General features: G+C 43.5%; 2 protein-coding genes across 5 annotated transcripts; both read right to left on the bottom strand.

Moving 5' to 3' along the window:
* Positions 1 to 9725: 9725 nt before the first annotated feature.
* On the bottom strand, positions 9726 to 42195 carry si:dkey-37g12.1 (atrial natriuretic peptide receptor 1). 4 transcript variants are annotated; one of them, XM_046325284.1, is made up of 27 exons: positions 41853 to 42195; positions 41217 to 41407; positions 40709 to 40830; positions 40509 to 40598; positions 40240 to 40385; positions 39973 to 40103; positions 39699 to 39845; positions 39423 to 39577; positions 38792 to 38927; positions 38183 to 38280; positions 36606 to 36744; positions 32751 to 32829; positions 31206 to 31302; positions 28576 to 28674; positions 26582 to 26659; positions 26225 to 26329; positions 25893 to 25964; positions 25551 to 25719; positions 25127 to 25279; positions 24848 to 25037; positions 20403 to 20546; positions 19909 to 20053; positions 12234 to 12302; positions 11502 to 11676; positions 11158 to 11256; positions 10552 to 10643; positions 9726 to 9863 (listed from the first exon to the last, which is right to left on the bottom strand). In XM_046325284.1, exons 2-27 carry the CDS (start codon positions 41401 to 41403, stop codon positions 9816 to 9818), a joined length of 3165 nt encoding a protein of 1054 aa, XP_046181240.1. In that variant the 5' UTR covers positions 41404 to 41407; positions 41853 to 42195; the 3' UTR covers positions 9726 to 9815. The 4 variants fall into 4 exon arrangements, with proteins under 4 accessions (XP_046181240.1, XP_046181241.1, XP_046181242.1 ...); XM_046325285.1 differs by having other exon boundaries at positions 19909 to 20032; XM_046325286.1 differs by lacking the exon at positions 12234 to 12302.
* Positions 42196 to 47769: 5574 nt separating this feature from the next.
* LOC124012768 (spermine oxidase-like) lies at positions 47770 to 77036 on the bottom strand. The gene is made up of 7 exons (XM_046326713.1): positions 76881 to 77036; positions 64801 to 65035; positions 63510 to 63736; positions 55165 to 55338; positions 52342 to 53092; positions 49679 to 49839; positions 47770 to 48332 (listed from the first exon to the last, which is right to left on the bottom strand). The coding sequence occupies exons 2-7, from the start codon at positions 65006 to 65008 to the stop codon at positions 48183 to 48185; spliced, it is 1671 nt and encodes a 556-aa protein (XP_046182669.1). The 5' UTR covers positions 65009 to 65035; positions 76881 to 77036; the 3' UTR covers positions 47770 to 48182.
* Positions 77037 to 122186: the final 45150 nt, after the last annotated feature.

Genomic DNA, 122186 nt, shown 5'->3' with positions numbered 1-122186 from the left:
CCCAACTTCACAGACAGACAGACTCCACACAGTGCACACACACACACACAAACACACACACCAACCCACACACAAACACCTTCAACACACAGTATGAGTACAAGCTAAAATAATAACTCTACCCAGTGCACATAGGGTTGCTTGTTGCTTCTGCTCTTCTAAGAAGGGGGCGTGTGAACAGACACAGACAGACAGAACACGCTGCCCACTACTGAGTGGTCAAGAGGGGAGGGCAGAACACATCAGAACACAGGAGCAGGGAATGTGTGTGGGTGTTTGTGCGTGTCTTTCTGTGAGGTTAGAAGAACGTGTGTGTGACAGAGAGAGAGCCTGTCTTCCTCAACAGGATCTCATACTTTCGATGTAATATGGATTGAACATCTATTTTTGACTCGTTCATTTTGTGTGGTTACAGGATAAGAACAGAAACTGAGTCATTGAACACTGGTCACCTTAATCATGTTTATACTGTATTCTAGTCATGGCTCATCCTATATAACTACTGCTGTACACCTTTTCTATTCAAATACTGTCCATACTGTCTAAACACACCATTATATACATATACACAAACAAATATATATATATATATATATTCTGCACTTAGATTCATCTTGATTCTAAACAACTCAAAGAGTTAAGTTTTACAGTAGGTATTAAATTCTGAGTGGTTAAAAGGTTAGGACTATTACTTTGAAGTTTCAAATGAACTGCGGCGGTATAGTGTTCTAAGCATCCTTCTTCGACTCCGAACACCACGAGTTGAGTGCCGAAGAAGGCCTATATCGATGTCCTCTAGACCTTTCCAGACTCCAAAATCGCTGTCTATCTGTGGCGATCAGGCTGGTCTTCCTGTCTATCGAGTGTTGTGTCCATATATCTGCATCATTTGAGAATCACTGCAGAGAGGATTTGATGCAACGTTGCTGACAACCACCAACATTAAACATTTACTTTCCATGACCAGAGGAGTGCAACACAGTTAGTCTATATAAAACCCATAATAGCATGAAGCTCAATAAAATCCATTGGAGTGGACGGCACATAGCTCCCCACTCTAATCGATTTTGGATGTCCTCTATTTGTTTAGCTTCTACCTCTTATCTAATCATTACTAATGACTGACACTTGTCGTTTCCTTCTCATCCCTTTTAATCTATCCACACATTCAAAAGCAGAGGGATTGTATGTTGGGATTGTTCATTAGGGTGCAGCATTTCAAAAGATTGTGCAACGGAAGACGTATCTTCCCATTTCAGCCGAGTTTCTTCTGTTTTGTGCCTTGTGAAAAAGACCTTGGAGTGGAGTTAGCCTATTGCACTTTTGAGTCATGTTATATTTGTACGAGCCCTCCTATGGCATTATCTAAAGTAAGCAGATTCACTTCTCTTTCTATTGGAAGTGAGGGGTTGCTCCAAATTGTCTAGCAGTATATTTATCATTACTGTAAATCCATCATTTATCATTTTGAGAGTATCACTTGATATCTTTGTCAGAAGGGTAGCATGTGAGTTTAGTAATAATTGCAAATTATTAATTCAAATGAATCCTAATTTGACTCCTGGCCGGTTTATAGGAGTTTTATTACTTTCAGTGCTGACAGATTTATCACAGATTAAAAATGCTAGATGTTCACCAGGGGTCAATTCACATGTATGGCTGTGGATTGTGTATTTAATTGTGGAAATGTGGAAACTGATACTGATATAAACTGGGACTGGACTAAATTTACAATGTAGAAAATAATATTGTCACTGCTCAAAAACGGCATGTTATGCCACAGTGAGAAAAAGACAGTGAACCTAAGCAAGACAATGGCAAAGCACACATAACACAACATGTCTAACCAATGTGAAAAATGGTTTACTAAAGAGCTACTGATATTGTTATCAAACGTATAATAAAGCTGTAAACTGTAACTTTGCACATTCATCCAAATGTATTTTAATTTGCCGGATCTAACCAGCCGGCTAATTTTCATCTGCACTCGAAATTGAGTCAAATTATTCAAGATACCATCTGTAGTCAATAGAGATGAATTCCAATTCATCCAACTCTTGATGTGAAAATGTTTTATCTACAAAAGAATGCCTGGCACAAACACCTTTTTTAAAGAAAACAGGAAAAGCGTGAAAGCACATTAAGGAACGATAGTACTCACCTGTGATTGAGACAGTTGGTCGTCCGTCCTCATTTCACATCACAGGACAACGAGTCTGGTTCCTTTCCTATCGCTCATCTCTCATCATGATGAAGGGATGAGGAGATGCGGAGGTGTGTATCGCTCTAATGAAAGGCACTAATCAAGGTAAACTAAGACAGTCCCCTGTCATCATACACAAAAGGGTGGATGGGTAACAAAAAGGGAGGTGGTCTCGGGGAAAGGCAGGGTTGGGCATTGTGATGCTAATACTGACACTTGTCTCTCACTTTCATCCCTCTGTTAAAGACACCTTCGCTACATCCATGACTCTATCAGCTTGATTCTACCAGAGGATAGGAACGACTCACATACTGTGCAAGACTACTACCCACAAGACTATATTAGCCCGCAGAGATAAAGCCAAGGCATTAACTCTGGGAGCCAATGCAAGTCTTCAGGTCTCAGGCAAGGTTACTCTTCACTTGAGTGTGGTTCCAAACCACCCTGTTACATGAGCATAAGTGCATAGTGGGTGACTACCTGAGCATCTGATAGGTACCTACCATCCCTACTAGACAAGGGCTGTGTTCCAAATAGCATCCTAATATCCACTACCTTTGACTATGGCCCGGGTCAAAAGCAGTGCATAATTTAGGGAATAGGGTGCCTTTGGTACGCACCCTGGCTCTCACGCTCTTCTTTCATCTCCCCAGTAATGCATTAAAGTGGAGCCAATTTCCCCACCCCTATTCTACATACCTGGGTTCTCTAGCTCAGCCAGGGATGGGGACCACTTTCTGTCTCAAGTGTAGCATGGTGGATGTATTTGAATTAATTAACCATGCTGGGAGTTTTTTAATTAAGCAGGGATAAAAAGGCCTTGTTCGCTTGCCCAACTAGTGTTTTTTCAGACCAGTCATTCATATGTGTAATGTGAGTGTTTCCGTCCGCAGCGGAGAGGAGAGGAAAGGTGAGGAAGAGAGGAGCGACGGTCGGCGGGCACATCTGTTGCTTTTGAAAAGGAAGGACGTGGTTGGATTCTTGGGCGATTTGTTATGCTCACTCAAGAGGGTTTAATTGGCCTGGCTGTTTAATCGAGAACATGATCACGCATACTATTATAGGAAGAGGCAGCATGAGGGTTATGGTGGGGCAGAATATGTTTTAATGTTGTCAATATGCAACTGATGTAACAGAGGCGAGTCGGTGGAGTAAACCATGCTCAAGTAACCTTATCTTGCTTTGGCTAAAAGACTTATATGCTCTATTGTTTATTTGTGTCCCTCAAGATGGGTCCTTTCTCACAACAATGGCACCCAATTGTTTCTGTGAGTCCCAGAAAAAACACTCACGACCAATTACAAAATCCTCTCAACCCTTATCCCCAAACAACTGCCCCAAAATTACCTCTAAATGTTAAAGGGCTATCAGTTGTCTGCCACAAGAGATTGATGGCTTACAGTGGAGTTGGATGGCTCGCTCCAGACCTGCGATCAAATAGTATCTGTTTTCTTCTAAACACTTTGAATATTTGATTGAAACTTCCTAGAGTGCAGGATGGGAAGGGACTTTCAATCAAACTCTCATGAACGAAAACAAGTACAATTTGAATCCAGGTATAATTGAATTGTCTCTGACTGTTACTCTGGGCAGGGCCAGGGCACTGTGACCCAGACTAACACATGGAATTGTTTTAAGACGGTCATACCAAGGATCATTTAGATATTTGAATTTGAATTAAGGTATAAAAAAATTATTGGATGAAAAATGTAATTTGGCATTTCTGTTATTCGCCAATAGAAACACATTGAATAACAGATTCACTATGCCATGACTCCTGGGTGAGGATCAAAGATAGCCCCCTCCCTCTCACTCTACCACCAGAGAGGAAGAGGGGGAGTGGGGCCAGTTCTTTGACTTCAACGACCGGTAGTAAACTTTCTCTCTCTTGCACTGCAGTATGGATAAATCAAAAATCCTTTCTATGTTGAGAGAGACTATTGCCAAAATCTCAAACCTCAAAAGACTGGACATGGGAGCATTAGTTTTCAAATCCAAACATCTGTATCCCCACCAACCATTCCAAAAAATAAATCCTGTCAAAAGTTTGTTTTGTGATATCATTACGACGGTATAACTAAATAACTGTAACTCTACAACTGTATACATCCCAGATATCTGATTTACATTTAAATGTTGTAAAACTTATGTGATTAAATATTAAATTTGCGTGAACATTAAATGGGATTTTAGCGTTCTAGAGCATAATTGTTTTTCATGTAAGCTTTTGCCCAGTCAGTGACCACGCCCACGTGGGGCATTGTGACAACGGGATGGAACCGTCTTTCAAGGTGAGTGCATAAAATGACGGCTAACAAAATTTTCATTAGAACAGAAAGCATGGAGTGGTGGCTACACGTTAAAATGGTTTCAAACATCAAGACCAGTATATGTGCAGTGTGAGCTGAATACGTTGAAATGCATTTAAAACTACCAGACCAGAAAATGGTAAGACTCAAACTCTCGAGTGAAGAAGATAAAGACTACATCGGAACCTTCAGTCTGCAGCTGTTTACCGCGTGTGTACCTTTGAAGGATCTAGTGTAATGAACTACTACAACTGAGGACATTGTGACCTCTGGTGGACAACCAGAGACTTACATCGAACTACTCACCATAGACGGACGAGTGGTTTCAACAGAGAGATGACAAAGGAATACAAGAGTAAATGTGTGTTGCATTTCTTTTCGAATGGGTGGTATTTCATGTTCCTTTTTCATGAGCATAGCTTCCACATGTACAGTGAGGGGGGAAAAGTATTTGATCCCCTGCTGATTTTGTACGTTTGCCCACTGACAAAGAAAATGATCCGTCTATAATTTTAATGTTAGGTTTATTTGAACAGTGAGAGACAGAATAACACAAAAAAATCCAGAAAAATGTATCTCTAAAATGTTATAAATTGATTTGCATTTTAATGAGGGAAATAAGTATGAATGGCATCGATATATTCTTGAGTTAATTCGAGAAACGGTAACACATTGTACAAACTTTTTCGGTGGTGCCCCAAGTTACTAATGAGTTAATTGTTACATTATCAATTGAATCAGGTAATAATTAAACATAGTTCATTGATTTGATAAAATAGCCATTGTCACATTAATCACATCACGACAACTACATGGAACAACAGACAATTCCCCCCAAAAATCTAAATGAAGTTTGTTCTGGAGTGTCTGTCCAATATCTGAGAGATATAAGAAATATAAAGATGATTTATCTCGTTATTTTAGGCACTAAACTATCTCCATACATGCTTTCATATTTTTTTTGACTGGTATTGGAGCCTTCAGACGAGTCATGTGAGGGTTGTGGTGAACACCATCATGTTCGTGAGCGTCGCAGACTGACTCCGACAGAGGGGTCATATTAGAGTGTAGCCCAAACCGCTCGGACGCTACAGACAAAAGTTGGCAGAAGAGGCTGCACCGACTTCATACGAGTCTTTTGAGGCTTGTCAAACCCATCTCAGCCCTGTGCATAATTATACTCTCATATCCTATTTCACTGCTATTGCTATGGAGACCAATTCAATATTCATGAGTTTGTATATTAGGGATCAATTCATCCTCATCTGCGTTCCTTTAACGAAGTCGGGATGCTTTCAAATAAGACGTGTGTGTATTAAAACGCAATCTTTGAATACAGTGCTGCATGCAGACTAAGCCGCAGTCGTTCCTTTGATACACTTCCATAATATCCAATCATACAAAATGTGACACATTTCCTAACTGCTAAAGGTCTGCCATGTACTTATTACTAATAGTTTTATTGGGGCTGTGTCCCAAATGGCACCCTATTCACTACATGGTGCACTACTTTTGACCAGAGCCCTATGGATATGTAGGGAATAATGTGCCATTTCGGGAAGCACTAGATGTACTGTACCACCCGACACCTAATGCGTATGAAATGTCAACTCCACAGACTAAAAACCTGTATTGAATCAAGGATAGCAGAAGACTGGTCCTCGTCTCTAAACAACAATAGCTGGTGCAATAATGTTCCCTATTAACATACTGTATATATTCTGAAGAACACACATCAAAAACACACATTAAAGGGGGGGTAAAAGTTTACTAAAGGTTCATGTTAAATAAAACATTTATCAAAAATATTTTTGGGAACTGCTTAATAAAGGTTTGAGACCTGACCAGACTCGACCGTAACAGTAGACAAGAAAGAAAACTGTCCAAGTGGGCCACCTTTAAATAGTCACACTGAAGGTGAACGTAGTGCTTTAAGAAATACAAAGCCTGGCATTTTAGATCAATAAAAGAACCTTAAACTATGACACACTAGGATCACCTTTTCAATGGACAATCTTCAAGCATGCAGAGCAACCTTTAAAGCCATCTGTTATGAGTCATTTTTGTAAGGGTTTTAACCTTTATCTGTCTCTCTTTTGTCCCTCCTCCCTCACTAAAAGGTGCACCCCTTGGGGTACCCAGGACCGAGTTTTGGAAACGCTGACTTAGGAGTTTAGTTGCATCAGTAGGACTATGTCTGTGTTCCAAACGGCACTATATTCCCTATATAGTGCACTACTTTTGATTCCTTACATAGTGCTTACAATTTATAGGCTGAGGTAATAGGGTGCCATTTGGAAAGCGGCCCATTTCAGGGAAGGCAATCACAGGAAGGAGGACCAGGAAGTTAAAGTTTACGAGTCATTTTCCCTTTAGAAATGGTCTATGGACGTCACATAGTAGCTTTCATGATATTAACTTGCCATAGTATTCAATGTAGCATCCGGCTGCTGTCCAAAACGCAAGCCAAATCTAGTGTACAACTGAACAGCGAATGCCATTTCTAATTGTTGTTTTCCCTGCATGCACTCTCTAACTACTGGCAAGCTCAAAACCTCCTGGCTGATCAGTTTACATTTCTCCTTGATCTTCTTTAATAAATTGATTCATTTTGTTGTCAGTTACTCGTTTCCTGGGAAATCACGAGTCTTGAAAGGTGATGCATGGTCAGATGAAACCCCGTTGACAGAAACCAAAATAACATGGGACAGGACCAAAGTCCTTTATTTTGTTTTGCCGCATAGAAACCAGCAGCGAAGGCCAAGAGAGAAGAATGTTGCATCAAAAGTTCATTTCAACAACTGTAATTTGAAGCAACATTAAGATCCAATCTTCAAAGCCATTTCAAGGCGATAATTAAGGGACTGCACTCTCCAGAGCTTTTAGCGGTGGCCCTAATAATCAAGATGCTCCTAGGTAGGTACTTGATAGAAGAGTGGGGGAGTGAGTGTGCGTGTGTGTGTGTGTGCTTTCGGTCAATGGCCTGAATGGCCTGTTATTGTCAAGTCTAATTTAGTCCTAACGATTGATCTCTCCTTAAACGATCTGCCACTGAGTCAAAACAATGATAAACAATGTTTCCCATTCAAATGTGCTGACACAGGCTGCACCCGTTTAGGAAGTGAACTAAGCTGAACTAGCTTATCTCTCTGGTACAGAGTGAAATGACCATTATCACTGCTCAATAAAGGAGCTTCATTAGTTGCATAATCTATCCAAATTGGTTCTTAACAAAGAAATGTTGTGAGAAATGTAGTGGATCACATAACATGGCAGATATGTTCCACTCTACTAGAGTCTCACACATCAATCATTTATATATATATGTGATTACATAAGATTTGAAAAAGATATACTGTATATAAAATAATGTTGAAATATATAACAACTCTAGTGAATAGAGCTCTTTAAACGTGAAGCAATAAATAAGAAGCCATACAAAAAAAACATAAAAAGGTAGAGAAAATGCTGTACATTACACAACATCCAAGAGTCGGAATGGTGATAGCGTTGATATTACGTCTGTTTTTCAAAGAATAAGCATTTGCTCAGTGATCCTTGACATTGCACTCAAACTACAGATTGCAACCACAAAAACATGTATAGAAATAAGCTGCAGTACATGCAAACACAGTTGAGGTCAGAAGTTTACATACACCTTAGCCAAATACATTTAAACTCAGTTTTTCACAATTCCTGACATTTAATTCAAGTTAAAAATTCCCTGTTTTAGGTTCACCATTTTATTTTAAGAATGTGAAATGTCAGAATAATAGTAGAGAGAACGATTTATTTCAGCTTTTATTTCTTTCATCACATTCCCAGTGGGTCAGAAGTTTGCATACACTCAATTGGTATTTGGTGGCATTTCCTTTAAAATTGCTTAACTTGGGTCAAACGTTTCAGGTAACCTTCCACAAGCTTCCTACAATAAGTTGGGTGAATTTTGGCCCATTCCTCCTGACAGAGCTGGTGTAACTGAGTCTCCTTGCTCACACATGCTTTTTCAGTTCTACCCACATATTTTCTATAGGATTGAGGTCAGTGCTTTGTGATGGCCAATCCAATACCTTGAATTTCCACAACTTGGAAGTATGCTTGGGGTCATTGTCCATTTGGAAGACCCATTTTTGACCAACCTTTCACTTCCTGACTGATGTCTGGAGATATTGCTTCAATATATTCACAATTTTCCTTCGTCATTGTGCCATTTATTTTGTGAAGTGCACCAGTCCCTCCTGCAGTAAAGCACCCCCAAAACATGATTCTTCCACCCCCGTGATTCACGGTTGGGATAGTGTTCTTCGGCTTGCAAGCCTCCCTCTTTTTTCTCCAAACATGATGATACTCATTATGGCCAAACAGTTCTAATTTTGTTTCATCAGACCAGAGGACATTTCTCCAAAAAAGTACAATCTTTGTCCCCATGTGCAGTTGCAAACCGTAGTCTGGCTTTTTTATGGAGGTTTTGGAGCAGTGGCTTCTTCTTTGCTGAGCGGCCTTTCAGGTTATGTCGATATAGGACTTGTATTACTGAGGAAATAGATACTTTTGTACCTGTTACCTGCAGCATCTTCAAGAGGTCCTTTTCTGTTGTTCTGGGATTGACTTGCACTTTTCGCACCAAAGTACGTTCATATCTAGGAGGCAGAACGCGTCTCCTTCCTGAGCGGTATGACGGCTGCTTGGTCCCATGGTGTTTATACTTGCGTACTATTGTTTGTACAGATGAATGTGGTACCTTCAGGCGTTTGGAAATTGCTCCCAAGGATGAACCAGACTTGTGGAGGTCTACAATTTCTTTCTGAGGTCTTGGCTGATTTCTTTGATTTTCCCATGATGTCAAGCAGAGGCACTGAGTTTGAAGGTAGGCCTTGAAATACATCCACAGGTACACCTCCAATTGACTCAAATTGGCCTATCAGAAACTTCTAAAGCCATGACATAATTTTCTGGAATTTTACAAGCTGTTTAAAGGCACAGTCAACTTAGTGTATGTAAACGTCTGGCCCACTGGAATTGTGATACAGTGAATTATAAGTGAAATAATCTGTTTGTGAACATTTGTTGGAAAAATGACTTGTGTCATGCACAAAGTAGATGTCCTAACCGACTTGCCAAAACTACAGTTTGTTAACAAGACATTTGTGGAGTGGTTGAAAAACGAGTTTTAATGACTCCAACCTAAGTGTACATAAACTTCCGACATCAACTGTATATCAGATTTTTTTATATTTTTTTTTTAGATTTGATCTTTACTCCTGAGAGACGGACCAAATCAAATTACTGAAAACATAACATTTTCATTGGTCTTCTCCCAAAAGCCAGAACGTCCTCACAAGCCCCTTCCCCTGCAATAAAACAAAGAGAGGGAACATTTTTAGTGGACAAACTTCGAAATTGCCTTCAATATAAAAAGCTGTCAAAAGCAGCCAAACTTATTTTTATCCCATGCCCCAGCTGTGGCCAATCAACTAAAATGGCCACTACTTCACAAACATGTTGCATGCTTTGTATGCTTTTGTGTATCCTCCTTAATAGATACAAATTAGAGGAGATAAGGGGTCATACAAAAAGCAGTAACCCATTTGTTTAATTTGGATTTATCTTCTTCTCCATCTACAGAATGATCTGCAAAGTCCTAGCGGAATTGGTCTACTTGTATATGCTTTGTTAGCCTGAACCAGTGCATATACCTAAAGCCATCTCACCAAGCTATAGGGGAAACATATTTGTATCAGGTTATTACATCAGAGTTTTTAGAATCGTCTCCCCTCACTTGGACACGACCCCTGGTTATATCACTAACGATATAAGATAAGGTACGATAAGATGTACTTTAATGTCCATTAACTCACAGGAAATGTGTCTTTATGCTCACAAGTCACAACCTAAAAAGACAACCCATTATTTTTGAAACCATGATTTCATTTCGCTGATGTCAGAGATGGTGGTTTAGAGGTAGGCCTAAGAGCAGGATGTTGTGGGTGTGTAGGTGAAGAGTGTCCCTCTATGATATTTCTGTGTGAGCTCCTGTACCTTCATGTGGATGTCTCCTCTCAGCTCACAGCGGAACGTCCTAAATGTGTCCAGGAGAGCTTTAGTGGAGCTGCTCACATGGATCTTCAATGCTGAAGAGGACAATAAAACACTTTCACAAACACTGACGATGACCTTACAGCCAAAATGTCTGTTTTACTCTTGTCGCCTTTGAAATGAATAAATATCATCAAATAGCCACTCTCTTTTTGGAGTGCCGACCCTCTACACGGAATGTTAGGTTTTGATTTTGGCAAAAGCACCAATTCGGGAATGCAGTGGTTTCAAGAACCTTTGAGAACAGCAGAGACATAATGAATCCTGAAGAGAATGGTTGGTGGTAGTAGGAATGCTTCTTTCTGTAGCATACAGGGTTCATTATCAGAGTATTAGGAAGGGTGCACTTTGGATGAAAGGCAATAAAATAAAAATGATATTCCTTTTTTGGCAATAAAATATATATATTTCATTCGAGGCAGTGAAGGCACTCCAGCTTTAACTCCTAAAAGCCTTTATTTAGTATGTGAATTGCATATTTTCCTTGTAGACATTTTGAATGAAGGGAGACATTTTTTGATAGTATAGAAAGTCGTGCTGTGAGCTTACGTGAGCCGTGTGACTCCATCCGCGAGGCAGTGTTAACCGTGTCTCCGAACAAACAGAACCGGGGCATCTTCAGCCCCACTACACCAGCCACACATGGACCTGAGAGACAGATTTTTAAAGGCCAAAACAGGGTGTGCTGGCGAACAGTTCGAAGCGGTTGGCTGTCCTATCGCCTCTGACCACAAAACAACATTTCCTGTTCATTTCCCAACGATTCTACATGATGAAATCGCCACACTTCATCAAAAACCCAGCAGATGATCTACTGCGGATGGCCGACGTTCGTTAGGGTGTTTCTTATCCTTAAGACTACAGCTTATCTTAGTTTAGGATGTGCTTTGTACCTGAGTGGAGTCCAATGCGGACTTTGAGCTGCTGCTGGGGCACGTGTGGACTGTTGTACTGTCTCATGCCCCGCACCACTGCCAGAGACATGCGGGCGATCTCCTTCGCATGGTCGTCCCCGTTTCTAATGGGCAGGCCAGATACCACCATGTACGCGTCGCCTATGGTCTCCACCTGAAAAAAGAGCATGGTAAAGGTTATCCATTTTGATGGGACAGTAGTCCATGTCGATCCCACTCAGATCAAGGAGATAAGATCATTTTATTGTCACAAAATGACAATTAGACTTCAGCGCTCTGGTCTACAGGGTAAAAAGGTAAAAACAGACATATTACATGCATACAACATTACACACATTGAACAGTACATTTACAATCTATACAGCACAGGAGGCTGCTGAGGGGAGAACGGCTCCCAATAATGGCCGGAACGGAGCTATGGAATGGCATCAAACACATGGAAACCATTTAACAAGCAATATAGATGTAGGATCTTAATTTCAGCAAATGTGAATTAATATGCGGATTATAATTAATGGACATTTTTGTAGGGGTTGATACATTTTTCATTAGGGGAAATCAAGTCTGAAATTTCAAAGTGGAAATACAAACTTTAGAAGCCCTTTTAAAACTCAAATACACCACATTTTGCATTTCCTGCTGTGCTGGAACATTCTCAGCAACAAAATAGTGATCAAATTAAGATCCTACATCTGTGGATTGTTGGTCTACCTTGTAAACATCGTGGTGGTCGATGATATTGTCAAAGTACGTGTACAGGTCATTCAGCACGTTCACCACCTAAAGGGAAAGAAACTTTCAGCATTGAGGAATTTTTCGGTTTCATCCCACATGCATGAACACAGATGTAAGATCTTAATTTGAGCCAGTTCACTACAGCAGGAAAATAATCCCGCAGCAACCAAAAATATGAATTATTATGCAGATTATAATTAATATACATTTTTGTGGGGGTTGATTACAAACTTCAGTAGCCTTTTTAAACCTCAAATACACTACAAGTTAGGGTAGTTCTTCTGCAACATGGTGATCAAATTAAGATCCTATATATGAACACACACACACACACAGCGGTGTGTATTCATGGTTGCCAAGGGAAGCCAAGCTTCCTCAAATATTTGATCAATAAAAATGTATTGATAATAATTTCACTTTCATCTCTCTGTGTTCATCATTTTCATTTGGCCTCCCTTGAGAAAAACATCTATAAAATAATTAGCCAATCAGCATTGAGCTGAGCTCAACTGTGGGTTGTCCTGGCGCAGCAAATCACCCCCAGAAGAGGTCAGTTTGGATTTGGCTTCACACCAATCAAATCACATCCTAAGCAAAACATCATAATGGTCAAAAAAACGTGTCTGTTTCTGGTCTGCTTGTGTTGATGTCCTGCATTAGCTAGCTTGCTAAATCGGCCTATTCCTAAGCCATAGATGGAGATCTGGATTTGGCCTTGTGGTTTTGACTTCATTCTCTGTCCAGGCCAATGATTTATGACAGAGATTCCGATCTAACCATAAATTCATATATTGTGCCACTGGCCTGAGAATTTGAAGTTACATATGTACAGTGGCAAGAAAAAGTATGCGAACCCTTAGGAATTACCTGTATTTCTGCATACATTGGTCATCAAATTTGATCTGATCTTCATCTAAGTCACAACAAAAGACAAACATAGTGTGCTTAAACTAATAACACACAAATTATTGTATTTTTCTTGCCTATATTGAATAGATCATTTAAACATTCACAGTGTAGGTTGGAAAAAGTATATGAAAACCTAGGTTAAGGACTTCTCCAAAAGCTAATTGGAGTCAGGAGTCAGCTAACCTGGAGTCCAATCAATGAGACGAGATTGGAGATGTTGGTTAGAGCTGCCTTGCTCTATAAAAAAACTCACAAAATTTGAGTTTGCTATTCACAAGAATCATTGCCTGATGTGAACCATGCCTCGAACAAGAGATATTAGAAGACCTAAGATTAAGAATTGTTGACTTGCATAAAGCTGGAAAGGGTTACAAAAGTATCGTTAAAAGCCTTGATGTTCATCAGTCCACGGGAAGACGAATTGTCTATAAATGGAGAAAGTTCAGCACTGTTGCTACTCTCCCTAGGAGTGGCCATCCTGCAAAGATGACTGCAAGAGCACAGTGCAGAATGCTTAATGAGGTTAAGAAGAATCCCAGTGTCAGCTAAAGATTTACAGAAATCTCTGGAACATGCCAACATCTCTGTTGATGAGTCCACGATACGTAAAACACTAAAAAATAATGGTGTTCATGGGAGGACACGACGGAAGAAGCCACTGCTGTCCATAAAAAAATATTGCTGCACGTCTGAAGTTTGCAAAAGTGCACCTGGATGTTCCACAGCGCTACTGGCAACATATTCTGTGGACTGATAAAACTACAGTTGAGTTGTTTAGAAGGAACACACAACACTCTGTGAAGAAAAAAAGGCACAGCACACCAACATCAAAACATCATCCCAAATGTAAAGTATGGTGGAGGGAGCATCATGGTTTGGGGCTGCTTTGCTGCTTCAGGGCCTGGATAGCTTGCTATCATTGATGGAAAAATGAATTCCCAAGTTTTTCAAGAAATTTTGCAGGAGGCCATCTGTCCGCCAACTGAAGCCCAACTGAAGCTCAACAGAAGTTGTGTGATGCAACAGGACAACGTCCCAAAACACAGAAGTAAATCAACAACAGAATGGCTTCAACCGAAGAAAATACGCCTTCTGGAGTGGCCCAGTCAGAATCCTGACCTCAACCCAATTGAGATGCTGTGGCATGACCTCAAGAGAGCGGTTCACACCAGACATCCCAAGAATTTTGCTGAACTGAAACAGTTTTGTAAAGAGGAATGGTCCAAAATTCCTCCTGACCGTTGTGCAGCTCTGATCCGCAAATATAGAAAACGTTTGGTTGAGGTTAACCAGGTATTAAATCCAAGGGTTCACATATTTTTTCCACACTGCACTGTGAATGTTTACACGGTGTGTTCAATGAAGTCAAAAAAAGCATAATTGTTTGTGTGTTATTAGTTCAAGCAGACTGCCTAGTTGGCTAACGTTAACTAGCTAGTTAACTTAGCCGGTTGATTGTTGCCCACGCGAGTAAGTTAGGCTAGCAGGCATTTTAGCTAGGTAGCGTATGAAAACTAAAATCATACTGTATGACAGAACCATGGACCGTTTTGCCAACACTAAAGAATGGAGGATGGCATTGGCGTTCAACTAGTCTACAAGTAGGTGAGTCAAAAAAAAAATGTTTTTACTTGCACACACACACACACACACACACACACACACACACACACACACACACACACACACACACACACACACACACACACACACACACACACACACACACACACACACACACACACACACACACACACACACACACACACACACACACACACACACACAGAGAGAAATCAGTACCATGGACAGCCAAGTGATATTTAGCAACACTGATTGGACTAAATTGTTTTTGGAATCATTAAGTTTGCTTTCAATGTATTTAACTGAGCATATACAGCCTTGTTGATTTGATGATGTTTAAATGTTTAAGTGTAAATAGTGCTGGAATAGCAGAGGCAGTGCTCCTGTTGTCTTTGTGATGACTTACAGTAACTCCAGTAGTTATACAGTGCCTTTCAGAAAGTATTCAGACCCCTAGACTTTTCTACATTTTTACGTAGATTATATTGTTACGTTACAGCCTTATTCTAAAATAGATTGAATAGTTTTTTTCCCTCATCAATCTACACAGAACATTATGACAAAGCAAACACAGGTTTTTAGAAATGTTTGCTAATTTATCATTCAAACTCTTTCCTCAGTACTTTGAAGCACCTTTGGCAGCGACTACAGCCTCGAGTCTTCTTGGGTGTGATGCTACAAGCTTGGCACATCTGTATTTGTGGAGTTTCTCCCATTCTTCTCTGTGGATCCTCTCAAGCTCTGTCAGGTTGGATTGGGAGAGTTGCTGCACAGCTATTTCCAGGTCTCTCCAGAGATGTTCTGGGCTCTCAAGTCTGGGCTCTGGCTGGGCCACTCAAGGACATTCAGAGTCTTGTCCCGAAGCTACTCATGTGTTGTCTTGGCTGTGTGCTTAGGGTCGTTTTCCTGTTGGAAGGTGAACCGTCGACCCATTATGAGGTTCTGAGCACTCTGGAGCAGGTTTTTATCAATGATCTCTCTGTACTTTGCTCCATACATCTTTCCCTCGATCCTGACCAGTCTCCCAGTCCCTGTCACTGTAAAATATCTACATAGCATGATGCTGCTACCACCGTGCTTCACTGTAGTAATGGTGCCAGGTTTCCTCCAGACGTGATGCTTGGCATTCAGGCCAAAGAGTTCAATCTTGGTTTCATCAGACCAGAGAATCATGTTTTTAGGTGCCTTTTGGCAAACTCCAAGTGGGCTGTCAGGTGCCTTTTACTGAGTAGTGGCTTCCGTCTGGCCACTCTACCATAAAGGCCTGATTGGTGAAGTGGTGCAGAAATGGTTGTCCTTCTGGAAGGTTTTCCCATCTCCACAGAGGAACTCTGGAGCTCTGTCAGAGTGACCATTTGGGTTCTTGGTCACCTCCCTGACCAAACCCTCTTCCCCGATTGTTCATAGGAAAGCTCCTGTCTCGGAGCTCTACGGACAATTCCTTCGACTTCATGGCTTGGTTTTTGCTGTGATATGCACTGTCAACTGTGGTACCTTTTCCAAATCATGTCTAATCAATTGAATTTAACACAGGTGGACTCTAATCAACTTGTAGGAACATCTCAAGGATGATCGATGGAAACAGTTTGCACCTGAGCTCAATCTCGATCCGCATAGCAAAGGGTCTTAATATTTACATAAATAATGTATTTCTGTTTTTTTTTTCAATCATAAATTTGCAAAAATATTGTTTTTTTTAAACGTTTTTGATTTGTCATTATGGGGTATGGTGTGTAGATTGCTGACATATACACTGCTCAAAAAAATAAAGGGAACAGTAAAATAACACATCCTAGATCTGAATGAATGAAAAATTCTTATTAAATACTTTTTTCTTTACATAGTTGAATGTGCTGACAACAAAATCACACAAAATTGATCAATGGAAATCAAATGTATCAACCCATGGAGGTCTGGATTTGGAATCCCACTCAAAATTAAAGTGGAAAACCACACTACAGGCTGATCCAACTTTGATGTAATGTCAAAATGAGGCTCAGTAGTGTGTGTGGCCTCCACGTGCCTGTATGACCTCCCTACAACGCCTGGGCATGCTCCTGATGAGGTAGCAGACCCGGACCTGGACTAAAGCATCCGCCAACTCCTGGACAGTCTGTGGTGCAACGTGGCGTTGGTGGATGGAGCGAGACATGATGTCCCACATGTGCTCAATTGGATTCAGGTCTGGGGAACGGGCGGGCCAGTCCATAGCATCAATGCCTTCCTCTTGCAGGAACTGCTGACACACTCCAGCCACATGACGTCTAGCATTGTCTTGCATTAGGAGGAACGCAGGGACAACCGCACCAGCATATGGTCTCACAAGCGGTCTGAGGATCTCATCTCGTTACCTAATGGCAGTCGGGCTACCTCTGGCGAGCACATGGAGGGCTGTGTGGCCCCCCCAAAGAAATGCCACCCCACACCATGACTGACCCACCGCCAAACCGGTCATGCTGGAGGATGTTGCAGGCAGCAGAACGTTCTCCACGGCATCTCCAGACTCTGTCACGTCTGTCACATGTGCTCAGTGTGAACCTGCTTTCATCTGTGAAGAGCACAGGGCGCCAGTGGCGAATTTGCCAATCTTGGTATTCACTGGCAAATGCTAAACGTCCTGCACGGTGTTGGGCTGTAATCACAACACACCTGTGGTCGTCAGGCCCTCATACTACCCTCATGGAGTCTGTTTCTGACCGTTTGAGCAGACACATGCACATTTGTGGCCTGCTGGAGGTCATTTTGCAGGGCTCTTGCAGTGCTCCTCCTGCTCCTCCTTGCACAAAGGCAGAGGTAGCAGTCCTGGTGCTGGGTTGTTGCCCTCCTACGGTCTCCTCCACGTCTCCTGATGTACTGGCCTGTCTCCTGGTAGCGCCTCCATGCTCTGGACACTACGCTGACAGACACAGCAAACCTTCTTTCCACAGCTCGCATTGATGTGCCATATTGGATGAGCTTGTGTGGGTTGTAGACTCTGTCTTATGCTACCACTAGAGTGAAAGCACCACCAGCTTTCAAAAGTGACCAAAACATCAGCCAGGAAGCATAGGAACTGAGAAGTGGTCTGTGGTCACCACCTGCAGAACCACTCCTTTAATGGGGGTGTCTTGCTAATTGCCTGTAATTTCCACCTGTTGTCTATTCCATTTGCACAACAGCATGTGAAATGTATTGTCAATCAGTGCTGCTTCCTAAGTGGACAGTTTGATTTCACAGAAGTGTGATTGACATGGAGTTACATTGTGTTGTTTAAGTGTTCCCTTTATTTTTTTGAGCAGTATATATATTTTTTAAATCCATTTTAGAATACGTCGGTAACATAACAAAATGTGGAAAAAGTCACGGGGTCTGAATACTTTGAAGTAAACTGTCGAAAACATGAACTTGCTTGACGATGTTACCGGTCATATAACTGTTCGTTAAATGCAATATTTGCTTGGTGGACTTCACCGGACAGATGTTGCCCTCCAGTTTTGTGACGTATCTGAAGTTGAATTTGTTCCTCCACTGTGTGACTGTTCTCTTTTTGTTGTCACGGCCTCATTGTATATCACGGTGGTATATGAACTAATGGGTTATAGAGCAAACGGCACAAACGCCACAACATAGGTTGTAATATTGCTTTTTTTACTGGCTTGGCATCCCCATAGATTTGACCTAAGCACCGCTAATGCACACACACACAGAAATATACATGGAGGTGACAAACATTTTCCGCTGAGATGCAGCTGTGTGTGTTACATCCAGAAATATCAGGCGTCTATGCGTCAGTTCCACTCTTTGTTTGAGTCTGACACCTTAGGTTACAAGTGACTGACCCAGTAATAGCATCAGCCCCCAGGGGAAATATCAATACACTGTCTGTCTGTATCCCTTTTATCATAGTATGCTACAGTATCGTTTAACTACAGCCAATTCCTGCGTTCCAAATGGCACCGGATTCTCTATTTAGTGTCCATAGGGTTCTGGTCAAAAGTATGGCAATAGATGGGATGTTTGAGATGCACAGTATGTGCATCTATACAGACACTACTGAGAAGAGCAAAGCATTGATACTGGATTCGGAACTGTGTGGGAAAGGACATTGTGAAAAGAAAATGTCCCAGCCAGCACAGTACCATTCGGGTTGGTCAATAGTGTGAAAAGGGTACTAATGCAGAAAGCTACAGAAAACCCAGCTTAATGTGAGGAAGGATGTATCCTGTTTCAGCTGCTGTTCAAATAAAAGAGAACAGGGTTTCTGCAATGTCTTCGATGTGTTACGAATGTCTTTTGATGTCTTATAAATGTGTTACGAATGCATTTTGATGTTATGAATGGCTTACGATGTGCTATAAATGCATTTTGAATGTGTTTTTAATGTATTATTTAATGCATTTAATGTATGATGTCTTATGATGTGTTCTGATGTCCGTGACAGTACAGGTGCTCCCTCCCAGACCTCTCTCCAATGCGAAAGACACACGCATACCACAAAAACTGCAGCTCCACTTTTGAGTACTTGGACTATGGGTTGAACACTTACTGACACTTAAGACATTTCAGCTTTTAATTTTTTATTTATTTGTAAACATTTCTAAAAACATAATTCCACTTAGTAACGATGGGGTACTGTGTGTAGATTAGTGACACAAAATCTCAGTTAAATCCATTTTAAATTCAGGTTGTAACACAACAAAATATGGAAAAGGTCAAGGGGTGTGAATACTTTCTGAAGGCATTGTAGCTCTTCTCATCTTTCTATTTTAATTCATTAAAGTCTGTGTCCCAAATGGCACCTTATTCCCTATATATTCAAAGTCGAGGTCCCCTCATGGGGTCGCGGGGGAACTGCAGTGCGGTCGCCAAATAAAAAAACATATAATTTAGGGAGAACAAGAGTACATGTTATTGTATGGGGCAATATACAAAAATGTTTGAGAATGCATTGAATTGAAGGTTATTTGTTGATGTAAAAATCTAAATGTATCGATTTTAAGGTTGTGTAATGAGATCTGAGTCCCCAGGTCTCCGCTGTTGAAATAGTTTGAATATCACTGCCCTATAAAGTGCAGTACATTGACCAGAGTCCTATAACCCCATTTTAGACACATGCACCCTCGAGATCTAGTTCCCCTTTCAGTGTGCGGAGACAGGAAGTTAAAGGTCATCTGACTACCTGCATTGGCGTGAGACTGGCTGACATGGCGGTGAATCCTTCGATGTCACTGAAATAGATGGTGACAGAGTCGTAGGTTTCCGCCCGCACCGTCTTCCCAGCAATCAGCTGGACAGCCACCGATCTATAAATACAGAAACCAAATCTAAAACAGACACACACAGACAGACAGAAGCACTCGCACACATACACACACACAAACATGGAGGGATCGCATTAACTTCTCACTGCTTCTAAAAGTGGACAATGATACTCTGGTGTTTCATATACACAAGATGATGTTGTCATCCACCCCCACCCAGGTGTCCACAAGACAGGCTGTTAGCCAAAGGAGAGGCAGACATGAACACTGCAAAAAAGAAAGACAGACACAAAGAGAGAAATAAAGACAGAAGATTTTTTTTTTTTAAGGTTGCTCGTTTACAATCGACAAACCTTCTTTCCTCATCTGCATCGAAACCAAAAGGAGACAAGTGTGTGTGGGAGTGTGTTACCGTGGCAACATCTGGGTGAGGAGGCCCTCGGCCCTCCTCTTCTCCTCCAGGAGCTGGGCGGTGCGCTCGCTGACCACCTCCTCCAGGTTGGTGGCATACTGCTCCATGCGGGACAGCAGGTCATCCAGAATATTCTCGCCCACGCTGGTGGGTGACACACAATTACATGAGCAAATAACACACACTTGTGCAGCACAAACGTATACAGTGCATTCGGAAAGTATTCAGACCCCTTGACTTTTTCCACATTTTGTTACATTACAGCCCTATCCCCCCCCAATCTACACACAATATCTCATAATGACAAAGCAAAAACAGGTTTGTAGACATTTTTGCTAATTTATAAAGAATAGGTTGGATGGGGAACATCGCTGAACAGCTATTTTCAGGTCTCTCCAAAGATGTTAGATCGGTTTCAAGGGGCATTCAGAGACTCATCATGAAGCCACTCCTGCATTGTCTTGGCTGTGTACATAGGGCCATTGTCCTGTTGGAAGGTGAACTTTCACCCCAGTCTGAGGTCCTGAGTGCTCTGGAGCAGGTTTTCATCAAGGATCTCTCTGTACTTTGCTCCGTTAACCTTCCCCCGGTCCTGACTAGTCTCCCAGTCCCTGCCTTTGAAAACCATCCCCACAGCATGATTCTGTCACCACGCTTCACCTTAGGGATGGTGCAAGGTTTCCTCCAAACGTGACGCTTGACATTCAAGCCAAAGAGTTCAATCTTGGTTTCATCAGACAATAGAGTCGTTTCCACCGATTGCTCAGTTTGGCCGGGTGACCAGCTCTAGGAAGAGTCTTGGTGGTTAAAACTTCTTTCATTTAAGAATGATGGAGGCCGCTGTGTTCTTGGGGACCTTCAATGCTGCATAATTTTTGTGGTACCCTTCTCCAGATCTGTGCCTCGACACAATCCTGTCTCGGAGCTTTATGGACAATTCCATTGACTTCATGGCTTGGTTTTTGCTCTGACATGCAGTCAACCGTGGGACCTTATAGACAGGTGTGTGCCTTTCCAAATCATGTACAATCAATTGAATTTACCACAGGTGGACTCCAAATCATGTTTTAGAAACATCTCAAAGATGATCAATGGAAACAGGATGCACCTGAGTTCAATTTCGAATCTCATAGCAAAGGGTCTTAATACTTATAAAAAAACAGATACCTTATTTCCATGTTTAATACATTTGCAACAAAAATCTAAAAATCTGTGTTCACTTTGTCATTATGGGTTATTGTTTGTAGATTGATACGATTTTTTATATATTTTATCAATTTTAGAATAAGGCTGTAACGTAACAAAATGTAGGAAAAGGGAACGGGTCTGAATACTTTCTTAACCTCTCTAGGGTAGGGGGCAGCATTCGGAATTTTGGATGAAAAGCATGTCCAAATTAAACGGCCTGCTACTCGGGCCCAGAAGATATTATATGCATATAACTGGTAGATTTGGATAGAAAACTCTAAAGTTTCCAAAACTGCTAAAATAGTGTCTGTGAGTATAACAACTGATTTAGCAGGTGAAAACCTGAGAAAAATCCATTCAGGAAGTAGTTTTGTTTTTGTTTTTGTAGTTTTCTATTCAATGCCATTACAGTATCCATTGACTTAGGACTCCATTTGCAGTTCCTATGCCTTGCACTAGATGTCAACAGTCTTTAGAAATCGTTTCAGGCTTGTAGTCTTATAAATGAGACAGTAAGACCAATCTGAAGGAGTGGACCCTAACGTGATGCAGATTTTTTCAGGCGCATGTGCATTTCTTGTTTACCTTTTGTATTGACGACGTTATTGTCCGGTTGAAATATTATAGATAATTTAGGCTAAAAAAAACAACCTGAGGATGGAATATAAACATCGGTTGACATGTTTCTATGAACTTTACAGATACAATTTGGATTTGAGTTTGAGCCTGTGGATTACTGAAGAAAACGCGCTAACAAAACAGAGGTTTTTGGATATAAAGAGACTTCATCGAACAAAAGGAACATTTATTGAGTAAATGAATGTCTTCTGATTGCCACCATATGAAGATCATCAAAGGTAAGGGATTCATTTCATCTCTATTTCTGAGTTTTGTAACGCTTCTGCTTGGCTGGTTACTGTTTGTTATAATTTGTCAACTGGGCTATGTTCTGGGCTAGGTATGTTCTGGGATAGGTATGCTTTCGCCGAAAAGCATTTTATAAATATGACACTGTGGTTGGTATAACAAGAAGTTCATCTTTAAACCTATGTAAAATATGTTTTGTTTTCTGAATTTTTATAATGAGCATTTCTGTAATTGAATTTGGCGCTCTGCAACCTCACTGGATGTTGGCCAGATGGGACGCTAGCGTCCCACATACCCTAGAGAGGATAATGCACTGTACATGCATGCACACACAAAAACATACACACATACAGTATGAACTCAGAAACACACACACAAACAAACACAGACAATGGCACATGCACACATGCACAGATGAAGGTGCGCTCATAGGCACAGGCACACACACACACACACACACACTACAGGAAAGGGTATTAGTTGGATGCTCAAAGGAAGTTTGGTTGGTTGTCACATGGATATGCGTGTGTATTTCCTCTGTACCTCGCCTCTCCTTATCTGTTGCTCCCCATGCTACCTTCTCCTCCTTTCCTTTTCTCTTCCTCCCTCTCTATCTCTGAGCAGGATTAATGTCATGATGCATGTTGACAGTGCCTGTCCCTAGAGACGTTGTGTGTGTGTGTGTTGTGTGTGTGTGTTGTGTTGTGTGTGTGCTGCACTGCATGTCCCTCTCTCTCTCTTTCCCAGGAGTCTGCCCTGTTTTATCCCTAACCTGTATAATGGAGCCTCCGCCACTCTGCAACTCTCTATTGTTCTTTCCTAGTACATCACCTGGGTTCAAGTAGTATTGGTTTGCTATTCAAATACATTGAGCGTTTGCTTCAGCCTGCCTGCAGTGCCAGTTGGGCATTGTTGAACATTTTGGGTTAATTTGATAGGTTCTATAGTCCAGGCACGGATAAATTGTCTGAAAGAAAACAAATATTATTTGAACCCAGTCTGTGTGTAACGTGGCCAACGGCCCTCTCAGAGATCTTTAGTCCCAACAGGGCCTTTATTGCCCTTGACACTACAACATTTAGAGCACAGGGTACTAAACACACAGGTTGTCAAACTGAACTGCAACAATAAATAAAAAAACATCCTATCTTACGGTTGGAGTGATGGGGTTGAACCGACAAGTTCTTCAAACATCTTGTTACAATACTGTATCACTGTGTTCTTGTTCTGACATCTGTGATATACACAGTGTACAAAACATTAGGAACACCTGCTCATTCCATGACACTCACCAGGTGAATCCACTTGTTAAATTCACTTCAAGCAGTGCAGATGAAAGGGAGGAGACAGGTTAAAGAAGGATTTTTAAGCCTTGAGACAATTGATACATGGATTGTGTATGTGTGCCATTAAGAGGGTGAATGGGCAAGACAAAAGATTTAAAGATGCACTAGAAATAGTTGTTTTGGGTTCTGAGCACTGTTCTCAGATAATGCTTTTTCCGTAAAGTTTTTAAAAAATCTGACACAGCGGTTGCATTAAGGAGAAGTCTCTTTAATTCTGTGAATACCACTTGTGTCTTTTATCAATGTTTATTATGAATATTTCTGCAAAATCACCGGATGTTTTGGAATCAAAACATTACTGCACGTAACGCGCCAATGTAAACTGAGATTTTTGGATATAAATATGCACATTATTGAACAAAACATACATGTATTGTGTAACATGATGTCCTATGAGCGTCATCTGATGAAGATCATCAAAGGTTAGTGATTCATTTTATCTATATTTCTGCTTTTTGTGACTCCTATCTTTGGCTGGAAAATGGCTGTGTTTTTTTGACTTGGCTCTGAACTAACATAATCATATGTTGTGCTTTAGCTGTAAAGCATTTTTTTTAAATCTGACATGATGGGTAGATTACCAAGATGTTTGGCTTTCATTTGCTATATTGGACTTAATGTGTGAAAGTTACATACTTCTAAAAAATATTTTGGAATTTTGCGCGCTGCCTTTTGAGCGGAATGTTGTCGAGGGGTTCCGCTGCGCTACAAAGGTTCATTATTGATTTTTTGTATCTCTTACTTTTTCTACTTTTAATTTTTTTGGTATTTTCTTTTTCGTTGGTTAAGGGCTGGTAAGTAAGCATTTCACTGTAAGGTTGTTGTATTCGGTGCATGTGACAAATAACATTTGATTTGATTTGAAGCATTGGAGTCAACATTGGCCTGCATCCCTGTGGAACGCTTTCCACACTTTGTAGAGTCCATGCCTCAACAAATTGAGGCTTTTCTGAGGGCAAAGGGGGGTGCAACTCAATATTAGGAAGATGTTCGTTATGTTCTGTACACTCAGTGTATATGTGAATGTGCACTGCAGTGTCTCACCAGCTGGGGCAGAGTCTCTTTACGGTCACTCTGAGGGAGGAGAAGTCTGGTCGGTCACTGGGCCTCTCACTCCAGCACGCCCCCATCAGAGCCTCCACACCCTCTGGACACTCTGCCCTGTCCGTGTGGGGCCTGAGGGGGCTACCTCCGCCCCCCACACACACCCCGGCCTTGACCCTCTCCACTATTTCTGGGGGGGAGAGAGACTGTTGAATAAGACAGTGAGGAGGAGAGAACACACCCCAGAGCAGCGAGGTATGGGGGTCTCTCTCTACATACCTCTTGCCTCAAGGTTGTTGTTGGGGATATGGAAAGGGCCCCTGCGGTACACCACCTCCTGAACAATAATGCCAAAACTGTAGACATCCCCCTTCTGGGTGCCAGAGGAGGGCATGCTGTCTCTCAGCAGTTCCGGGGCCCTCCACAGCAAGGCTGGGAAGAGAGAGGGGCTTAATGTATGAGAAGCTCATGTTGTTAGTTATACTGTTTACAACTGTGTATCTGTAATCTCTGTCTCTCTTTCTCCCTCTGCTCCTTTCTTCTTTCTTGCCCCTTTCGCTTTATTGTAACTTTACAAAATTCAAAGGTTTTCCAGAAATCCTGGATATGCTGCTTATTCCCTCCTGATTCAGAGAAACTGGGATTTCTGGGAAACCTGAGAATTTGGGGAATGTTACCCGGAATGTTGCGACCCTACACTCACATGTCCAGTGTTTTTTAGACCAGCCCTCCTCGTCCTGGCCGGGGGGTCTTCTGAGGAGACTGAGGCCATGGTCGGTCACCTTTAGGACGAAGCGACTATCCACCACACAGTTAGATGACGACAGGTGACCATGGGAGTGCAGGGGGCTGCGGTGCAGGTAGTCCATCCCCTGAAGCAGACACGCCTTTCAGTTTGATAGGACCAATTCCCCCACAGACTGGAATTACACTGATATCAACTTCCACTTCAGTTTTGTTTGCCTTGCATCATGCCCATAGAGACAGCCATAGACATTATGTAACTCATACGGCATGAAAAATCGAGAGTTTTGAGAAAATGTACCTTGACAATGTCCAGCATCAGGGAGAACTTGAAGCTCCAGTGAAGCTTAATGGAAGCATTCTTCAAAATGTCCTGGAGTTTGGGGGATGCAATTGGACTTTATGCTCGTGATGTATTGAAGAAGCAGTGAAGGGAGGGTTATGTGCATTTAAAGCAGTGGTGTGTGTGTGTGTGTGTGTGTGTGTGTGTGTGTGTGTGTGTGTGTGTGTGTGTGTGTGTGTGTGTGTGTGTGTGTGTGTGTGTGTGTGTGTGTGTGTGTGTGTGTGTGTGTGTGTGTGTGTGTGTGTGTGTGTGTGTGTGTGTGTGTGTGTGTGTGTGTGTGTGTGTGTTACCTGCAGGCTCCCTTTAGGACAGTACTCAGTCAGCAGAAAGAACTGTGGAGGTTCCAGACAAGCACCAATGACGCTGCAGATGTTTGGGTGGCTCAAATCTCTACACTGCACACGTGTGTGTGTGTGTGTGTGTGTGTGTGTGTGTGTGTGTGTGTGTGTGTGTGTGTGTGTGTGTGTGTGTGTGTGTGTGTGTGTGTGTGTGTGTGTGTGTGTGTGAGAGAGAGAGAGAGAGGAGTCCATATAAAACAGATATGACAAAATAATAAACTTACAGAATTCATAACATGTACATTAAGCACTCCACTCTCTACTAACACTCGATAACAGACACAAACACCACAACGAGGAGGGCCTCACCTGCTTCAGTTCAGTGAGCAGCTCTCTGTTCAGACACACACTCTTCACATTCAGCAGTCGCACTGAACAGATGTTCTCCTGAAAGCACCAGGGGGAACGACAGAACCAAAATGACAGACTAAAAATAACCCAAATCCCCATGTTGATGATGATGAAAAATACATAATGGCACAGCCTGGCTTCTAATCGGCATGATCATTTCATTAGATGTCAGTTCACAGGACCAGGTGTCAGAGTTTGGGACACCTGCATAGAGTCTCAAAGTATACACTACTGGTCAAAGATTTTAGAAACTTACCCATTCAATGGTTTTTCTTTATTTTTACTATTTACTACAGTGTAGAATAATAGTGAAGACATCAAAACTATGAAATAACACATATGGAGGGAATCATGTTGTAACCAAAAAAGTGTTAAACAAAGCAACACATATTTTATATTTGAGATTCTTCAAAGTAACCACCCGTTGCCTTGATGACAGCTTTGCACACTCTTGACATTCTCTCAACCAGCTTCACCTGGAATGCTTTTCCAACAGTCTTGAAGGAGTTCACACATGCTGCTTTTTCTTCACTCTGCGGCCCAACTCATTCCAAACCATCTCAGTTTGGTTGAGGTTGGGAGATAGTGGAGGCCAGCTCATCTGATGAAGCACCCCATCACTCCCCTTCTTGGTAAAATAGCCCTTACACAGACTGGAGGTGTGTTGGGTCATTGTCTTATTGAAAAACAAATGATACGCCATCCCATATGGTTTGGGACTATCACTGCAGATTGCTGTGTTAGCCATGTTGGTTAAGTGTGCCTTGAATTCAAAATAAATCACAGACAGTGTCACCAGCAAAACACCTCCACACCATAACACCTCCTCCTCCATTCTTTACGGTGGGAAATACACATTCAGCTATCATCAATTCACCCACAGCGCATCTCACAAAGACATGGCGGTTGGAGCCAAAAATCTGAATTTTGGACGCCAAACCAAGTGGTTTCTTGGCAGTAATTCGACCACGAAGGCCTGAACAGTTGATGTTTAGATGTGTCTGTTACTTGAACTCTGTGAAGCGTTTATTTGGCCTGCAAATTCTGAGGCTGGTAACTCTAATGAACTTATCCTCTGCAGCAGAGGTAACTCTGGGTCTTCCATTCCTGTGGTGGTCCTCATGAGAGCCAGTTTCATCATAGCACTTGATGGTTTTTGTGACTGCACTCAAAGAAACCTTCAAAGTTCTTGACATTTTCCATATTGACTAACCTTCATGTCTTAAACTAATGATGGACCATCATTTCTCTTTGCTTATTTGAGCTGTTCTTGCCATAATATAGACTTATTTTGTATACCTCCCTACTTTGTCACAACAAAACTGATTGGCTCAAACGCATTAAAAAGGAAAGAAATTCTAAAAATGTACTTTTAAGAAGGCACACCTGTTAATTGAAATGCATTCCAGGTGACTACCTCATGAAGCTGGTTGAGAGAATGCCTAGCGTGTGCAAAGCTGTCATCAAGGCAAAGGGAGGCTATTTGAAGAATCTCAAATGTAAAATATATTTTGATTTGTTTAACACTTTTATGGTTACTACATGATTCCATATGTGTTATTTCATAGTTGGTGTCTTCACTCTTATTCTACAATGCAGAAAATAGTAAAAAAAATAAAGAAAAACCCTTGAATGAGTAAGTGTTCTAAAACTTTTGATATTATGATGTTTTGATGTTATTCCACTTCTGAGGCATGGTGGGGATGGAATATAAATAACGCCTAGCCCTGAAAAACTCTGGGCCCAAATAATATTCCCCCTTTCACCTCTCTCTACCTCTCACTCCTCCTCCAGTCAAGTAAGTTCTTAGAAAAACTCAAGGCCCTAATTTCAACATTGTATAAGTAAAGTGTTGCCAATATGGACAAGCAATTGATTCGCACTTATAGGAAAAACTCAAGGCCCTAAATTCAACATTGTAAAAGTTAGCAATGAGGACAAGCAATTCTCACTTTATAGACGGCCGTTCTATGGGAGGATGGTTTGTCCTTCATATTTCCCAGGATGGACTCCAGAGAATCATCGATGGACTTGGAGTTGAGGTACGGTACCTGTAAACACACAACAATCCACATTATCATGCACTTTATTATGAGCGTGTGTGTGTGTGTGTGTGTGTGTGTGTGTGTGTGTGTGTGTGTGTGTGTGTGTGTGTGTGTGTGTGTGTGTGTGTGTGTGTGTGTGTGTGTGTGTGTGTGTGTGTGTGTGTGTGTGTGGTCCACTGTAGCTTAGTTAGTTGGTAGAGCATGGTGCTTGCAATTCCAGGACAGCTGGTTTAACTCCTGGGACCACACATACTTAAAATGTATGCATCCAAGGCTGTAAGTTCCTTTGGATAAAAGTATCTGCTAAATGACATATGTTAGTGGAAAACCTGCATTAATTAGTTGATCCTTGTCAAAGTCATTACACTGAATCATTTGTTATTTCTCCTTAGTTGTGGTTTTCATTAAACAACAAAACAGGGCACAGTAACTGAGAGGAGTGGGTGCACAAAGTTGAGTACCAATTCATAATAGTAAAGGTACTGTAGTATGGTCATTGAAAAATGTATAATGATGAAATGATGCGATAAAATTTAGCAGAGGAATAGAAAAAGTGCTTGCTTCAGTATGGTCGTAACGCTGCAGTTTATGGGAAAGGAGAGTAAGGTGGTACTGTAGGGAATATAGGCTTTGGGGGGTTTGGCATCAACCAAAGATAATATGCAACGTCATCAACTGTGCAGTCAGGCATCAGATGCTAGCTGATATGTTAAACACCTATCCAGACGTGAGAGATCTGGCAAGTGTCTGCTGTGTAGTCAGGCATCAGATGTTAGCTGATATGTTAAACACCTATCCAGACGTGAGAGATCTGGCAAGTGTCTGCTGTGTAGTCAGGCATCAGATGTTAGCTGATATGTTAAACACCTATCCAGACGTGAGAGATCTGGCAAGTGTCTGCTGTGTAGTCAGGCATCAGATGCTAGATGATATGTTAAACACCTATCCAGACGTGAGAGATCTGGCAAGTGTCTGCTGTGTAGTCAGATGTTAGCTGATACGTTAAACACCTATCCAGGCGTGAGAGATCTGGCAAGTGTCTGCTGTGCAGTCAGGCATCAGATGTTAGCTGATACGTTAAACACCTATCCAGACGTGAGAGATCTGGCAAGTGTCTGCTGTGCAGTCAGGCATCAGATGTTAGCTGATATGTTAAACACCTATCCAGGCGTGAGAGATCTGGCAAGTGTCTGCTGTGTAGTCAGGCATCAGATGTTAGCTGATACGTTAAACACCTATCCAGACGTGAGAGATCTGGCAAGTGTCTGCTGTGTAGTCAGATGTTAGCTGATACGTTAAACACCTATCCAGGCGTGAGAGATCTGGCAAGTGTCTGCTGTGTAGTCAGGCATCAGATGTTAGCTGATATGTTAAACACCTATCCAGGCGTGAGAGATCTGGCAAGTGTCTGCTGTGTAGTCAGATGCTAGCTGATACGTTAAATACCTATCCAGACGTGAGAGATCTGGCAAGTGTCTGCTGTGTAGTCAGGCATCAGATGTTAGCTGATATGTTAAACACCTATCCAGGCGTGAGAGATCTGGCAAGTGTCTGCTGTGTAGTCAGATGTTAGCTGATATGTTAAACACCTATCCAGACGTGAGAGATCTGGCAAGTGTCTGCTGTGTAGTCAGGCATCAGATGTTAGCTGATATGTTAAACACCTATCCAGGCGTGAGAGATCTGGCAAGTGTCTGCTGTGTAGTCAGATGTTAGCTGATACGTTAAACACCTATCCAGGCGTGAGAGATCTGGCAAGTGTCTGCTGTGTAGTCAGGCATCAGATGTTAGCTGATATGTTAAACACCTATCCAGGCGTGAGAGATCTGGCAAGTGTCTGCTGTGTAGTCAGATGTTAGCTGATACGTTAAACACCTATCCAGGCGTGAGAGATCTGGCAAGTGTCTGCTGTGTAGTCAGGCATCAGATGTTAGCTGATATGTTAAACACCTATCCAGGCGTGAGAGATCTGGCAAGTGTCTGCTGTGTAGTCAGGCATCAGATGTTAGCTGATATGTTAAACACCTATCCAGACGTGAGAGATCTGGCAAGTGTCTGCTGTGTAGTCAGGCATCAGATGTTAGCTGATATGTTAAACACCTATCCAGACGTGAGAGATCTGGCAAGTGTCTGCTGTGTAGTCAGATGCTAGCTGATACGTTAAACAGCTATCCAGACGTGAGAGATCTGGCAAGTGTCTGCTGTGTAGTCAGATGCTAGCTGATACGTTAAACACCTATCCAGGCGTGAGAGATCTGGCAAGTGTCTGCTGTGTAGTCAGGCATCAGATGTTAGCTGATACGTTAAACACCTATCCAGACGTGAGAGATCTGGCAAGTGTCTGCTGTGTAGTCAGATGCTAGCTGATACGTTAAACACCTATCCAGACGTGAGAGATCTGGCAAGTGTCTGCTGTGTAGTCAGATGCTAGCTGATACGTTAAACAGCTATCCAGACGTGAGAGATCTGGCAAGTGTCTGCTGTGTAGTCAGCCTGGAACGTTGCCAGTGACTCAAACCCCTCCTCCGATGCCTCACCTTTCCTGCCGAGGACGAGCTGTTCCCCATCATGGTGACATCACCGGGGCTAACCCTCCATAGGACCACAGACACCTTCTTCCGGATGATGTGTTTCCTGTGTCACAGGAGAAGTACTTCCTGGGTCAAAAACATCATGATGACCTACTGCACTTAACACTATACGGGCAACGACATCGAATTGTGTTTATCCTGAGAAACTGTGCAGGTTTTCTAATGTATGCAAACCCCATATAACAGTGCCAAGCAACGTCAAAGCCTGTTCCATGGGGGTGCAGTGCATATGCAACTGTTGGAATTTCCACTCTGTCACACATGCATGTGTTTGTGCCTGGGTCACAACACTGGCACCTGTTCAACGGGATTTTTATACACCATGTCAAATATATTTAATCTCCTTAATTTACAGGTAGGGGAACACAATTGTCAATTCTTGTTCCATGCATTTAGATAATTTTAGTGTCTGCAAGAATACTGCAGACCTATTATATGGGACTTGCACACAATTTCAAATCTACTAACTTGCTCTACATAATAAACAATGGCATAACTTGTTTCGTGAACACAATGCCTACACGTCGGCTGCAGATAGGGCCTTCACAGTAGTACAGTGTACCGTTCTCTCTCTCTCTCTCTACTTCCTCTTTCTCCATTATTAACTGTTATTGAACCATCGTTCTTAATGCTCGTGGGCATCAAGGCCTCCTCCCAGGACTAGCAATCACCACGCCGTTCATATTATTGCATAAATGTTCCCATTTAGGCAAGTCAGTTAAGAACAAATTGTTATTTACAATGATGGCCTAGGAACAGTGGGTTAACTGCCTTTTTCATGGGCCGATCGACAGATTTGTCCCTTGTCAGCTCGGGGATTCGATCTAGCAACACTTTTGGTTACTAGTCCAACGCTCTAACCACCAGGCTACCCTGCCGCCGCTAATTTAAAAGTAATCATTTGGAAAGGAAAATGTATCACATGAAAGGGTCATGTGGGCTAAACTAGAGGCTGAGCCACCGAGACATTGGAGCGAATGTCTTATTCCTAAGGATGATAGTTTCCTGCATGCTCACTCACACACAGGTTGGAGTGGGATCACACACACACACACCCACACAAATTACATGCACGCACACACATGGGGCTTTGGGTGAGTTCATGACGAGAAAAAGATAAGCAAGTGGGTACAGATTCATTCTGCATTAATCCATCTTTTATGTGAGAGCCTTGTGATGCCCTCTCCCCACTTTCTTGAATAATGCTGGGGTATTCAAAAATGAATCCCTCCTCTAATTACATGGGAGACAGAGAGCGATAAAGCGAGAGAGAGCTCCACACTATGGACTATACACATGACTTACCGGGATAGCGCTGCACGTTGTACATTTGCAACGGCTGGACTACCGCTAGATGGAAAAAGGACAATACTGTGTGTGTGTGTGTGTGTGTGTGTGTGTGTGTGTGTGTGTGTGTGTGTGTGTGTGTGTGTGTGTGTGTGTGTGTGTGTGTGTGTGTGTGTGTGTGTGTGTGTGTGTGTGTGTGTGTACCTGTAGAGAAGACATATGATAAGTGTCCCGGTGGCCAGGAAAACAGCAATGGTCCCCACAGCTATCGCAAACCTCTTCTCTGCAACACAAATACACATGTACACTGTAGCATAAGCTTTGATGCCAGGTCAACAATGCCAAACGGTCACGCCCGAAATACGTGGTAGCATAGACTGTTCTCAAACAAACCTTTTATGAAACATTGATTTTTATTGCTTTTCATGTGTCACGCCCTGGCCCTAGTATTCTGTGTTTTGGTTATTATTTTGGTTAGGCCAGGGTGTGACATGGGGATTTATGTGGCTTTTTTTGTCTGGGTTTGTTTGTAGTTATGGGATTGTGTTTAGAGTAGTACTCTAGGTAAGTCTATGGTTGCCTAGAGTGGTTCTCAATCAGAGGCAGGTGTTTATCGTTGTCTCTGATTGGGAACCATATTTAGGCAGCCATATTCTTTAGGTCTCTTGTGGGTGATTGTTCCTGTCTGTGTTTGTTGCACCAGAGGACTGTTTTGGTTTTTCACGTTTATTGGTTTGTATTATGTTCATGTTTGAGTTTTTTCTTTTTTAAAAGAACATGAACACCAACTACGTCGCATTTTGGTCTGATCCTTGCTACACCTCCTCTTCAGAGGAGGACGAAGAAGAGAACCGTTACATCATGACTCATGTGGAAAATAGATTTTCTCAATATAAACTCCTGAATAAATAAAGGGGAAATAAATCAATAATGTGTAGTGTATCTAATGTATTAGATTACAAATTTTAATCTTTATCATCGTTTTAAGGGGATTAACTTATCAATAAATGCTCAAAAGTGTTATTTCCATAAACAGGTGGTCAAATAAAACTTTCTCATTTGCATTCTTGCGTCTCTCCCACATGAATCCCTTCTTAACACTAATTTTATATATATCTATATAATAAAGCCCAAACATCAATAAGTTCCACACATTCTTCTAGGGGCCATATGTACAAGTCCCTGTCTGCCAAAGCAAGCAACGACAAAGAAAACATTTTCGGACCATATCAAATCCAGATAGAGAATTCCAGATAGAACACAATTGATAACGAATAATAAAACCCGGGTTACTTCTCAAATAGCACCCTATTCCCATTCACAGTGTTCCACTTTGGACCAGGACTGTGTAGGGAATAGGGTGTCATTTGTAACGCAACCCGTTACATAACCCTGGCTAGACCATTATGAGGTAGACTGAGGTCTACCTAGGTAGCTGAGGGGACTTTCATAAAACGGTATTAAAAGAAGTCCATATTTGAGTGGACAATAAAATAAAGATTTCCTTTCGTCCAGCAGGCATAAGTGAATAATTCAATGTGTCATTATTTTTGGGAGTCAATTCTCATTCTCTCTGGTTCTTTAAAGGATATATGGGTCTCTGTCCCCCCCATTTGGTGTGGTAACACACTGCAAGTGCTGTCAAGTGACAATACTTACATGACATATGAGGACATGCAAGCCTGGAGAGGACAGACCACCATGCCAGCTGCCTGCTGTTTTTCATTAAGTAAATAAATGAATGTACTTTGATAAATTAATTATGATCGAAAATAAATTATGACTAAATAAATTATAAATTTATATCATGAGACCAATGGTTTAAATATACACCAGATGTCTAACAGGAGGCGCTGTGTTGAAGTCACTTTGCCTCCATTTTGGTACACTTTGGCATCAAATATTTCTGGAAGCTGTAGAAATGCATTTATGTCTGCATTCATTTTTGCCAAATGTATTATATTACAGACAACTTAATGCATACTTTTAAATTATATTACGTGAGCTAAACATAAAAATAGAAACATATATACACCATTATCCTTATTTCAAGATAAGTTATACTAATGGTACTTTCCCCACTTCAACATCAAAATACTAATATATATATACATTTTTTGTCCTTGAAAATGTTTATTATTTTTTTTTATTAAAATACTGTAGAAATCCATTCATTCCTGTGGATGACTGTACCTACTGGGGTGTGCCAATATGGCACGATGGCTTCAAAGCCTTGCAAATCATCAGCAATTCAGGTTATATCTACATAATTGCATTAGACTGATAATGAGTATTACCAGAAAGCATGGGACAGCATTTAACCAGCAGCTGCATTTTTTGGTCATACAGTGGGGCAAAAAAGTTTTTGTCAGCCACCAATTGTGCAAGTTCTCCCACTTAAAACGACGAGGCCTGTAATTTTCATCATAGATACACTTCAACTATGACAGACAAAATGAGAAAAAAACATCAAGAATCACATTGTAGGATTTTAAATGTATTTATTTGCAAATTATGGTGGAAAATAAGTATTTGGTCACCTACAAACAAGCAAGATTTCTGGCTCTCACAGACCTGTAACTTCTTCTTTAAGAGGCTCCTCTGTCCTCCACTCGTTACCTGTATTAATGGCACCTGTTTGAACTTGTTATCAGTATAGAATACACCTGTTCACTACCTCAAACAGTCACACTCCAAACTCCACTATGGCCAAGACCAAAGAGCTGTCAAAGGACACCAGAAACAAAATTGTAGACCTGCACCAGGCTGGGAAGACTGAATCTGCAATAGGTAAGCAGCTTGGTTTGAAGAAATCAACTGTGGGAGCACTTATTAGGAAATGGAAGACATACAAGACCACTGATAATCTCCCTCGATCTGGGGCTCCACGCAAGATCTCACCCCGTGGGGTCAAAATGATCACAAGAACGGTGAGCAAAAATCCCAGAACCACACGGGGGGACCTAGTGAATGACCTGCAGAGAGCCGGGACCAAAGTAACAAAGCGTACCATCAGTAACACACTACGCCGCCAGGGACTCAAATCCTGCAGTGCCAGACGTGTCCCCCTGCTTAAGGCAGTACATGTCCAGGCCCGTCTGAAGTTTGCTAGAGAGCATTTGGATGATCCAGAAGAAGATTGGGAGAATGTCATATGGTCAGATGAAACCAAAATATAACTTTTTGGTAAAAACTCAACTCGTTGTGTTTGGAGGACAAAGAATGCTGAGTTGCATCCAAACCTACTGTGAAGCATGGGGATGGAAACATCATGCTTTGGGGCTGTTTTTCTGTAAAGGGACCAGGACGACTGATCCGTGTAAAGGAAAGAATGAATGAGGCCATGTATCGTGAGATTTTGAGTGAAAACCTCCTTCCATCAGCAAGGGCATTGAAGATGAAACGTGGCTGGGTCTTTCAGCATGACAATGATCCCAAACACACCGCCCGGGCAACGAAGGAGTGGCTTCGTAAGAAGCATTTCAAGGTCCTGGAGTGGCCTAGCCAGTCTCCAGATCTCAACCCCATAGAAAATCTTTGGAGGGAGTTGAAATTCCGTGTTGCCCAGCAACAGCCCCAAAACATCACTGCTCTAGAGAAGATCTGCATGGAAGGGTGGGCCAAAATACCAGCAACAGTGTGTGAAAACCTTGTGAAGACTTACAGAAAATGTTTTACCTCTGTCATTGCCAACAAAGGGTATATAACAAAGTATTGAGATAAACTTTTGTTATTGACCAAATACTTATTTTCCACCCTAATTTGCAAATAAATAAATTAAAAATCCTACAGTGTGATTTTCAGGATTTTTTTTTCTCATTTTGTCCGTCATAGTTGAAGTGTACCTATGAGTAAAATTACAGGCCTCTCTCATCTTTTTAAGTGGGAGAACTTGCACAATTGGTGGCTGACTAAATACTTTTTTGCCCCACTGTATATACCTAACCCAAGCAGGTCTGATAAGGGTCAGCTATCAACTCAACACAAAATGATCATGTGAGTACTGCAGAGATTAGAGAAGACTAGGGAAGGTCCATTGGTGTAACAAACACACAGTACCGATATTGATGAAGAGCTCATCTTTGAAGCCAAAGTGGGGTGTGTCCTTCGGTGGAGTCTTCCTCCCTCCTGGCCAGTAGACTTGGACCCCCTCCACTGGCTCATAAGCCTTATTCGTACCAAAGTAATTGGCGATTACCTACCAGGTGAGAAGATAGCATGACCTATGATTACTTAACATTTTTGGCATATTAAAAGGCTGTGTGTTGAATGCAGCCCATTTCAAGGATGTCAATCACAGGAAGGAGGGACAGGAAGTTAAAGTTTACGAGTCATTTTCCTTTTAGAAATGATCTATGGATGTCACATACCAGTAGATGCTGGTATGATCTTAACTTGCCATAGTAATCAATATAGCATCCAAATGCTATCCAAAATACAAGTCAGATCTACTGTAATACTGAATGTCAGTATGTCAATAGGCAGTGCATGCAAATGATCATTATTGTTTTCCCGGTATGCATGCTCTCACTATTGTGAAGCTCAAAACCTCCTGGCTGATCGGTTTACATTTCCCTTAGATCTTTTTTAAATGTACTCATTTTGTTGCCACATCACTCATTTGCTGAGAAGACATGAGACTTGGAAGGTGATGAGATGCATGGTCGGATGAAGCCACGTCGACAGAAACCAAAATAACATTTGGTTTTGTTTTGAAACCAGCATCGAGGGGCCAACAGAATGTTGCAAAAAAATACATTTGTAATAAATAACTGTAATTTGAAATAACTTTAAGGTCCAATATTAAAAGCCATTTCAAGGTGATAATTAAGAGACTGCACTCTCCAGAGCTTTTAGTAGTAGCCCTGATGACCAAGCTGGTCCTAGGTAGGTACTTGATAGAAGTGTAGAGTGTGTGTGTGTGTGTGTGTGTGTGTGTGTGTGTGTGTGTGTGTGTGTGTGTGTGTGTGTGTGTGTGTGTGTGTGTGTGTGTGTGTGTGTGTGTGTGTGTGTGTGTGTGTGTGTGTGTGTGTGTGTTGCGTTGCACTCTGTGTTCCACTGGTTGGGTGTTCAGGATCAGAAATACACTGAAGTCAGACAACTGAAATGTGGGCCGAAGAGATAAGATTCAGGTTGAAAAGCAAAACGACAATAAATTCAGTGGCAAAGAATTAAATCAGCACTGTAATTGTTCAGAAGAGTGTCACCATGGGTGTTAACTTTTTGACAGGCTGCGATAACAGTGGCTTCAGATGTGAACACTGTAGACGTTAGCAGAAAATAAGGGGAAAACAGAGGGTTGGAAAGGAGGGAGGGAGGGAGAGAGAGAGAGCAACAAAAAAAGAGAGAGAGAGAGCGCAAGAGAGAGAGCGCAAGAGAGAGAGGTTTTATATTATTTTTTCAATACGGAAATAGGCAGACAGAGAGACAGTGGTATGGCAAGATAAAGATGGAGAAATAGAGAGTGACAGAGAGACCGAGAGACAGAGAGTGCGATGTAGGAGATAGAAGGACTGAAAGATAGAGAGTGACAAAGTGATAGAAATAGACAGAAAGGAAGTGTTGGAGTGATAGAAAGAAAAGAGAGCGAGTGACAGAGATAAAGAGAAAGTGTGATTAGGGTATTAGCGTCTGACTTTGAACTCCCTGTCGTTCTCTGCGCCCTGGATGTGCTTCATCATATAGGCAGACTCCCTGTCTCCATTGGCGTCCATGGTAACGTCACCCTGGATACCTAACGGACAGAGTCCAGAAAACAAACATATGGGCTATCCACACCTCACGTGTCGTCATGTTTGAAACACCATCATATACAGGTAACTGCCAAAATAAAGGAAACACCAACATGGTGTCTTAATAAGGCATTGGGCCAAATTAACGGGCTGCTGTTTATTTTTATACAATACCCAAAGCAATTAACTCCTGTGTTGAAGCACCTGCTTTCAATATACTTTGTATTCCTCATTTACTCTTTGTTTTTACAGTTACCTGTACATCTCTCTGTGAGGCAATGAAGCTGCCTTCTTGGCCAGGTCTCCCTTGAAAAATAGGAATTTTGACCTCAATGGGTCTGCTGTGCAAAACATAAAAAATCAAATGAAATAATTGTATTCTATAAATGAAATATAATAACCCTTGTAAATAACATCTGTAAATAATATCAATGACCTTCAACTGCAACCATTAAGGTTATACCTACCTACCTGATAACATACAGGTGAAATGAATCATCCAAAAGGGCTGACCTGTGATGGTTCGGTTCCACATCTTGCGGGTTATGGTGAAGCCGTCGTATGGGTCCCCGCGTTCCGCCAGGGTTTCATTCAGAGCCTGAGCATACAGCCATACAGAGTCATGGGCTATGGCTGCCAGCACCGACACCTGCCATTGGACAAACAGTCAGAAATAGAGAGTTACATATCCTGTATATACACTCTTAGAAAAAAGGGTTCCAAAGAATTCTTCGGCTGTCCCAATAGGAGAAACCCATGTTGGTTCCAGGTAGAAACCTTTCAGGTTCCAGGTAGAACGCTCTGTAGAAAGGGTTCTACATGGAACCCAAAATAATTCTAACTGGAACCAAAAAAAGGTTATTCAAAGGGAAAGGTTCTAGGTTATTCAAACTCTTTTAAGTTCAAGATTGCCCCTTTTTTTCTAAGAGTGTACAGTATATATACAGTTAAACATAGCAGCTAAGTACCAGACCCGGGTTCAAAATAATATTTGGAAATCGGTCAAATATTTTAGCTGCGCTCAATTGAGCTTGCCTGGCGCAATGGAACCAATGAAATAGTCCCAAAAGCACAAAGCCCATCCCATCTGGCACTCCAGACAGGGTCAAGCGACAGGTGTGTGCGTGTGTGTTTCACAGCACACCTTTTCGTTGGGTGCGTAGGCATAGCCAAAGTCCTCTCTGGATCTGCGGATGACGTCATTGGAGAAGTTCCAGTACCTCTGGTCGTTGGGTTTGTACAGAGAGAGTAGAAACAGAGCCTGGTAGGCCTGCTTAGCCACAGAGTCATCCACATCTCCTGCAGCACATCAACACCATTCATTGATTCGTCCTGAGGTTATATAATCCCAGTAGCATTCCCAAAAGTCCCCATATAGTATTGCATTGTATCGTAGGGTGCCAATTGGGACACGCCCTACCTCTTTCCCAGTCAAAGTTGCCAAACATCTCCTCCAGCCTGTAGGGCTCGAAGCAGAAGAAGACGTAGTCCCCTGTGGTGAGGCCTCTCCTGTGGGCCTCGATCAGGAAGTCCCTGACCACCTCCCCACGCGCTGAGATCACTATGACTACAGGGCGAGACACAAAGATAGGCTACATTAAAATAACCCTATTAGCATACCAGTTACCACGCATGGCCAATTACTTCAATGTATATAGTAAGCTGGTGTGGACATTGGAACACAGGAAACTTACTGCGAGACACCTCGGCAACCTCCTGTAGCATACGTGCTTGTGTGAGGGCTGTGTGAGTGTTGTCTTGCCCGAGAGGTGTTTGAAATGCCAGGTATTTAGCCACAGTGATGTTACTGACTTCAGCTTGGTACCTTATAGAAATAGAAATGGAACCTCATTTCATCAGGTTCCTCCCTATGTAGAAGTACATCACATTCCAGTGTCTATTTGAAGTGTATTTATTGTATTGTATCCTAATGTATTGTATCGTGCTGCGTCGTATCGTACCTGATTCCCTCAGCAGGGATGATCCAGGCGGGTCTGTGGTCGTAGATAATGCTTATACGTCTCCAGCCAAACTTCTCACAGATCTTCACAAAGAACGAGCCCATCTTGGTGAAGGGGCCAAACACTCTGGTAAGAGTGGGGTAAGCCTGTCACCGCCACAGAACATGGCATGTGATAACGTTGCAACTGTGTACTCCAGATTCTGAGGGATGTAAGTTAGCTACAGATAGTTACTGGCATATGAGTTATATTAAAAAGTGATATTGGACCTTTTTGATGAGAAATTGCTGGTCTGCGCAGGTGGGACTGACCACAGGAATGTTCCAGAAAGCTGCCAGCTTGGCAGTGATCGCACACACCTAAAGAGGGTGTTCTATCGTCATTGGATTGTAAAAATGCAGATAATGTAGTTAGTGCAATGTGATGTGTGATTTGTTTATTCGTGCCGGTGAAGGTGGGGGGGCCTTACGTCGGAGCAGGCGGGGCCGATGAAAGCGCTGTAGTTCCGTCTGTGCAGTAGCTCCACTATCTTCCCCGGGCCGTTCACGTCGCTGCACTCATCATCCACGTATTCATGCTCCAGCCAATGACCTGAGGACATACAACACAGTAGCTTACAGTGGCTATCGAATGAGAACGACTTCTGATGTCCTCGCGGCCAGTGTTTCTCAGTGTGCTTCAGCCCCTCACAGCGGTTGCATTGCAATACAATACAATACAACTTCCTTAATATATGATAATAATAATAATATATGCCATTTAGCAGACGCTTTTATCCAAAGCGACTTACAGTCATGTGTGCATACATTCTACGTATGGGTGGTCCCGGGGATCTAACCCACTACCCTGGCGTTACAAGCGCCATGCTCTACCAACTGAGCTACAGAAGGACCATTTGTCATAGCAAACAACGGATCTGTGTTATATATATATATTATGTATCACATATGTACTATACAATGTCTCTGTGTACTGACCTGCCAACAGATCGGGACTCCGGTTCACGGCGTGGATGGCGATGAGGGCGCCCGCCCCGATCCTGCCAACACTGAAGGGCATGGAGGTGTTGGGCAAGGACAGCAGCAGGGTGAACGTTGACCCTGCCACCCAGGGCACCGAGGACAGGAAGACAGATAGCACTAGAGCCCTAAGCAGGAACGCCATCACTCTGGGAGATAAAGGAATGGAAGTATGGACCCTGGTTAACAACTCACCGTGGAGGAGGCACCATTAGAGGACAAAGCCTTCAGTGAAGCCTATATGGTTTGTGTCTGGGATGTGCTCTGATAATGCGTTAGCTAAGGCATATGATAGGCTCATTATACAGTAATATGTTTCACAAACTCACTTTGTTTTACTCAGAATCCAAAATGTGTAAGATTTGGGAAAACGTTAAAAGAAATGCTGTTGAATGTAGACTGTTTGAGTGTAGCGATGTAAATGGCCCGGGGTTGAATGTGCAACATTCAACATTGTTTAGAAAAATCTCGACATGACACCTTACACAAAATAAAGTAATATTAGGCCTATTCACACAAAAAAAATGCAAACATAGACAGTACAAACGTGGTTTGTAACGGTTCAATATACATTTCAATATGAAATTCACTTACCAGGCATTCAGTCAAATATTATAAAGACGTGGCATATTTCGAAATGATGTTCTCCGAGGTCCCACTACAGCAAATTACAATTTAGCACCACCTGTTGTCCATCAGTTAGCCTAGTTAGTATATCAAAGCCTCCGTTGTGATGAGCATACCAACCGTGAAACGTATTCAAATAGATATCCCTCGCAACTGCATCAACTACTGGACAGAGAATACAAGCACGCTCCCTAATTGCCTATGATACATCTTGTGGTTCTCAAATTAATCTTACAACATGTTCGCTAAACCCTGGGAAGATACAACCCACCACGAATTTGTTTAACTTAACGACTGCACAAGTAAACAGTTGACATGGACAATTATGGAAGCACTTGAGTGCTGGCCTGTTTATATTGGTAGTAATACTTCCTGTTGTCATGGAATGAATACATGGGAATTCAGTAAATATCCATTTTCAATGATAATTAGGATTGGGGAGTAATTAGTTACATGTAATCTGATTACAAAAACTACATGATTATTGGTTTGAAAAAAAAAATACATTTGACACTTTTCTGTTTTCTCAATGACATTCAATTCAGAATTGAAAAAAAGGTGCAAGTTTAAGTTTGTTCCACCTGAGTGAGTCTGACTATAAATCAAGAGACCACTATGATGACACACCAAATGTGTTTAATAGATCATCTTTTGTTTTCTTCTAATTCCTTTTAAGTGGAATTGCAATCCAAAAGTAACAGAATGTAATCTAATTATGTAACAGAATTTCAGGTAATCCAAAGGTTACGTAATTGATTACAATTTTGGCCAGGTAACTAGTAACTGTAATGGATTACATTTATAAAGTTACCTACCCAACCCTGAGATTGTTAAATGTTTAATAAATTATGTTGTTCAGGTTCACTTCCTCCTTGGGGCTACTGTCTAGCAGTCCTAACTGGGATTTTAAATTGAATGTAATAGATTTCTCCAAGTGCAGTTCCAAACAATTCCCTTTTTAGGAATGGTTGTTTTCATTTGTCTTATTTTACAGGGGAAGTAAAATAGCCAAAAAGTTTATATAAAACAACAACGTCATTTTTTAATTGGATTAAAATTGACAAAAGTCCCCTTTATCTATGAACTATGAGAAAACAGGATCGTGGGAAATGGCCTGAAGCTCCAACCAGGCTGAAAGCCAAAGGAGGCCAATCACTACTGCAAATAGACTCAACACCACCAGTCTGTATGACAAATAAAGACAAATGATATCTGCTCAGCCCGAAGATGGATGGTTTAAGAAAAGAGTAGCTTCCTCTTAGGAAAAACAGTTATGTTTATATTGAGGACTGAACCCAAGTCAGTTTCGTAGCAATTATTCAGAAGTCAATGTTAAAACACGGGATAGCACTTTCTGACTTTGTGCATGTAATTCATGGTGGCGATGTTCCAGTGAGAAACGGGGGATTAATAAACGTCAAAATATTTTAAACTGTCACATTGAGCAGGTAAGATTAAAGTATAAGGGTCAGAGTCCCTGTCCCGGATTAAACCTACTCCTGGACCAAAAAGCACTGAGCACACAATCTGGGTCAGTTTAACCCCTGCGGAGTTCTACTTTAATCTTATCCATAAGAATAATGATCACACAATTAAGGCCCTCTGGGAAGTTTCCCCTTCTATCCCACACACACACACTTGAGTTTTTTCCCATCCAAAAGTTGAATCTATCACCACAGTAGGTTCGGTTCGACTCTAACCTTCCAACCCCTTTCAGTCTCACCTTTGACCTCCAACTCATTAATGACCATCTCAACCCCTAACCCCTGGCACTAGTTGGTCATTAGTCAGATATCGGTCAGCCGTTTACTCTCCGTTACTGTTGATATTGTATTTGTGCCTGCGACTGCGTGAGTGAGGGCAGGGCGAAAGCGAGAGAGAAAGCGTGAGCGAGAGTCATGTGTCAGCAGGCCTGCCATAGAGAGGTGTTGATGAGGTTCTAGGTGACCTTCCATTACTATCAGGTCATGGACTGTTGCTTTGCTGCAGTGATTTATTGTCAACAAGACGATGACACGCATTAGTGCTGGTTGCTGCTGAGCTAAATGGTGGAGATGGATTGATTTTTTTTTTACCAATGTCATAGCATGGCATGACATAACATGTCCTAACTTGTTCGGTTCATATTCGGCATTCCAGGGGGAACCTGGTTCCTGGATTGTAATCGTTTTGACATGGAAAATGTGAATTCAAGGATTTTACATTTGGGGGTTCCCTTTCCCATTTCTACCACTGGTCATAGTCTAGGCTGGTGATGAACTGTTACATGGAGTATATCAAGTAACTAGAGACAACAGATGGAAAAACTGCTGGGACCGCCATACACTTGAGTCCCATATATAGTACATCCTATTATCCTGTAGATGGCAGTCATATCCTTTGTAAACTCTAGACAAATATAATCAAACACTGGGCCTGTATTCATAAAGTGTCTCACAGTAGGAGTGCTGATCAAGGATCAGGTCGGTCTGTCTGTGTAATATTGTTTGTGATCTTCAAGGCAAAACTGATCCTAAATCAGCAGCCCTATCCTCGTCACCAAGCTTAGGACTCTGGGTCTGAACATCTCCCTGTCACGCCCTGACCTTAGTAATCTTTGTTTTCTTTATTATTTTGGTAAGGTCAGGGTGTGACTAGGGTGGGTATGTTAGTTTTTGTATTGTCTAGGGTTTTTTGAATATTTAGTGGTTTTTGTAAGTCTAGGTATTTGTATGTTTATGGTGGCCTGAATTGGTTCCCAATCAGAGGCAGCTGTTTATCGTTGTCTCTGATTGGGGACCATATTTAGGTAGCCATTTTGTCTAGGGTATTTGTGGGTTCTTATTCTATGTTTAGTTGCCTGTCTGCACTACTCATATTTTGTGTCAAGGTTCTTTTTGTTGTTTTTGTTAGTTTGTTCAGCGTTCTTTCTTTATTAAAGAAGAATGTACGCTTAACACGCTGCTCCTTGGTCTCCTCCATACAACGACCGTGACAGAAGAACCCACCATAAAAGGACCAAGCAGCGTGCTAAAAAGGAGTGGACATCCTGGACCCGGGAGAAAGATGAGTGGGAGACAACCTGGGAGGAGGTAGAGAGGTGGTCGGTCGACCCAGGGAGAGTGCCAGAGCCCGCCTGGGATTCAATTGAACAGTGCGAGGTGGGATACCGGAGAATGGAGTTTGCGACATGGACACGGCTAGCATGGAGAGGCAGCCCCAATATTTTTTTCAGGGGGCACATGAGGAGATTGGCTGAATCAGGTTGGAGACCTGAGCCAACTCCTCGTGCTTACCATGGGGAGCGGGTTACTGGTCAGGTACTGTGTTATGCGGTGGAGCACACAGTGTCTCCAAAGCGCTAGTATAGCCCGGTGCGCTACATTCCAGCTCCTGGCATTTGGCGTATTGTGCCAGCTCTACGTTCCAGATCTCCAATGCATCTCCATGGCCCAGTGTATCCTGTGCCTGCTCCCCGCACTCGCCCTGAGGTGCGTGTCACCAGCCCAGTACCACCAGTGCCGGCACCACGCAGTAGGCCTACAGTGCGCCTCCAGAGTCCAGTGCGTCCTGTTCATCCTCCCCGTGCTCACCCTGAGGTGTGTCCCCAGGCCAGTACCACCAGCGCCGGCACCACGCACCAGGCCTCCAGCGCGCCTCCAGAGTCCAGTACGTCCTGTGCCTGCTCCTCGCACTCGCCATGAGGTGCGTGTCTCCAGCCCGGTACCATCAGTACCGGCACCACGCACCAGGTATCCAGTGCGACTTGGCAGTCCAGAGCTTTCGGCGACAGTACCTAGTCCACAGCTTCCGGCGACAGTACCCAGTCCGGAACCTCCAGTGACGGGCCACAGTCCGGAACCTCCAGTGACAGGCCACAGTCCGGAGCCTCCAGCGACGGGCCACAATCCGGAGCCTCCAGCGACAATCCACAGTCCAGAGCCTCCATAGATGATCCCCAGCGACGATCCCCAGCCCGGGGTCTCCAGCGACTGGTCCCCAGCCCGGGGTCTCCAACGACTGGTCCCCAGCCCGGGGTCTCCAACGACTGGTCCCCAGCTCGGGGTCTCCAACGACTGGTCCCCAGCCCGGGGTCTCCAACGACTGGTCCCCAGCCCGGGGTCTCCAGCGACGGTCCCCAACCCGGGGTCTCCAGCGACTGGTCCCCAGCCCGGGGTCTCCAGCGACGGTCCCTAGTTGCCTATATCTAGGTTTTTTTGTAAGTCTAGGTATTTGTATGTCTATGGTGGCCTGAATTGGTTCCCAATCAAAGGCAGCTGTTAATCGTTGACTCTGATTGGGGACCATATTTAGGTAGCCATTTTGACTAGAGTATTTGTGGGTTCTTATTCTATGTTTAGTTGACTGTCTGCACTACTCATATTTGCATCACGGTTTGTTTTGTTGTTTTTATTAATTTGTTCAGTGTTCTTTCTTTATTAAAGAAGAATGTACGCTTACCCTGTTGCGCCCTAGGTCTCCTCCATACAACAACCGTGACACTCCCTCTGAAACTGGAACCTGGACTTCCGGACAGGCCGAACCCAGGTGGTGAGGGTAGGCAACATCACCTCCAACACACTGACCCTTAACACAGGGGCACCACAAAGGTGTGTGCTTAGTCCCCTCATGTATTCCATGTTCACCCCACGACTGTGTGTCCACGCACGGCTCCAACACCATTATCAAGTTCGCTGACGACATAACAGTGGTAGGCCTGATCACCGGCGACGATGAGTCAGCCTACAGGGAGGAGGTCAATGACCTGGCAGTGTGGTGCCGGAGCAACAACCTCTCCCTCAACATCAGCAAGGCCAAGGGGCTGATCGTGGACTACAGGGAACAGGGTACAGCATCCTCCCATCCACAGCGACGGGGCGACAGTGGAGCAGGTAGCCAGCTTTAAGTCCAAATCAAGACTTAAAATTGTCCAAACACACACGCAGTCGTGAAGGCGCGACAGTGCCTTTTCCCCCTCGGGGAGGTTGAAAAGAGTTGTCATGGGCCCTCAAATCCTGAAAAGGTTATACAGCTGTACCATTGAGAACATATTGACTGGCTGCATCACTGCTTGGTATGGCAACAGCACCGCCCTCGATCACATGGCGTTACCGAGGGTGGTGCAGACAGCCTAGTACATCACTGGGGCCGAGCTGCCTGCCATCCAGAACCTCTATATCAGGCGGTGTGAAAAAATACTATTTTCTCGGTTGCCGCATAGCAAGAGGTACCGGTGCACCAAGTCTGACACCGACAGGCTCTTGAACAGCTTCTATCCCAAACAATACGACTGATAAATTGCTAACAAAATAGCTACACAGACCTTTTATTTCAGTATATTTCCTGTCTCTATGCACACTCACAGGGCCCTACACACTCACACACACTGTCACCCAAACACTCACTCACACATAATATGCACATACATTTATACTGACTCTACACACCCACTCACATGTAAGCTGCTGCTACTCTGGTTGATCTAATATCCTGTTGCCTAGTCACCTTACCCCTATACATATATACCTCCATCACTCCAGTATCCCTGCACATGTAAATATGCTATTGGAACTGAAGCAGTCTTGTTGCATTGCATCCCTCAGATCTAGTTCTGCTAACTGAGCCAATATTGCTTTGCAACGGTAAACACCTGATGTAGCAACAGCACGTCGTTTCATTTCACACACAAGGAAAGAACAAACACACATAATAACACATCTGAGAGGCGTGAAGACTTGACTGAGGCTCCACTGCCATCTGCTACCTTGGCACAGTTACACAGTGTGCTTCAGTGTCTTCGCCTATGATTGGTCGAGTTAAGGAACACAGTGTCAGCGTCTGCCAATGTCTGTCCTCGACAGGAACCGTCTGGGACACATTCAAATGGCATTACAATTAAACACGGCCGTTTCTCACATTAATATACAAGTTTATTCATTCTTGCCATCATTTTTTGTTTGTTTTCAATAACATGACATTAAATAAAGAAGGCACTTACAAAAAAACAGTTAAATTATAGACGTGTTATTATATATATATTTTTAAACAACAGATTGATGGACAAGAGATGACAGCACACTTTGCAGCCTTTTTACAGTACATCTCATATAAGTGGTCAAATCTACCACGCTCTCCCTCTCTATATATCTACAATACAGTAAAAACTGTATTCATCATTATCATCATTATAAGTGTTAATGCCCCTACTATGCTTTTACATGCATAACTTAATCTAAAAAATATGAAAATATAGAAATCATAAAACACAAGTTGTTTATTTGATTTTTTTATCACTAGTCAGTGGTTCATTAGTCGTTTTTACATGTTAGGCTTTGTGGTTTCTTTGTGCAAGTCCTGGTAAAGCTCTGTAAGACGAGTGGCCTCTCTCTGTCCCGACAGCAATGCACCGTGGGTAGTGGAATAGTATTTCCGGTGGGTGGCTTCCCCGGCGAATAACACCTGTAGAGGCTGAGAGGGTAAAGAGGAGAGGAAGGGCGAGGAGAGAGAGGTTGAAAAAAATGTCATGATAAAGAGGCATACAGAAGAAATACAATAGAGAAGGAGATAGGTGGATAGAGGAGAGGGCAGAGATGGAGAAGAGAGGAGGGGCGAGAAGAAAAAAAAAGACCTTAACAAACCAGTGAAAGTCGTCATGACCCAACATATGTTATGCATACCCTATTACTGCCTCCGAGCCATGGGGCTACATTCCAAATGCCTCCCCCCCTATACTCTACATAGGGCTATAGTCAAAGGTAGGGCAAAAGTAGTGCACTATATAGGGAATAGTGAGCCATTTAGATGCAGCCATGGGGAGCTCTTTTAGGCTCTGTCTATATGTAAGAAGGCTGCTTGTGACGATCCGTCACTCTTTTTCTCGAAGGTCACGCTGCTCCTTTAACACTCTTTAAGTGGCCACACACACACACAGTAGCCACGCACACACACACATAGACAGAACCACGCACACACACACACACACTAAGATAAGGACACATGCGTCAGGTTTCAGGGGCTAAGGTGCTGGCCAAGACCCATGATTCATAATTGATCCAACACTGTGACTGTCACATCCCTTACTGCCTTACTAGGTGGCATGGTGATAACATGCTACGAGTTCCTTGCGTGGCTGATAAGAAGCATCACGCCTCCAGAGACTAATGAAAGTAAATACATTCTCATTACGCTTCACACCACTTAGTCACTGGGGAAGGCCTTTCACCCTATAACCCACCGTGGTTGGCACATTGCTCCTTACTTGTCACAGCACCTTAGCTAATCAGAGTCATGTTTCAGTAAGTAGAAAACTCTTTGAAACTGAGTGAAACAGGGAGGTACTAACCGAACTTGTTCAATAAAAACGCAATGTTTTGAAACGTCTCGCTACGGTGTGCCCTAATTAACACAACCCAGCTGATACACTACATCCAGTCTGGGTTCAAATACATGCATATTTAAGTACGTGTTATTTAAATACTTATTTTCTGTTGGACTGTTTTCAAATAATGTGGCCAAATTTTTAAGTATTTGCAAATAACTTCCTAGAAATATTCACAACTATATTTCAAATAGCCCTAGGACCAAACAGACCTGGGTTAAAATGCATGGAATATTTAAATACTTGTATACATATTTTCAAATACAAGCCAATACTTCCCAAGTGTATTTTCAAATGCATTCCAATATTCAACTACTTCAATTTCGAAAGAAAAAAAAGTCTAAATACTTACTTTGAAATGTCTTTAAAAGTTATTGAAATACCCTAAATAGTATTTGAACCCAAGTCTGCATCCAGATCCAGAAGCAGTTCTTACCGGAGCCTTGGTGCTCTTGGTGTAAGGCAGGGGCATGGCTAGCTTCTCCACGTCACCCCCACTGGAGCCCACCCGGGTGAAGGAGTAGGAGCCACGGATGTAAGGGTTACTGCCCCACGATGAGCGCAGGATCCGCCTCGGCTTAGGAATGTTGGGGTTCCCTGAACGAGGGAGAGAAGGAGGAAGAGGGAGGAACAGTGAGGTGGATGGAGAGGATGGTCAGTTCAATATAAACCATTTGGGTGGACACTGAAACATCAACATCCACATACACCAACACACTCTCTCTCTCACACACAGGCACGGGTGCGCACACACACACACACACACACACACACAACTCTTCCGCAGGTGGAAATAAGCCATTGAAAGTTTCCTAAGGTAATGGCGATGCATGGTGAGTGATCCTCTACCCATCTAACATAGGTGATCCTCCAACACATCCAATCCAATCTACATCCAATCCAATCAACTACGGTCCCTCTTAGAAGCCAGACACACTCTAGTCCATCTGCAATGAATCTGCTTCGTAGGGGAGTAAACCGAAGTGACCTACATCAGGGGAGTGTGTCAGTGTGTGGGTTAATGAGTCTCCGTGAGGGGGGTTCTCCCTATGGAAGTAAACAATGTGAGAGCAGGCAGCGAGTATCGCTCAGAGCAGAAGACAGGGTTTATGGTTTATTGTGTCCGTTGGCTTGGCTGTATAGGGAGGCGTAACTGTGAAGCCCTAGTGAGGCGTGCGTGTGTGAGTCCAGGAAAGCCTCTGACGTCATCATTAAGTGATGGTAACCGGGTCGGTGACATATGCTAAGCCTAGACTGGACTCTCCAATGATCTGTTTGTCAGCTAACTGGCTTGACCAGAGGATAAGTTAGTCCTCGAAGGAGGACAACAGTCACTTACTGTCAGCCACAACACTGAGCTTTGTACACCCGTGAGATGGGATGCATCCCAAATGGCAACCTATCAACTAGCTAACCGACAACTGTAACGATGTATTTAAGAGACAACAAGTGCTCATTGTGAAAACGCATTTATGTTTTCAATAAACATTGGAGACAAAATATAGATGACATGTTGTCAACAATCAAAGCCAACCCCGTCTGTTTTGCTTCATAGTAGGGCACGCGTCGGCTTTGCTGCTAAACAACCAACCCCGTCTATAGCGTAATAGTCACCCTGTCAAAGTCTTTCATGTTCATTCCACACACACCTTTATCTAAACTATTTCAACCTTATACCCCTTAACCTATTTTCACTGTCAATATGAAAAAGACTGAAGCTGTACAGAGCCACAAGGCTAATCTCGATCAATAGTAATTATTTGCTTCACGGTGTAGGGCAGCCCAAAGACAACTGTGTGTGTCCTGTCTACACTATCATTTACAGTGTTTTCCACGGAGCGGGAACCTTAATATGGCGTTAACGTAAGAGAGCAATTTTTCCCGTCTCATGTCGAATCGAACAATTGATTTTCTGTCAGGTTCTCTCTTAAAAAAGACACATGAGTCTCAACCACAGTTGCCGCCATTTTCAATTTGCTGTGTTTCTTTTCGTCACCATTACTCTTTATAGGGGCCTGTTCATGGGTGAAAGACAACTTGATACAGTCGAGCAGCTATGGCAGAGACTCACTCATCTCTTCTGTGAGAATATTGCATGTATGTCTGGGATGCAGAACCACAGGCAACTCCTTTAACAACTTTGTGGGATCAGCATTTCTTCATCCAATCCTTACTCCACCTATTAAGATCACAGTGACTAAAACTGACCCTGGGCCAGTTGTTATGGGATGCACATGTATTCAACACCATCACTCTGCCGGACGTCTATGTGTCTCATTCAGCATCAGCCCCCCAAACCTCTCCCCTGGGAAAAGCCATATACCTCAAGGCTCGGAATGATGACGTCACATGATGATCTCATTTCCTGTATTTAATGTACACCTAGAGGCGCACTAGGGCTGAATAAGTGGAATGACTCTTCAATGGGTCACCGTGACTCACTGGGAGCACAGTATTGTTGCACTCATTCAGCCCTCAAGGTTACAGTGTGCTCGTAACAGTGTGTGTGTGTGTGTGTGTGTGTGTGTGTGTGTGTGTGTGTGTGTGTGTGTGTGTGTGTGTGTGTGTGTGTGTGTGTGTGTGTGTGTGTGTGTGTGTGTGTGTGTGTGTGTGTAAAAGTATTCCTTCCCAAAACTGATGAGTTGAAGCACAGAGCATGATTCATACTCAGTGAGGGAATGCTGATGATGGCCTATCTCAGTGAGTTATTTAGGTCAGTGGTCCTCACTCCATCAAGAACACATGATTTGATCCATAAAAAGAACAATAAAATGTTACCTTTATTCAACTAGGCAAGTCAGTTTAATTAAGGACAAATTCATTTTTTCAATGATGGCCTAGGAACAGTGGGTTAACTGCCTTGTTCAGGGGCAGAATGACAGATTGGTACCTTGTCAGCTCGGGGAGACCTTGAGTAGCTGAAATCTAGTTAGTGCTGGACCTGTATAAAAGCTGCGGCTCGATTCAGAAAACTCCCATTGTTACTGTATATCACTCACTCACACACAGACACACAGAGTCAACGGACACATGTCAATGTCACAATGACACAAACACACAGACATGCACACTGACAAACACACAGACATGCACACTGACCTGTGAAGCGTCGCAGCAGCTTGGTACAGGTCTCGGCCACTGTCTCGTCGTCGCAGCGCTCCATGAGCAGTGCCTCCTGGCCACAGATCCAGCCGCTCAGCATGTGGCCGTAGCGCTCGGGCGGGTACAGCACGTCAAATGAGCAGATCTTACGGTACCACAGCTCCTCGGGGTAGACCGGCTGCTCCAGCTGTGCCTCGTCCTCCCACACAAACTGGATGCTGTTGCACTCGGGGCTCCAGAAGGGATCGGCGAACTCCAAGAAAATCTTGTCAGTGGTGCTGATGCCGAGCTTCTCGATGGCGAGGACTTTGTCCTCGGGCAACGAGGGTGAGAAGAGCGCCTCATGGCGGTTCTTGAGGACGCCGAGCGAGGCGGTTACGATCACGTGGTCGGCGGGGAGCGACTCGAGGTCCTCGCACTCTACACTGATGGGGTACGCGTGACCCGGATTGGGGTTGGGCTCACCATGGCAACGTTGGTCGTCGTTATGGTCGCCGTCGTCGTGCCGATTGTTGTTGTCGCCGTGAGCGATCTCCTCCTGTTGCTGGGCGGAGTAGTTCCAGTGGACGCGGCGGACGGGTTTCCCCAGGTGCATCACGCGGGACGGAATGTCCTGCGCCAAGAGGTCCACGATCTTCATGAAGCCTCCCGGGATGACGTGGTGGGCCCCTGGGATCTCGGTCCACTCGCCGAACTCACTCAGCGAGACCTCGTCCATGCTGGGGGACGAGCTCTCACAACTCTCCACCTGAAGGACAACATACAAACAAACAAAGATAGGTTGACTCAGATCAAATTGAGCTCCTTTATTAGCTGCTCTCACAACTCTCCACCTCTTTCCAATCAATCAATCAATCAATCAATCAACTCATCAATAAATCAATCAATCAGTCAAATGTATTGAAGCTCTTTTTAATAACCCAGCCTAGGAGCCCAGAGAGCAAGTAGCAGAACAGTGGTTGGAAGAAACCTAAAGAGGAACCAGACGATGGCTGCATTGGATAGAAACACAGACAAACAAGTCTGTTCAATTCTGGTCAAATGTATCTATTTTGTTTCAAGTAGATTTTTTTTTCTGTTACTCTTTGATTGGCTAAAACTCCTTATTGAATCGAGGCCAAATTAACCTCCTCTGCCAAAGCGCTACTTAATCCTAGTTGAATTGCCTATTTATTGGCCATGACATCTTATCAAACTTTCTTTGGGTTGTAATTTTTTAGCTCAAGTCTACAAACCCAATAGTTTGTTTACCTAACTAGAGCCTCAACAACAGAGCCTAACGTTTCCCCTGAGGAAAACTCTTAAATCATGGCCTTGGCTGCCAATAATGGAAACTTTGGACATAAGTGGCACATTATCCACTACATAGTGCATAGGGTTTTGGTCAATGGTAGTGCACTACATTGGTAATAAGGTGCCATTTGGGATGTAGCCCTAATAATTGAGTGCCGGTGGACCAGGAAACGAACTGAATAAATACACAAACACAATAAGGCTTGCAATAGCTATATTTCCTGAGGTAAATTGTTGTTGTCGTCCTCATCTTTCTCTTTCCTGGATGCCCTGTAGAGTTGGCTCTACGCGTAATAAAGGGCTTCCATTTTGTTTCTATTAGCAAACTGACCTTTAAGTGATCAACACTAATTTGAATCCAATGAGTTATTGGGTATAATTACAAGGAGCAAGGATGGAGTAATAACATTACCAAGCTAAATGAAGCTATTGCTAATATAAACAGGATAATGTAGCTAAAGCTAACATTAGCCAGAGTTTCTGGGAAAGGGGGATACCTACAGTTGTACAACTGAATTCATTCAGCTGAAATGTGTCTTCTGCATTTAAGGTGCGGGGGGCTGCCATAATCGACATCCATGTCGTCAGCGCCCGGGGGTTAACTCACGCCATTTGCAAACACTGTATATATACTTCCTTTTTTATCTCCATTGTGTTATTGACTGTACGCTTGTTTACTCTATGTGTAACTCTGTGTTGTTGTTGTGACGCACTGCTTTGCTTTATCTTGGCCAGGTCGCAGTTGTAAATGAGCTTACCTGGTTAAATAAAGGTGAAATAAAAATATATATTTTAAAAAACTGCCTTGTTCAGAGGCAGAACGACAGATTTGTACCTTGTCAGCTCGGAGATTCGATCCAGAAACCTTTCGGTTACTGGCCCAAAGCTGTAACCACTAGGCTACCTGCCGCACCTATTTACGCTTGATTTCCTGACCTGCTTGTTCAGTTGAGTCATAAAGCATGTCATAAACTCTTGTATTGTGTGAGACTTGCGTGAGAGTGCAAGTCTAAACCTAGCAGGAGCATCACATGCGCTACTTCAGTCAATTATCTGCGTATAACGAACTGGCTTGAACCAGAACTGTGCGAGAGGCCATAGAGGTGCACCAATTCTCTCCAGAGATGAGTGATTCAGAATACAGCACTGTTGATTTAATATGGAAAAATAGAAAGAAATGCCCTTTTAAAACGAGTTTTCTTGGAACACATAAAGCAATCTTACATACCTAGATGGGAACGTTATTGGATTTGCATAATGTTTGCGTATTTAATGCATTCCAATCATTAACTAGAGCTCTAGCATATTTTATAGTCTCTCAGGAGGACCCCCTCCCCCTTACACATTCACACACACAACCCTATCCCTACCCACCCTACACACACACACAACCCTATCCCTACCCACCCTACCCACCCTACACACACACACACACACACACACACACACACACACACACACACACACACACACACACACACACACACACACACACACACACACACACACACACACACACACACACACCTTGAGGTACTGCTGAAGCATGGACAGCTTGAGTCTCTTGGTGCTCTCCGAATCGTCGGGGTCCAGCGTGATCTTCTTGCGCACCACGTCCCTCGTGAACACCCCAACGCTGTTCTGGCTTTCAGCACACACAGGCTTCCCATTCTGGAAAAACTCCTGAGTCAACTCATATACCTGGGGAGGAGAGAAGAGGGGTAGAGCGGATGGCAAGAGAGGAGAGAAATGTGAGTTTGACGGCCATGGTATAAGCTGTAATGAATGTGCAGAGGGTCTGCATCCCAAATGGCACCATTTTCCCTTTATAGTGCACAACTTTTGACCATGGCAATTAGGGCACTGGTCAAAAGTAGTGCACTATATAAGGGAATAGCGTGCCATTTGGGATGTAGACAGGATTGGTCTGGGTACCAGTCTGTTTTCATTCTGGTTCTACACTGGACAACCCAGAGTTTCATTGGTATAGACAGGCAGTATTTTGCTACTACCTTATCCAACAGCCAAGCAATCCAAAATAGCATAGAGTGTTCCTGCTACTGTGGCTGTAACAGAGTCTGAACATTCATAATCTACTGGGGTGCTTCTAAAACTTTAAAGGGGCCATCTGTAAGGTGATCACTTTGTTGTTGTTTGAAGCCAAATGTGCCCTTTAAAGGGTGCAGCCAGGTGAGAATGTATGACATCCTTTAACACCGTGGCTGCATGGGAGGGTGGAACTTAGTACATTATTCAACAACAGATTGTTTTACATTTTCACACACTTTCTTCCGAGGCTTCCGTGACTTCTACAATACAGGATATATAGCAAACATGCATGACAGAACTTCTTCTATCCAAAGCACACACCTCTTTTAGAAGGACCTCTTTTAGAAGGAACTGCCCACTCATTGGACGAAAGGGGGAGCATCATTGTGTAGGAGGTCACACAGTATTATTTCCATTGGTATTTACATGGAATTTACTAGGAAACTATGTTATTTTAATTCATACTTTCTGGTACTTAGTTACAACAATGTAACACAACTGGTAATGACCTGGTACCAAATGGTGCCTGTTTTAAAAACAAACAAGTAATTCATAGATTATTACTGCGCACCATTTCACATGCCATTTCTCAGGAAATACCTGTTATGACGCCAAATGGCACCCATATTTAGTGCACTACGTTTGACCCATAGGGCTCTGGTCAAAAGCACTGCAATATGGTTCCATTTGGGATACAGCCATTTCTGTGCCGTCAAAAACGGTGCAACCGTGAAGGTGTCTTACCTAATGAAGTGAAACGGTGAGCTGAACAAAGAGGGTGGAGGGAACTGGAGCTGAGCCGTCAGTCACGAGACTGGTGATCGCCCGGGGGCCATTCCAAGGGAGTGCCGGGTTACAACAGGTAAACACCACTGGCACTGGGAAATAGGAGCTATGGTAGGCGACCGTAAAGTAGCCGAAAGGAGCCTATTCAGTAGCTTGGGGGTTTTCTGCCCATGTATGAGGGTGATGGGGGTAGGCTACATCAGCACAATAGCAATAATGGCATTGTAATGAATATAAGTGTCCATATGACAGTAGTAATAAAATGCTATTATTGTCAGGTCTTGCTTACATGGTGTGCATCTTAACGCAATGGCATCAGTTGGAGCATGTTCATGTCACATAAACAAGGAAAGCTGGTGAGTGCATTACTGATGTTATTTTAAAGCTCGATGATGACATTTTTTGACGATAATCGCCCATTGTCACCGGCTTGTTTTATCCGAACAGTGCCGTCCCTTCCTCTCTCCTGTCTCACCGTTTTATTCGGTGGTGGCTCGGGCACCTGCTGGGTGCACACAGTTCTAGCTTTTTGTGTTTTAGGCCTCGGAGGTGTACAGTACGTTCAGGCTGAGGCTCGGCATCAGAAGACGAATCATGAGCGATGTCATGATTCATTTCTCCCCCACCATCTGAGTCGTTTTCATTCTGAGTTTGTAGCAACGCTAATGCAACATGTGCATCCGCTCGTCTTGATCTTCTTGGCATTGTAAATTACGCATGCTCTAACCATGTACTCAAAGTAGACCGATAAGGCTGCTTGGATTCGTTTGCTTCCCCTCGCTCATCAACTCACCCATTCTCCCGCATCATATTGTTGTTATATGTATATATGTTATATGGAAATTAGTTTTGGTATACTTTAGTTGAGGCAATTAACGGGGTAATTATCAACTGGGCACCGCACCTTCAAATGTTGGGAGGAGTGGCCCAGGCCCTACTGTCGGGAGAAGGAGGGGCAACGGGGAAGAACATAAAAATTAATTAAATGCCCTCCTAAAACTGGTTATAAATCCAGTTGCAAAAGTACTTGCAAAAGTACTCATCCCCCTTCGTGTTTTTCCTATTTTGAAATGGATTTTGATTTGATGTAATGGAGAAAATAGTCCAAATTGGTGAAGGGTGCGTTCATATGTATTCACCCCCTTTGCTATGAAGCTCCTAAATAAGATCTGGTGCTGTCACGCCCTGACCTTAGAGAGCCCTTTTGTTCTCTATTTTGGTTAGGTCAGGGTGTGACTAGGGTGGGCGAACTATGTTTTCTATTTCTTTGCTGGCAGAGTATGGTTCCCAATCAGAGGCAGCTGTCTATCGTTGTCTCTGATTGGGGATCATACTTAGGCAGCTTTTACCCACCTGTAGTTTATGGGATCTTGTTTTGGTACTGTGCTCTTTAGCCCTACTAAACTTTACGTTTCGTTTGTATTTATTGTTTTTTTTCGGTGTTCATTGACTAAAGTAAGATGTACACCTACCACGCTGCATCTTTGTCCGATCCTTCCGTCAACAAGCGTAACAGGTGCAACCAATTACCTTCATCACATAATTAGTTAAATAAAGTCCAACTGTGTGCAATCTAAGTTTCACATGATCTCAGTATACAGTGGGGCAAAAAAGTATTTAGTCAGCCACCAATTGTGCAAGTTCTTCCATTTAAAAAGATGAGAGAGGCCTGTAATTTTCATCATAGGTACACTTCAACTATGACAGACAAAATGAGAAAAGAAAATCCAGAAAATCACATTGTAGGATTTATTATTAATTTTTTAATTAATTTATTAATTTATTTGCAAATTATGGTGGAAAATAAGTATTTGGTCAATAACAAAAGTTTATCTCAATACTTTGTTATATACCCTTTGTTGGCAATGACAGAGGTCAAACATTTTCTGTAAGTCTTCACAAGGTTTTCACACACTGTTGCTGGTATTTTGGCCCATTCCTCAGTCCTCAGCAGTCCAATCCCTATACCTTTCGCAGAATATCAGTCTGTCCCTGATGTTTTCCCTGGAGAGAAGTGGCTTCTTTGCGGCCCTACTTGACACCAGGCCATCCTCCAAAAGTTTTTGCCGCACTGTGCGTGCAGATGCACTCACACCTAACTGCTGCCATTCCTGAGCAAGCTCTGTACGTACTGGTGGTGCCCCGATCCCACAGCTGAATCAACTTTAGGAGACGGTCCTGGCGCTTGCTGGACTTTCTTGGGCACCCTGAAGCCTACTTCACAACAATTGAACCACTCTCCTTGAAGTTCTTGATGATCCGATAAATGGTTGATTTAGGTCCAATCTTACTGGCAGCAATATCCTTGCCTGTGAAGCCCTTTTTGTGCAAAGCAATGATAATGGCACGTGTTTCCTTGCAGGTAACTAAGGAAGAACAATGATTCCAAGCACCACCCTCCTTTTGAAGCTTCCAGTCTGTTATTCAAACTCAATCAGCATGATAGAGTGATCTCCTGCCTTGTCCTCGTCAACACTCACACCTGTGTTAACGAGAGAATCACTGAGATGATATCAGCTGGTCCTTTTGTGGCAGGGCTGAAATGCAGTGTAATTATTTGGGGGGGGATTCAGTTAATTTGCATGGCAAAGAGGGACTCAATTAATTGCTCATAACTCTTCACAACAATATAGAGTGTATGCAAATTGCCATCATACAAACGGAGGCAGCAGACTTTGTGAAAATATATATTTGTGTCATTCTCAAAACTTTTGGCCATGACTGTACACACCTGTTCTGAAAGGCCCCAGAGTCTGCAACACAATTAAGCAATGGGCACCACCAAGCATGTGGCACCATGAAGACCCAGGAGCTCTCCAAACAGGGCAGGGACAACGTTGTGGAAAAGTACAGATCAGGGTTGAGTTATAAAAACCATCATAAACTTAGAACATCAAGGAGCACCATTAAATCCATTATGAAAAAATTGGAAAGAATATGGCACCACAACAAACCTGCCAAGTGAGGGCCACCCACCAAAACTCACAGATCAGGCAAGGAGGGCATTAATCAGAGAGGCAACGATAACCCTGAAGGAGCTGCAAAGCTCCACGGCGGAGATTGGAGTATCTGTCCATAAGACCACTTTAAGCCATACACTCCACAGAGCATGGTTTACGGAAGAGTGGCAAGAAAAAAGCCATTGCTTATAGAACAAAATAAGCAAACACGTTTGGAGTTCGCCAAAAGGCATGTGGGCGACTCCCCAAACATATGGAAGAAGATACTCTGGTCAGATGAGACTAAAATTGAGCTTTTTGGCCATCAAGGAAAATGCTATGTCTGGCGCAAACCCAACACGTCTCATCACCCCGAGAACACCATCCCACAGTGAAGCATAGTTGTGGCAGCATCATGCTGTGGGGATGTTTTTCATTGGCAGGGACTGGGAAACTGGTCAGAATTGAAGGAACGATGGATGGCGCTAAATATTTTAGAATTTTTTGTATTTTAGTGTTTCTTATTATTATTTATTGTTTGTTACACACAAAAAAATATTTTGCATCTTCAAAGTGGTAGGCGTGTTGTGTAAATCAAATGATACAAACCCTCCAAAAATCTATTTTAATTCCAGGTTGTAAGGCAACAAAATAGGAAAAATGTCATGGGGGTGAATACTTTCGCAAACCACTATGTTAGTGGTATTAAGATTCTAACAACGACAGTTTGTTATATAGACGTATTTAGGAAAAGTCAAGAAAGGAGGGGGACATGACTTTAAAAATGTCAGAGTAGCAGATTTTTTTTTAAATTCATGAGCCGTTCAAATGACTGCTTTAGCTGTCCCAGAGTGAAGTTCACATTCTTTTTCCATGGAATCAGAATGTTTATGTTTACCATTGCTGCACTAAGTTACATTGTAACCACAAAGGTCATATGATAATGACATGGTATTCGATTGCATAACCTTATCATCTTGTCTTACCTCCCTGGTGGAACGTTTTGCATACAAAGACCAGGTGTGTGTTCATTAGGGACCAAACGGAAGAAAACACTGAAACAGGGTGGGTCAACCGGAAAACATTTCCGTTGCGTGCCCTAATGAACTCGACCCAGGATGCACCACACCTTTGTTGACAATATAAAATAGCCTCCGGTTGAAATGGGATCCTCAAGAAACACATTTTCAAAGACAAATAATTGTTAAGCTATCTCTTGTCCATTGCCTCACACTCACGAAACATTAGATCTAAACAGACAGGATTTCTATGTACCTAAAATCCTGATGTGAAACAAAACAACCAAGTCAGCTTCGGAATGCTAATCCTACTGCTTAGTTAATTATGCTGTTTCCAGACAGAGGCACGGTGGCGATTAACGCTTAGCGCAGTTGTAATGATACATGAGAAGGGATAAGTGTTTAGTGCTGCTGTAATGATGCACGGTGGGGGTTAGCCTAATGCATACCGTAGCTCTGCTGTGTTGATGCTGCTGCTACACTGCAAAGTGATTGGCATCTTGGAAATGGATTATACAAGGGATTACAGCATAGAGGTATGCAGACTGCCACACATGAAATCAGGATAAAATAATTGTTCACACTGTATGTTGCAGCTCCCTAATTATTACCAAAGATGATTTAGTATGAAGATACACTACCGGTCAAAAGTTTTCAGAACACCTACTCATTCAAGAGTTTTTTTTTTTTTTTTTTACTATTTTCTACATTGTAGAATAATAATGAAGACATCAAAACTACTAAATAACACATGGAATAATGTAGTAACCAAAAAAAGTGTTAAACAAATCAAATTAGATTTTATATTTGAAATTCTTCAAATAGCCACCCTTTGCCTTGATGACAGCTTTGCACACTCTTGGCATTCTCTCAACCAGCTTCACTTGGAATGCTTTTCCCACAGTCTTGAAGGAGTTCCCACATATGCTGAGCAGTTGTTGGCTCCTTTTCCTTCATTCCGCAGTCCGACTCATCCAAAACTATCTCAATTTGGTTCAGGTTGGGGGATTGTGGAGGCCAGGTCATCTGATGCAGCACTCCGTCACTCACCTTCTTGGTAAAATAGCCCTTAAAGAGCCTGGAGGGGTCATTGTCCTGTTGAAAAACAAATGAGTCCCACTAAGCCCAGACCAGATGGGATGGTGTATCACCGCAGAATGCTATGGTAGCCATGCTGGTTAAGTGTGCCTTGAATCCTAAATTAATCACAGACAGTGTCACCAGCAAAGCACCCCCACACCATAACACCTCCATGCTTTATGGAAATACACATGCAGAGATTATCCGTTTACCCACACAGCGTCTCACAAAGACACACCGGTTGGCACCAAAATATACAATTTGGACTCCAGATCAAATGACAAAATTCCACTGGTCTAACGTCCATTGCTAATGTTTCTTGGCCCAAGCAAATCTCTTCTTATAATTGGTGTCCATTAGTAGTTGATGTTGGGGCGGCAGGGTAGCCTAGTGGTTAGAGCGTTGGACTAGTAACCGGAAGGTTGCAAGTTCAAACCCCCGAGCTGACAAGGTACAAATCTTTCGTTCTGCCCCTGAACAGGCAGTTAACCCACTGTTCTCAGGTGTCTGTTACTTGAACTCTGTGAAGTATTTATTTGGCCTGTAATTTCTGAGGCTGGTAACTCTAATGAACTTCTGCAACAGAGGTAACTCTGGGTCTTCCATTCCTGTTGTGGTCCTCATGAGAGCCAGTTTCATCATAGCGCTTGATGGTTTTTGCAACTGCACTTGAAGAAACCGTCAAAGTTCTTGAAGTTTTCAGGATTGATTGACCTTCATGTCTTAAAGTAATGATAGACTGTCATTTTTTTTTGCTTATTTGAGCTGTTCTTGCCATAATAAGGACTTTCTCTTTTACCAAATAGGGCTATATTCTGTATACCTCCTTACTTTGTCACAACACAACTGATTGGCTCAAACGCATTAAGAAGGAAAGAAATTCCAGAAATGTACTTTTAAGAAGGCACACCTGTTAATTGAAATGCATTCCAGGTGACAACCTCATGAAGCTGGTTGAGAGAATGCCAAGAGTGTGCAAAGCTGTCATCAAGGCTATTTGGAGAATCTCAAATATACTACATGATTCCATATGTGTTATGTCATAGTTTGATGTATTCCCTATTATTCTACAATGTTGAAAATTGTAAAAAAAAAAAAAAAAGAAAGAAATATCCTTGAATGAGTAGACTGTTGACCGGTAGTGTATGCAGAAACTGCTTCTCCAATAGAAGCCTTCAATCACGCATGTAGGCGATGTTATGGAGACTTTGGCTAGCTAAGCTCATGCGCAGAAACACGTTATCGGGTCTAACGGTCGTCTCACGCTGAACTCTGCATGTGCAGGCCGTCAAATCAAAGGCACTCCTTTGATATAAAGTCGTATTTGACTAATTCAAACATGTCAGTTCGTCACGAGGTTGTAGTAAGGACATGTTCAACTACTTAAGACATTGGCTCAAATCTAGGTTCTGCCTTTAGATTTCGAGAAAATTAACACTACAGAAGCATTTTTCCCTTCTCTCATTAACTTCTCAAACCCCAAACCCTGGTATGCCGAGTGCTTCGTAAGCGTTCTCGGACGTCTCGCAATGTTGCGCCTCTGGGTTTAGAAATCCTGTTATTACTGTGTAGTTATCCATGTTCGTACAGTGTGTTCTTAAAGGAATGGGTGCTGCTGTGGAGAATGCTGTGTTATTAAGGTGGATAATAGAGAAGGTTCTTCTGTGTTCATGTGCCTTGAAATAGTTCCAGTTCCGTAAGCGTTGCGAACAAGTCGCCACAGGCTTGATACACCTCTTTCTGGCCCACTCAATGTTAATCCTTTAAAAGTTGACTTTGGTATTTGTGTTCTTTATTGGTAACTTTGCTGCTTGCAAAAACCTGTGCTATACACACCTGTGCATACGTGCCACTGTCTATGTACAGTATCTAAATTCAGTCATGGGTGGCTCCCTGTGCACACATCAGTGGTAATCTGGACACACACACACACACACACACACACACACACACACACACACACACACACACACACACACACACACCTCTCTCCCCTCACCTCATTGTAGAGGTCACTGAACTCCTCGACCAGGTCCTTGGGGATCCTGGTACCGCTGTTGGTCTGGTAGTGGGCCACGCCGTTCTTGGTGTACAGGCTGATGCGGCCCACGCTGCGCTCGCCGTCCGTGGTGTGCTCCAGCAGCCCGTTGTCCTCCGCCAGGTGGTACACCGGGTTCCCGTTAGCGCCATGGATCCAGGTGGCTCCGAGCTCCAAAGTCGTTTGTCCTGGAATAGGATGGAGGAGGAGAAGATGAAGAAGATTGTAGTCCTCACTGTAGCTCAGTTGGCGCTTGCAATGCTAGGATAGTGGGCTCGATTTTTGGGATAAAAGCATCTGCTGAATGGCATATAAATATGTAATACACTTAGTGTACACTTAGTGTCCCAATATGAAGTAATGTTTTGGCCATGCAAGTAGTGAGGATATTGGGACAGGCTTAGGCTCCGTTCAAAAGTAGTGCAATATATAAGGAATAATGTGTCATATCAGATGCACCTTTGGGGTCACACTTACAAACTTTGTTTACCCACCCCAAGCACTTGATTGTTTGTGTCAGTTTATTTGGGAATAAGTTGAATGGAACTTGAATTCAATGAAATAAGCAGAGAAATGGGAACAGAAAGTTGTTTTAATTGAATGGACGTGAAGGGAACTACAGTTCGAGGGTGTCAATTCAATGAATGTGACTGCAGCCTACTGGACATTTTGAGGATGCTACAACCACCTACTCGAGAGATACTTGTTATTGAAAGGGCTTCATAGAGAATGAGGAATAGGGATAAATAAATCATTTCTTTATATTGAATTGAAGCCATGTGTGGCAATGGGAGTAATCGAACTTGTTCAGTTCAAAGGGGATTTTGCAGGACTAACCACACATCCATCCGAGAGACAAATTCCCCAATCACATTTTGAATTGAGAAAGCTTAATTGGGCTTTGCAAAGCACACATTCTGATCCAGTGTTATTTTAGGAAGGCTTTTAGCATTAGCACTGATAGCGTAGCCCCATAGAGAATAGAGGGGGGGCACCTTTTGACAGCTAGATGTGAGTGCGGGGGAAACAACATGATGATTACACACTCACACAGACATGTCGAATGTCTCAGTGAGTGAGGTTCGGAGCTTTCAGCTTACAGAAAATGTTAACTATTTAAGAAACAAACACCCATAGAGTCATAACCCATGACATTCCAGGGTCTGGTTTAGCGTCGTTTCCTCCATGTATTGTTTCTTTACTCGCGCTTCGTGTGTTTGTAGTGTATAAAGTTCACAGCATCATGTCTTACCGTGCTGAATGCTTTGAACTCTCCCTCCGACGCGGTCTGACGCCTCTAGGACTGTGACATCCGTGAAGCCGCTCTCCAGGAGGCTCTTGGTAGCTGCGAGACCGGCCAAGCCCGCGCCGATCACTACTATTCGAGGCTGTCGACGAGTGCGTAGGTCTCTACTAAGGGGGTCATCAGTGCTGTCTGAAGATATTTCACAACTTTGCATGCCGTCCAAGCTCCTCTTCTAGGGGGTCTGAGGGGGAAACAGAAACAGAGAAACAAAACATTAGTTAAAAACAAGTCAATCCGTGTTTGGTCCAGCGGTATAAAGCTCTGACTTTGGAACTCATGCAGCCGCCAGCACAGGTTCAAATCCGACTCCTTGCTCTCTCATTCTCCCTCACTCTCCTGTCTAATAAACATGAATGGAACTACACACAAAAAACAAAGCAAGTCAATTTCCCTCAGGCAAGATGAGGACAGAAAGTATCTTTACACACAGGGGGAGATAGCATCAGTGGGTACTCAATTTTGAGTGTTCTCAGTTCAAAGTAAAGTCCTCGTACACAGTACTGTACACAAACCCTCTTTCAGATCAAATACCCGTTATGACATCAAATCTATTCCGGAAATAGAATTTCATCGCGCTTTCCTGAGTATGCGTACTTTGAGTGTGAAAGGGGAACGGGTTCATCGTGTTATTAAAACTGTCGCTATTTCAAAAAGGTCTTGCTATTTTGTGGCCTAGTGTGGTCTGGCTGTCTAAGCCACTGTCTCTGGATAACATACATATCTTTGTTAAAACACCTTACCGTTGCATGGCTAAGAAGTAGCTGTGCTGTGTAGTGGGGGCTTATTATATTTAAGCAATAATGCCCGAGGAGGTGTGGTACATGGCCAATATACCACGGCTACGGGCTGTTCTTATGCACAACTGTCATGCCCTGAACATAGAGACCCCTTGTTTCTCTATGATGTAGTAGGTCAGGGCGTCACTAGGGGGTATTCTAGTGTATAATTCTATTTTGTGTTCTAGTTTATATTTTCTATGTTGGTGTTGTGTATGATTCCCAATTAGAGGCAGCTGGTAATCGTTGTCTCTAACTGGGGATCATATTTAAGTAGCTATTTTTCCCACCTGTGTTTGTCGGACATTGTTTTGTGTTTGTGCGTGTGCACCACATAGTCACGTTTAGTTGTTTGTTTATTGGTAGATTTTTGTTTTGCTGAAGTTTCACTTGAAAATTAATATGTGGAACTCAACATCCGCTGTGCCTTGGTCCCGTTCTTACGACAACCGTGACAGAATATCCCACCAAACAAGGACCAAGCAGTGTGCAACGATGGGAAAAATAAGTTGGACTTGGGAAGAAATCATGGAAGTCATCGCAGAGGACGCAAGAAGGACGGCGACGACGCCAGGGACCGCGGCCACAGAAACCCCAAGATTTTTTGGGGGGGAGGCACATGGAGCTGGTGGCTGAGCAGAGGGAAGAGCCAGAGACCATCTGGGAGGTGGTAGAGAGGTGGTCGGCCGACCTAAGAAGACTACCAGAGCCTGCCTGGGAGTCGATGGAACAGTGTGAGGAGGGATAACGGAGAATGGAGTTGGCTAGGAGTATGCGGCAACGCAGGCGTTTGGAGGAGTGTGTCATCAGTCCGGTGAAACCTGGGCTGGCTCCACACATCTGGCCTCCAGTTCGCCGGTACATCCTGTGTCTCCGCCTCGCACTCTCCCTGAAGTGCGTGTCCCCAGCCTGGTACGTCCTGTGCCTGCTTCCTGCACTCGCCCTGAAGTGCCAGAGACTGTCATGGAGGCATTGGAGAAGTTAGGAGAGAGAGAGAGATGAAAGAGATGTTGTGCAAGTGTGTTCTGCTCAACATCCGACCAGAGGATCAGGTTAGCAGTCCGGTGCAACCTATGCCGGCTCACACATCAGGCCTCCAGTGCTCCTCCCCAGTCCGGTACGTCCTGTACCTCCTCCTCGCACTCGCCCTGAAGTGCATGTCACCAGTCCGGTGCATCCTGTGCCGGATCCACGCATCAGGCCTCCAGTACGCCTCCCCAGCCCGGTACGTCCGATGCTGGCTCCCCGCACCCGCCCTGAACTGCATGTCACCAGTCCGGTGCCACCTTGCGCCAGTCCACAGTGCGGAACCTCCTGCGACGGTCCACGGTCTGGAACCTCCAACGACGCTCCATAGTTCGGAACCTCCAGCGAGGGTCAACAGTCCGGAGAGTCCAAGCACGGCCTCCAGTCCCTCTCCAGGGCAGGAGCCTTTCTCTGCGCCGGGGCTAGGTCTAGGCACGGTGTCGAGTCCCGCTTCATGGCAGGAGCTTACCTCTGCGCCGGTGCCCAGTCCAGGCACAGCGTCCAGTCCTGCTCCATGGCCGGAGCCTTCTTCTGCGCCGGTGCCCAGTCCAGGCACGGAGACCAACCCAGCTCCATGGCCGGAGACCTCCTTTGTGCCAATGCCCAGTCCAGGCACGGCGTTCAGCCCTGCGCGATGGCAGGATCCGGGATCTGGGCAGGGGCTGCGATTTACACCAGAGCCGCCACCGACACTAATCAGCCCCCCTACCCTCCCCATCTGGTTTCAGGTTTTTCGGCTGGAGTCCAACGTTTTGGGGGGGGGGGGTACTGTTACGTCCTTACCATAGAGAGCCCTTGTTTCTCTATGGTGTAGTAGGTCAGGGCGTGATTAGGGGGTATTCTAGTGTATAATTTCTATGTTGTGTTCTAGTTTATATTTTGTAGGTTGGTGTTGTGTGTGATTCCCAATTAGAGGCAGCTGGTAATCGTTGTCTCTAATTGGGGATCATATTTAAGTAGCTATTTTTCCCACGTGTGTTTGTGGTATATTGTTTTGTATTTGTGCATGTGCACCACGTAGTCACGTTTAGTTGTTCGTTTACTGGTATATTTTTGTTTTGCTGAAGTTTCACTTGAAAATTAATATGTGGAACTCAACATCTTGATCCCGTGCACCTTGGTCCCGTTCTCCCGACAACGTACCGCGGAGTGCCTGGACAGAGCCCTTAGCCGTGGTATAATTGCCCTACCACAAGCCCCCGAGGTGCCTTATTGATTTTATAAACTGGTAACGTAATTATAACAGTAAAAATAAAGGTTTTGTCACACCCATTTTTTTTACCTTTATTTAACTAGGCAAGTCAGTTAAGAACAAATTCTTATTTACAATGATGGCTGTCAGCCAATCAGCATCCAGGGCTCGACCACTCAGTTTATAATAACATATAGACAACTGTGTCTGAGGAAACAAATGCAAAAGGGAGCATATTTAAAGCGCATCTCCCTGATCCCATTATACTAATCTAATGTAGTCTCAAAACAAAACACTAAGCAACACCAAATGAAGGAGACTCATGCGGGTCCTTGATTGATTGTTTGGGGCGACGGCATCGCAGGGTTGAAATGTTGAGGTGAAAATAAGTTTTATTTAATTATTTTCTCACAGACTTCCTTCCACCGCTCTCACTGAAGTAGCGTGTGTGTACGCAAGTGAGCTGAAGTGCTGTACCACGGGGCCTTGCCAAATGGAAAATAGGCACATTTGACAGAAAGCAGGCAGTGGAAGAAAGGACACAGGAGAAGAGAGAGAAAGAAAGAGAGGGAGACGGTAAGAAAACAAATAGCAAAAGCAAGAGAGACGAAAGAGAAAAAGTACATCTGTTTGTGAAAGATGAAGAGGGGATGGAAGGATAAAGGAGGAAAATGCATTAGGAAGCAGACTAAACAGAGAAGTAACGTGTTCCATTATCCTCGTTTTTCATCCCTGAGCGCACCCCCCCACCCCTCCTCTTCCTCGGAGAGGTGAGACCATATGCTACCTCCAGTTCCTACATGTGACGCACTCCACTCCCCTCTCCCCCACAAAACCTCCCCGTTCTGTCACCACGGCAACGCTGCTGCACATGGCAATGCTGCGGTACCATACTGAGAAACCGTCTCGCACACACAAGAAAAAGGCGGTTTCTCCCGAACCAGGGTCAGGCGGTCAAACCGGTTCAGTGAATCCATTACCGTCTATTTAGAACTGCAGCTGCGTCTGGGGTATGCTGCTCATCTGAGCTTCCTAAAGGTTTGCTGTCTACTGTTTCAGATGACACCATTTTGGTACAAAGTGCAAGAGGAAGGAGCAAAAACAAACCAATTTGAGTACACTTACTATCACCCAGACCAAAATGTGGATTATAAACTGGGTGGTTTCATCCCTGAATGCTGATTGGCTGAGAGATGTGGTATGTCAGACCGTATACAACGGGTATGACAAAACTTTTTTTTTTACTGCACTAACGTTGGTAACCAGTTTATAATAGCATTAAGGCACATCGCGTGTTTGTGGCATATTGCCAATATACCACGGCTAATGGCTTTATCCAGGCACTCCGTGTTGCCATGGTATAATGGCCATATACCACACCCCCTCGGTCCTTATTGCTTAATTATATCACATGCTGTTTAGAGACTATGGGAACTAACTCTCTTCACACTATGTACCGTGGGAAAGAGGTCTCTTCCAAACTGGTTTCAAACTAGTTGTGTTTCATAGGCTCGAATACAGTACACAGTGGCTGTGTTTACACAGGCAGCCCAGTTCTGATCTTTTTTTCACTAATTGGTCTTTGACTAATCAGATCAGCTCTAAAAAAGATCTGCTGTAAAAAAGATCTGATGGGATTGGTCAAAAGACCAATTAGTGGGAAAAAAGATAAGAATTGGACTGCCTGTGTAAATGCAGCCTAAATAGCTCAGGAATGTAAGACACTGAAAGTTCAGCCACCAACTGCAGTGAGGATCATATTGAAAATGCTGTACAGACTATGGGAACCAATATAGTTCACAGTATAATATTGCAGAGAGGTTAGATACATTTCAAGCACAAACATCAGTGATTGCAACACTTGGAAGTTCAGAACCTTCTTCCCAGCTGTGTTCACCTTTGACCTCACAGCGGTCTTCATCACAAGACTAAGAGTGTTGAATAGTGGCAAATGATAATAGTAGCGGGCTGAGAAGGAAGCTGGCTAGACCGTTCAATGAGTCTGAATAGGGTTCCATTTTGGATGCATCTGTCACGCCTTGGTCATTGTATCTTGTGTTTTTGTTATATGTTTGGGTAGGCCAGGGTGTGACATGGGTTTATATGTTGTATTTCGTATTGGGGTTTGTATTAATTAGGAGTGTGTATTAGTAGGGGTGTGTCTAGTTAGGCTTGGCTGCCTGAGGCGATTCCTAATTGGAGTCAGCTGATTCTCGTTGTCTCGGATTGGGAACCGTATTTAGGCAGCCTGAGTGCGCGTTGTATTTCGTGGGTGATTGTACCTGTCTTAGTGTTAGTCACCAGATAGGCTGTATTTGTTTCACTCGTTTGTTGTTTTCGTATTTTCAGTTATCTCATGTACCGCATTATTCTTCATTAAAAGTCATGAGTAACCTACACGCTGCATTTCGGTCTGACTCTCTGCAAACAACAGACGAACGACATTACAGAATCACCCACCACGATTCACAGACCGAGCAGCGTGTGAACTGGCAGGATCTGAAGGAGGACGATATGGATTATACTACGTGGGAAGAAATCGACAGGTGGGCGGCCGACCCAGTGCGAGTGCAGGAGCCCGCCTGGGATTCCCTACAGCAATGCGAAGAGGGCTATACACGGATGGAATCGAAAAGGAGAGCACGGCTATACAGAGCGAAAACCGTAGGTAACGGGGGAAAGCGCAGAGAGAGAGTGGCAGAGTCAGGAGTCAGACCTGAGCCTACTCTCCCTGTTAATTGTGAGGAGCAGCAATATGAGGACTTCTGGTCTTGGGAGATGATATTAGATGGAAAAGGACCCTGGGCGCAGCCGGGAGAATATCGCCATCCCAAGGAGGAAATAGAAGTAGCTAAAGCGGAGAGGCGTGAGTATGAGGAGGCAGCACTGCGACGCAGTTGGAAACCGGAAAGTCACCCCAAAAAATGTATTGGGGGGGGCTAAAAGGGAGAATAGTTATGCCAGGTAGGAAACCTGCGCATACTCCCTGTGCTCACCGTTGGGCTAGAGAGACCGGGCAGGCACCGTGTTATGCTATGGAGCGCACGGTGTTTCCAGTGCGGGTGCAGAGCCAGCTGCGACTCATACCAGCCCTTCCTATTGGCCGGGCTAGAGTGGGCATCGAGCCAGGTAAGCTTGGGCAGGCTCGGTGCTCAAGAGCTCCAGTGCGCCTGCACGGTCCGGTCTATCCAGAGCCACCTATACACACCAGTCCTCCGGTAGCAGCTCCCCGCACCAGGCTTCCTGTGCGTGTCCTCGCGCCAGTACCACCAGTTCCAGCACCACGCACCAGGCCTCTAGTGCGCCTCGCCTGTTCAGCGCAGCCAGTGCTTTTCTCCCCTCCTGCGCTGCCGGAGTCTCCCGCTTGTTTAGCGCAACCAGAGCTGTTCTCTTCTCCTGCGCTATCGGAGTCTCCCGCCTGTTTAGCGCAGCCAGAGCCTTTCTCCTCTCCTGCGCTGCCGGAGTCTCCTGTCTGTCCAGCGCCACCAGTGCTCCCAGTCGGCCCAGCGCGTCCAGTGCGCCTCGCCTGTTCAGCGCAGCCAGAGCCTTTCCCCTCTCCTGCGCTGCCGGAGTCTCCTGTCTGCCCAGCGCCGCCAGTCGGCCCAGCGTCACCAGTCTGCCAGGATCCGCCAGAAGTGCCAGTCTGCCAGGATCCGCCAGAAGTGCCAGTCTACCAAGATCTTCTAGATCGGCCAGACAACCTTAATCATCCAGGTCCACCAGCCAGCCAGGATTTACCGGAGCCTACTACCTGCCTGAGCTTCCTCTCAGTACTAGGCTCCCTCTCTGTACTGGGCTCCCTCTCAGTACCGAGCTTCCTCTCAGTACCGAGCTTCCTCTCAGTACCGGGCTTCCCCTCAGTACCGGGCTTCCCCTCAGTACCGGGCTTCCCCTCAGTACCGGGCTTCCCCTCAGTACCGGGCTGCCCCTCTGTCCCGGGCTGCCCCGCTGTCCTGAGTTGCCCCGCTGTCCTGAGTTGCCCCTCTATCCTGAGTTGCCCCTCTGTCCCGAGTTGCCCCTCTGTCCCGAGCTGCCCCTCTGTCCCGAGCTGCCTCTCTGTCCCGAGCTGCCCCTCTGTCCCGAGCTGCCCCTCTGTCCCGAGCTGCCCCTCTGTCCCGAGCTGCCCCTCTGTCCCGAGCTGCCCCTCAGTTATGTGGGGATCAGGGTGAGGACTATTAGGCCATGGTCGGCGGAGAAGGTGGATTATCCTAGGACGCGAAGGGGAGGAACTAGGACATTTATGGAGTGGGGTCCACGTCCCGAGCCAGAACCGCCACCATGGACAGACGCCCACCCGGACCCTCCCTATGCTCTTGAGGTGCGTCCCGGAGTCCGCACCTTAGGGGGGGGGTTCTGTCACGCCTTGGTCATTGTATCTTGTGTTTTTGTTATATGTTTGGGTAGGCCAGGGTGTGACATGGGTTTATATGTTGTATTTCGTATTGGGGTTTGTATTAATTAGGAGTGTGTATTAGTAGGGGTGTGTCTAGTTAGGCTTGGCTGCCTGAGGCGATTCCTAATTAGAGTCAGCTGATTCTCGTTGTCTCGGATTGGGAACCGTATTTAGGCAGCCTGAGTGCGCGTTGTATTTCGTGGGTGATTGTACCTGTCTTAGTGTTAGTCACCAGATAGGCTGTATTTGTTTCACTCGTTTGTTGTTTTCGTATTTTCAGTTCTCATGTACCGCATTATTCTTCATTAAAAGTCATGAGTAACCTACACGCTGCATTTCGGTCTGACTCTCTACAAACAACAGACGAACGACATTACAGCATCCTCTTTCTGCATCCGTTTCATAGCCCTCAATGGTCAAAAGCAGTACAATTCTCTATTTCTTCACATCCATTATGTCGGTGATGCCTTGGACTGGAATATTCACACGATCCTGAAAAGTCCTAATCATACCTCAGTAAACTATCAACAAAAGTTGTGGTATTCGTCACAGATGCCGAACGTCTAATATTAAAAAGACATAATCCTGTGAAATGACTTATTATTTCAGAATGGAATCCCATTTGAAATAGAAATGATGGTTTGTATGTATATAGACCATGTTTATTGCCTGATTTTATCCAGCGAACAGGACCAGCGTTGTGGACTGAATACCCAGGGACCTAGTCATACACAGTGGTACACTAACAAGGCCACTACACATTCTCCAAATTAATACGATTCTAGGAACAGAGGAATAGCCTTGTGGCCTTGAGGCATAGAACTGAACAGCAACGGGGAGGAAACCCTCATCAGCAAGAATAGAGTGGCTACACACACATACTGTAACATCCCCCTCTTTGAGCAGGCAAAACTAGCTAGCTAAGTAAGTGAATCTCTCTCTCCCCCTCTCTCCTTCCCTCTCTCCCCCCTACCCTCCCTTCCCATTTTGGCATAAATTAATTGTCTTTCTCTCACCTTTTTGTCAACTACTCACCACATTGTATGCACTGCAGTGCTAGCTAGATGTAGCTTATGCTTTCAGTAGTAGATTAATTATTTGAACCTTTGATTGGGTGGACATGTCAGTTCATGCTGCAAGAGCTCTGATAGGTTGGATGACGTCCTCCAGAAGTTGTCATAAATACTGTTTAAGTCTATTGGAGAGGGTGAAAACCATGAGCCTCATAGGTTTTGTATTGAATTTAATGTACCCAGAGGAGGATGGAAGCTAGCTGTCCTCCGGCTACACCATGGTGCTACCCTACAGAGTGCTGTTGAGCCTACTGTAGACCTTCATTGCAAAACAGTGTTTTAATAAATTACTTGGTGACGTGTTTAGTTTAGTTTTATCTAAAAAGGATAACGTTTTAAATGTTTCACTATTTTTTATTTTATGAATTCACTGAGGAGGATGGTCCTCCCTTCCTCCTCTGAGGAGCCTCCACTGGTGCATACACACAATCACTCACTCACACACACACACACACACAGCAATAATACTCTCGATAATGACGATCCTAATTATGACAACATTCATCCATTTCTTTGGGCTAATAGGCATCCCGGGTCACCTCACAACTGAAACGATGGTGGAGTTAAGAGTCGGCTGGCTAAGTACCTAAGGGCTGAGGAAAAATTCAAATGTATTTTTACTGCTCATGATTTGGTATTTTTCAATCCTTCCGTCACATATTAACCTATATTAACCTGTGTTATATTAATAATAATTTATGGGTGTGTACAGAGCTTTAGAGGTGAAATGTTAACACACACCAACACACACACTTATGCTTTTCCTATTTGTTTCATGGGCCAAAAGAAAGAAAACTAAAGTTGTTTTAATGTAATTGAATTAAGAGGTAATGGGGGATGAATGGGACCTCTTGCTAAGTTCAGGCAGACACATGTAAGATAAGCCACGAGCACACTGTGCACACAGCGGGGTGTGATGTCAGCACATCTTTTTTGTAGGTCACCCAGACATTTCCTGTTGAAGGACCCACAGTGGAGCTCGCTCACGGAGCCCATGGGGCCCACAGCAGAGCAGCACCAACAGTTACAGCCAAAACAGCTCGGGAAGAGTTTGTATCTTTTTTTTGTTATTAGTGTTCCAAGGCAGAGTCCTCAATCGGATGCTTCTCATCAAGTGAGAGGAAATCCAGGGAAAAAAAGATCAAGCAAACACGTTTCCCTGTTGTTCCTTCCCCATCCCCACAACACGAGGTGACACATCTAACCCGGGAAAAATAGCCCTTCTCATCCGTAAGACCACAGTCACTCTATGGAGGCATGTAGCCTAGTGGTTAAGAGTGTTGGGCCAGCGCCGTGGACGTTAAAGGCAGCACCCCGCGCACCTCTCTGAGTCAGAGGGGTTGGGTTAAATATGGAAGACACATTTCGGTTGAACGCATTCAGTGTGCAACTGACTAGGTATCCCCTTTCCCAGAGGCTAGAAGGGCCTGTAACTATGTAATAAATGGGACACAGAGGGTTCCAAATAGTGCACTACTTAGGGGCCCTGGTCAAAAGTAGTGCACTGTATTGGAAATTGGGTGCTATTTGGGACAAACTGTTGGTGGGCCCTGGATTCCTTCAGGGATTCTGCATATACAGTAAAGCTGCCTAGTACTATTACAGTAATACTATGGTTTTACTACAAAACAGCAATAAGATTTGCAGAGAAAGGATCACAGAATGTTTTCCAGGTCACATACACTCTCTGTCACACACATACACGTGTGCATGTACACACACATACACACACACACACACACACACACACCTCTCTCCCTCCTCGGACCAAGACATAGAGTCGCTGTGATTCCGTTATCCCTGGATGGTTAACGCACTCGCCACATGTCACCACACCTCTCTCACCAGTCATGCCGCAGAATGCAGATTAATGGGAACTCTACAGCGTTTGACCTAGAAACGAGTAACCTAGCCTACATTTGACTGACATTGCTCGAGGTTGCTCTTTCCAGGGGCAGGCCAGGGCATAAAAAGGGACTGTAAGGTTAAAAAGAAGTCTGCCTGTCATTTGTTGAGTTGTACGGCCACCCCCCCCCCCCTTTTCCTTCCAAATACCGGCCTTCCTAAAACACACACACCCTTCCTCTATCCAACTCCTCACCGTCTGCACTTCAGTCCACTCCACAGCTGCTTTCATGCCATATCCGACAACCCTGGAACATCTCTGGTCTGGATCAAACCCCTAGAGCGCACTGCAGTGCTTGCTAGTGTGGCAACACGACGTCTCACTTCCTCAAGACCGCAAACATCAAAAAGGACAAGAGTGCTCTAGCCTTGGGATGCCCCGGGCCCCGTGCCAGACAGGCCCCAGAAATTCCACACCTCTCTTCCAGCTCCGGTGTTCCAGAGCGGGGACGCTAGGGCTAGGGGAGGGCCTCTGGCTGGCAGTGCTCGAACTGATGCTTGGGTGTCATCCATTCGGGAGGCGTATAAACAAGAGTGTGGTGCCCCTAGGACTTGAGTGGTAATGCCAAAGGTAAGCCGCAGTTCAAAGGGTTACCGCCCCGCAAGGGGAACTGGTTGGAATGCGGTCAGGTGGTGCACAATGGACAGTAGTGCCTTTTGAAAACGTTGAAAACAAAGAGCGGTGATTCTGAATAGTGAAGATATGTGGATACCACCTGAGAGCATTGAGTCCAGACAGATCATATTCTTTACTTTACATAATGATAAACCTTGACTTATTTTGTAGAACAAGGGCATTACACCTTCAGGCAATGTACATATGCTGGTAATTATTCATGCATAAACTAGTGGAATTTCGCAGGAACTGCTGGAATTATTTTTTTCCCCCATATATTTTCTTATTCATTGGGTTACAGATAAGGGACTGGGATTGAATCAAATTAAAACAACATTGTAAAACAAGTTAATTGAATAAAATGATTTTCCATCCCATTCATATTATATTCATATAATATGAAATAAAGAGAGGGATGAATGAATACAGGCAAGATAGAGACGGAAAGAGGGAGAAAATGCCATTGAAGTTCTCAAGTTGATTTTGCTGACCACAGAGAAAGTAGCGTTGAGTTCCAGACAGGCTACGCACGGCTGTGTGTGTATCTCATCCTCTGCCACGTAATAGTCAAAGTAGCAACACAGACCACCAGACCACAGTTCGAAACAAAGAAGAGCGACTAGTTCGTCTTCTGTGAGCTATCCTGATTCAATGGGGAGAAATATCTAGTCAAAACGGAATAGAAAATACACCAGAATACACATTTTACACAGAATTAAACTTAGGCTATAGCAATAATGTTTTGAACATCCAACAACATCGTTTTACAAAGCGATGTAAACAATCGAATTAGGATCATTTGCTTTATATTGTATTGGTTACCTATTTTTTGTAGCCTAATACGGCACATAATTCAACACACAAATACACTTGCCTACAACAAGTACACACCGTACCCTACTGTGACAGCTGCAGCTCAGCTGTTTACTTCTTTGCTTATCCACAATGTTGATGAATATTATAACCATGACTGGACTGCGACGAATGGCGTTTTACATGTTTTACCTTCTAGGAAACAAGCTTGATTTCAGGAGGCGCTCATTACCTGACTCCGTTAGTCTTCAGTTTTAAACGTGAGAATTCTCCTCTTCTCCTTTGTGTTTTCCTCGTACCCGGCTCCGCTTTGTATTTATATGTGCCTTGAAACCAGAAGCAGCCAGTTCCCGGTTGCCGCTGCCCTCCCCGCTTAAAGGAGCAGTACAATCAAAAACTTGTACTGAAATTGGGGAAATTATGAAAATGCACTTTTAGTTTAAGAGCTTTTGGAAAGAAAAAAAACGCCTAGAATTTCAGTCTGTTCGGGTGTGATGGAGTTTTGGTCCTTGCTAATCAGTATCCTTGGGACTTCCCTTCCCCAATTGAAGTTGACATTAACAATGGTTACTGTAAGGGTTAAGATTAGGGTTGGGTAAGGGTTATGGTTAAGGTATGGGTTAAGGTTAAGGTTAAGGTTAGGATCCAGAATAGCACTGATCATGTTTTTTTTGCCTAGACCATGACATCACAATCTGATTATTCTAACCAATCACCAGTCATCTTTTATTTGCATAATATGTATCCCCTTTGAAGTGGTATGAGGGTATGCTCTAGTCTAGACAATCCTGTCCACCAATCAGGGCTGTGTATGTAAATATATTTGCAACTGTATTTTTTATTTTTGTTTGTTTAACATTTATTTAACTAGGCAAGTCAGTTAAGAACAACGTCTTATTTACAATGATGGCCTAGGAACAGTGGGTTAACTGCCTTGTTCAGGGGCAGAACGACAGATTTTTACCTTGTCAGCTCGGGATTCAATCTTGCAACCTTTCGGTTACTGGCCCACGCCAAAACAGCCACACGATCAGACTGAGCATTTCAACGGAAATTTAAATATATTTTGAGTTATTTTCATTCAAATGAACACACACTGTGATTTATTAGACATACAGTGATGATTAAAACATTTAAAATAAAAAAAGACAGCATTGGCTCTTAATTAATATGAGCAACCCTGACTTGCCCAACCAGCACTGTCTGAGGTAGACACCACAAACTGTAACTGTATATTGGCCAACAGCGGAGCTATTCATGTGTCAGACTCTAGGAAAAAGTGTTTGAGAGAAAGTTAGAAAAAAGACAAGAGAAATTTTATAGAAGTTTTATAGAAGGACTACAGTAAATGAACTGTGCAGGTGCTGGTTTACGATGTGAAGATGCTCAACTGAAGTGTGTCACCCAAAATTCCAAACGTCCCTACAATTCCCAGTTTTTAAATCCCGGTTGGAACAATCCTGGAATAAGGAAGAAATCAAATCAAAATCAAATCACATTTGATTAGTCGCATATAGATATTTGCAGATGTTGGTGCAGCGAAATGCTTGTGTTTCTATCTCCTACAGTGCAGTAATACCTAGCATTATGAAACAACACAAAAATCCCCCCCCCCTCCCATTTTTTTTTTAAGGACACCTCTTTTCTTGACATAGACTGACCAGGTGAATCCAGGTGAAAGCTAGGATTCCTTATTAATGTTAAATCCACTTCAATCAGTGTAGACGAAGGGAAGGAGATTTTTTTGCCTTGGGTGGGGGGGGGGGGGGGTGCAACACAATGTTAGGAAGATGTTCCTAATGTTTGGTATACTCAGTGCATATATATACCTGCCAGTTTATTAGGAACTGGGTCGGACCCCCTTTTGTCTCCAGAAAAGCCTGAATTCTTTGGGGCATGGATTCGGAAACGTTCCACAGGGATGATAGTCCATGCTGATGCGATGGTATCATGCAGTTGCTGCAGATTGGATGGCAGTACACCACCACCAGCAGTCTGTACTGTTGACACCAGGCAGGATGGGTTGTTCAATCAAAGAGTAACTGAATGCCTCAATGCATGTCTGTCTGCTTTATATAAAAAGCCACAGCAACGTGACTCTGTAGGAGAAATCCATTTTCTTGAACAGTATGGTGTACCTAATAATCTACATGGCCCAAAGAATGTGGACACCTGCTTGTTGAACATCTCATTCCAAAATCATGGGCTTTAATATGGAGTTATTCCCCCTTTTGCTGCTATAACACCCTCCACGCTTCTGGGAAGGATTTCCACTAGATGTTGGAACATTGATGCAGGGACTTTCATTCAGCCAATACAAGAGTATTAGTGAGGTCGGGCACTGATATTTGTCGATTAGGCCTGGCTCACAGTCGGCATTCCAATTCATCCCAAAGGTGTTCGATGGGGTTAATGTCAGTGCTCCGTGCAAACCACTCAAGTTCTTCCACACCGAACTCGACAAATCATTTCTGTATGAACCTCGCATTGTGCATGGGGTCACTGTCATGCTGAAACAGGAAAGGGCCTTCCCCAAACTGTTATCACAAAGTTGGAAGCACAGAATCGTCTAGAACGGCATTGTATATCGTAAAGTTAAGATTTCCCTTCACTGGAACTAAGGGGCCTAGCCCAAACCATGAAAAACAACCCCAGACCATTATTCCTCCTCCAACAAACTTTATTTAACTCGGCAATTCAGTTAAGAACAATTATTTACAATGACGGCCTAGTGTCACGCCTTGGTCATTGTATTTTGTGTTTTTGTTATATGTTTGGGTAGGCCAGGGTGTGACATGGGTTTATATGTTGTATTCGTATTGGGGTTTGTATTATTTGGGATTGCGGCTGATTAGGGGTGTGTCTAGTTAGGCTTGGCTGCCTGAGGCGATTCTCAATCAGAGTCAGGTGCTTGTCGTTGTCTCTGATTGAGAACCGTATTTAGACAGCCTGACTTTCGCTTTGTATTTTGTGGGTGTTTGTACCTGTCTCTGTGTAGTAGTCACCAGATAGGCTGTAATTAGTTTCACGTTTCGTTTGTTGTTTTCGTAATTCTGTTATTTTCATGTACCTTTTCATTCATTAAAGTCATGAGTAACCAACACGCTGCATTTCGGTCTGACTCTCTTCTTACAACAGACGAACGTCGTTACACCTAAGAGTTAGTTGCTTGTTCAGGGGCAGAACGACAGATTTTTACCTTGTCAGCTGGGGGATTTGATCTAGCAACCTTTCGGTTACCCAAACCCAAGATCATAACTCCAGAGAACGCATGCGTTTAGACTGCTCCATATTCCAAGCTTTACGCCGCAAAGTGTAGTGTAGTTGTGTAGTTCCTTGAGAGCTGAGCGTATAGTTCCTTGAGAGCTGTCACGGTGTCAGCTTAGGGGGGAATATACACAGCAGTGACTGAAGAAAATCCTCTCAGGAGGTAATGCGGTCAGCATTTGATGGTGAGGTATTCCAGATTGGTAGAACAAAAGGACTTGCGTTTCTGTGTGTTACCAAAATCACACCGTGAGTAGTTCATCATGAAACAGACACCTCCAACTTTCTTTCCCCAGAGAGTTCTTTCTTCCTGTCCGTGCGATGGACGGAGTACACCGCTGGCTGAATCGAAGGGGACAATATATCCAGAGAGAGCCATGATTCCATAAAACAAAGTGTGTTACAGTCCCTGATATCTCGCTGGAAGGAGATCCTCAACCCGAGCGTCTGCTTTTTGGTTCAGGCGCCGGGATGAATGGAACTGCCTTGGAGTTCAAACAGATTTCTGGTCGAAATGCTGTTGAGTGACCGCCGATCTAATGTCCAAAAGTTATTTTCGGCTGTAGGTAATAGTGCAAGAAACATTCTGAGCAAATAATGTAAGAAATAACACAAAAAAACGAAACAATTTCATAATGAATAATGCAACGTTGGCTAGGAGCTAGAAACAGGGTGGCCATGTCTGCCGACGCCATCCTGTGTGTGTAAACAGGAAATCCGGAATCCATCCAGGATTTCAGGAAACCTGGGAATTTTTGGGAAAGTTACTGGAATTTTTCAACCCTAGTTGGGGTCAATTCATTTTCACTTCAGTCAATTCAGGAGGAAAACTGAAATTCCTATTCCATGTTTTTCTTATAGAGAAGCATTGCATTGAAAAGGAATTGATAATAACCAAATGATTTTGTAGATATCCTATAACGACAACCATTGTAGCACGGCGTACTGTTGAAATATGTGTTCTCAGGGTGTTCAGCATTCATCATGGCCAAACTATAAACAGTCTGTCCCTACAAAGAGGTCTTTGTCAGAGTTTGTCTGAGGATAAGAGTTGGCAGTTGGCAAAAGCAAAGCCCTTTCAGTGCCTATCCATCCATCATTGGGTGTTCCAGGGGGCCGGGAACTAATCTGCCTTTTGTTTCCAAAGGGACAATAATAGCCCATGGACAGTCCTGCAATCAGTTAAACCTTTTAGTATTAGTTGATTAAAGAGTATCTTCAACCCTCCCATCAGAGAGTACTAGACTAAAAGATAGAGGGGGTGTGAGGACAGCTTCACTCCCCCTACGTATCTATTTGGTGAAGCAAAAATATGTAGATTTGGCTCTACAATCAAGCCTTTTGGATTTTAGATTGAATGTCACCTTTTATTTGAGAGTTTTTCCACACATATCTGTTTTGCCATTTAAAGAAATTAAAGCACTTTATGTATCTAGTCCTCCCACTGGAAAAACTCATTTTTTCCATAACTATTTGGACAAATGCATGAAGTAGTATGGGTCCCATACTCCTAGTATGCAATGATTACATCAAACTTATGATGTATTTGCAGTTTGTTTTGGTTGTGTTTCAGATTACGTTTTGCACAGTAGTAACTGAATGGTGAATAATGTATTGTGTCATTTTGGAGTCACTTTTATTGTAAATAAGGGTAGATTATTTTTTGAACACTAATCATGAATTAATCCTGAATAAGGGTGAGTGAGAAAGTTACAGAAGAACAAAGATCATACCCCCCAAAAAAAATGCTTACCTCCCCCATGTCCCCCGGGTATTGTCTTTGTTCTTCTGTAACTTTCTCACTCATCATTATTCACAATTCATTCATGATTACACTACATGCAATCATGTTAGCATTCACATGAATGTAAAAGTGTTCCCGAAAAACATATTCTATTCTTATTTACAATACAAATGACTCCAAAATACTCATGACACATTCAATTGTGGAGGACAAAGTGCTTTAATTTCTAAACGGTAAAACAGATATGTATGAATATACTCTCAAATAAAAGGGTATCTGTATCCTTCGCCACATATAAAACATTTTCTCTCAAACCCAAAACGTTCTCGCCTCACTGTCTAGATAAATACAGTACATAGGGGGAGTGTACATATCTGCCTGCTTTCTTAGTGGTCCAACACCTGTTTAAAATGAGTGGCCTCTGTGTTACAGGGTCTTCTACATGAGCATCGCTGGAAACCAGTCATTTTGTGTACACAACTTTCCACGGAAACCCCTCAGGCAGTAGGGGGAGGTGTTTGTTTTGGTGTGCCCTGTGCATACTGACCCTTTAACATCTCTAAAGACCACTGGTTTTCTCTGTAGGTTCCTGGAAACAGCCCTTGGTGGGGGTATGTTGACCATATACCACAAACCCTCAAGGTGCCTTGTTGCTTTTATAAAACGGATTAACAACATATTAAACCAATGAATTACATATTTTGATTTCAATATAGTCAATTCAGGATTAAACCTGGCATTCATATTCCACTGTTTTGTTGTAGAGAAGAATTGTAGAAAATGTGGAATTAGATTTTTTGATTACTTCTCAAATTTACTCAATTAAAAGGAATTGTCCCCAACGCTAATTGCTGATAATAATAAACCAATGCTTTTGAAGATGTCCTAAACTGACAACTATTGTAGCACAGTGCAGTGTGTGTGTGTGTGTGTGTGTGTGTGTGTGTGTGTGTGTGTGTGTGTGTGTGTGTGTGTGTGTGTGTGTGTGTGTGTGTGTGTGTGTGTGTGTGTGTGTGTGTGTGTGTGTGTGTGTGTGTGTGTGTGTGTGTGTGTGTGTGTGTGTGTGTGTGTATAACTATACTTGTGGGAACCAGAAGTCCCCACATCAATAGTAAACAGATTGTTGTTGTTTTTATCATAGAATGGAGCCATTTTGAATTAAAGGGGTAGTATTCATCACAGGTATGACAGTTGAGCTCCTTTGTGTTCATATTGAAAAGAAGCACAGGCTGACTATGACCAGAGGGGGGAAAAAATGTTGTTCTTGATTTGGAACATTGAACATTGAAAACTATAAAGGGACTTGGAAAGTGTCACAGTCGTTCACGTGCCGTATCACTTTCTTTTCCTCTTTCTTCCTCTTCTTCAATCTTTTTCCCACTGTTGATTTCTCTCTCATCATGGCCTCTGATTATGAAGATGTTTCAGCCTCCGAGCAGAAGCTAACGACTCTTCTACAGCTTTTTGTCTCGTTAAAATGTGATCTATTGTCATTCTGTCTGCGCAAACAGCAGAGATCAGAACGTTGGCGTTGAAACAGTCAACCATCACCCACAGAAATAGCTCATAGGAGTCTAAGAAGCAGATCTAGGAGCTGCATATGTAATTGTGTTTGTTGAAGTGAATTTGTACAGCTTGTAATAAACAGGGATCACTATTAGACAAGAACATTGAAATGTCTGGGATGAAAATGAATGATTTGAACCTGTTCTGTTCTTCTCAGATGACATTTGTCAGAACACTGGATGCATTCAGAGGGACAATTTCATTTCAAAAGGGTATGAATCTGTGACAATTTAATACTTCTTCAAGTGTAATGTGACAGCCTAGTGTGCTATTGTCAAACGAGACGATTCGTTTCTGAAGAAAGAAGGCAATTGAATAGATGATTTCTTTTTTTTAAACAAAGGCGTCAATAAAAAATGATATTATTGAAAATTGACTCAATGTTGGTGGACGGATGTCATTTTTATTTCTGTTGGTGTTTTCGTAAGGGGCTGAAGGTGGACTGTACCATCCCCTTGTCTGTGTACCAATAGACCAAAATAAATTAACGAGAAATCACATTCACACAATGTGGTCAGAAATGCTGTTTCTTGAACAAAGTCTGCACAGGTATTGTAGGTTCACTCTGTCTCAAAAGCCCTGTGTCGAAACACTTAGCCCCATATATGGCTCCATTTGTTGGTCGGCCACTGAGTTTCCTTAAAAGAGTGTGTACATGCACTGGGTTTTGTAAAGGTCAGTGTGTTTCATGGGGTAGTAGAGGAGGAAAGGGAACAACATGACGACCACATGACAAGTCTCCTGTAGATCTGGAGGAAGAAAGGGGAAGTGGGCAGTGGTAACAGGGGGCCCAGATTGTCAAACAAGGATGATAGAGCAGAGTGCAAAAGCTGTGGTTTTTAACACACACACACACACACAAAGATAAGGGGGAAATCTAAATGAATTGGTTTATTCAGGGTCATGTGATAGAAGCAGACTCTCTGGTCAGGCTTTAGAAGGAAACACTAGAGGATTTACTTGTATATTCCAGACATCCAGGACATTCACACAGCTTTCATTTTCATGCCTGTACTTATGTCCCACACATAGTGTCATATTTATAGCCATAAACCATTCCAGTTTTAAAATATTCTTGTTTCACATCAATAAAACTAGACCGATTTCCTTATTACCCACCCTTGTGCTATAATGCTGCTAAAGTTAATAGTTAAGTTAATAGTTAGGTTGCCATTCCTTTAACCAGTATAATTGGCTTAAATACCATTTTAGGAGCCAAAGATATCCTGAAATAAGTTTTTCCCCCATTCCACTGAAATGATCGAAATTCTCACAGCATCTAAGTAAAAATATAATATATGCCACTTAGCAGACGCTTTTATCCAAAAGCAACCATACATTGTACATTTGGGTGGGTCAAACATACTACCCTGGTGTTACAAGCACCATGCTCTACCAACTGAGCTACAAAGAACCATTGAAACTCTTCCCTTTTCTGTGGTAAAACTTTCTGTTAAAGAGTCAATTTGCGATTGCAAGTCATTTTTTTATTTATTTTAATGTTACAGTATATAACCAGGGACTCTTGAAGAATATAACTCACGAATGAGTCATGAGCTTAGTCCAACTGTCATACCCCATCAGAACCTAAAATAGAAGCTTTTTTACTCCAATGTGTATAAACAATATCATTGTAAACAAACACTGTATAGCCTCAAAACATGGTTAAAACTATACATTTGATCTCATGGATGGTCAGTCCTTGCATCCATAGCTCCATGAATTTGAGAGAGGTTACATTTCCACACATATGTTCACCAAATCAGTGGTGGGGTGTCCAAATCGTTATAGTTTAAACTAAAAGAGGCCACTTTAAGTGAAACGGCAGATAGTCTTTTGACTCTGATGTGACTCTGGTTCACATTCGGAACTGGAGTTCCAAGTCTAGGAAAATAACATGTGGAGCTGTTGCTTTATCTCTTGTAGATACAGTACTTGTAGATTATGGCAGAATAGGAAGATAGGAGGATAACGGCATGTGAGTAACTAGGACATCATGTTCCTACGTTTAAATAGTGAAGCAGAGTGAAGGAGAACGTTGCTGTTCCATCACGCCACATCAGCAGGAGAGCACATTGTCATATCTGCATTTTTCCATGGTCTGCTTAAAGGGACACTTCATCACTTTTGAACCTCATTACTTCCAGCACCAAACCAGTGGCTACCTATTTATAAACAGTCTAGTTCCAGTTGTATTTGTCACCTGCACAAGTAGAGTGAAATGTTTCACTTGCAAGTCCTACCCAACAACGCACTATTCAATATCCAAAAAGTATAACTAATAAGAAAAAATAAAGAAAAAAACACGAGTAATAAGAAATAAGAAAGGAAGCTACAGTATATACAGGGTCAGCACCAGCACCAAATGTACAATGTGCAGGGATACTGGAGTACTGAGGTAGATATGTAGGCATAGGTTAGGAGAAAGTGACTGGTTGCAGGATAAATAATAATAACAATAATAATAATAATACTAGTAAATAGTATGGCAGCAGCGTAAGTGGTGGGTGGGTGTGTGCATGGTGGTGAGTGGGTGTATGTAAGTGTGTGTGTGTGTTAAATCAAATCAAATGTTATTTACCACATACACGTGTTTAGCAGATGTTATTGCAGATGTTGCAAAATGCTTGTGTTTCTAGCTCCAACAGTGCAGTAATATCTAACAAGTAATATCTATCAATTTCACAATACACACAATACACACAAATCTAAAGTAAAGGAATGGGATTAAGAATATATCAAGATTTGGACAAGCAATGTTGGAGAGGCATAGACTAAAATACAGTAGAATGTTATAGAATACAGTATATACATATGAGATGAGTAATGCAAAATATGTAAACATTAGACTAGTGTTTCATTAGTAAAATGACCAGTGATTTCAAGTCTATGTATATAGGGCAGTAGCCTCTAATGTGCTAGTGATGTCTATTTAACAGTCTGATGGCCTTGGGATAGAAGCTAGTGTGTGTGTGTGTGTGTGTGTGTGTGTGTGTGTGTGTGTGTGTGTGTGTGTGTGTGTGTGTGTGTGTGTGTGTGTGTGTGTGTGTGTGTGTGTGTGTGTGTGTGTGTGTGTGTGTGTGTGTGTGTGTGTGTGTGTGTGTGTGTGTGTGTGTGTGTGAGTCAATCACCACCTTCCGGAGACACCTGAAACCCCACCTCTTTAAGGAATACCTAGCATAGGATAAGTAATCCCTCTCACCCCCCCCCCCTTTAAGATTTAGATGCACTATTGTAAAGTGACTGTTCCACTGGATGTCATAAGGTGAATGCACCAATTTCTAAGTCGCTCTGGATAAGAGCGTCTGCTAAATGACTTAAATGTAAATGTAGTGTGTGTGTGTGTGTGTGTGTGTGTGTGTGTGTGTGTGTGTGTGTGTGTGTGTGTGTGTGTGTGTGTGTGTGTGTGTGTGTGTGTGTGTGTGTGTGTGTGTGTGTGTGTGTGTGTGTGTGTGTGTGTGTGTGTGTGTGTGCACGCAAGAGTCTCGGTGTCAATGAACAGCAGCATAGTGGTAGTAATATATCTAATCAATAATCATTTTAGCAGCAGAGTAGGTGTGAGGGGGAGCAGAAGTTGTTCGCCATTTAACAGTCTTATGGCCAGGGGATAGAAGCTGTTTAGGAGTCTGTTGATCTGAGCCTTGATGCACCAGTACCACCTGCCGGCATGGAGAACAGTCCATGTCTCGTGGCTGGAGTCTAATTTTTGGGGCTTTTCTCAGACACCCCCTGGCGTGTTCATCCTGGATGGCTGGGAGCTCACACCCAGTGATGTGCTGTGTCGCACCCCCCTCTGTAGGGTCTTCCAGTCGAAAGTGGTGCAGTTGCCATAACAGACAGTGATGCAACCAGTCAGGATGCTCTCGATGGTGCAGCTGTAAAAGTTCTGAAGGATGAGGGGCCATGCCAATTCGTTTCAGCCTCCTGAGGGAGAAGATGCACTGCCGTGCCTTCTTCACTACTGTGCTGATGTGAGAGGACACTGAGGAACTTGAAGCTCTTGACCCTCTCCACTGCAGCCCTGTCTATGTGAATGGGGGTGTGCACTCACCCCTGTTTCCTGGGGACCATGATCAACTCCTTGGTATTGCTGATGTTGAGGGAGAGGTTGTTGTCTTGGCACCACACTGCCAGGTCTCTGACCTCCTCCCTGTAGGCTCATCGCCGTTGGTGATCAGGCCTACCACCGTTGTGTCATCAACAAACTTGATGATGAAGTTGGCGCTGTGCGTGGCCACACAGTCATGGAAGTACAGGGAGTACAGGGAGGGGCAGAGTACACACCCCTGGGGGGCTCCCGTGTTGGCGGATGTGTTGTTGCATACTCTTACCACCTGGGGCAGTCAGGAAGTCCGGGATCCAATTACAGAGGGAGGTGTTCAGGCCAATTGCCATTGTCTGTGGATCTGTTTGATGTGTGCCATGGCCTGCCTCTGAAAGCACTTCATTATTACAGATGTGAGTTCATCTAGTAGAGAGGCATCATTGGGCAGATCATGGCTTCCTTTGTAGTCAGTAATGTACTGTATCCCCTGTCACATGTGTTTCGGAGCCGGTATCATAGGATTCCAACTTGTTCCGATACTGTCTTTTTGCCTGTTTGATTGCTCAGCAAAGGTTGTAGAGGGACTTCTTGTACATGTTCGTGTCCTCAGCTATAGCCTTGGGGTTACCTGTGATAGCCCTGTGAGTGGTAGCTCTGTCCTTTAGCACCCCTAGTGGTGAAGGAGAAATGTTGATAGAAGTTGGACATCACATGTCTTACTGACTCGGAATTAAAATAACCGGCAACAAGAAAAGGAGCCTCCGGGTGCATGGTTTCCTGCTTGTTTATAGCATTGTACAGTTCGTCATGTGCCAGCTTGTTGTTGTTGTTGTCCTGAGGTGGAATTTTTACAGCAGTCATGTTAACACCTGAAAACTCTCACGGGAGGTATAAAGGTTGGCATTTGACCAGATATTCCAAAACAAGTGAACAAGTAGAGACTTCCATTGCACTAAAGTCTGCACACCATTTGCTGTTGATAAAGAGACATACCCCTCCCATTCTTGATTTCTCTGATTCTGATGTTCTGTCCTCTCATTGAATGGAGAATCCATCAAAGTTTGATAGCCATATGGGCTATTTTGTCCGAAAACCGTGTTTCAGAAAAAAGTAGACTATTGCAGTTATGAGAGACCCGTTGATAGCAAATCCACGATTGGAGGTCATCCATCTTACTATCAAGTGACCACTTTCGATGGAGGGAAGTGGTAGCTGGTTCTTCACCTTGAAGAAAAAATACACAGTCAAAACCACTCATTCCTATAATTAACAGTGTTAAATAACACTAATATCTGATAGAAATATTTTTTGTGAACAAATGTTTCATTGTGTAATTATAATAAGGTTAATAGCAACATATGTTGCAGTTCAAGTAGACTACAAAACTCACAATGCAAAGTTCTCTCTATGGGCTGGCTAGCTAACTAGCTAGCTAAGACGCTAGCTAGCAAACGTAGCTCCACACATTATTACCAAAGTGAATATCAGCATGTGTGTTAGCTGTAAAATCACCTAAACAAATTGCACTGTCAATTTAGGAGTCTACAATATCACCATGTTCAACCTGTAGATCAATGTGCCTCGCAGAGTGGAGTCTGACATTTGTAACGGCTATGTAACAGCACCATGAGAGAAATGTGGTGGACCCTCTGTTATATTACACATTTCTCGAGGTGGGAATATTGCAAATATATGATCAATGGCTCATTCGAGAGAAGAAAACTAGTATTGAACTCTGACATGTATGATAGACATTTTCACGATCTAAAAGTCACATTCCTATTAACCTCAAGTCTAGTGATAGCTTTATCTAAATGCTACGTCATGCCGGCCAACTTTCTGCCTGCTTGAAGGACAATAGCTCAGATACACATGAAAACAACATAACATCATAAATTGGTGAATCTTTCCTTTAAGGCCCCGCACAGACTGTACAATTTTAGCTGTGTCTTATAACACAATTTCTCCGTCCCAGACAAATTATCCACGTCGTGGGCAAACTCTTAGCTCGTAAATGATTGTTGGTCTTCTTGGTTCGTTCAGTGTCTGCCGATTAATTACCACCACGTGCAGTCGTACGGTCCGACAAAGTTCTGTCAGTATCAGAAATTTGGAGCCTTTATTGTGTAGTGTGGCTGGTGTTACGAGACGATCCTGGTGACTGACCAATAGGAACATGCACAAAATGAAGTCAGATTAATATAAAACTTTGATTTAAACGTTTACATGCATTGCAAGAATAATTATTTCCCTAACAATCTTGTTTACATGACATCTTAAATTAGACTACCTGATGGGATTTTGATAAATGCACAAAATGGGCAATCAAAATTTTTAAAAAATCCCACAACGACCGATTTGATTTATGAGTTCAAACATAAAGTTTGCATGTGAAAACTATTTCTAATGCATCATTTCAGTTTTTCCTAAGTCACTTGGGAGGCTTGCGCTGTTGGTGCATGCACATGCGAAGATCAAATACACCGCTGCAGTTGACGTAGACTATGTCAGCTGATGTAGCCTTGCAAGCTAATAGCAGAATGTGACGACAGAACTAAAGCAAATCATACAATCTGACCAGGTTGACTTCAATATTTTAATTGGGTAACATTTCACAGTGTGGGAAGGCATTCAGTCTCACCAGGACACCTGTACTACTGCCTCTTTTTCGACAGCGTTTCCTCTTGGGTGTCCCAAAGATTTGGTCAGAGGTACACAAAGAGCCCAGGGCAGATCAAATTAAATCACATTTTATTTCTCACATGCACCAAATACAACTTTACCGTGAAATGCTTACAAGCCCTTAACCAACAATGCAGTTTTAAGAAAATAGAGTTAAGAAAATATTAACTAAATAAACACAAGTTTAAAAAAATATGCATGGATATTAAACAGCGTGTAACAGCAGTGTAAAAACAGTCCGGGTGGCCATTTGATTAATTGTTCAGCAGTCTTATGGCTTGGGGGTAGAAGCTGTTAAGGAGCCTTTTGGACCTAGACTTGGCGCTCCGGTACCGCATTCCATGTGGTAGCGGAGAGAACGGTCTATGACTTGGGTGACTGGAGTCTTTGACCATTTTTTGGGCCTTCTTCTGACACCGCCTAGTATATAGGTCCTGGATGGCAGGAAGCTTGGCCGCAGTGATGTACACACTACCATCTGTGGCGCCTTACGTTTGGATGCTGAGCAGTTGCAATAGCAGGCGGTGATGCAACCGATCAGGATGCTCTCGGTGGTGCAGCTGTCAAATCTTTTGAGGATCTAGGGACCCATGCCAAATCTTTTCAGTCTCCTGAGGGGGAAAAGGTGTTGTCGTGCCCTCGCCATGACTTTCTTGGCATGTTTGGACCATGACAGTTTGTTGGTGAGGTGGAGACCAAGGACCTTGAAACTCTCGACCCACTCCACTACAGCCCCGTCGATGTGAATGGGAGTGTGTTCGGCCCTCCTTTTCCTGTAGTCCACGATCATCTCCTTTTTCTTGCTCACGTGGAAGGAGAGGTTGTTGTCCTGGCACCACACTGCCAGGTCTCTGACCTCCTCCCTATAGGCTGTCTCAGCGTTGTCGGTGATCAGGCCTACCATCGTTGTGTCGTCAGCAAACGTATTGATGGTGTTGGAGTCGTGCTTGGCCACGCAGTCGGGAATGAACAGGAAGTACAGGAGCACGCACCCCTGAGGAGCCCCCATGTTGAGGGTCAGCGTGACAGATGTGCTATTGCCTACCCTTACCACCTGGGGGTGCCCCGTCAGGAAATCCAGGATCCAGTTGCAGAGGGAGGTGTTTAGTCCCAAGTTCCTTAGCTTAGTGATGAGCTTTGTGGGCACTATGGTGTTGAACGCTGAGCTGTAGTCAATGAACAGCTTTCTCGTATTCTGACATAGGTGTTCCTTTTGTCCATGTGGAGTGCGATTGAGATTGCATCATCTGTGGATCTGTTTGTGATGTATAAGATTGGGTCTACGGTTGGAGTGGGTCTCGGGTTTCAGGGATAATAGTGTTGATGTGAGCCATGACCAGCCTTTCAAAGCACTTCATGGCTACGGATGTGAGTGCTATGCAGCGGTAGTCATTTAGGCCAGATACCTTCGCTTTTTTTGGTCTGCTTGAAACATGTAGCTATTACAGACTCGGTCAGGGAGAGGTTGAAAATGTCAGTGAAGACACTTGCTAGTTAGTCCCCACATGCTCTGAGTACATGTTCTGGTAATTTGCCAGGCCCTGTGGCCTTGTGAATGTTGACCTGTTTAAAGGTCTTTATCCCAGGGACTGCGGTTGAAAATTAGCCGGCTGGCTAAAACCAGCACTTTTACTGAAACGTTGATTAATGTGCACTGTCCCTGTAAAAACGAAATAAACTAAACTAAAACTAAACTCGGCGAAAGGGAGTGTGCTCACACAGTCGTCCGGAACATCTGGTGCTCTCATGCATGCTTCATTGATGTTTGCCTTGAAGCGAGCATAAAAGGCATTTAGCCCATCTGGTAGGCTTGCATAACTGGGCAGCTTGCGGCTGGGTCAGAGTCTGTGTAGTAGGATTCAATCTTAGTCCTGTATTGACGCTTTGCCAATTTGATGTTTTGTCTGATGGCATAGTGGGATTTCTTATAAACATCCGGATTAGTGTCCCGCTCTTTGAAAGCGGCAGCTCTAGCCTTTAGCTTGGTGTGGATGTTGCCTGTAAACCACGGCTTCTGGTTGGTATATGTACGTACAGTTACTTTCGGGACGATGTCTTTGATGCACTTATTGATGAAGCCGGTGGCTGAGGTGGTATACTCCTAAATGCCATTGGATGATTCCTGGAACATATTCCATTCTGTGCTTGCAAAACAGTCCTCTAGCATAGCATTTTTTCCTCTGGTTGCACATGTGATATTCTGTTAGAAATGAGGTAAAACAGATTTAAGTTTGCCCATTATCAAAGTCCCCGGCCACTAGGAGCTCCGCATCTGGATGAGCATTTACTTGTTTGCTTATGGCCTTATACGCAGATGAGTCGAAGTCAAAGTTGAAGCCTGAATTGAGGTATCTAACTGCCGATCTGATGTTCAAAAGTGTTTTCGGTCATAGGACATGATAGAGTATACATAAACGCCAAAAGAGTCGCAAGATAGCAAAGTTGAGTCAGAGCACGCAAGACAGCAGCCATACAGTATGGTGCCAACTTTAAAATAACCTATATACACTATATACACACTACTGGGTCTACAAATGAGAAAATAACATTCTACATACAGCTTTCGACATTACCCCAAAAGAGTGTTGAAGTATCACTTTAAGATCGTTTGAAAATAATGTTTATTAGTTACTATTAGTTACATCTCCACCCCGCTGATTCTCAACACTGGGGCCCCACAAGGGTGCATCCTCAGCACTCTCCTGTACTCCCTGTTCACCCACGACTGCGTGGCCATGCACGCCTCCAACTCAATCATCAAGTTTGCAGACGACACTACAGTGGTAGGCTTGATTACCAACAACGACAAGACGGCCTACAGGGAGAAGGTGAGGGCCCTCGGAGTGTGGTGTCAGGAAAATAACCTCACACTCAACGTCAACAAAACAAAGGAGATGATCGTGGACTTCAGGAAACAGCAGAGGGAACACCCCCCTATGCACATCGACGGGACAGTAGTGGAGAGGGTAGAAAGTTTTAAGTTCCTCGGCTTACACATCACGGATAAACTGAAATGGTCCAACCACACAGACAGCGTGGTGAAGAAGGAGCAGCAGCGCCACTTCAACCTCATGAGGCTGAAGGAATTTGGCTTGTCACCAAAAACACTTACAAACTTTTACAGATGCACAATCGAGAGCATCCTGTCAGGCTGTATCACTGCCTGGTATGGCAACTGCTCTGCCCATAACCGTAAGGCTCTTCAGAGGGTAGTGAGGTCTGCACAACGCATCACCGGGGGCAAACTACCTGCCCTCCAGGACACCTACACCACCCGATGTCACAGGAAGGCCAAAAAGATCATCAAGGACAACAACCACCCGAGTCACTGCCTGTTCACCCCGCTATCATCCAGAAGGCGAGGTCAGTACAGGTGCATCAAAGCAGGGACCGAGAGACTGAAACACAGCTTCTATCTCAAGGCCATTAGACTGTTAAACAGTCATCACTAACATTGAGTGGCTGCTGCTGTCAAGCCCTGACCTTAGTTATCTTTGTTTTCTTTATCATTTTGGTTAGGTCAGGGTGTGACTAGATTTGGGTATGTTAGTTTTGTATTGTCTAGGGGGTTTTGTAATTCTAGTATTTTTTTTAAAGTCTAGGTATTTGTATGTCTATGGTGGCCTGAATTGGTTCCCAATCAGAGGCAGCTGTTTGTTTATTTCATTGTCTCTGATTGGGGACCATATTTAGGTAGCAATATTCCCTTGGGTATTTTGTGGGTTCTTATTCTATGTTTCGTTGCCTGTCTGCACTATCCATATTAGCTTCACGTATCGTATTGCTATTTTGTTAGTTTGTTCAGTGTTTCGTTCTTTAATAAAAGAAGAATGTACGCATACTACGCTGCACCTTGGTCTCCTCCTTACGACGAGCTGTCAACGTACTTACTCAACTCCAGTCACTGGAAAAATGTATGTAATAAATGGATCACTTACCCCTTTAAACAATGCCACTTCATATAATATTGACATACCCTACATTAATCATCTCATATGTATATGCTGTACTCTATACCATCCACTGCATCTTGCCATCTTGATGTAATGTATAACTAGCCACTTTAAACAATGCCACTTTTATATGTTTACATACCCTACATTACTCATCTCATATGTATATACTGTACTCGATACCATCTACTGCATCTTGCCTATGCCGTTCTTTACCATCACTCATTCATATATTTTTATGTACATATTCTTATTCATTCCTTTACACTTGTGTGTACATGGGAATTGTTAGGTTAGATTACTCGTTGGATATTACTGAATTGTCGGAACTAGAAGCACAAGCATTTTGCTACACTCGCATTAACATCTGCTAACCATGTGTATGTGACAGATAAAATTTGATTTGATTTGAAATCTAAATCATTTTACCTCATGGCAAAGTCTGAAATTGCATTGAAATTCCAAGGAGATATTTATTGGGAAACATAATGCCAAGAACAGTATACTGCAGTATGATTGAAAGATACGTTTTTTTTATGAAGGCTCTATCACGCTATAATACCGATGCTCTGAAGTACACTGTCGTAATGTCCAGTCATGCGTGTTACAACTATTTGATTGCTGAGGGGGACTGACTGTCCTACACTTGATGCATCATATATGGTGTGTGGATGGTCTTATTTTGTCAGACATGTCAGCTTGAAGCCTGTCTTCTAACTGCTTGGACAACCATTTGCATGACTGACACAGCCTTTGAGTTCATCAAAGGGGCCTAAGGGCAGGATGTAATACACAGTAATACAGTAGTCGAGAAGCACTATTAATGTAATCAGCTGTTTGACATGAGATGGAGCCTGGGTATCCTAGTCTCATTTAAGATCAGCTAAAATAGGAAGGGACCTAGTGCAGAGCCTTGGAGGATTCCCAGCTAAAATAGTGAGGGACTTCATATAGGAGCTCTGTAGTATTCCCACAGCAATATTCACACCATTAGAAACAACCTGTGCCCATTATTTTATTGAAGCAGTTACGCAATTAACTGGCGACACATCTCCTTCATCTTTTCTCTTTCCTATTTCCATCCTCTTGCACCAAAATGCTTCCTTGTTATCTTCATTATTGTACACAGGATGCAGGTCCGGTCCATGGAAGCGGGGCTAGCCGGTGTTACGTGATTGGCACTTGAATTTGCATGAGTAAATAGGAACAGAGAGAGTGGATTGTTAGCTTGGGATTGGTCGAACCGTTGATTCAGTATAATGGCCTCTCTGTTTGTGTCTCCAGTGGGGTATATAGACGACACATTGTGAGTCTGGCCCGGTTTGGATACACACTGTATTCTCTCCATCCCTCCCTCTCCCCTTTTCAAATGCTCATGCAACACACAAAAGAGTGAAAGAAAGTGCCTTTTCATGTGTGGGGTGGAGGGAGGGGGGTTGGTGGGACCATGCACAGGAAGTTGGTGGAAGACGAGTTAGTCAGCCAGCTACAACTGGCTTTTGCATGCCCCATCGAGCGATTCTCCAGCACCAACCGATGTGAATCCTGGGCATTTTACCAGCTCCATCAGGGCATGTGCGCATGGAAGAGTGGAAATGGACCGGAAGGCGGGCCAGTGTTTGATGGCTGGTTGCTATTGTGTAATCAGCATTGGTTTACGTGCAGTAAGGGCCTTTTTAGAGTGTGCCAGGGAGCCTCAATGTAGGTCCCATATGGGTGCTTTATACTGCAAAAAAAAAACGTTTTAATTATGGTTTATCATTGTTGAACAATTCAATATAAACCAAACAAATGTATGATGTGTAACTATTTGTCATGTATAAAGTGTTTTTCATGGTCGCAAAGGTGAAGAACACAAAAGTCACCGCAATTCAAAAATGATCCAGACACTGGTGAGGGCAGAGTTATCATTGACTATTCTATAGGCCTTGGTGAAAAGCAATCAAAAGGCAGTACAATACAGTAAAAAGTAGGTCAAAATGAATGACAGATAATGACAGAGGACCAAAGACTTACTTTAGATTGGCTTGCGTAATACAATTTGTTTCACAAATCTCCCATTGACGACGAACAAGCACACTGGCGTATCTCAAAATTCCAACTAGAGTAGAAAAAGCGCAATCCAAAGCTATTCTATTTCAGTCTCAAATTCAATTGTCTCTTAAATGCAGTGAGCAAAGCTGGTTGAAATGACATTACAACCAGTTGTATAACCAGTTGTAATATGGTTATAATAATGTCATTTCAACTGTTCTTCCCATTGGATTTGTTCTAACAAACATGAGGAGGTTTAAACATTCTAGTATTTCCCTTTTATGGGGAATAATTGAGTTTGTGCTCCGTTATGTTATGTTATGTGGAAGAGGATACAGTTTTCTCCATTCTCCATTAGGTATAAGATTTCATTCACTAGAATGACAAGCCATCATTTGATGAAGTTGGCTGAGTTTTCGCACCAAAGTACGTTCATCTCTAGGAGACAGAAATGCAACGGACACAAATTGACACGATATGCATCCCAAATGGCACACTATTTCCCAGTAGTGCAATTCTTTTGACCAGGACCCTATTGACCCTGGTCAAACGTAGTGCACTACATAGGGAATAGTGCCATTTGGGACACAAACCCCTGTGATGTCGACGGTCAGCTCATTGCCAACATAAGACAGACAGAAGGCAAAGTTCACTTCCATGTAATCAAATTGTACTGTGTGTGTGTGTGTGTGTGTGTGTGTGTGTGTGTGTGTGTGTGTGTGTGTGTGTGTGTGTGTGTGTGTGTGTGTGTGTGTGTGTGTGTGTGTGTGTGTGTGTGTGTGTGTGTGTGTGTGTGTGTGTGTGTGTGTGTGTGTGTGTGTGTGTGTGTGTGTCACATAACAGAGGACGAAACCAAGTGTTCCTCACAATAAAATGGCAGCTTTTTAACAAAGATTGTTTTTAAAATAAAATAAATAGTTTTTTGTAATAATTGTTTTATTATCATTAATTTTTCAGATGTTAAATTAATTACTAAAATGTTATCAAAGAAGAGGACAAAACAGAAAAAACCCAGCCAACTTTACATTTCTATTGTGTAAGATGTGGTAAATTTTCATTTCCCAAACCATCCGCAACATCGCTAACCATCCACTGTAGAGTCCTAACCATCAGTTTTTGTAAGTCATATCATTTATGTACCCCTAATTGTACCGAATACTTATGTTAATCCTACAGCTATTGAATGCCGTAATCATGAACCAGAGTTACAGTGTTAGCACTGACCTAGTAGGAAGACCACTTTGTGCAGCTCATCTTATCAGCTCCAATGTAAATAACATGAGTAAGTCTACTTCCGATAAGCTTCCCAGTAAAGGATTAAAAACAATCAAGCATCCCAGAAGAGTGCTAAAAATAGCTCATATGAACATATGTAGCCTAAGAAACAAGGACCTTGACGGCTGTTACCAACCCTTTGTAAACTTCTGGAAAAAATTATGTTTGACCAGATACAATGCTATTTCTGTCATGTTTTGTCTTATATTGTCGTGTCATTTTGCTTTTCCCTCTGTTCGTTTTCCCCCTGCTGGTCTTTTTAGGTTCGTTCCCCTTTTTCTCTCTCCCTTCCTCTCTCTCTTCTCTCTATCGTTCCGTTCCTGCTCCCAGCTGTTCCTATTCCCCTAATCAATCATTTAGTCTTCCCACACCTGTTCCCTATCTTTTTCCCTGATTAGAGTCCCTATTTCTCCCCTTGTTTTCCGTTTCTGCCCTGTCGGATCCTTGTCTATTGTTCACCGTGCTGTGTCTGTGTATCGCCCTGTCGTGTCGTGTTTCCCTCAGATGCTGCGTGGTGAGCAGGTGTCTGAGTCTGCTACGTTCAAGTGCCTTCCCGAGGCAACCTGCAGTTCATGATCGAGTCTCCAGTCTGTTCTCGTCATTACGAGTGGAATTATGCTTTATGATTGTAGATTTACTTTACTGGATTAAAGACTCTGTTTTCGCCAAGTCGCTTTTGGGTCCTCATTCACCTGCATAACAATTTCACAGTAAACAAATTGACAACAGACTTTCAGCACACTTATAAGGAAAGACACTTAACAAGCACAGCACTTACCAAATGACTGATGATTGACTGAGAGAAATTGATGATCAAATGATTGTGGGGGCTGTCTTGTTAGACTTCAGTGCAGCTGTTGACATTATTGATCATAGTCTGCTGCTGCAAAAACATATGTGTTAAGGCTTTACACCCCCTGCTATAATGTGGATGAAGAGTTACTTGTCTAGCAGAACACAGTGGGTGTTATTTAATGGAAACCTCTCAAACATAATCCAGGTAGAATCAGGAATTCCCCCGAATAGCTGTTAAGGCCCCTTGCTTTTTTCAATTCTTACTAATGACATGCCACTGGCTTTGAGTAAGGCCAGTGTGTCTATGTAAGCGGATGACTCAACACTATACACATCAGCTACTACAGCGACTGAAATGACTGCAACACATAACAAAGTGCTGCAGTTAGTATCAAGATGGGTGGCAAGGAATAGTTAGCCCTAAATATTTCTAAAACTAAAAGCATTGTATTTGGGACTAAACATTAACTAAACCCTAAACCTCAACTAAATCTTATAAAGTACGTGGAAATTGAGCAATTTGAGATTACTAAACTGCTTGGATTAACCCTAGATTGTAAACTGTCATGTTCAAAACATATTGTTACAGTAGTGCTAAGATGGGGAGAAGTCTGTCCATAATAAAGCGATGCCCTGCCTTTTTAACAACACTATCAACAAGGCAGGTCCTACAGGCTCTCGTTTTGTCACACCTTGACTACTGTTCAGTCGTGTGGTCAGGTGACACAAAAAAGGACTTAGGAAAATTTCAATTGGCTCAGAACAGGACAGCACGGCTGGTTGGATGCACACAGAGAGCAAGTATTAATAATAATAATTTGCATGTCAATCTCTCATGGCTCAAAGTGGAGGAGAGATTGACTTCATCACTACTCATATTTATGAGAGGTATTGACGAGCGGTCTGTCTAAATTATTGGCACACAGCTCGGACACCCATGCATACCCCACAAGTGTAACGTCTGCTTCCAACTCACCCCCTCAAACACATAGACCCCCTGAACGCAGTTCACTCCACAGATCCCAATCACCTGAATTCTGATCACCTGTTCACACACCTGTATGTCATTATCACTACACTATTTAGTTCAGTTCTTTGCACCCCATCACTGTGAGGTATTGTTTGGTTTGTGACACACGTCTTTCAGAGTGCTGGTTTTCCCGTGAGTTACTCCTTCCATGTATGATAGTTGGGCCTGCCTCACTAGCGACGCCTTTTTGCCTATTCCCTGCCTGTACGTCTGCCTATCAGATTTCCTGTCATCAACCTCTTGCCTGATCTTCCGGACTACGTTACTAACCTTTTCCCTGCCTGTACTGTTGCCTTTTGGACCCCCTGTGTATGACCTTCTGCCTGCCCCTGAACCCAGCTACCGGCCTCCTCCTGTGGTCCTTTGCAATAAACACCTGTTGCACCCTGCGCTTGAAACCAGCTCTCTGTCTCCCATGGTGTTCATTACAACAAGACATGCCACAAGAAGTCTCTTCACTGTCCCCAAGTCCAGAATAGACTATGGGAGGCGCACAGTACTACATTGAGCCATTACTATATGGAACTCTATTCCACATAAAGTAACTGATGCAAAGCAGTAAAATTCTATTTAAAAAAATAGATTAAAAAAACATCTTATGGACCAGCAGGGACTGTGAAGCAAAACAACCATAGGCACAGACACACACATACACATGGATTTAGTACTGTAGATATGTGGTAGTGGTGGAGTAGGGGCCTGAGGGCACACAGTGTGTTGTGAAATCTGTGAATGTATTGTAATGATTTTTAAATTGTATAAACAGCCTTAATTTAGCTGGACCCCAGGAAGAGTAGCTGCTGCCTTGGCAACAGCTAATGGGGCTCCATAATAAATACAAATTCAAAACCATCTACTGTGTGTGTCCGTGCGTGCGTGCGTGTGTGGTTGGTTGGTTGTTTGGTTGGCTTTAACTTGGATTAAAACGAGAACATATAAAGGAAGCCCAGACAATTCAGCCACAACAGATGAACGTACTTTGGTGCGAAAAGTGCAAATCAATCCCAGAACAACAGCAAAGGACCTTGTGAAGATGCTGGAGTAAAACGAGTCTTATATCGACATAACCTGAAAGGCCACTCAGCAAGGAAGAAGCCACTGCTCCAAAACCACCATAAAAAAGCCAGACTACGGTTTGCAACTCCACATTGGTACAAAGATCATACTTTTTGGAGAAATGTCCTCTGGTCTGATGAAACAAAAATAGAACTGTTTGACCATAATGACCATTGTTATGTTTGAATTATGTGGATATATTGAAGCAACATCTCAAGGCATCAGTTAAAAGTTTAACAATGACCCCAAGCATACTTCCAAAGTTGTGGCAAAACAGCTTAAGGACAAAAAAGTCAAGGTATTGGAGTGGCCATCACAAAGCCCTCAATTCCATAGAAAATTTGTGTGCAGAACTGAAAAAGCATGTGCGAGCAAGGAGACCTACAAACCTGACTCAGTTACACCATATCTGTCAAAAAACATTTGACCCAAGTTAAACAATTTAAAGGCAATTCTACCAAATACTAATTGAGTGTATGTAAACTTCTTACCCACTGGGAATGTGATGAAAGAAATAAAAGCTGAAATAAATCATTCTCTCTACTATTATTCTGACATTTCACATTCTTAAAATAAAGTGGTGATCCTAATTGACCTAAGACAGGGATTTTTTGCTAGTATTAAATGTCAGGAATTCTGAAAAACTGAGTTTAAATGTATTTGGCTAAGGTGTATGTAAACTTCAGACTTCAACTGTAAGTTATTGTCAAAGAGATGGCTAACAACAGCAAGTGCACTGCAATAAAATATAGAGTTCCACTCACCGTAGGATGAGCATTTGAAACTTAACTTCCTGTTGAAAGTTATTCTTGAAAAGAGAGAAGCTAACAAATTAGCAACATGCACTTCATGCAATTCTACATGAGTGGAAGCAGAATATTTTGTAATTACCACAACAGAGCATGACAACGAACAAGCACATGCTGCAGCACCGGAGACATTTTGATTTCTATAAAGTCTAAATGTTTAAAAAAGGCGCGAGACTAAGTTTGTAACCGTGCTAAAGTTGTCTATCAACTGTAAAAATGAAGCCCAACAGAACCAGTTACAACTGAAGTATCTGATCAGCCGCATATCATTAAGTATGCGTATAAGCACTTGTAACTTATATTCATTTGGAAAAACTATAATTTTCTAATTTGTTTTGACTGCTAGACTAAATTAACAAACTAGGCATGCATAGCTCACCGCATGATCCTCAAACCAAAGACCGGCCAAACTCGTGTTCCTAAAAGTGATCTCAAAGGCACTGTATAGTATAATAAGGCATTTTTCATTTCATTATAATTTCATTCAAAGTCATTATTTTATACAGCTTAAATGCGAAATTTATAGGCATGTCGTTGATGTGCCATTGGTGATGTGTTGTCACAAATGCATCATAATTGATTTCTTAAATAATTCCTTTTCGTTCCTTCTTAGGCCACCTGGCTTGCTGCTGACTGATTTCGAGTATGGATGTTGTTTCATAGCCTGTTGATATGTCGAACATCAATTGATAGTGACAGAATCACACGTTACTTCCCAACCAAAGTTTTTTTTTGAAATGTGGCTCCTCAGCTATAGAAGGTTGTAGCGCAGCCTCTGAACGTCATAGAGACAAACCAAATATATCCCATGTGCATCGGAGTCACGTCTTTCTCTGGCATTTTACAGCTTGTTTCTAGCGTAAAAGCATTTCAGACTAAAGCGTCCTTATAGATCACTTTATAAAATCAGGTCCATTTAATGCCTATCCATTGTGTGTTGCTTAGTTTTATATACACCATCTCAGCCGGGCAAAAAAAACTTGGGAAGGAAGTACATTTTCTTCTCATTTTGCCCTGTGCTACTCTGAGCACGCTCTTCATACGGCTTCGACCTATAGTATTGGCTATTCATTGTTTTATTGAAACCACACTTGGTGGACTTGATATTGCGCGCCCTGCAGGGAATCAGGGATGACAGGCATCATCTGGCACACATCAAGATACTATGATAAGCAGCTAATTCTGAAACCCAGAGCGATATGACATTTCATACAAATGACATTACCCTCCCCTGGACAAAATTGAAAAATACTAAAGCCAACCCCTAACTGAAGGGGGGAAAGCATGACTCTCCCCCATTTTCCCCTGGGTAACAATTGTGTACGCTTCGACCGATCCTGAAGTGGTGCCAACCAGATTGCCTTTAAAGTGCTGCCATAGACTCTTATTACAGGTTAGATGTGAGGACACTTCAGCCCATACAAACGGGCACAGATTTGTCATGGCTATCATGTCGTCTGAAGTACAAACGGCAGCCGAACCCTAGACTATTTTTTCCATGCTCTCCCTCCCTCCTTGTCTACACTCAGTCACACCACCAATTGCAGCAATTCTCTTGGCTAGAAGTCACTCTCTCTCTCTGTTGTTGTGGTGGGGTACACAGAATGCCGTGACACCCGTATAATGCGTAATCCTGTCCACACAATACAGATTGCGCCCCAACTCACACTAGTCCCTATAGCGCACTTAGGGTTGCAAACAAAATTCCAGTAACTTTCCCAAATTTTCCACGTTTTTCAGAAAGGTTAGCGGTATCCTAGATATCCTATTGATTCCCTCCCGATTCCACGATTCTTCAAACCAAGATTATTTTCATGTTACGGGGATTTTGCAACTCTAAGTGTACTAATGTTGCACTATAGGGAATAGAGCCCACATGGCTCAGGTCAAAAGTAGTGCTCTATGTAGGGAATTGAGTGTCATTTGGAGCGCAAACAGAGCCCCACCTGTTTTGAGCCCCACATGTTTTGCAAAAAAAAAATGTTGTTTAAAAAAAATTGGGCTTTGCATGCTATTTGCCATTAATACGTGTCACATATAAGTTTGCAGACAATGTAAAAAAAAAATAATAACATATTATTCAGTTAATAAAGCCGCGTACAAACAGGCAGCTCTAAAATGCAGGTGATTCAGCCTAGCTCAGTGCTTTCTCTGGTGGTGGAGCAGGCCGGTAGAAAATAGGAGCATTGCACCGTGATTGGCTCGGTGTTCTGTCACTCATGGGAACACTCCGTCACCCGCCTTTAGTGAGGCTAGACATCAAGAATGTGAGCCCTTTGGGTCCTGCCGTAGACTTAGATTATATGTGCCCTTTCAAGAAGGCTCAAGGTCATCAGCCACTGATAAAATGACGTCAAATCACGTAAGATCTATAGAAGCTTTGATTGGACTGATCATGTCAGCATCTTACTTTCAGAATCTTAGCTAGCAGTCATCATCATTAATTGACAATCTACTGGCAAATCCTTTTGAATCCTTGTCATATGAAGAGAAATAATGAAGATACATTTTGATAAAACATATCGGTGCTCATCGGCCATTGGACGTAAACATTACACAACAAGTTGGAAATCGCAAATTCAACAATGAGTTGTTTGGAAGGAATCATGACAGTGACTAACCGCAAGCATTGCAACTAGAAAGTCGGGAAGAAACGCGCTGGAGTCATCCAACTCGGAATTGTACTTTTTTCTCTTTCTTTGATGACACAATTTGCCAACGAAGGACCGTGCGCACAGCAAGGTGAGTCCAACAATGTCTTATATGCTGCTGCATAAATGATGTCATCTGCGAGGAAGATATTGTCATCCATATCAGCTATGTTTTTTTAAAGGCAGTAAATGAGGCTGAATAAACTGTTTCGCTGCCAGACAAGTCTCCGCTGATAGCCAGGTGTAGCGGTGGTAAGGACTCACTCCGTGGTGCTGAAAAGAAAGCTCTGCTGTTGAGACAGCTTTATGTAGGCCCTAACAGTTTGTGGGCACCACTTGTCACTGTTATTGTGCAATTAAGATTTCGCAGCCCCTCAGATTTACATGCTAAAATCGCCTCTGTATAGGCCTCATGCGCATACATTTGAATAATGTTGTTATTGCTTAAGAGTGCATCGAGGTCCAGTGCACTACTTGTGATCGGAGCCCTATGGGCCCTGGTTGAAATTTGTGCACTATATAAGGAATAGGGTGCCATTTGGAACGCATCCTATAATGGCTGAATGTATTATGGTAGGGTTCCCCAATTTTGGAAATCTGTTCCAAAGTATTCCCACAAATAATATATGTGATCGTATACAAATGTAAGCAATGTTTGAAATTTGTATGTTTTAGTCAAATATGATATCTTCTGGCGGTCTATTTCTATATTATTTGTAATTATGTTCTGGTCCCCCAACCATCCGCTCCAAAACAAAATTCGCCTGTGGCAGAATGTAGTTGATGATCCCTGTATTATGGTAATGCCAGTACACAAAAATCCCACACCACTGTATTACACCACAATGTTTTCCCCATGTCTAGGGGAATTCATTTGGATCTGGATTACTACGGACTTATATCAAAGTATGAGGTCATTAAGGTGTTCCTGCTGTGTTCTGCTAAATTATATGCTCTAATGAGTTGCATCACATCTGGCCATGATTGGAAGTCCCAAAGGGCGGCGCACAATTGGCCCAGAATTCCGGGGTAGGCGGTCTGTCACGCCCTGGCCATAGAGAGGCTTTTTATTCTCTAGTTTGGTTAGGCCAGGTTGTGACTAGGGTGGGCGTTCTATGTTATTTTTTCTATGTTTTTGTATTTCTTTGTTTTTGGCCGGGTATGGTTCTCAATTAGGGACAGCTTTCTGTCGTTGTCTCTGATTGAGAACCATACTTAGGTAGCTCTTGCCCACATGGGTTTTGTAGTTGTTTTCTGTTTTGTGTGAGTACCTGACAGAACTGTTTTGTTCCACTTTTGTTTTTGTTTCAGTGTTCAGGTTACAATAAACATAATGAACACGTACCACGCTGCGCTTTGGTCTACTCCTTCTTCCTCAGACGAACATCGTTACAGAACTACCCACCACCAAAGGACCAAGCAGCGTGGGAAGGAGGAGCAGCGCTATAAGGAGGAATGGACATGGGAGGACATTCTGGATGGCAAGGGATCCTACACAGGGATCGCCTCCCATGGCAACAGGTGGCGGCAGCCAGGAGAGTGGAGGCAGCAGGAAAAGGGAGCCAGCGATTTGAGGGAACACGGCTGGCAAGGAAGCCCGAGAGGCAGCCCCCCCAAAATTGTGGGAGGGGGCACACAGGGAGTGTGGCGGAGTCATGTTGGAGACCTGAGCCCGCTCCCCGTGCTTATCAGGGCGAGCAGGTGACAGGTCAGGCCTCGTGCTATGGGGTGATGCCCACTATGTCTTGGTCGAGTATTCACAGGCCGGTGTGCTCGGTGCCAGCGTCCCGCATTTTACGGGTGGAAGCTGGCATCCAGCCAGAATGGGGGGGCCAGCTATGCGGTTGAGACCACCAGTGCGCCTCCAATGCCCTGTGTATCCAGTGCCTCGGCCAAGGAAGAGGCCGCCTGTATGTCTCCCCAGCCTGATGAGTCCTGTGCCTGCTCCCAGAACCAAGTCTCCCTCCTGTCCGGAGCTGCCAGTGCCTCCCTCCTGTGCCAGAGCCGCCCTTCACTCCGGAGCTGCCAGAGCCGCCCTTCACTCCGGAGCTGCCAGAGCCGCCCTTCACTCCGGAGCTGCCAGAGTCGCCCTTCACTCCGTGGCTGCCAGAATCGCAGCCCCTCAGTCCAGAGGCGCCCCTCAGTCCAGAGCCGCCCTTCACTCCGGAGCTGCCAGAGCCGCTCTTCACTCCGGAGCTGTCAGAGCTGCCCTTCACTCCGGAGCTGCCAGAGCCACCCTTCACTCCTGAGCTGCCAGAGCTGCCCTTCACTCCGGAGCTGCCAGAGTCGCCCTTCACTCCGTGGCTGCCAGAATCGCAGCCCCTCAGTCCAGAGGCGCCCCTCAGTCCAGAGCCGCCCGTCAATCCGGAGCTGCCAGAGCCGCCCGTCAATCCGGAGCTGCCAGAGCCGCCAGTCACTCCGGAGCTGCCAGAGCCGCCCTTCACTCCTGAGCTGCCAGAGCCGCCCTTCACTCCGGAGCTGCCAGAGCTGCTCTTCACTCCTGAGCTGCCAGAGCCGCCCTTCACTCCGGAGCTGCCAGAGCCGCACTTCACTCCGGAGCTGCCAGAGCCGCCCTTCACTCCGGAGCTGCCAGAGCCGTCTTTCACTCCGGAGCTGCAAGAATCACAGCCCCTCAGTCCAGAGGCACCCCTCAGTCCAGAGCCGCCCGTCAGTCCGGAGCTGCAAGAGCCGCCCGTCAATCCAGAGCTGCCAGAGCCGCCCGTCAGTCCGGAGCTGCCAGAGCAGCCAGTCAGTCTGGCGCTGCCAGAGCCGCCCTTCACTCCGGAGCTGCCAGAGCCGCGCTTCACTCCGGAGCTGCCAGAGCCGCCCTTCACTCTGGAGCTGCCAGAGCCACCCTTCACTCCGGAGCTGCCAGAGCCGCCCTTCACTCCGGAGCTGCCAGAGCCGCCCTTCACTCCGGAGCTGCCAGAGCCGCCCTTCACTTTGGAGCTTCCAGAGCCGCCCTTCACTCCGGAGCTGCCAGAGCCACCCTTCACTTTGGAGCTTCCAGAGCCGCCCTTCACTCCGGAGCTGCCAGAGCCACCCTTCACTCCTGAGCTGCCAGAGCCGCCCTTCACTCCGGAGCTGCCAGAGCCGCACTTCACTCCGGAGCTGCCAGAATCGCAGCCCCTCAGTCCAGAGGCGCCCCTCAGTCCAGAGGCGCCCCTCAGTCCAGAGCCGCCCGTCAGTCTGGAGCTGCCAGAGCCGCTAGTCAGTCCGGCGCTGCCAGAGTCGCCCTTCACTCCGGAGCTGCCAGAGTCGCCCTTCACTCTGGAGCTGCCAGAATCACAGCCCCTCAGTCCAGAGGCGCCCCTCAGTCCAGAGCCGCCAGTCAGTCCGGAGCTGCCAGAGCCGCCCGTCAGTCCGGCACTGCCAGAGCCGCACTTCACTTCGGAGCTGCCAGAGCCGCCCTTCACTCCGGAGCTTCCAGAGCCACCCTTCACTCCGGAGCTACCAGAGCCACCCTTCACTCCGGAGCTGCCAGAGCCGCCCTTCACTCCGGAGCTGCCAGAGCCGCGCTTCACTCCGGAGCTGCCAGAGTCGCCCTTCACTCCGGAGCTGCCAGAATCGCAGCCCCTCAGTCCAGAGGCGCCCCTCAGTCCAGAGGCGCCCCTTAGTCTAGTGGCGCCCTCTACTAGGGTCTTCAGTCCGGGGCTCACTGCGAGGGTCCGCCGTAAGAAGGCCCACCTGGACCCTCCCCTTTAGAGTCAGGTTTTGCGGCCGGAGTCCGCACCTTTGGGGGGGTACTGTCACTGTGACTAGGGCGGGCGTTCTATGTTCTTTTTTCTATGTTTTGTTTTTGGCCGGGTATGGTTCTCAATCAGGGACAGCTGTCTGTCGTTGTCTCTGATTGAGAACCATACTTAGGTAGCTCTTGCCCACATGGGTTTTGTGGGTAGTTGTTTTCTATTTTGTGTGAGTACCTGACAGAACTGTTGCGTTTTGTTCCACTTTTGTTTTTGTTTCAGCGTTCAGGTTACAATAAACATCATGAACACGTACCACGCTGCGCTTTGGTCTACTCCTTCTTCCTCTGACGAACATCGTCACACTGTCATTGTATATAAGAATTTGTTCTTAACTGACTTGCCAAGTTAAATAAAGGTTGAATTTGTAAAAATTCTAACATTTTTACAAAGAATGTAAAGTCTCACAGGAAGTCGACTGTGTGAATCTTGAGGGGTCAAATGAGAAAGCGTGAGAGAGAGAGAATTAGGTTGTGCGTGTGTGCATGGCTTCAAGTGTGTTAAAGACATCCAGATATTCAGATAAGGACAGAAATAGTAACAGAGAAAGACCGAAAGAGAAAAAGAGAGAGAGAGAGAGGGACACTTGAACAAGATATCCCAGTAATAGGGTTGAATTGTAATAGCTGTGCTTTCCTTAATGAAAATCACTGTCATTCTCCATCATATCAGAAGGGCCAATTACCAGACTTTTTATGCTTCCCTTTTCCCTATTAAATACACTACTTTTGACAAGAACCCTATGGAATATGGTGCCATTTGGAAGTTAACTTTTCTCTCCATCTATACACAGATGATGTTTCCCAAACTCTAGTCCTAAAGTACAATCTCAATCTCCTTAAGTACACTGACCAAAAAGCTTATTTGTCTCAAATTTGTTTACATCCCTATTAGTGAGCATTTCTCCTTTGGCAAAATAATCCATCAGGTGTGGCATATCATGAAGCAGATTAAACAGCATGGTCATTACACAGGTGCACTTTGTGCTGGGGACAATATAAGGTCCATTTAAAATGTGCAGTTTTGTCACAACACAATGCCATAGATGTCTCAAGTTTTGAATGAGCATGCAATTGGCGTGCAAGAATATCCACCGGAGCTGTTGCCAGAGAATTGAAGGTTAATTTCTCCACCATAAACTGCCTCCAACGTCATTTTAGAGAATTTAGCAGTACGTCTAACCGGCCTCACAACCACAGACCACGTGTAACCTCGCCAGCCCAGGACCTCCACATCTGGCTTCTTCACCTGGATCGCCAAAGGGGGGGTGAGGAGTATTTATGTCTGTAATAAAGCCCTTTTGTGTGGAAAAATGAATTCTGATTGGATTGTACAGAAGATCAGGGGAAAGATACCTGTGGGAGGCTTTGTGTGTGTCCCCAAATGGCACCCTATTCCCTATATGGTGTACTACTTTTGATCAGGGCCCAAAGGCTCCGGTCAAAAGCTGTGCACTATATAGGGAATTAGGGTGCAATTTGGAATACATTTCCGTGGGAGGTGCTTATCATTAGAGATATATCTAGTGGCAGGCTATGAATGCGATCATAAAAAAGTGTTTAATGTTAAGTGCTTTTGATTGTTCGATTTGGACGTTCCTTAAGTTCCATGAGACTTCAATGACGTGTAGCAGACATACTGAAAAGGAATATTTAAAAACATACGGATTACATTGAGACCAAAATGCTTTTTTTAGCTACCTCTGGGACTCTCGGCCTCTGAGACACGTGATCTTATGCAACACAAGTTTGAGGAGAATGTGTTTTGTTTGCTCAGTATCCAGCTGATGTTACAGTACTCCCATGAAGCAATGAAACTCTCTCACCCTTCACCCTGAGGTATATACAAAATCCAACTTGATCTGCCTGTAAAATCACATGTATGTCTCGCTCTCTTTGTCTCTTTGTCCACTCAGCACTTTCAGCCTGCTTTGCCCTACTAGACTACACTTCTTCTTTCGATATCCTCCAATGAAATCAACTGTATTTCTTGCCTAATTTCATAGATTCCCCCCCCAAAAAAATATATTGTCTTTGTTTAGTTCTTCTAGGTTTCCGTTTTCCCCTGCTCTCTAAATCACACATTTTTAATAGAAAAAAAGAACTCAATCGGATGTTCTAATTCCACAACATTGCTTCAACCACATCAGGAGACCACTTTTGAGGTCTGGGAAAAAATAAGAGAAATGTTGATTTTGGGGTGTAGTGACCCTTTAATTCCAGTGTGCACAAAGCAACAGGCTGTTGTTTAGCAATGTTTTTATGGCGCACGTGTGACGGTAGAGTTGGCAAAACAAATACCACTGGATTGATGAATACAATCATGATGTCATTCTGCCAGGTAAGCATAGGCTACTTTGTTAACATTTCAATGAGAAGGTTTTTGGGAAAGCCCTTCCACCTACCAGAAGATTTTTCATTAGCATCATGGCTAACGGCTTCTATCATTCTGTTCACGTCTCATGACAAACGTTCAAAACCTTTAGTTGATTCCCTACTAAGTTCAATTGCATTCCTGATATTGCCGAATTCCGTTTTATTGCCTGAATTCCGTGATTCTGTATGCGTTCTCCGTATCACAGATTTTATAGCGCCCTACATGACCCTCTCAGGCTCTGAATCATAATGACATTTTGTTTTGGTCATTTCAACGGAGAGAACACACTAATTGATAATGGTGGGATTAATACATTGAGACTGGACAAATAGAGAACATTACCTTCTACAGAAAAGCGAGGTAGCTTTTCATCTCCATTAGAAAGGTTAGCCCATCCATTAGTTTGGACAGGAAATTGGACAAAACCGGCAAACCAGTTTAATGTCACTAAGGCACAAAAATGTTACAGTGATAATTTAGGCCATATCAGTAATGTAAAAATAAAGACACTGGATCTAGTGGGATTCTCCCCATTCTCATTTTGTTCTCAGGCAGGTAGCCTAGTGGTTAGAGCGTTGGACTAGTAACCAAAAGGTTGCAAGACTGAATCCCCGAGCTGACATGTTAAACATATGTCGTTCTGCCCCTACCCACTGTTCCTAGGCTGTCATTGAAAATAAGAAGCTGTTCTTAACTGACTTGCCTAGTAAAATAAATCCAAATCCAAAGGTGAGCTCTTGTAGTTTCTGATCTTGATTTTCCACAGGGGTAAAGGTTATCAGCTGCTGTCAGAGCCCTTTAAATTACAGCAGTCTCAGTCCCTGTTGTGTCTCTGGGGTGTCTATAGTCTGCGTCTGGCTGCTACACTGGGTGTGTCTCTCTGTCCCCGCCTGGGCCAGGGAGTTATGCAGCCCATCGCCTGTCTCCCTGTCCCCTTACCCCTGCCCTCTGTCCAATGAACAATGAAACTAAAGGCTTCTGCCCCCCAATGTGAGGATGGGGGAGAGAGGCAGGGTGAAAGGGGGGAGGGACTGTAATAACAAACCTGGGTTCGTGTCCTGTCAGTGGCCTGGGAAGGGGAAGAAAAACTTCAAATGACAAAAACATCAGGAGGACCTTCCCATTCCAAACAATCCCTCCTGTTGTTCGTCCGGTGATCCGATGGTGAAGAGGTGACTGAGGGTGAAGGGGGGATGGGAGGAGGTAAAGATGACCCACTGACCTGTCTCAGGGGTTCATTTTAGTTTGTCATCCAGGAAATGGAGTGACGCCCTGATAGCATGGTGGTCCACTCCCCAGCTGTCCAGGATCCCTGCTTCCCTGTCCCTGAGCACGTTCACACACATACACACCCCACTTTACCCCATTATTCCATTATATCAACCAACAGGGATCTACTGGGTGTTTCTGGGGATTAGTGTTTAGCAGATAGAAATATTATGCAGACCAAACATCTCTGTCTGACGTGTAGATTCAAGGAATCACGTCAGCTCTATTCATGCCTGTCTATAAGCAACGTTTCACAACATCTGCCTCCTGAATATGTTCTCACCACATTCATTATCAAGTCACTTTTTTTAATAGAGCTCTATATTAAATCAAAGCTGGTATCTAGGTCTCCAAGGTGAGTGAAATAATAATTTACTGCACAGCTTTGATCCAGAGGGTTTCGAAGCTGTTGTTGTAAATTTGATTTTCAATGGAAAGGTGGGGAAACGCCATTCCACTGCAAATGAACAGACCTGATCATCAGTCAGAATACTTCATCACTGAGAACATGAAAGTCTGCTTGGAACTGTTTGTACACGAACAACAAAGGAAGCAAGCCAATATTCCATAAGAAGAGAGGAAGGATTTCCCCTCAAGTTTGCCGAAGCCTCGAAGGGATTCTGGGATTGCGAATCATAAAAGAGGGAATTCTTAATGGCATCCAAAATCATCAGGGAATGTTTTGAATTTCAACTGAGAGCAGTTGGAGAAAAACAACCATTCCACATTACATTGCATGTACAGTACATCCAAGACAACTGGTTTGTGGATAGCCTAGGCTCTCTCCTGTCTGGCTGTCTGGCTCCACATAGCCTACAGTACCAGCATCTGTTTGTTTGTCATCTGAGACCCAGACCTGGGTTCAAATACTATTTGAAATCATTTACTTTATCTGTGCTTGATTAAGCTTGCCTGGCTTAGTAGACCAATAGAATAGTGTTGCTGTTTGATAAAAATCTTGAAACATTTTTGCAAAAACAAAAATATTTTTTACATGTATTGAAAGCAGTAACTCCCCTCAATGTACTCAGTACATTTCATGACTCTAGGATCAAGAACATGCATTCAAAATAGCTTCTGAAAATTCGTAATTGTATGTTCATTCGTGGGAAAATATTTTCATTTTTTCAATTTCCTAAAAGGTTTCTGTTTTGGAGATACCTGTAAGGGGTTTTCGTCAAACAGTGATGATAATATCAGAACTGTACTGGCCTACTGGCACTCTAGGCAGGCTAGAGCAAACCCTCACAGTATTTGAAAGATTTCAAATAGTATTCAAACCCAGGTCTGCTCCACATACAATGTCTGCTTCTGGGTTTGTCATCTGAGACTAAGCCTTGCCACAGGGCCACGTAATGCTATACGCAGTCGGACTAGGGGGTCTTGTGGCTGTGGACCTATCGGGTGACAAAACAAAGTGTAGACTAGCGCAGCACAGCTGATTCAAAATGTCACAGTAGGGACGAGAGGGTACGCCAAGTTACTCAGCTGTGCAGACTCAGCCACTGCCACCGAAAATGACTTTTTAAATGTTTATTTCACCTTTATTTAACCAGGTATAAAAAGTAGAAAAATGAGTCAATAAACAATGTGAGCAAATGAGGTGAGATAAAGGAGGTAAAGGCAAAAAAAGGCCATGGTGGCGAAGTAAATACAGTATTGCAAGTAAAACACTGGAATGGTAGATTTGCAGTGGAAGAATGTGCAAAGTAGAGATATAAATAATGGGGTGCAAAGGAGCAAAATAAATAAATAAATACAGTAGGGGGAGGAGGTAGTTGTTTGGGCTAAATTATAGATGGGCTATGTACACGTGCAGTAATCTGTGAGCTGTTCTGACAGCTGGTGCTTAAAGCTAGTGAGGGAGATAAGTGTTTCCAGTTTCAGAGATTTTTGTAGTTCGTTCCAGTCATTGGCAGCAGAGAAATGGAATGAGAGGCAGCCAAAGGAAGAATTGTTTTTGAGGGTGACCAGAGAGACATACCTGCTGGAGCGCGAGCTACAAGTGGTTGCTGCTATGGTGACCAGCGAGCTGAGATAAGGGGGGACTTTACCTAGCAGGGTCTTGTAGATGACCTGGAGCCAGTGGGTTTGGAGACGAGTATGAAGCGAGGGCCAGCCAGACTTAAAGGGAGATTTGCGAGACCTTCCACCTCATTGATGTCTAACCTTTGACCTATAGGCATAGTATGACCTGGATGCAGTGTTTGACTGATTGTTTGTGGTTGGTAGGTCACTAGCTACAGCATAACTGAGAATTGAACATATAGATCAATGGCCCTTGCTGCGACCTCACCTCTGGGTTTCCGTGTGTGTAATGATGCACAAGTCAACAGAACATCCCGCAGGACTATGGTAGACAGGACACAATCTCATTAATTGTTGCCTCAGGAGCTGGTTTGATGCAAAAACAAGCCTAATGATGTCAGACTAACGTGATAAAGGTAATCAGGGACTTGACTCTCTGTAACTAATGCAAAATCTGGTGCGAAATTTCACGTGATCCCTGGTAAACACATAAATAGATGCATCCACACACACACTACTGTTTCAGTAGGGCACAGTGTACTGTGTTCTGTTGTTGCTTCATATGAAGTCGACTCGGTGTACAAATGATTTCCATATGACCTTCCCAAAGCCTTCACATTTGAGAACAAATGTCACCTTTGAGGGAGGCTGTTCACACACACGCACAAACACACACACGCAAACACACACACACCCACACTCCAGGTTGTAAATGTGTTAAATGGAAAGGTCAGTATCACAATCCCTCCACGGAGCAAAGGCCTGACCAGATTATTGATAGGTGAGGTTTGAAGTCCACATCATGCCATTACTGCACTTTGACAAGTTCTACCGAGCATGATAACGACTGTATCGTTTTTGACTTATCATAACCTGGAGAAGCAGGTTATTCACTAATGTGGTCCATATTAGAACAGTCTAAGTCTCACATGATAAGGCTGATGCAAGTCCTGCTGAGACAGAAGCGCTCCTAAGATGGACACCGTAGCTGTGGCTTCCTTTCCTCAATCAGCTTGTGATCAGAACTAAATCTAATGCGGATGCTGAACAAAACAATATTATCGATAATGAATCAACATGATGACAGTATTTCTGTTGACTGGAAATAGTAAAAACACTCATCAGTATTCAACTTCACACCAATCAAAAAGAGACATGTTGTAAAAATACCTGGGTTCAATTACTATTTGAAATATGTATTGTTTGCTGTAGGCTGCCTGGAGTGCCAGGTGTACAAGGTTTACATTTTGGGACATTCCCTGTTAGTTCCATTGCAACAGGGAGGCTCAATCAACAGCAGATAAAGTATTTGAAATCATTTCAAATGGTATTTGAAACCAGGTCTGGTTGGCAACTGATACCATAAAGTAAACACACAGCCGATCATCTAGGTCAGTGAGTGGAGTACATAGCCAGCCAGACCACCAGCTGGCCAAATACCATTACAATATGAAAATACTGATCAGGTCACTGGGAAACACACATATGCATTCATGCATGCACACACACACACACACACACACACACACACACACACACACACACACACACACACACACACACACACACACACACACACACACACACACACACACACACACACACACACACACACACACACACACACACACACACACACACACACACACACACACATGTGTTCACATACATTTATTACAAATGTGTACACACATGCCACATATCACACATGTGGGCTCACACACTCAGTATAAAAACACACAAAGCACACAGACACACACTTTGTGAGTGTGAAGGATTGTAGTATAACGTCAAACTCTTGGATTGGCCACGCATTCCAAGCTGGATAGAAAAATCGGTTTGTCCTGGACCCTTTGGCATTATGCTACTGCACACATCCAGTCACATTTAGATAAGAATCTAAATCACAAGCCAGGTGAGACTGAAGAAGGTCAAAATGCCACCTCGTATTTCTCTTGACCTTTAACCTGAGCAATGTAAGGAACGTAACCAATCTCTCTGAACACATCCAACGGGGTTAAAGTCACCTCTCGCTCTCTTTGTCCCTTGCACACAAAAAGTACTCTCTCTGTCAGTCACTCACTCTCACTCAATGGATGTGTCCGAATAGCCGTATGTGCATCCTGGAGAGTAGGCGGTTTGAGTATGTGGAAAAAATTCAATAGTATGCGACATTTCGAAAGTCGCGTATACTTCAAATGCCTAAATGTCATACTCCTTTTTGGCTTTGACAACAGCTGATCAATTAGATATAGGGGGATGAGCTACCGAAATCAATGAATAATAGGAAACAACCCAATCGCCCATGACACAAATCGAGTATGGTTTAAATGCCAGGATGTTATGCTCATTTCGGCTCTCCATCTACTCGAATTTGATGCATACTTTCCCACAATGCATTGGACGAGGTGGGCTGCGAGCGATAGGCGCTAGTTCTCTTCAAGTAGCCAAACAACAAAATGCGGCTACTTTATTGGGAAGTTGCCACATAAGAGAAGCTTCTGAGGTGGTGTTCAAATGTAGGCTGAGTAGTTCTTGTTCTCCTTAAAACGATATTGAGTATTGAATCGTAGGCTACATCTTTGAAAACAGAAGTACTTTTTTATTTTTTATTACCCAAAGTGGATTTCTGTTTTCTCATTGAAACGTGTTTCTTTGTTCTCTTGGCCTTAGTCAGAGCTTTTAAACAAAATGCTAAGCATCTTTTTTTATTTCTGAATGTGTCAGCTCCGGGGACTCGGGGTGTGGCTGCATTTTTGATGTCATGTTATTCGGACATGTTGATTTGAACATACGGATTGTGTTCGTTTTGTAGGCTACCTATTTAATTGTTCCATTTATGGATCAAGCCTTAGCAGTCATTCTGATCTCAATACCAATCATCACTTTAGTTTATTATGTTGCTGTCCAGGGATCCATGTTGCTGTCCAGCGGTTCTGAATTTGCCATGTACTGTACCTGACTGTCCACGTTGTTCTGTGCAATAGCCTTTTGACATTTGATTCGTTTTGGTGTGCGTATAAACCATGTGATTTAATTTATATAGACCTATGTTAGAACAGTTTGGTTTCACTAATATGTTGAAATGGAACCAAATGATATGTCTCTGTCTTCAATCCTTTTTAAGAGAGATGGGCGATATTGGTTAAGGTATAGGTTGAATGTAATAGTCTGCCTATAACCAGCCTGAGTAGGCTGCGTTCCTATTCTATTCAGAGTTTATTCAGAGTTGTAAAATGAGCTATTATCAGGCTGGTTAATGCAATGCATGTCTGTTGAATTTGGAAAAATCCACCTGCACTCGGCCCCCGCCCCACCTACTCAGCTAGTCAGAAGTCGCTACTACGTTGCTGCCGTGGCATACTGCATACTCCTTAATAAACGCTGTATGCGGCAATTAGTACATACACTGAGTATATCAAACGTTAGGAACACCTTCCTAATATTGAGTTGCACTCCCCCCGCCCCCTTTTTTTGCCCTTAGAACAGCCTCAACCAGGATGTAGGTAAATGCCCACACCATTCTGCTGTTGGGGTACACGCACACCATTTCAACAACAGAAAAGCTGCTTTTTAATATATTTTTAAAAAAAGTGTAGTATGCAGTTTAAGTATATAGTACACTAGTATGTGCACTCATTCACTCACACAAACACACACACACACACACACACACACACACACACACACACACACACACACACACACACACACACACACACACACACACACACACACACACACACACACACACACACACACACACACACACACACACACACACTCTTGCTGGGCTTGCATAATCCACGGTGGACTCAACAAGAAAATTCCTTCCAGAGAAAATATTGTTAACACATGATTTACTATAAATAAATCTGTTTAAATCCCCTCCGTGGTTCAGTGTGTTCTTTTGTGTTCCTTCCAGCTCAGCAAATGGTAACAAACCAAGGAGGGGGTAGGGGGGGGGATGTATGTGTGTATATTCAGTACCAGTCAAAAGTTCCAGGGTTTTTATTTATTTTTTACTACTACAAGGTAGGGTTGGTATACAAAAGATAGCCCTGTTTGGTAAAAGACCAAGTCCACATTATGGCAAGAACAGCTCAAATAAGTAAAGAGAAACAACAATCCATCATTACTTTAAGACATGAGAGTCAGTCAATACGGAAAAGTTTAAGAACTTTGAAAGTTTCTTCAAGTGCAGTCGCAAAAACCATCAAGCGCTATGATGCAACTGGCTTTCATAAGGACCCCCACAGGAAAGGAAGACCCAGAGTTACCTCTGTTGCAGAGGATACGTTCATTAGAGTTACCAGCCCCAAATAAATGCTTCACAGAGTTCAAGTAACAGACACATCTCAACATCAACTGTTCAGAGGAGACTGCATGAATCAGGCCATCATGGTTGAATTGTTGCAAAGAAACCACTACTAAAGAACAACAATAAGAAGAAGAGACTTGCTTGGGCAAAGAAACACGAGTAATGGACAATAGACCAGTGGAAATCTGTACTTTGGTCTGGTGAGCCCAAATGTGAGATTTTTGATTCCAACTGCCGTGTCTTTGTGAGACGCAGAGTAGGTGAACGGATGATCTCCGCATGTGTGGTTCCCACCGTGAAGCATGGAGGAGGTGGTGTGATGGTGGGGGGGTGCTTTGCTGGTGACACTTGTAGTGATTTATTTAGAATTCAAGGCACACTTAACCAACATGGCTACCATAGAATTCTGCAGCAATACGCCATCCCATCTGCGCTTAGTGTGACTATCATTTGTTTTTCAATAGGAAAAAATCCCCAAAACACACCTCCAGGCTGACTATTTGACCAAGGAGAGTGATGGAGTGTTGCGTCAGATTACCTGGCCTCCACAATCACTTGACCTCAACCTAATTGAGATGGTTTGGGATGAGTTGGACCAAAGGGTGAAGGAAAAGCAGCCAACAAGTGCTCAGCAATGTGGAAACTCCTTCAAGACTGTTGGAAAAACATTCCTCGTGAAGCTGGTTGAGAGAATGCCAAGAGTGTGTCAAGCTGTCATCAAGGCAAAGGGTGACTACTTTGAATAATCTAAAATATTAAATAAATGTTGATTTGTTTAACACTTTTTTGGTTATTAGATGATTCCACACATGTTATTTCATAGTTTTGATGTCTTCACTATTATTCTACAATGTAGAAAATAGTCAAAATAAAGAAAGACCCATGAATGAGTAGGTGTGTCCAAACTTTTGACTGGTACTATATATATATATATATATATATATATATATATATATATATATATATATATATATATATATATATATACACACTAGCGGTCTTAGGTTTTAGAACAAGATATGCATACCATATCTTGTTCTTAAAGTGGGATCGAAGGATAATTTTACACCAACCATCGTTGCGTGTGTTTGTGTCCTTAAACTACGTTTCCGGTATACTGACATTCAAATTTCATCCACCACTTAACAAAGGTGTCACGACTTCCGCCAAAGTCGGTTCCTCTCCTTGTTCGGGTGGCGTTCTGTGGTCGACGTCACCAGTCTTCTAGCCATCGCCGATCCACCTTTCATTTTCCATTTGTTTTGTCTTGTTTTCCCACACCCCTGGTTTTCATATCCCTCATTACTTGTTGTGTATTTAACCCTCTGTTCCCCCCCCATGTCTGTGTGTGAAATTGTTTTATTGTAAGTGCTTGTGCACATTTTGACTGGTGCTCGACAGGTTTTCTACCCATATTTTGTTATTCTGTTTGCCGTTGGTTTTGATAATTAAACTGCTCCGGTTATTACCCAGTTCTGCTCTCCTGCATCTGACTTCCCTGCCACCAGTTACGCCCCCCTTACAAAAGGCATGTTTCGAGTGGTTAGACACTTACGCTGGGTTCGTAATCTTATCGGTGCCATGCGCATACATGACATGGCTCTGTCACAGTAGATGGCACAGTTCAGAATTTATGGCATCTACAGTAGACAGAGTCTCTGTCTGCTTAGCTAAGGTTACCACCATAACCATCAGAGAGAGATGTGATGTCTATATATGTGACAGAATATGTTTTGTTCAATTGAAGTTTTGATTGCAGTCAACCCTATTGAAATGGGGGAATCTATTCAAAAGGTGGAAAGTGTCATCACACGGGAGTAATGCATAGTTCTGATGGGAGTAATGCATAGTCCCCCCCCCCCACACACACACACACACACATACGCACGCAGACCTGCCATCATCACATCCACACACAGAGCGAGAGAGGACACGCCCACCACACAAACACACATCCACACACAGACCACACAGAGACACACGCACACACACACACACACACACACACACACACACACACACACACACACACACACACACACACACACACACACACACACACACACACACACACACACACACACACACACACACACACACACACACACACACACACACATTACCAAAGGTCCGCAGCTGGAGTTGTAGGGAGGAAGCAGGCACAGTAAGCAGCTTATGTAAGTCCCCAAAAGCTAGGCCGGAGGTTTCGGGAACAGAGCTTAATATGTTGTCGTGAGGGGAAAGGCTGTGGCCAAGATCTGTGTGTGAAAGAGAGAGGGGGGGGGGGTAGAGTGGGGGGAGTGATTACTTTTTGAAGGGGCTTTGAATGGACAGACTGAAAATGATGTTTTTTTGCCTTCATGTCATCAGTTTGAGGTTAGAGACATCTGTTACTAAAAGAAGGGGATTGGCTGCACGTTGAGTTCATGCGTTATGATTATGAAACACCGCAGTAGTTGAAGTAATACTGTGGAAAAGGGTAGCATATTGGTCAAACCATTGCTGGTTCCACATCAATAATCCAAGCACATACTTTGGTATTTTATGGTTCCTCTGTTAATGTTCTATGAACGTGGAAAGTAAGTCAATGTATTCTGTGGTTATAGAGTGGTGCCATGTGGTCAATCTAATAGGTTATATAGAAAGCATTCCGTTTACCATCATTTTCAACGGCGCACAATGAGAGCTTGCAGAAGATATCTATCACAGCACTGCCACTGTGAGAGGCAACGGCGCATATTCAAAGGTGATATGGTTTTGTTCATATTTTGTTGGTATTCAAGCAAAGAACGAAGACATAATGTACTCCTGCGTCAGTGTCTCAAGGGATGAGAATATTTCCTTCTGATATCGTATGACCCTTTTATATTTAAAAGCGTTGACTCTGTGTGTGTTTGTCCCCCACCCCTTGTGTCCAGCTGGGCTGCTGATAGTCCTCTTCTTAGTGTGTCTGAGTCCCAAATAGTACCCTGTTCCTTATGCAGCGCACTACTTTTTTTCAGGTCAAATGTAGTGCTCTACGCAGTGAATGGGGTGCCATTTGGAGCACAGCCTCTGCCTCACGTCACCTGAATAGGTAGTGAAGAGAGGGAGGAAGGTAAGGGAGTGAGGGGGACTGGATGGGCAGAGAGAATCCCTGCTCAAGTATGGTGCATTCGGAAAGTATTCAGACCCCTTGACTTTGTCCACATTTTGTTACGTTACAGCCTTATCCTAAAATGTATTCAATATTTTTTTAGCACGTCAATCTACACACAACACCCCGTAATGACAAAGCGAAAACAGTTTTTGGAGATTTTTGCAAATGTACTAAAACAAAACAAAAAACAGACATACCTTATTAACACAAGTATAAGTATACCAATTTCTATGAGATTTGAAATTGAGCTCAGGTGCATACTGTTCCCATTGATCATCCTTGAGATGTTTCTACAACTTCATTGGAGTACACCTGTGGTAAATTCAATTGATTGGACATGATTTGGAAAGGCACACACTTGTCTATATAAGGTCCCACAGTTGACAGTGCATGTCAGAGCAAAAACGAAGCCATGAGGTCGAAGGAACTGTCTGTAGAGCTCCACGACAGGATTGTGTCGAGGACAAACTAAGCAATCAGATCAGGGAAGTGACCAAGAACCTGTTGGTCACTCTGACAGCGCTCCAGAGTTCCTCTTGGAGATGGAAGAACCTTCTAGAACACATATGTCAGAGTCAAGGCCCGCGGGCCACATCCGGCCCGCGAGAAGGTTTTTTACGGCCCCTGGGATGATCTTGATTTGTTATTAGAACCGGCCCGCAGACCGCAGCAAGCCGGCAGCCCGCAGATCTTTTACACGCACCAATACTACATTTCCCACAATGCAACGGTGACGCACCGAGCAGTAGGCTGCTTCATTTCAATATTTATTGGCACAGCAGTTGTCAGCATCACAGTAAAATTAACTTTCAGATACCCATCAAAAATGGCAAAACGGAAGGTGGACACTGAGAACCGGGGGTTTCAAACAAGGTGGGAGTCGGAGTATTTGTTCACGGAGGTAGCTGGAAAACCTGTGTGTCTTCTGTGTGGAGAAAGTGTGGCGGTACTGAAAGAGTATAATCTGAGACGACATTATGAAACGAAACACGCGGACAAAAACAAGAATATGGACATGGAACAAAGGCTACAAAAGGCAGAGGAATTAAAACGAGGCCTCAAATCTCGACAGGCTCTGTTCAAAAAAGCCAAATCACAAGGCCAGGCTGCTGTCAAGGCCAGTTTTATTTTGGCAGAAGAGATCGCTAAATCAGCCCGGCCATTTACGGAGGGGGATTTCATCAAAAACTGCATGATTAAAGTTTGTGACGAAGTTTGCCCAGAAAAAAGGCAACTCTTTTTAAATGTGAGTCTGAGCAGAAACACCATTGCCGAGAGAGTAGACCAGTTGTCCATCAATCTAAAAGAGCAGCTTGTGAAAAAGGGAAAAGATTTCATTGCATATTCCTTGGCTGTGGATGAGAGCACCGACATTTCTGACATTGCCCAGTTGTCAATTTTCATCCGCGGAGTGGACTCCAGCCTAAGCGTGACAGAGGAGTTTTTGGCTTTACGTCCTATGCATGGCACAACTACGGGGCATGATTTGTATGAAGAGGTGTCAAGATGTGTAAATGAGATGGAGCTGCCTTGGGAAAAACTTGTGGGTTTGACAACCGACGGAGCACCTGCGATGTGTGGACACAGGAGCGGACTGGTGACGAAGATACGGGAAAAGATGCAAGAGGAAAACGCGACAGGTGAGCTGACAGCTTATCATTGTATCATACACCAGGAAGCGTTGTGCGGTAAAGCCTTGAAAATGGAGCATGTAATGAGCATCATCACGCGCACAGTTAACTTTATCAGAGC

The sequence above is a fragment of the Oncorhynchus gorbuscha genome, linkage group LG24, assembly GCF_021184085.1.
Source record: "Oncorhynchus gorbuscha isolate QuinsamMale2020 ecotype Even-year linkage group LG24, OgorEven_v1.0, whole genome shotgun sequence".
Taxonomy (NCBI): Eukaryota; Metazoa; Chordata; class Actinopteri; order Salmoniformes; family Salmonidae; genus Oncorhynchus; species Oncorhynchus gorbuscha.
This window is presented reverse-complemented; position numbering and strand designations above follow the sequence as displayed.

Bases quoted from the DNA above. Each gene is read 5' to 3' on its own strand.
- LOC124012768 (XM_046326713.1), bottom strand. From the start codon at position 65,008: ATGCAAAGTTGTGAAATATCTTCAGACAGCACTGATGACCCCCTTAGT. The intron at 63,737-64,800 runs GTAAGACATGAT...ATCCTATTCCAG, and splicing joins AGTTCAAAGCATTCAGCACG to GACAAACGACTTTGGAGCTC. The intron at 49,840-52,341 runs GTCAGTGTGCAT...TCCCTCGTTCAG, and splicing joins GCTGCTGCGACGCTTCACAG to GGAACCCCAACATTCCTAAG.
- si:dkey-37g12.1 (XM_046325284.1), bottom strand. From the start codon at position 41,403: ATGGCGTTCCTGCTTAGGGCTCTAGTGCTATCTGTCTTCCTGTCCTCG. The intron at 39,846-39,972 runs GTAAGTTTCCTG...CTCGCCCTGTAG, and splicing joins GGTTGCCGAGGTGTCTCGCA to TCATAGTGATCTCAGCGCGT. The intron at 31,303-32,750 runs GTACACACACAC...CCTGTGACACAG, and splicing joins ATCATATGTCTTCTCTACAG to GAAACACATCATCCGGAAGA.